The sequence below is a fragment of the Amblyomma maculatum genome, chromosome 2 (genome assembly GCF_055883805.1).
Source record: "Amblyomma maculatum isolate TAMU_Amacu chromosome 2, ASM5588380v1, whole genome shotgun sequence".
NCBI classification, from domain to species: Eukaryota; Metazoa; Arthropoda; class Arachnida; order Ixodida; family Ixodidae; genus Amblyomma; species Amblyomma maculatum.
Genome location: NC_139345.1, coordinates 1,872,914 through 1,979,646, shown reverse-complemented (window position 1 = coordinate 1,979,646; position 106,733 = coordinate 1,872,914). Strand labels below are relative to the sequence as shown.

The 106,733-nt window shown below is 46.5% G+C and overlaps 4 protein-coding genes across 4 annotated transcripts; 2 read left to right on the top strand and 2 right to left on the bottom strand.

The window, feature by feature from the left end:
* The first annotated feature begins 4,202 nt into the window (after positions 1-4,202).
* Positions 4,203-8,057, top strand: LOC146197824 (NPC intracellular cholesterol transporter 2-like). The gene is made up of 3 exons (XM_084591816.1): positions 4,203-4,320; positions 6,178-6,359; positions 7,923-8,057. Exons 1-3 carry the CDS (start codon positions 4,203-4,205, stop codon positions 8,007-8,009), a joined length of 387 nt encoding a protein of 128 aa, XP_084447942.1. The 3' UTR covers positions 8,010-8,057.
* A 30,336-nt stretch (positions 8,058-38,393) lies between these two features.
* LOC146197823 (uncharacterized) lies at positions 38,394-44,755 on the top strand. The gene is made up of 2 exons (XM_084593056.1): positions 38,394-38,510; positions 39,676-44,755. The coding sequence occupies exons 1-2, from the start codon at positions 38,490-38,492 to the stop codon at positions 41,107-41,109; spliced, it is 1,455 nt and encodes a 484-aa protein (XP_084449182.1). The 5' UTR covers positions 38,394-38,489; the 3' UTR covers positions 41,110-44,755.
* Positions 44,756-45,218: 463 nt separating this feature from the next.
* Positions 45,219-50,249, bottom strand: LOC146197822 (uncharacterized). Its single transcript, XM_084593055.1, has 4 exons — positions 49,701-50,249; positions 49,534-49,641; positions 49,378-49,449; positions 45,219-48,686 (listed from the first exon to the last, which is right to left on the bottom strand). The coding sequence occupies exons 1-4, from the start codon at positions 50,002-50,004 to the stop codon at positions 47,572-47,574; spliced, it is 1,599 nt and encodes a 532-aa protein (XP_084449181.1). The 5' UTR covers positions 50,005-50,249; the 3' UTR covers positions 45,219-47,571.
* A 1,691-nt stretch (positions 50,250-51,940) lies between these two features.
* On the bottom strand, positions 51,941-84,708 carry LOC146197821 (phospholipid-transporting ATPase ABCA3-like). The gene is made up of 22 exons (XM_084593054.1): positions 84,384-84,708; positions 83,328-83,470; positions 80,831-80,966; positions 80,395-80,663; positions 78,785-79,022; positions 72,501-72,674; positions 71,823-72,001; positions 71,432-71,563; positions 70,175-70,292; positions 69,578-69,732; positions 67,955-68,110; positions 67,245-67,455; positions 63,412-63,661; positions 62,370-62,446; positions 61,010-61,374; positions 59,570-59,854; positions 58,795-59,071; positions 56,613-56,738; positions 56,067-56,300; positions 55,733-55,920; positions 52,559-52,876; positions 51,941-52,132 (listed from the first exon to the last, which is right to left on the bottom strand). Exons 1-22 carry the CDS (start codon positions 84,706-84,708, stop codon positions 51,941-51,943), a joined length of 4,548 nt encoding a protein of 1,515 aa, XP_084449180.1.
* Between the last annotated feature and the right edge of the window lie 22,025 nt (positions 84,709-106,733).

Here is a 106,733-nt window from a genome sequence, read left to right as displayed (position 1 = left end):
GGTGGCTGGCTAGCCCTCGCCGCGAGCGGCGTGCACCTACCGTCCCAGCCCCGAAGGGCTAGGAACTGCCCCTCCCGTAGCTGATTCTGCTCCGCTGTTGTTGTGGCTGTAGGAAGAAGGAAAAGAAAATGTACGGGCCTGCTACTAGCTCTGTAGCTGAGCCACCTCCTCTGCCACGTGCGGACAGCAGAGAGAAAGTAGAGAAGAAAGAAAAAGAAGAGGGAGAGATAGAGGCGCGCCGCAACAGCCTTCGCCGTCGTCCACCACCTAAGTGGTGGCGGGTGCAATGACGGCCTACAATAGATAAAATTCTGTGGCAGGCTAGCCCCTGCCGCAAGCGGCGTTGACTAACCATTCCCAGCCCCGTAGGGCCAGGAACAGCCACCCTTCACCACCTCCCATGTCAACGCCCGTTAAAGATTCCCAGGTTGTCGAAATTACTCCGCGCACGTTAAAGATTCCCTGGTTGTCGGAGGTCCCAGGTTGTCGAAATTACTCCACAAACCTCTACTACGGCACGCCTTTCTCCATTCGCTTTAATTCCCACTTTCTTCCCTTGTTGTTGCGACTGTGGCGTTCCTTGGCGCGCATTCAAATGTGGGATTGCAGATGGCTGGAACGCTAAAGAGATTTCTGGAGGAAAGGTATCTGTTACACTTTCTCTGACAAGTGTGCGTTTGGACGGTAAGCCCTCTCTCCGGTCGCGTGGCGTTCCTTGGCGCGCGTTCAAATGTGAGATTACAGATGGCAGGAACGCTAAAGAGATTTCCGGAGGAAAGGTATCTGTTACACTTTCTCTGACAAGTGTGCGTTTGGACGGTAAGCCCTCTCTCCGGTCGCGTGGCGTTGCTTGGCGCGCGTTCAAGTGTGAGATTACAGATGGCAGGAACGCTAGACAAGGAGGTACCTCAGGCTTTCGCCTTTCACTACTTTAGTCGCTAAAGTCCCTCGTACATTTTATTAATATTAGAACTCCGGTAAATTTTGATCCTTTCGATGGAACGCTGGTTGTGTTCGTTGTTCTATGTCAATGCACGCTAAGATCTCCAGGTGATCGAGATTACTCCGAAGCCCTCCACTACGGCTCCTCATTCTCTCTTTCCACTTTCTCTCCAACCTTCCTTCCTACCCTTACGACGCGGTTCAGGTGTATACACAGAAACAAGTGGGACAAATACGGAGCCTTTCCTTTTCTGTGAACCAATTATTATAACGGCGCAGATGGTTGCCGTGGCTAACGGCGCATGCGCAGTAGTGGCCTCTACCCGGCTCGGAGAAATGCGCTCCTACTAGACTCATGCTAACCTAGAATAGCTTTCGCTACAAAAACAAAACACTGCCGCGGCATGGTTTCGAGCCCACATCACGAACCTCGGCCGTCCTCGGGGGGTGCGCGCGAGCTCCCCCTCGAGACCGGCCGTCAACGAACACAACTTCCTTGGCCCACGCGGTCACGCCTCGTGCGAAACTGCACCACACTCGCGCTGTGCCGAAAAACATAATCGTCGTCACCAAGTTCCAACTTGCAACACGTCTCTGTGAGGAGGATATGCGTCTCACGCGCAGCTCCCTCATTTAATGCCTTTAACCCTAGACAAATACACAATACTCAAGCTATTTAGGAAAGTGGGGGCAAGGTCCGCGAGCGCCGACATTATTGTGCCGCGCGCCTTTCCCTTCCCATAAATCAATCAATCCACAGCAGGAATGCTCAGGCTTTCGATTTTCTCCAGTGCATGTTCTGCAGTGCTCTCAAATGGTTTTTGTGTCGAGAACCGCACAGAATTTCCTCGCGCTGTAGGGACCGTCGTATCACCTGCTTCGATCTCGCCATAAGTATACTAACCAATTAGGAGTTAGTTTGGTTAGTTTCCTATTGATTGGAAGAATTTTACCAATACATTACGGGCGCTAAGGCTAATAATTTGTTCCTTAAAATGTGTTTTCTCTATTTCGAACACCGTGTTTATAGAAGTTTCTGAAGGTGCATGTTCGCTGAAACACGGTATATCCCCAAAGAAAAATTTATTTTGTGGTTACCTTGAGTTTCTTAATTGTGCACTATACTGAAACTCCATAACACATTATTTTTTTTTTTCCTTTGGGAGTTTACAGCGCGTATGAAACGCAGGAAAATTTCAGCAGTGGCTGAGAGCGTAGCGGAGGCCTACCCAGAGTAGAACCTCCCTCCCTCCTCCCTTTTCCCTATGGGATTGATTGATTGAACGTCCTTTATTGAACAGGAAGGCTCATGGCCATGAATGGGAGGGGGGGGGGGGGGGAGCAGCGGGCCATAATACGTGGCGTGTAAGCCGCATGGGCGACGAGCTTATTCAAGAAGACTTCTTTGACTTCGGGTGAGGTGGGTTTTTCGCGTAAAATGTGGGTCTAGTGTGGTCACCTACATGGGATGCTGACTGAGGCTACGAAGACTGGTCTGTGTATAGTGCATAAGGGCAAGAGAAGGGGTGTGTTGCACACCCAAGGTCGAGCAAGGATGAAGCAAGGAGCGTGGGGAAGTAAATGTGCACTTACCGGCCACCTGCCTAGGCAGCCGCGGCGTGTGCTGCCGCATTGCCCCTTGATTCGTCCGAGTGACCAGGGGTCCACTGAATAACGAAATTTCTGGTCGCGAGTTGGTGGCGTTTAAGGAAGCGCTGTATGGTGGCCGTAGCAGTTGCATCTTGCGAATTTGGAGTAGCGACTTCGTTGTAGGCTTCATAGGAATCAGTATTGAATCAGTTCCGGTGCAAGACACTCCTGACAAGGCTCCCCAAATCGCGAGGAGTTCATTATGAAGAGGGTTACCTTGAGGTAGGTTAAATAAAGTCGGTGGTTACTCACTCAGCAGTGGCTTAGCTCGGCTCAGCGTCTCTGTCGCTCCGTGTCCTGCTGCTTGGCGAGACGTCGTTCTTCCAGCTCTTCCGGCGTCTTGGAGGCACGCTTAGTCTTTCGTGCTTCATTTGTATGCTGTCGGTCGTCCTCACGCGAAGTAGTAATTTCCGGGTTGCTCGAAGCAGCTTCTCACAGTCTCCGAAGATTCCGCGCACTGTGCAAGCGCTCACCATCCGTTCCATCCATGGCGCATCTGTTGTTGTTGTGGCTGTAGGAAGAAAAGAAAATGCACAGGCCTGCTGCTGGCTCTGTAGCTGAGCCACCTCCACTGCCTCGAGCGGACAGAAGAGAAAATAGACAAGACAAAAGAAGAGGGAGGGAAAGACGCGCGCCGCAACAACAGCCGACGTCCACCACCACCGAAGCGGTAGCGGGTGCAATGATGGCCTACAAGAGATAAAATTCAGTGGCAGGCTAGCCCCCACCGCAAGCGGCGGTGACTAAAGTCCCTAGATCCTAAAAAAATGGATCTAGGGACTTTAGCGTTGCCCCGCCGGGCTGGTGCAGTGGTATGACGCCCGACCACTGTGCCGGAGTTCCCGGGTTCGAACCAGACCACAGCGGCTGCGTTTCGATGGAGGCGAAACGAAGTGGCGTCCGTGTACTGTGCGGTGTCAGCGCACGTTAAAGATCCCCAGGTGGTCGAAATTACCCCGTAGCCCTCCACTACGGCTCCCCTTTCTCTCTTTCCACTTTCACTTCCACCTTCCTCCCTTACGGCGCGTTCAGCACAGAGCAAGTGTGACAGATACTGCGCCTTTCCCTTCCTGTGAACCAACTATTATTATTATTATTATTATTATTATTATTATTATTATTATTATTATTATTATTATTATTATTATTATTATTTAGCGATGACCTAGCTGCCCCAGCCCCATCCCTATGGCGCATCTGACTAACAAGCGCACACTCTCAGCTGCACAATTAATCACGTGATCATGCGGAGTAGGGCGTGAGGAAGGAGACGGTGCAGCGGAGGGAACCGGCGAGCGAGGCACATAGCGTTACGAGTCGGCGCAGCGGCGGAACGCCTGAAGAACGGCGCAGCTTGTAGCTAGAAGCTGGTTGCCACGGTTATGGCGTATGCGCAGTTTGGCCTATAAAAGGCACCGCGAAATTCGCTTCTACTAGCCTGTGTAGCTTTGGTTGCAAAAATGAATGTGCGTTACTCATAAAATAAATAAATAAACACACACACACACAAACAAACACGCATTTTTCTTGTGTCAACCCCTCCCCCCCCCCCTCCTCCCCCAATATACATGTTAGGAGCAAAATATCAACTTCGATCCGATAAAGTGTTCATGTTCGATGTCACAGGTCACGGCAACGTGAGGAGAGTGAAGATATTGTCCTGCAAGAAACAGCCCTGCACCGTCAAGATCGGCTCAAGGGTCACTTTTGAAGCCACATTCATCGCACGTGAGTTTAGTTATAGTGCTCTACTTGAGTGGACTGCTGATGCTCATATTTCAGTCTCACACTTTTGGCCTCAATGTTATGTCGTTACGTAGCAAGGCTGCAATGTTACGAACAATGTCATCATTTTAACGAATGTTACAACAGTCAGCGAAAATGCCTGCAAGCGGTGCGGATCTCGATCTGTTCCTCACTAAATTGAATACGCGTAGGCTTTTATTCACTTCGTCCTGAAGCAGAGATTTCTTTCCAGTATATATATATATCATTTTGGCCGATTTCAAAATAATACGAAGAAAGAACGGACAACTTTAGAGCAAAGTTTTCCAGATACAAAATTCAAGGTCTGAATAATATACATGTTAAGCTTCAGTGGCAACACTTTACTGAGTCGTGCCACAATGTTGGGCTGAATATTCGAAATATTCAGAACAAGCTCTTGGTTTTATATATATATATATATATATATATATATATATATATATATATATATATATATATATATATATATATATATATATATATATATATATCATTTTAAACAAAATAATGCAACACTTTTTTAGTCCGTAATATTTCTGAGGTACTGAGGATTTTTGAGAGGGACTTTATTCAAAATGGAAGATGATTTTTTTTTTTTTTTAAACTGGAATCAAAGTTGCCCGTTTTTTGCTGTTTTCAAATTTCGAGCGATTTTTACGCGTTGTGGAGAACGCGCCTAGTAATATTGAGCTCCAATTCTTGTTTTAAAATACGAACATGACCCGAATAATAAAGAGAAGGTTTAGCGCAAACAACTTAAGGCATCGTGCCAGTATGTAAGATTGAAAATTAACATTTTAGCAGCGCGCCGCTCCTGAAGCAAAGTTTGGAATTGTTTGCTAAACCAATTGCAGCAACAAAACGGGTTTTAATAGTTTTTGTAAACTCAATAGTTGCATAGAACTAGTGGGTAAAAAGAATGGATGACAATATCGTAGTACGGAAGCAGCACGTCTCCAAACTTGCAACTTTTTCAAATGGATATATATATATATATATATATATATATATATATATATATAGTACTTGTGTGTGTGTGTGTGTGTGTGTGTGTGTAACTTGAGCCAAGGGCAAGAAAATAAAATATAAGAGTAGAGTGAGGGAAGATAATTGCATTATGCTGGTAGCCCTCTTATGCGGCGCAGGCAAATTCTTGTTTAGAAAATAATCAGTACTTGATTAATAGCATTTACATAAAAAGAAGAAAAACCACCATGCACTCTCAACAAAAATTCGTTCTCTAGATGCTTATATATTTACACCTATGTGGTAACGTTTATGCAGCAGAAAAAGACGAATTTATCGCTGTAATAATTTAATTTTATTATTTCCCGCTCTAGATCGAACTCGCTATCCTTATCGAAAATGGCAGGCCGCCACCGGTTTGAAGTGGACGACGGTGTACGTTACTTATTAGCGATCAGCACCAGAAAATCAATGTCCGCGAATGCTTTGCTTGCGAAATCAGCCGGTGATGGTGACGTTATCATTTTTTTTTTTCTTTGTTGCGGATTTCGACGTTCAATAAAACAACCAATACAATAGCGAAAACGTGCGAGCCACACTTTGGCTAGTACGGTACTAAAATGTTTTCAACATCGCCAACTCATTGATTACAGATGTCCACTGTGATAAATCAGGCAGTGCTCGGTATGCGTTTTGCATTTAGTTTGTGTCTTAATTAAAAGCACACAATTCTTCGTTTTCAGAGTAAACGGCTTTTTAATTGTGACCAGAACGCAGTTTTTTTTTTCTTTTCTTTTTTTTTTTTTTTTAACATGCTCGCGTATCTGGTGAGTGACTGAGCGCTATGCGCAGCGTTCACGACGCCGTCTGCATTCAACGAGATCAGTGCGTACATCGAGCGGCACCGCTTCCAGCTGCCGGAGCCGCACGTGGACGCCTGCGCCGGTGGCCATATCAGCCCCGCCTGCCCCATGCGCAAGGGCCACGCGTATACCTACCGCTACACACTTCCAGTGAGGGAGATCTACCCCGCGGTGAGTGAAATCAGAAACTAAATTATATTAATTGTCTTCTTCGTTTGCCATGCGACGGTAGGACCAGGAACGACTAGGCTGCTAAGTCTATAGATATCTGCTCCGCAAGATCGAAGCACACGCAAAAAAAAAAAAAAAAAAAAAAAAAAAAAGAAATCTAACTCAACCGTTTGCTCATTCGGGCTCAGCCTTCACACAGAGCTGGTATTTAGTAGTACTATTTGTTTTATGCTATGCTGAAGGGAAATTGTGCCATCAGTGCCATCAGGGGAACGTGCGCTCATTACATAGCTTCTACAGTATCGTGTTTATTCCTCTGATGGGCCCAAATGACGCTAAAGGTACCGCTGCTGCGAAGTTAGCCGTTTTGGTTCGCCATGGCTGCTGACGACGTGGACGCACCCAGGTAGCACCGAAATAATAGAGTAATGTTACATTTTTGTTTCAGTCGAACATTACTTTGATGTTGTTAACGTCCTTTTTTTTTTTCTAATCTTGTAGTAATGTTACATATAAAGGTTGGTATAATTTTTGCTTAGGAAAAGATAGGAAAAGTCAGAAGATAGCTTTTTCTCGGTGTGCTCCGAGCAATGCAGAAGTGAGTATCATCTGCAGTTGTTATCACCGAGCACACGACAACTATATGCTATTATTATTCTAATTACAGTCAAAACTTGATTTAACGAAGATATCTCGATTCCCCTCAGACGCTCATATGGTCCAATGCTTTGAGTAATTCGAAATAACGAAATTAATTTCACTATCCTTCCCGATTTAACGAATCTTTTGCTGTTAAATGGAGGCAAGAAAGTCTATTATTGGTCTATTTTGTACAAAATGCTCAAGCATGTGTTGACTGCTAGCCAACGGCAACATCGTGCAGCAACTACGTCCCGCTTTTGCCAAACTACGCGGTGCGAAACGCGAGTACTATTGACGTTAATTCACGAGATTTCACCAGCTGTAGAAAGCCGATCCGTCTACCCGGTGTCGGCAGCGGTGCATGCCAACACCGGGGATAAATTATGGTTGCCCTTAATCTGCTGCGACAGTTTGCCGGCAAAGGTCAGCGACGTCTTTGCTGAGAAAGAAATTTAGTCCCATGGGACCCTTCTTGCAGAGGTAAAATTTTCGTTGCTTCTTTTTATACGCGCTATCGGTGTCGGTGGTTGCGCGGGGCGCAATTTCATTGTAGCAATATAGCGTAGTGGACAAGTTGGTATCGCATTTAAAGATGACGTAACAGTACAGCTTCCCTGGGCCTTCATTTAGGTTGGCGTTATGTTGACGATTTCATTTCATGCCGCGGTACTTCCCTGATGCCGCGACACCATATAATAATAGACTTTATAGGATTAAGTGACCGAGAAATGCCTTCCTCGATTTAACGAAGTTCCCGATTTACTGAAATATTTCGCGGCTCCCATCAACTTCATTAAATCGAGTTTTAACTGTGTTATACATTAGAGCAGTAGTGAACAGAAGGTTTCGTTAAATGCTCTTGCGTAGCACTATATGCATCCGGTATGGCGTCGTGTTTGAATTTTAACTTTCTGCTTGCAGACACCAGCAACTATCGAGTACAAACTCGTGACCCGAGAAGGTAAAATGATTGGATGCAGCCATGTTCCTGTCGTGATCTTCAGGTGATGAACATCTTTCTGACCAGTTCTTCAGGCAGTTCAAGTTGATGTAGTAATTGCAGCAGTCTGAATAAATCTCGACACGAATGAAAGTATGATTCTCAATTCATTTTAAATTAAGAGCTGCAGACAACTGGAACTGCAGCAGTGTGTCCGAAAATTTCAGCTTCGGTTTCGTTATTATAGTTTGCAAGCGAGCCAAGCCAATCCAAAGAGGACCAACCAATCGATAAGACCGCCACAAGATGGCGACACCATCCCTGCAAAACAACAGCAGCGAAAGCGGCGAAAGTGCAAGTAGCAGCAGCACCAGCACAACAACAACCAAGAGACAAAAGACAGCGGCGGCGATGCTAACGATAGATGACAAGGGCCAGGCCTCTGACTCGCTGGACAAAGGGATCTCGAAGAAGCAAGTTGCCGATGCGTATGCGGTGCATTCTACCGGGGTCGCCAAGATGATGCGCAAACGGAGCAGCGAGCCCGTCGAATTCTGTGCGGACGCGGGCTTCGGCGGCTTTGGCAGTGGCGGTGGCGTGGTCACCAAACGCAAGTTTACTGCCCATCTGAAGTTCGCAGACATCGACGCAGCCATGCTTCAGTGGGTTTTAGAGAAGACTTCTGAAAAGGTTCCGCTTTCTGACAGTGCCATACAGGCGAAAGCCAAACAACTTGCACAGGTCCTGGGCACGACGGACTTCAAAGCGTCCAACGGCTGGCTGTACAAGTTCAAGGAGAGGCACGGCTTCGCGCTCAAGAGCGGTTCCAAAGAGGAGGGAGGTCGCAGCACGCTTGAGGACATGGGCGCGGGGGTTTGCGGCTTGGGAAATTACCATCACGCGCTGCTCGACCACGACCCGGTCCGTGTGTACAGCTGCTGCGAGACGTCCATACTTTACAAAAGGGCACCTTTCAACGACGGCTGCGAGCCCAGTCCCGAGAGTTGTTCTCCCGACGACCGGCTCACGGTGCTGTTGTGCTGCAATGCCAGCGGCACGCACAAAATCAAGCCGCTGGTTATCAACAGCCAGCGCGAAACTCAGGAGGTGCATGACAACATGCCGAAGCTGCCTGTTACGTATGCCTGGCAGCGGTCGTCATTTATGACGAGCAACATTTTCCAACAGTGGCTCTGGGAGTTCGAGAAACAAGTGGAGCACAACTCTGTACTTCTTCTGGACACGTGCCCTGCTCATGTGAGCGTCCAGTCGGATCGCGTCAAGCTGCTCTACGTACAGTCTAACATGCGCGAGCTGCAGCCCCTCTATGGGGGCGTCCTCAATGTTTTCAAATGCAAATATAGGGCTGACTTGGTGGTGCACTATCTCAACTACCCCGACTTGAGCAATCGCATCTCCATTCTAGACGCTCTGCTGCTGCTGGGGGAAGCCTGGAACCATGTTCCGCGCGAAATGATCGTCAACTGCTGGGTGCGTTCACAGTTGCTGCCCGTGCGAATGTGTGCTGGCCGATCGCAGAACGGCGACACCGATCCGATGGACCAGCTATGCTCGTCGCTTATGAAGGTGCGTCCGGACGTCACTCGCAAGGACATTGAAGACTACCTGCACTGCGACGACTCGTGCTCGACCACGTACAGCTTCAGTGAGGAGGCCATCGAGTGCTCAAAGCCAGGCATTACCGAGGCCCCTCCCCACTCGCAGTACCAACACAGTAGCTGCCCGACAAACCTGCGTCCCGGGGAAATTTTGGGCATGCTGGACAAAATGGAGCAGTTCTTCACTCATCAGGCACTGACAAGCACCACCGACCTGATAGCCATCCACAACCTTCGGAGCAAAACCATACAGATAGCCAGCAACGACTTCCAAACTGAGTGATTCATTGTCTTCCCTCCTGACTGGCCTATGCAACCAGTCTTTGACAGAGTAGGTGGAATTACTTAGAATGGTGCGTGCTCATATGCCTGGGCTTCATTTAGCACTTAGCATTTCAAATAGCCCACTACAGCTATGGAAACTGGCTGGTTGCATGTAACTTCACGAGGCATCGAATGACTACTTAGGCAGGGTGGTCTGTCCGAAGTTTGGAGCATCAGTTGAATATCATCAGGATAGTATTAAACAGTTGGCTCGCACGCTAAATATGCAGTCCAAAAGAACGGTTACCCTCTCGAGGGACAATATGTAACTTGTGTAGTGAATGCAGTCCACTCAGTTGGGTAATTTAACTCCATCCATCAGTGAGGTGTTGTAAAGGTTGAGAGGCTGCAAATGTGTCAAATATTCAGCACCGCTGAAGTAAGAAAACAGAGCTACCGTTTAGCATGACAGCAGTTTTTTTTTAATGAATTAATGATAACTTGAAGTCGGCCCTTTGTTAATGCTTGGCAAGAGCAATTTTGTAAGGATCTGCTGTTTAAGGTGGAGCCTAATCCTGGTATAACAATGCTGTCTGAAGGGGTACAGACATTCATTTGAACCATCTGGTCCCATTTTTTTTATTCGCTTAGTCTACATGCTCTCATTCGATAGTGTTCTACAGGCACCATATTCAAAGGGGGTGCTGCTGCCCGCAAGCTTCCAGCTTGGTTATTGTTAAAGGCTGTTCTTTGTTGTACCGTCATATACAAATTAGACTTCCCTGTAGGGCTTCTGAGAGAATTTGCTCTGCATTTTCATGCACCCTAATCAAGGCCAGAACCATGTTTTTGTAAGTGTTCTTTTGAACAATACTCACTAGTTCAAGTAAAAAAATCAGTACATGACTGGGCTGCCTTCACATTCTTTGTATGCTTCGTCTTTTATTGCGCTGTAAGAGAAAAAGCCCACGTGCAGAACCCATCCTTTCATCCTTGGAATTAATGGCTGGCCTTATTTCTTAGTGCCATTTTAGGCTTTGCAAAAATATATTTGAGTTCAGCTTTGCATTTTTCTAGAAAAGGCATGTTTGTACCCCTTCAAAGTACAAAGAACAGGTGTTTCAAGCTCTTCTTGGCCAGGCTCCATTGCACATTATTCTCCTGCTTTCCTGCAGCACTTTCAGTGTTGCTGGGTTGCTCCGCTTGTCAAATAATTAAGCTTTAGTGTCGTGTCTTTTGTTGTTATCCTGCACATGCTGGGAATGCATTACTAATGTGTAGTCATTCTGCTGTTATGTATTTTTTTGTGTTGTTAGGTAAGCACCACTGCACCAGTACTGCGCTGCTATGATTTTAATGCGTTTGGCTGACACTCATGATCATTCCAGTGATTTGAAGTTGTGTCAGCAGGTCAGGAGGTGCACATCTTTATAGAACAAACCCTTCAGCCAGGGAACGATGCCAGGACCATGCCATTGAAGTATTATTTTTGTAGTCCCTTCCCAAGTTCCTATTGTTTTTATCATTTAGATTTCACTCATGAACATTGCGTTTGAGGGCTGTTTCATTTTCATTGCCCTCATTTTTATGCGTTCCTAGCTAAGTGAAAAACTGACAAGTCCGCACACGTTGTGCTACTGTGGCATTATGTATTGTTCCTCATTTTACTGTGGTTTTATACCTGCACTACTTTGCTTCTATCATTATACTCATGAATATCTTTTAAGAAACCAACTTTTCGTGCATGTACGAGTGCTTATGTTTGCAGTTGGTATGCAGCAAGAAAAGAACTTGCAGCACTTGCAAGTGGCATAACTATTTTGTCTGACAAGTGGGCTGTGAAGCTCCAAGGCTTCCTTACCTCATTGTTCGGAATGTTCAGCAGCATTCATCAGAAGGAGTGTTGCTCTGGAACTGTAAATAGCATCCTTCAACGTACCAAAATCTATGCAGGAACACAGACAGCATGACAGCACTACTCGGAGGTGAATGCGCAAAAACGAGCCATACTCATGCAAATGGCATTTTACATCCTTGCAATTTTTAATGCAGATTTTACAGCATTTAGGAAGTAGTCACCTATGCAGTTTTATATGTTGTCGTAACCCACGTAAACTGCTTGTGATCTGTGGGTACAATGTGCTTAAGTGAGCTACACACAACATCGAAAAAGAATTATTGGCTCTGCTTGCTGCACTTGCATTACTCTTGAATCATGAAGCCAGCTTAGACCGCTAGGTAAGTTTTAAATGTTCATAGTATCCGAAAACAGAGCTTCTGGAGAAACTCAGTCATGCTTCATAGATGCAAAAATGTCATGCATCTATGATGATTTGCTAAACATTTTTTCATGGTATGCACGATGATATTGTGACAAGCAAATTATTTGTTTGAGCCTCTTAAATTGTTTGTGAAAAATTAGAACTGTCAAAGCAAGCCCAAAGCATGGCATTTTATGACTTGGGAGAGCTGTTCTTGAATGATATAATATTTAATCATTGCAATGTAAAATACATTTTTCAGTTAACTGGATGTATTGGCTAAAGAAGTAGCAGTCAGCTCTGTTGAACAAACAGAGTTAATGGCAAGGGGCCCAACTAAATGCTCAAGGGGATGAGCTTGTAATCCCTGTAATGCAAAGTGCAACAGCACGCACTAGTTTCTAGAGTAGATTTTGCGACAGGCACTTATTATGCCTCTAAATGACTATCCAGATCCATGACATGCACATATCAGCACTTTGATGATAGGTTTCCTTTCCTCTTACCTGGAACATATCAAATACATTTTCAGATTTGCACTATGTGTATTCACATAGCAAAACAATGCATGATTTTATATAAATTTTTGCTTCTTTGTGTTCACACACTGCACAGGCTAACCGGGTATGATGACAATGCTTTTGAACAGTGCAAGGGTTCACCAACAGTCAGATGCAGGGTTAGGCAAACCGAGTTTTTGGTGAAAAGGTTCTGCTTTCAGGCTCTGTCATTGCCGTTCATACATTTTTTCTGTCGCAAGGCCAAATAGACAGGAGAGCGAACTCTGCTGGTACGAGCATGTGGCTAGTGCTTTATAGACGAACGCTGAACTGTGACATTAGCAAGATGTGGTGGCACTGCTATTGCCAGGCTAGACCAACTGGGGTTGAAAAGTAGGCTTCTGTTCCTGTCACACTGGAAGATTTATTCGAATAGAATAGTATTCGATGCATCAAATGTCATTTAGTCTCTGCAATGCTACACAGTAACATGTAATTTAGTTTGCAAATGATGGCAGCATTTTAAAGCTGAGTAAAACTTTTCTGTGCAGTATTATAGACGTCACATATTATTTCTGGCCATGCTGCAGCACTTAAACCATCAAAATCTAAGCTAAGTGCAAAGTCATGCACAAATCTGATAAATGTAAACAAACAGTATAGCTGACACCATGTTGTGGAGTGCTGGTACACAGTGCAGAGACATGCGGAGACATCCAAGCGCTCAAGTTATAGCTTCAAATATTACCAACACAAGTGAGACAGCCAGCAGCAAACACAGAACTTAGAATTAGATCAAAAGCATGGCAAAGCTGCTGTTGTCACCAAGAGTAATAAGTTTCCACGGTCACCTGCGATGTAAAGTTTCGCCCCAGAATTAGCATTTTTCCAGCAAAACTAACAAATAGAACTTTTAACTTTGGTAGTGTGTACTGTTTTTTTATGTTGCTTCTTTCTGCAGTATAACAGTGTCTAGAGTATATATTTGTGTTGAGATAGAATGCAAATGAGTTCCCCAAACTCATTAAATGGTGAGTGTCATTCGAACATAATGACATTAAATGTGCTCGTGTATTACCCAAATAATGGCAGTGATAGGGGTGTTAGTCACCTTAAGAATACATGGGAAAATTTTTTTTCAAAGCAGGTTTGTAATTTCACAGTGTGCCTGTGATGTCATTCCTTGATGCAGAGTAACCATGAACACCCTAGAACTGATTGTGAAAGTATGAAACATCATTTTAAGGACGGAGTATTTTTAATACAAGAAATTAATGCGGGTACGAATCGAGGGCACTGCCCATAGTAACACATGTAAGCAAAACTTACCGAAATATTTTGCTCCTCTCACACAGCACTCACTCAGGCAGCCGTTTGTGGACAGTTAGCAAGTGTTTTCAAGAAGAGCGTGAAAAAGTATGCAGTGAAATTTTGCAGGCACATCGCTCTTATTAACCTATGATGTGGAGCTGGACATAGTGTACGAAAGGCTCACTGTGCGCTAAGTTATTCTCCAAGTTGCTAAAGATGCTCTAGTCTGATATAATGCTGCACAGCCTATGTTATGTCACAAATACTGTCGTTCAAACGGTACAAAGATTCACATCGAAAATAATGCTCAGACAGCTCGCAGCTCGACAAACTATAAATGAACCATGCATGGTAGCAGACTCAATTCCCACGGGCGCCGGTTGTGGCCTTGGATATCATCTGCGCTATCATCTGCTGCAGTGCGTGGTTCTTTTTTGTTCTATTGCCATGCCATTTGAGAACCAATTTTTGAATGTGATGCTGTCTAAGGTCTATAATTCACATGGCAGTATTAGTAGGAGAATTTAGTGCATATGGCAGCTTGTCAGGCTACAGGAGCAGCTTGCATATTGCGAAGAAACGTCCAGTGATTGGCGAGCCTTTTCACCATATTTCAGTCTTCTCAACACACTTTTATATGAGCGTCTAAAATATAAATTTTTTTCTAAATGTTGTTCCATGCTTTGGCACACTTATTAAAATCCTAAGTGTTCACAAACTGCTGCCTGCGTGGTACTATGTGGAAGGATAAAAAAGAAATTGATAGTTTTGCTTACATGTGTTCCTATGTGTCATGCTTTTGACTGATCTCCTGTGTGGTTCACTGTGCTTTAAAAATACTTCACCTTTGGAATGATGTTTCAGTTTTATAGGATGTTAAAGGCTGCTCATCACCAAGGAACGATTTCATAGACTCACTGTGAAATTAGAAGACTGTCTTGCAATCTTTCATTTCCATGTTTTTCTATGGACGCTAAGGCTGCTTTTCACACCCTTCTCGCTCCCTTTGGTTATTAACACAGTGTTGTTCTATAAGGGGGAAGCATCCATTAGATTGCATTGTGACAGGATCAGAGGCTCTTGTAGAACACTCCCACTACCCAGGCTGCTGCTCGTAGCTGTTTTTTATTGCATAGGAATCTTGACAGGTGGCATGTTGTCCAGATTGTGTCTCCAAGGAGGAATGTGTAAGGGAGAACTTCCTCAAAAGTGTGTTCAGTGAAGAAAGAGGAGTGGAGGAGGTAGGGCAGAGAAATATTTAGTGCATGATGTCAGCGTGGCATTCTCTGTGTGTTTTAAATGCGCTGCTGTGCCCTTTACTTGGCACTCCTGTTTATCTTAGTCCATGCTTCCTGTCCTTCTGTGTCAGTATTCTGTACAGATGCTAAAAGCATGGCCTGAATACATATTGTTTTCTTGACTGCTCATATCTTTTTTCAGGCCTTCTTTTCAGGTCAAATTTTTATTGCTTTTACTCTTTATGATGCATTAATAATTTTACAGATGTCAACTTTGAGGTCACACAACATTTCTAGTGCATATGTGTACCAGCTTCACTTTTTTACATGTTTGGTGTTTGTACCTTTCCTGCCTTAAAAGGGCCCTGAACCACGCCTGAGTTCAGTGAGAGAATGCAGTCAATGGGTAGAGTACCTCGTGATCCAGGGTAGCACATTGTGCTCATAAGCAGAGCATGAAGCAACCCCTCTGTTGTTTCTTGGGGAGGGCTTCTTCATTCACTGTGTGCATTCACTGAACAGCCATCATGTGAGCATCCAGGTATCCATATATTAGTGTTAGTGCCGCGGTCATAGTAGTAGTAGCGAGAGCAGGGCTACCACAAGCAGCTGTTAACGGATGCAGTCTTGCTTAACAAGGTTTCATTTTTGAAGGCACCTGTGAAGAGAGGACAGAGGGGAGAATTTGAGGTGAGTGGCTGAGTGGTTTATTGACTGAGTTGAACACACTAGTGTGCCAAAGCTGCACACTGCTCTGGGAAGCATGATAGAGTGAGAGAGGGGTGCCTGGATTATTTCTCACGGCCTAGAGTTTTCTGGCATGCACCAGAATTCAAGTGCACAGAACACCGCAGCCACTAAGCCACTCCAGTGGGTGAACTTAAGTTGAAGGAGTCTCTGGGATGGTCTTTTATTACTCCTCTCTAGACTCATTCATGAAAAGTCTTTTAGGGCAGCATTGTCAGAAGGTATTGCAGTGAATTTCTGGCAGTTAACTAAGAGGAGTTTCAGGGCCCGTTTAATGTCGATATTCAAGCAGGAACTCCTGTTGTAAATGCCTTGATAGCTTTATAATTTGCACATTTCTGTTGCACTGTGTCTCTTGTGAGATACTTGTTCATATGCTTGCAGACCTGAGAAGATGAAGCCAAAGCACGATACAGCTGTGAGCCTAGTTGCTGCGCTTCTTGATCAAAAACCCGTCTTCTCTTAGCCTCTTCCCATGTTACTCAGTCATTGATACCAAAGAAGGGCTGCCTTGCTGGCAGGCACTCAGTTTTCCCAATGCCTGTTATGCCACGAACATCCTGCATTGTTGACTAATGTGTTTTGCCTACAGTATTGCAAAAGTGTATTTTCATTTTTGCTGCTGCACACATTCTGTATCAACGTGCATCAACTGTTAAAGAAAACAATGTAGCTATGCAACATGCCAAGCATGTGTCTACAGTTGGAGCCAAATCAAAACCTTGTCTGAATGCTGTAGGCATGGAAAACTTCTCTTAACCAGTTGCATCTTAGGAGAATGGTGTTGAATATATAGCGACATGGCTTTATAGTTGACATGCCATTTGCCTTCTCCTTGTATTTATTTTCATTATTGTGACATGCAGAACATTGTATTTTGATTATGTGATTGTTGTACAATTTGAACATTTTTTGTTTGACAGTCGCACAATCTTTTATCATTGTAGTTATAACACATTTTTTTCCTTGTAATTTGTAGCAATTTTGCTTTCTGTTCTTAAGGCACACTTCAGCGGTTTTGCTGTAACTTTCATTTTGGACAGAAATGTAAAATTGGAAGTCACTCCAGTATCGGTATACATGCAACTGTGTACCCATGAAAACTACTGCCACTGCCCGTATTTTCAACAGTACCAATTACAAAGCTATTTTTTGCTATTTGAAAATATTGATGGGCTTATGCTGATGCTGTTTGCCTCTTGTAACCTGAATGTAACAATGAAAAGGTGTAGCTTTAGTCAAGGTATTTCCTTTGATGCAGTTTTTTTTTTATATATTCAGTATTCAGGCTAACAGTGTAACAAGAGTTCGTTTCTCTAGCTGTTTGCATTGTTGGAGCAATTTATAGTGACATCACATGCAAGCTTTGTGGAATGACTGTTGTTGTAACTACTGTGTATTTATGTGGTCTTTTCTGAAAGCTGTGTTCTAACTCATTCTGGTAGATTTTGCTGTATGTTCCTTTCTTGAATTTGCCAGTGGTGTTGAAAACCTGTCGTGTAATCTTTTTACCTTCTTGCCTTTTGCTCTGTCCTGGCAGCTGTGCTTGCTGCGGCTTAACAAATACAAATCAAAGTTGTGAGCTTTGGAAGAAACCCTCTGGCCTTAGCACAATAAGCAAGCAGTCTACACTAGTAGAGTAGTTGTGGGTTTTTGTGTGCTTGAGAGACACACCACTTGTTGCAGCTGTCTTTTATGCTGTATTTATAGGAGATAGCAAGTAATCAATACTGTAGAAAGCATGTACTCTGATGTTGTAGAGGGATGCGTGGGAGGAGGGGTGCTAGAAAGTTGAGTGTAGCTAGTAATCATAGAATTTCTAGCAACTGGAAATGGTGTGCCAAATTGTTCTGTGGAAGTGTGGATACAGTTAACATTTCTGGGCCTCCACAACTTTTATGCAGATTGTGCTGTATATAGTAACTATTACTCTGTGTAATTTGTGAAGTTTGTGTCCTCTATGCATAGCCAAGGTCAGTATAACGTTTATTCCGGGGTTCAGCTTGCCATGTATGTTTTACTAATTTGCTTGTTTTTTTACTTGTATTCTAGCTCTCATTTATTTTACAGACAAGAACACAGGCATTGTTTTTGTTCTCTATTGAAGGGGCTAACGAGTGGTGTTAAGGACACAAGACTTGTTAGTAGAATATGAAAGGTAGGGACTAGAATCGTTAATTTTGCAGAAGTTGTGTTGAAAGCACTCTGTAAAGTTTTCAGGAAAGTTCTGATTTGTAAACACAGTTGCTGATTAGTATTTCTATGCTGGAAACAGCAAAAAGTGAGCACAGTAGCAATCACATTCCAGCCAAGAAACAAATACTACCCCAGCCACAAAAAAAAAAAAAAAAAAAAGCTTTTAAGGACAAAGATACCCTTAAAACTGTAGTGTTAATTGTGGGCTAATGTTATATATTCTGTGGGGTTGAAAAAAGGGCATTCATGTATTCCCTACAAAATTCATATAACAAAGAAAATAATGACAAATTCATTTATACAGATATATTCATGGGTGACAGGATTTATTTAGACTGCATGTTACTGCTTTGCACTTGCGGTGCGTACTTTGCGTCTGGCAAGTGCATTGCTTGGTGCTAGCAATTCTAGTTGTGGTTCCTGCATTCATGTCATCTATAGTGGCATTGGAAAGTAGTCAAAAGGTTCGAAATTCTGTACATTATAAACAATGCACTTCAGTCAGGGAACATTACAAATTTGTACCTTAGCAAAATTCGTGCAATCCGTGATTATACTATTAAGGTCTTACTGTACGTTAATTTTGTGGGTTTTTTTTTTTTTTTTTTTTTTGCATGCAGGCTTTTGTAGAAACACACTGGTGTGCGCTGTCATGCAGTGCAGAATTCTACAAGACATCATCGCTTTGAGCAGGAACTTTCTCTAATTCAAAAAGCACATTCAAGAGAACTCAAATGAATATTATAAGAAAAACTTATTTAAAGAATATATGCAATGCTCTTAAAAACTACTTATTTGTGTATCACAGAGATATTGTGCAAGAACACTCTTCAGTACCAAAGGTTATCACAGACCAAATCATGTTGAGCTTCATGGGCGTTCTGTGCCGATTTGGAATGACAATACCCTGTTTACCTGGCAAATCATGCTTGACCTTACGGAACAAGTCAAAACGTTTTCATTTCCTCCGTAATTGCATAACACATTCTGATCACTTGTCAGTCCCTTCCATGTTGTCTGGTTTCCTTATACAGTTTTCATCCATGCGAAGTTTGCTTCAATTAAGTTCAAATTCCTGCATTTGTTTTGAAATATAAATTTCGTAAATGGGGGAAGACTCGTAATACTGGGCTTTATTCTTTTTTATATTAAACACATGATGCAGGGGCATCTTTATTGACCATCTTATTGTTCCTGAGCTATAGTTGCAGGAGTTTTTATTCATTAATATTTCTTTAGCATTTGCATGGTCAAAATATGGAGTACTAAAATAAGTTTCAATTGTGTCATTTCCTGTTTTTTACGTTTTGGCTAATTCTTCAATTAAAAAAAATGATTCCTAGATGCCTGGCAGCTTCCTATTAAAGATAATGTGTGCTTATTTGTCATTCTTGTGCAGCATATTATGTAATAAAACAGTTTTCACATCCAACTATGTAAATGTGCTATCTGATACTGGTTATCAAAATGCTAATTTTCATATTCTTTAGCAGAAACCAGATCTCGTTTCGACATTCCTGCGCAATTTGTAACATTTTGCAAAAGAAAAAAAAAGATAGCACTTTTATATAACAATCTAGACTATACTAAGATCCATTAGAGTGTAAATCAACTTCAATGTTTGCCCTTTTCTGAGAATTGATGGCATTATTACAAACCATTGATGCAGATAAGAGTTGTACGTATAAACACTGATACGAATATGTCAATATACTTCGCTTCGGATCTTTGTTTTGTGCCCTTTTCGTTCATAGTGCATAAACTGCCATGTTTGCACTAGCTGCTCTCTTAATATAGCAGTTTTAATTTTTACTTTTGTATATTTTTGCTCAGTACAATCGCGAATGTCTTAAAATCTACCACCTCCGATTCTTTTTGTGTAAGTGGACACTAAATTTAATACTGTGGTGATTAGTGGACACTAAATTTAATACTGTGGTGATTACAATTGCGATGAACTAGAAGACAACTATGTATCTGCGACGAGGGTTCTTGTTGGTCCCACCAGAGGTATTGTTTAACTGTGTGCACAAGCTTTGCTTGCAAGCTGTGGTTTGCCCTTAACCCTTTGTCTGCCGAATATTCAGAAAAAAGATTCACCCCCAGTGTCAAAACGCTATGCTTTTAGCGCAGTACCCGTACTGCAAAAACTCCTCTGGACGGAATGCGGCTTGCAGTACCTGTACGGCAAAAACAGTCAGAGGGTTAAGGATCACAGAACTGCTCTAGGATTGTGGGCTGCAAAGTGACTAGTGCTAGTTAGGTCACAAGCAAAGGCTTAGTGGCCTTAATTATGTCCTTTTGCTGGTAGATTGGGTTGCCTTTTCCTTTACATATCTTATTGCTTTCCTTTGTTCCCTCTGCTGCATAATGTGTCGCCTGTAAACCACTTTAATGTCACTATGCAATATCAGCTGCCCTTAGGGACTTTTTTCAGAAGGGAAAGAAAAGATTGATGGGCACATATATTCAACAGCAGAGGGTTGAGATGCAAATATGTTGTCATTGGTGTTCCTGTGTCATTTATCTAGGTAAGGCCTACTTGAGTGGCTGAAACTGAAAAGCACAATTGCATTAGTGTCCCAAAATAGCCGGAACAAAAATATAGTCTAGTTTACTGCCGTATTATCTGTTCATATGTTTTCAAGGCAGAATCATTTTTAGTCCAACACGTGAGGTGGACAAGACTGAAAACAAATCAATCAGTCCTCAAACATTGCTTTCCGTGTATGTTGAATTATGCTTTCTATGCTGCAGACAAGCTTGTTTTACCATTCAAATTTCGTTTGTTGTTTCTGCAGACTACATATTTCAATCTTGAACTATAGGGATGCTGAGCTGCTATATGTAAGTGCTACAGCTTTGTACTGGAGTGCAAAAACATGATTATGTTTATTTGTCTGATTTGATTTTCATGCAATGAAATAGCAACAGCCCTACATTTCAGTGGCACCGTACGCAATATTCGTGGTGCGCAGCAACATCTCTGTAGCTGGTGTGTGTTGCGTCCAATGGCAAATAAAAATGCTAAAAGTACCAAATGCTCCTGTGTTTTTTCCTTCCAGATGAGATGCAAAACATAACTTTAGCAGTGAATTGTTGGCCATAGGTCTTATTTTGGCAAGCTATTTCTGTACCATGTGAAGTTGCCTGCACATCAAAAATTGTACTATACTGCAAATAAATACCTACAATGTTTACAACCATGTATAATTCTCTGCTCTCAGTATGTCAAACTGGATCAGATATGATTATCTGGGCAATCTCGACAAAAATAAGAAAATTGTGCCAATTGATCGAAATTATTTGCCTTTGATTTGTGTAGATTACTGCAGCCAGGTTACTGTGTAGGTATCAGCTGCCGTTGCTGTTTAAGAATGGAAAGCTTCATCGAAGTCTTATTACGAGTTTGACAGTCAGTTCTTAAAAGTTGTGTGGACTTTATGAGACGTTTCTATCAGTTTTCATTTTTTTTTTTTTGCAAATGGTATTTTTTTATGGATTAACTTTTTTTTTTTTTTTTCTTTTTTTCCCCAGTTAACACTGGCGACTCGCGGAGGTCGCGTGACACGATTCGTCAAGAAGGGGGAGACCCGAACGAGTCGCCAGCGACCCGTTCGCGATAGTTTGAGGGAGTCGCTCGCTGGCAGATTTCTTGCGACACGACTTCAAATCGCACAACTACTGAGCCAATTCGCAGCGCTCTGCCTCCTTCCAAGGCGGGAAAATTCAAGAGTGCATGCGCGCGTCTGCACGATCGACTTACTGCGCCCGCAGTTGTTGGGCACACATGTTTAGAAGCTCTGCGAGAGTGAAGCATACTAATTCACGTTTGTACGCGTACCCTTGATCATGTGCTCGACGCTCGGGCATGAGGCGATTTTGTGATCTGCTATTTCGCGAGACCGCAAACAACAGCGCGCACGCCACCGCCGCTTCCGTCTTCGTAGAACTGTAGCAGTTTGGCTGTCGAAACAGCCGTAAACATGGGCATAACCATAAGATCCTCGTCCTCGCTGATTTCACATATTCATACCCGAAATGAGTCCGAATTGATCTACCCCGAGCGCGGTAGCAGAGGCCGTAAAAGCGCGAAAGTCTGCTCTTCGTTCAAATCTCGTTTGGAGACGGTTGTCCTGAAGCGAGTCACACGCCGGTGTGAACACTCCTTGTCGATCAGCGCTTGTCGCTGGTCGCCCCCTCCGTGACGAATTGAGCCGCGCGACCTCCGCGAGTCGCTGTGTGAACCAGCCTTTATACAGTTTAAAACAAGCTATGGTATGTTTTCTCAGCTCGCGTACAACTGTCCTTGTCGAATGTAACAATTTCGCCGCTCAAAAAAATGAATATGAATTTGGGAATCGTTGGGCACAGACTTCAACATGGTTGTCATGCTATTATCGCCGGGCTGTTGATCTGGGTTGATCGGAAGGCAGCTAGGGCATCATGCGGCCTGCGTGCTGTTTGCTTACGGCGGTGGCGCTGTACGCTGGAACAGTTTAGTGACTCTAGAACAGTTGGTATACGGTAGACTGAAAGCAGCAATTTTTCTTGATGCTTATGCGTGACTTCAATAAAAACCTGCATAACCAAGCAATCGACCTTGGAAGGTGAAGAGCGCTAGCCTAGCAGACGACCTTCGCAGAGTAATATAGAACCTCGATTTGTAGAGGCGACGTGTAAGTAACGTTGTTAGCAGATAAATGCATGAAAACGAATTACTACGCTAGCTGGTTAACATAGCTTAACAGCGTCTCTTTCATGCCGCTGGTTTTCATGGAGTTAACCAAAAAGTCCTAGCCCTATGTTTTCCCAGTTCAGCCGGACTACGGCGGAAGTTTCCGAATAGTTAGCCGAAAGAAAACCTGACTGACCTGACGATGGTGGTCTGTCGGTAAGCAGCCTCTACAGAATAAAATAATATATGTATATATATATATATATATATGTGTGTGTGTGTGTGTGTGTGTGTGTGTGTGTGTGTGTGTGTGTGTGTGTGTGTGTGTGTGTGTGTGTGTGTGTGTGTGTGTGTGTGTGTGTGTGTGTGTGTCTGTGTGTCTGTGGCCTCCAACGGGATTCGAGCTAGCTGCGGCGCTAATGAATCTGCTTCACTTTGAGAACATGAAGGAAACGAAAGGCTCGCCTCTGCGCCACACAGATTTCGCTCTTTCACATGGTGCTCTCTTGAATCGAAACTTTCAACTGCGCCTAATGCGAGTGGCTTGAGCAAATACTTGTCTCGGCGAATTTTGTATCCTATCCTGCAATTAACTGCGCTTATTGCATTGTTGACGCCTTGCTTATCGCACGTGCAGATCCAAGCGTTAAAAACTAACGAATGGCGAAGGGTTCATAGTCTCTGAATGGTTTCATAATCCGCCATGATGTTGTCGTTGGCAGCAGACGACGCAGCACGGCACTGCTACACAGCCTAATCTACATGGTCGCGTAGTACGCGCAGACGATGCTGGCGCGATTGGACAGGCCGACTTCGGGTTCTTCACGATTCCAACAATACGCCTGTATGAGGGCGAGAAGGCAAGTGATTCCTCTAGCGATGCCGACGCGAATGGCTCGCCAACACACGCGAGAACGACACCAATCCGGGCAAGTATAAAACTACATACTTGCTAGAACTAGAAATAATGAATACCGGCGATGTCGACGGGCGGCCAGGTCCAGACGCATAGTGCAATCAGTCGTGTCGCGTAGCTTGAACAGGTCCGCGTCGCACTGCAATTGCATTTCTTCATAGCGCGCCAGATTTTTCGGGCACAGCGTCGACGCATACGTTCCTCAGGAATCTGCTAACACACTCACGTAACAGCAGCGCACGGAAAGCCGCGTATTTGCTCGGTGGACCGTCGGAAATGCAAGGCACTTGGTCAATTCACCCTGGCTGCGCTGCCCGCCGTCTGCTGCCAGCGACATCACGGCGGATTACCCGGCATGTTGCTCTATGAACTCTTTAAGCGAAAAAACAAAACAAAAACAGTCGCAGAACACACCCGATGTCCCACAAATAGATCCTCACCTCCTGCGCCTATGGGATGCGCGCAGGTGTCAAGCCCTAGAAAAAGCCGCGTCAGAACAGAAAACTCCGCCTGAGGATAGCCGCGCGCTCACCTGGATCAACTGAGCACAACATGCCGCAGAACTTGCACGTATTTTGTGCAGTTCACTAACGGGCATATCAGGTAGTAAACGTAAGTACATGCCGTGCCTTCTCCAGGAGCTTGCATGAAGCGATGCATGCTGGGTAATCCGCCATGATGATGTCGTTGGCAGTCAAAGAGGTTCCTTGTTGGCAGCAGACGGCAGGCAGCAGACGGCAGGCAGCGCAGCCAGGCTGAATGGAGCGAGTGCCTTGACGTTTTCGACTGTCCACCGAGCAAACATGTAACTTTTCATGCGCTTCGGCAGATTCCCGAGGAACGTACGCGTTGACACTGTGCCCGAAATATCGGGCGCGCTATGAAGAAATGTAAAGCGATGCGACGCGGACCTGTTCAAGCTACGCGCGAAAGAGTGACTGCCCTATGCGTCTGGACCTGGCCGCCCGTCGACATCGCCGACATTTATGATTTCTAGTCCTGGAGAGTAGTTTGATACTTGTCCGGATTGGCGTCGATCTCGCGTCTGTTGGCCCTTGCGAGCCATTCGCGTCAGCGTCGCTAGAGAGATCCTTTGCCTTCTCGCACTCGTGCAGACGTATTTTTGGAATCGTGAAGAACCCGCAGTCGGCCTGTCCGATCGCGCCAGCATCGTCTGCGCGCATTACGTGACCATGTATGAGGCTGTGTGGCAGTGCCGTGCTGCGCCGTTTGCTACCAACATGGAGGAAGGAAAAACTAAGAGGGAGCGCGCAGCAATATCCGTGAAGCCTAGTCATAAAAAATAAAAGGGGGTGAGTGCTACCAACGACAACATCATGGCGAAATACCAAACGTGCATCACTTCATGAAAGCTCCCTTTAGTCCCAGGTACTACCTAAAGACAGACACAAGCAAACACACCGCCTCATATGTTCTGGAGGCGCTCAAAGGGACAGATGTACTCGGCTTATGCACCTACGCAAACTTTACATCCCCGACTCGATACCACAACTGGCGTCACCAACGCCTACCACGTACAATTACTACAGATGAGGTCAGCACTGCACTCACCCGACATTATGAGACACCGCATCGCCTACAAAGTCCTGAACAACGATCGATAGCTCGATCAGCTAAACGGAGTACAGTCTATCCTGAGTATATCGAATTATAAGGTGCTGTGAGATGTAATAAATGGAAGGCGAATCTGTCGAGGCAGTTTCAATTCTTGGAATCCAATTGTGACGGTCATGATTTACATGCATGCTGCGTGGTGTAATCGCAAATTATGAAATGAGGTGGATGAAATTAAAATGTTTCCGTAATGTGTTTCATTTACGTTTCACAGCAGCTTATTCACGTGACGTCATTGTAGCTTTACTGGCAACCATGACACGCACAATGCAAGATCGGAGAGGGGGAAAGAAAGAGAGAGAGGGCCTTCGGTGAATCATGAAACAGCATCGGTGAAATCCGAGCTCTGGTTGGATGGCGTTCCAAACGGCGTTTCAAGTGTCCGACAAATGAACGGCAGTAGGAAGTACGGTAGACCGGCGCCTATGCTTCGGAGACATCTTTTTGTGTGCTTTTAGTGTAGAACCGCCCAACGTTATGGCGGCTCCATAATACAAGGTTGCCACAACTGCCGCCAGCTAAACGTGATAGTGAATAGGGTTACAGACCACTTCCTGTTTAGTTTGGTTTTGGTTTTGTGGGGTTTAACGTCCCAAAGCGACTCAAGCTATGAGAGACGCCGTAGTGGAGGACTCCGGAAATTTCGACCACCTGGGGTTCTTTAACGTGCACTGACACGCACAGCACACGGGCGGCTTGCTTTTCGCCTCCATCGAAAAGCGGCCGCCGAGGCCGGGATTCGATTCCGTGTCCTTGGGAGCAGTAGTCGAGCGCCGTAACCACTGCGCCACCCCGGCGGGGCAGACCACATCTTGTAGAAACGTACTAATCAGTGACCTGACCAAGAAGCCGTTTTAAATACTGGTTGAGGAGACAATAGACGTGCCGGTGAGAAAGCTGTGCATCTAAGCTATTACACCGATATAGCTAATAGTGCGACCTTTCTCGACATGTATACGTAGGAAACAGCTGATGGGCGGGAAGAGTCGGCCTATGAGACCGTAAAAAATGTTTTCTATTACCATTCGTTGCGCGTAAATGATTGTTTCGGGAAGGAACTGATGGCGCGAGTGAAATGTGTGGTCAACGTACTGTGGAAGAAATTGCAAAGAGACAACCCATCGCTATAACATTAGTCAAGTGCGTTTCACTTGCCACACTGTCGACCTGTTGCCGCCACAGCTGCAGAAGCAGTGCCTTGATTTCATGGTCAAAGATGGCCATAATTGTGTAATATGCTACTACTATATTACACAATAATTACGGCCATCCTTGACCATGAAATGCGGCCAGCACATTTTATCAACTGTATCAGCCGGCAATAAAGAAAAAAAAATGTAGCAGGCAGCCTATAGAAATCTCTACCTCGATGCAACAGCGACAGGAGATGAGGAGCCTTACTTTCTCCGTCTGGGACATGTTGGCTTGCCACCGCGGACTCGCTAAAGAACCACTCCACCACTGTTACGGACAGAAGCTGCAGCGTGCGGTTCCTAAAGCAAGTGCATGTGGACGTAAATAACCGCGCGTACCTGGTGTTCTTGCACCCGATTCTGGCCGATATTCGAAGAATGAACTCTTCCAACCACAGAACACTGGCCCTCTACGCCTGTTTGAGCTCAGTATTTGAAAAGCCTGCTGATTAGATTTATCAAGCCTTATGTGCTGCGGCAACACAACAGCCTGCTCAACCTCGAGTCCATTCTTTTATAAGTTGAGGACGCAGACCGGGAGTAACATTGCCCGAATTCGTGCAATATAACTTGAATGCTGTTGAGAACGATGCTCTAAAACAGCGATGCTTTTCTTTGGATACGAAAGCTTCACAACGCCTTCACTACTGAAAGCTTCGCTACATCAACAAGTCCAGCCGCTTGACCATCAAAAAGGTGATGTGACCTTGATCTAATTAATTAAATGCATAACAATAATAATAGTTGGTTCACAGGAAGGGAAAAGCGCAGTATCTGTCACACTTAATTGTTTCTGTGGACACCTGGACCGCGCCGTAAGGAAAGGGAGTAGTGTTCGAGCCTGTAAGGGAAGGGAGGAAGGTGAGAGGCCCGTCATCTTCACACCTTGCGACGACTTCACACATCGCCACTGTCTACCCCTGCATAAGGGGAGGTGGTGAAGGGTAGCAGTTCCTGGTCCTATGTGACTGGGACGGTAAGTCAATGCCGCTTGCGGTAGGGGATAGCCAGCCACCGAATTTTATCTGTTGTAGGCCGTCATTGCACCCGCCACTGTTTCGGTGGTGGACGACGGCTGTTAATTGTTCCGGCGCGCGTCGTACTTTCCTCTTCTCTTTCCTTTCTTCTCTATTTTCTCTTCTGTCAGCACGAGGCAGCGGAGGTGGCTCAGCTACAGAGCCAGTAGCAGACCCGTGCATTTTCTTTTCATTCTTCCTACAGCCACAACAACAACCCCTGCAATTTTCCATGCTACTCCCCTGATGGGGCTGGGGCAGGTAGGTCACCGCCGCTTGCGGCGGGGGCTTGCCTGCCACCGGTTTTATCTGTTGTAGGCCGTCATTGCACCCACCACCGCTTGGGTGGTGGACGACGGCTGTTGTTGCGGCGCGCGTCTTTCTCTCCCTCTTCCTTTTCTTTCTTCTCTATTTTCTCTTCTGTCTGCATGAGGCAGCGGAGGCAGCGGAGGGCCCCGCCGGGGTGGTGCAGTGGTAAGACGCCCGACTACTGTGCCGGAGTACCCGGGTTCGAATCCGACCTCGGCGGCTGCGTTTCGATGGAGGCGAAACGAAGAGGCGTCATGTGCTGTGCGATGTCAGCGCACGTTAAAGATCCCCAGGTGGTCGAAATTACTCCGTAGCCTCCACTACGGCTCCTCCTTCTCTCTATCCACTTTCACTCCCATCTTCCTCCCTTCCCTTACGGCGCGGTTGCGGTGTCCACAGAAATCAAGCGAGACAGTTACCGCGCCTTTCCCTTCCTATAAATAAAATAAATCAGGCAGCGGAGGAGGCTCAGCTACAGAGCCAGTAGCAGGCCCGTGCATTTTCTTTTCCTTCTTCCTACAGCCACAACAATAACAACAACCATGCTTAGTGCTGAAGCTGGCGGCACCAAAATGGCTGTCATCAATCCTTTCAGTTGCCCCTTCTTTGTCCTTCGTGGCCAATGTCTTGGACGCGTCCAGCATTTCGCCTCGATGGTTGAATGTGACAACTGCAGAGCTAATTAACCCTTATCACATACCGGTAGCTGCACTTACTGTAAGTTCTGCTGATCCTTCCCGAGTAGACATCTTCGCCACCGCTATTGACAAGTTCACGCCGACTCAACGGATCCAGCTTCTTGCCCTGCTTTAAAAGTTCAATTCCTCCATCGATTTGATCGCACCGTCGTTTAGGCCACAAATCGCCGACTACGGAGTAATTTCGACCACCTTGGGATCTTTAACGTGCGCTGACATCGCACAGCACACGGACGCCTCTTCGTTTCGCCCCCATCGAAACGCGCAGCCTCCGCGGTCGGGATCGAACCCGGGTGCTCCGGAACAGTAGTCGGGCGTCTTACCATTGCACCTCCCCGGCGGCGCTTATTAAAGGCAGATGTCCATGTCCACTATTTCGTGGTGTCTACAAAAAGTGCGCTGCGCCTTCCTTCCCCAAAACAACTTCAATAAATTAGTTGTGGTTTCCTGGTTAACCCTAGCTGAATTGCCACAGCAACGATGGAAGCTTCTTTTGCCTGCTACATTATTACCCTATCACGCCCTATCAGTGTAAGGTGCTAAATTATTGGGGACACTTAAACTCATCCTTTAAGAGTATGACGCGAGCATAAGTTACCAGTCTTCTTCTTCGGCTCCTCCTCCTCCTCCTCCACGGCTGTTAAGCGTCAAGCGTGGCCTCCGCCGGAACCACGTGACGGCTCGAAACCTGGCGCAGTGTTGCTATCGCAGTAATAAATTGGTTTAAAAAAAAGGAAAAGCGCATCATATCTGTCACACACTTCTGTGTGCACCTGAACTGTGCCTTAGCGAAGAGTGAAAGATGGCGTTGAAGAGGAAGTAAAGAGGCATTATAGTGGAGGGCTGCGGAGTAATTTCGAGCATCTGGGGATATTTAACGTGCACTGACACCGCATAGCACACGGATGCCTCTCCGTTTTGCCTCCATCGAAACGCAGCCTCCGGCGGTCGGGTTCGAACCTGGGTACCCCGGCACAGTATAGTCGGTCACCATAACCTCTGCCCCCCGCGGCAAGGCATAGCTTCAAAAAATAAATATGTGGCTCCACTCCACGCTGTGAAGGATATATTGAAAAACTTTATTTTCAACCAGAAGGCGATCACCCCCGCCCCCGAATGTAGGGCTGGAAGATGGGGCCGCTGCGTTAAAGGCTGGCTGGCAGGCCTTGGCTCATGGCAGCCTACTCCGCCAGGTAGACGATTTTCCGAAGGGTCCGAGCTTTGCCGCAGGGTCTCCCAGTTCTCTCTACTAAGTATATTGTTTCCCACCCCGAGAGAGTGCGGGCATTCCCATATGTGGTCGAGGGTCCCTCTCGCCCCACAATCACTACATCTGTCATGGTCTCTCGTCTCTGGGTACACATGGTAAGCCAAGACCGGATTCATGAACGTATTAGTTTGCAAGCGCCTCCATGCAGCAGCTTCTTTGTTATTCAAGTTTGGGTGTGGTGGGGGTACCAGCCTACGTGCCAATCGATAATGGTTGATTATTTCCCCATAATTTAGCAACCGCTCCTCGTTACCCCAGTTGTCGGGGGGTCCCATGGCTGCCTGGAAGTAGAGTTCTCGAGCTAGCTCACGGGCCGCCTCATTGCCAGGGACGGCAGCGTGCGCGGGTTGGTTGGTTGGTTGGTTGGTTCATAGGAAGGGAAAGGCGCAGTATCTGTCACACTTGCTCTGTGGACACCTGAACCGCGCCGTAAGGGAAGGGATGAAGGTGGGAGTGAAAGTGGATAGAGAGAAAGGGGAGCCGTAGTGGAGGGCTACGGAGTAATTTCGACCACCTGGGGATCTTTAACGTGCGCTGACATCGCACAGCACACGGACGCCACTTCATTTCGCCTCCATCGAAACGCAGCCGCCGAGGCCGGGATTCGATCCCGGGAACTCCGGCACAGTAGTCGGGCGTCTTACCACTGCACCACCCCGGCGGGGCTGCGCGGGTGTCCAGATTATCTGTTCAGTGGTTATTGGCTAAGGATCTTTGCCGCCTCTGGCGAGATCCTGCCTTTTCCAAAATTTTGAATGACAGTCTTACTGTCGCTTATGATAAATTTTGCATAATTGTTAAATGCTTAACACTAACAGTATGCAAAGCAAAAGGTAAAAGCCCCAAAAATATCTTAAGCTATATACTAATGACCAGTGAATGGGATGTGGGCAAGGAAACGAAATGCTTAAAACGCCTATATTTTACATGAAATATAAAACAAAACTTGAGTAAAAGAAAGCATAGACGTGAACAATATACACGTAAGAAAGTTCGCGAATGACCTGTTTCAATCCCACTAGAAATGCTCATGAACTGGGGTCAATCAGTGAAACATTTTTGTCGAGACAGTATTATTTTAGTTCACGCAACAACAAGCTTGCGAACTGGCTGCTATCTGTCACACACTTCTGTGTGTACCTGAACTGTGCCTTAGCGAAGAGTGGAAGATGGCGTTGAAGAGGAAGTAAAGAGGCATTATAGTGGAGGGCTGCGGAGTAATTTCGAGCATCTGGGGATATGTATTTACAACATGGACAATATTTTTAATGTCCTAGAATTTGAACACTAACCAAAATCTGATTCTATTGTGAGTGGTCGGAATGTGTGAAAGTGGGGGGCGCTGCCCTCTCAGAAGAAATCTTTGGAGGGGGTGAGGGTACATTTATGCAACATGATACCCGTCTGGGAACTCGTTTTGAAATTTTGAGAGGCTGTGAGGGGACTAACAGTCGTGGGCATTGGGCAGCGAGTATTTGTATTGCTTTGAAACCTCTGCCGAATTTTTCGTTTTTTTTTTCTTTTATTTTTGAATGCTCTACTATTTCAAACATCTCTTTTCTATACGCCAAGTACCCGCGGAACTGTCAGTGTGGCCCGCATGCCAAAATTAATTTCAGACCTCTGGCTAATACAGCATGCAAGGAAAAAACATATTATAGAAGTTTCGCTCAGTAGGACAATATACAAATGCCTTTAAAACTATAAAAGCACAATTTGCACTTCAGTTGAATCAGCCCTCGACAAACACAGTTTAACACAGTTTGGACCAAACGCTTTGAGCTCTTCAAGCTATAGGCACGTTAACTCCACAGTTTACGATGAGTGAGGTCGATGTGAAACTGGTCGGCAGCAAAAACGCTCATGCGCGCCATGTTGTTCGCGCATGCTGTTCGTGCAGGGTTCGTCAGGCTAGTCGCGAATACGGTCGTAATGCCAACACGTATCCCGTATCATACCCTTCTGCCGCCTTTGAACGCAGTCCCATGGTGACAGAGAATAAAGAGCTTGAACCAAAGTGAACATTCGTTGCGAAGTGCTTGTCTGACACAGCGTCCTTAATTTTTCCAACGCATTCATAAATCCACACACAGGTAAACAAATTTACGAGAACTGTAACAAATATAGATGCCTACGGTGAAATGAAATGACGTGGTTCGCGGCGGCTCGAGCTGTATATACGCGAGCGAATTATGGAAAGCAGTTGCTGGTAGTACGTACTCCAACGATGCCACCGACACGATTTGCGCGCAGTATGTCAAATTTATAACACACACACACACACACAAATCGTTTCACCCTATAAAAATACAGCCGCGCACAGATAGGGAAATAATTGCGGCCGCACTATTTGTGGTCTTCACGCTGGAGCATGGCGAAGTGTAGGAAGACCTGCTCCAGCGTGAGCTGCGCCACCGAGTAGTCGGCCACGTTGAAGACGCCCTTGGCCTGGTCCATGACGTCAAACACCTCAGCCCAGCTCATGTCGGGTGCCGAGAGGTGGTACTCAAGCAGGCCATTGTGTCCGCCGATGAGCTCGATGCCAGGCAACCGAGCTTGCATGTAGTTCTTGACGCCGTCCACCTCGGTGCTCAGGGACTGGTCCTTGCTGCTGTACGAGCTGTGCGACGTGATGGACGTAGCCGACGGTTTGGCGCCGCACACCTTGATCATGATGGAGTAGCCGCTGCCGAACTTGTTCTTGAGATGCTGCGGTGAGCCGATGCAGCACAGCCGCCCGTTCACCATGATCGCCAGCCGGTTGCACATGGCCTCGCACTCCTCCATGCTGCGTGGACCGCGTTCGTCATGCCCCACACTTTCTGGCAAAAAGGCTAAACAGCTAAAGGGCTAAACAGGAGTTCGCTCTTCGTTAATTGCGAGAAAAGCATCCGTGGATGTTCATTGCATGTTAATGCTTGCATAGTTTCATCAAGCAACATTTCTAAGGTGTGCAGAGCTTCTGCCGTCGCTGATGCCAAATGAAAATTGCTGCATGGCACGTACCAGTGAACCATGGTCCAAACTTTCAAAGCATTTCACACGGTGTTAGTGTTATTCTTCACTCCAACTGAATCTCTCTGATTTCAACGACTTGCGGCGATCTTCCTAATCCCAATCGGCGCGTTATACGGGCAGAAGGGAAAACCAACATGCCCAAACTGGTGTTCGGAATTTGCTAATATCTTCCCAACTGAGTAAGCTCAATAGCGCTCACTCATCATCACCTTCAGCCTGACTGCGTTTACTGCAGGGAAAGGTCTCTCCAGTTCGTCCCCTGCTGCGTCACCTTGCCTTTGCATTAAACGTCCTGAACATGCAGTTTTATTCCCTGATACAATCTGCTCACTTCCGGTCTCTTAACGTTGTTCCTTTTTTGTCTTACAGCTCTCTGCGTGGTCCTCAATTTAAATTGAACTCTTCCGACTCCGCGTGTTATCTGAGGAACGCAGGCACACTGTCATTTATGATCGGAGAGTTATATGCCGCTCAACATATTCCAGAAATTTCAGTGTCGTTGTCCACACATGTGATTGCTGTAAAAGGCAAAGACCTTGAGACAAAATACGTGTAAATAAGAAGTGTTATTAAAATAAATTCAAAACATAAGTGGTCCCAAAACAGAACCTCGAGGCTCTCCCGACATAACCGAGACAAGGTCAGAGCTGATGCCGTTGATTAATACATTTCGTTTCCTTGACTGCAAATAGCTCTCAATTCATCTGACTACTGTAGTGTTTATGTTTCTTTTATTTTCTCTATCAAATATGCATCCAGAAAAATGCTATCAATTGGAATATTTCGATCGCATCCGGAAGCTATATCATGGTAAAATTCAACAGTGGTGTACAAGACGACCTTTTTCTATATGTTGGTGATTACTGAAGAAAACTATAGAATTAACGTATATCTTTAACACTAACAGTGTTGAAAACAACAAATGTTCCAAGATTTTACAACAAACTAGAGCAAGAGGAATTGGCCTGTAGTTTGAAACGTTAGATTTTAAAAAAGAATAGGTGCAACGTCTGCAGTTTTATAATCGTAAGGTAGCTTACTCTCTGTAAGTTACGTATTGTATATTACGTGGAGGCTACATAGGCAGCACACTTTCTCAAAACTGTGGTTGAGATGCCATCAGGAAAGCAAGCTTTTGAATCGCCGATATTTTCTTGCAGTTTCGCTCCACAATTAAGAGTGAGGTTAATCTGATCCATTGAAACAGGTGCACATTTCCAGGCTGCAAGGTAGGATTGCCACAAGGTAAAAACACCGCCTCAAGAAATCGTTAAACAACGTAGCCGTTTCATAACTATCGTTGACTAACACGACCTTTGTACTGAACAGCGGGGAGTTCTCCCTTATCCTTTCTACAACGTTTCATGTATTTCCAGAATTTTTTTGTTACTGCTTGCAAAATCTTCCGGTAAGTGTGTGTGTATATATATATGTATACGTAAAGGAACATCGTGTTACTTAGTAGACCGTCGAAAACGACAAGAAGCTACAGCTGTAAGCCGCCGAGAGAAAAAGAAACAAAAGAAAACAAATGGTTATTTGAATCCAATCACATCACAGCTTCCCGCAAGAGCTTTCTTTCTAAAATACTGCGGAAAAGCTGCAGAAGGTCAAAATTTTCTGTTAGGTGAAACTCGTAGGAGAGGGCGAAACGAGACAGCGCTGGCTCAGCGAAGTAGGGCGTGCAAGGGCAACAGAACAGCGTTTTGATAACTCTTTTTATTGAGGGGACCAGCAGTTGTATCAAGGAGTGCGTGTTATGGCGCGAAAAAACAGTTCTCTTACACCTTCTGAGCGTCACTTTTTAGAAACCAGTCTGAAAGACAATTTCGTTTAATTTCGTATGGGTGCCGCCGAGGTCGTTTACTCGCAAGCACCGCGTGTGTTCCACGATGTCAATCACGCTTTTTCACAAAAACTTCCCAAACAGCGACACGGCAATAAAACACAAACAAGGAAAGAAAGCTTCTCATTAACTGACGCGCGCGAAATCTATCTAGCTACGCGACGTACTACGTACACTAGAGCCCATGCTGTAATCAATGTTCACACTGCACGAAAGCAGCGCAAATGACAGACACAAAGGACGGCTACACACGTACAGTCGCGAGCAAAAGTGGAGAGACCACGCTAACTGCTACGATTGCTTTTTGATGTATAAAAAGATGTGCCCGAGAAAATTGCTTGGGCAAGGAGGCAAGTACATTATGCACGGTACCTAATGCACTTCTCACGAATAAGTGTTTCACTTTCAGAAAAAGCTGGCGGGTAGTTTTCTCAAAGCGCATGGTCTCTTCACTTTTGCTCACGACTGTGCGTGTTGGCTTGTCCGAATAGCCTATGACAAATAGTGTGTGGAACGGGCAGTCGCAGTGACCGATACCGAATTACATACACTGGGAAGGAGCAAGCCGCAAAAGAACGAATTTCATCTTCTGCGTGGATAACTTCCCGCACACTGTACGCGTACTTGGCTGTGTACAATTTGCGGCTGCGCGACGAACTTTTTGTCAAGATATGCGTCAAAAATTTAAGGGGCCCAAAAGCCACAGACGAGCAGGCGCTGACGACCTTGGCCGGCTATTTTCTTTTCAGTTCATTGGACCGAGAGGGAGGGAAAAAAACGAGCAGTAGGGGTGCGGGGGTGGAGGACCGCGCGGGTGGTTTCAGAGGAAACCTTCAAAGCAATTCTGCCTCGAAAACCATGTCTTCTACGCGGCGCCTCGGGGTAGATCTTAAGATACGACCAGTGAGAGCGTGGTCTCCCACCCCGCGGAAGTTTTTTTTTCATTTTTTTTTTCAGGTGTAGCATTCCCTATGGCCTGTCATCTGCGCATTGCCTTTGGAAGCTAAATTAACAGACGCTTCCTTCATTTGTTTGTGTTTTTTTTATCGTCTTCCGTTCAAAATGAAACTTGAAATTTCTCCAACCATCACTTATTTTATTTTACAAAATCCGACGTTTCGTAGCCGGCTCGGCTCCTTCAACGGTGCAAGGAACGGGGCTTAAATGGTCCAGAGGGAGAAGAAGGGCGGGGGGAGGAGAAGGGGGGGGGGGGACGACAGACAAATCTGTCGAAATGTTTAGCTTCCATTCAAAGTGCCAGAAACGAAGCGCCGCCAGACGAAGCGCTCGCACGTGGAGGCTGGGACATGCCCGAGGCGCTGAAAAGCTCTCCCTTTTTGAAAACGAGTTGTGGTTCCTTGCTTTATTTTTATTTATTTTGCAACAAAAACATGGTGTATGCGTGTGTGCAGCGCAAGGTAGAAAATATACAAAAGTAAAACCCCTCAAAAAAACTAAAAGTAGCGCCATCTCCTCTCTCCTCCTCCGGCGGCGCCGCTCCTCCTCTCGCATTTCGACCGTGGCTCCACCTACGGGGTGCGCGACTAGCGCGCGCTCTCCGGAGCAGGCGCCGGTCACGGCCGTCTCGATCAGCGCGCGCGGCGGGCGCGCGCACAGGTAAAAGCCCTGGCGCCGGGTCTCACCAGAGCATTTCAGCTTGCATTTTGTCTCAATGTGTTCAGGTTCAAATATTGCTCACTGCTGAAACATAATTACCGAATGTTGACAGGAATTTCCCGCCAAAATAGTTTCCGCTGTGAGTGTCTTACACCACATGTACGCGATTTCGGCGTTGATTCAACTCGCCGTCATCTCAGTGTGTCCGTAGTTCGTTACCCTTGGCCTAACTCAGCGGCATGCTTTAAAAAATTTGTAACTAGGTGGCGGACAGGAACAATTTAGCAACAGTCTGTGCATGGTTTCTTTGCAGCGTTGACTGGTTTGCGAGCTGCCGGTAAACTTGAGAAGTATGGCAGCAGTTGTCTTCCATGTATTTTCAACTTCAGCCGCAGATCAAAATTAACTAGGCGGCGGAAGCTGCAGTCTGTCTGGTGTCGTTGCACCTTTGACTGATTTGTGAGCTACCGGTAAACTTTGGAAGGGTGGTAGCAGTTATTTTTTTTTATATTTTGCGCTGAGATGGTGCCGTTTTCAGCTGTCATGGTGTGTCACCATACGCACACGATTTCGGCGTCGGTTTAACTCGCCTTCACCTCTTTGAGTCCATCAGCCGTTGATAAAAGTTGGTTGGTTTGGTTGGTTTGTGGGGTTTAACGCCCCAAAGCGACTCAGGCTATGAGAGACGCCGTAGTGGAGGACTCCGGAAATTTCGACCACCTGGGGTTCTTTAACGTGCACTGACATCGCACAGCACACGGGTGTCTTGCTTTTGAAAAAATTTAACTAGGCGGCGGAAACTGCAGTCTGTGTGGTTTTCTTTGCAGGTTCTGCCGTTAAACTTGAGCAGCATGGTAGCAGTTGTTGTTTTTTTAATATTTTGCGCTGAAACTGTTTCGCTTTCAACTGTCAGTGTGTGACACCATTCGTACGCGATGTTTGCGTTGGTTGAACTCGCCTTCACCTCCGTGCTTCTATAAGCCGCCGCAAAAGTGCGTAACATGCTTAAAAAAAAAATAACTAGCCGGCGGAGAACAATTTAGCTAGCAGCAGTCCGCGTGGCAGCAAAACACACAGCGATATGTGCCGCGCGCGCGCGCGGCCCGCACCGCTGGAAAGGAGGAAGCTGCACGCCCAACAAAAAAAAAAAAAAAAAAAGCGCGCGAGCACGTGACTGCGCTCGGCCAATGAGAGGGTCGAACGACGAAGGAGAGCGCCGGAGAGGAGGCGGGCGGCAAACTTCACATGTTGGCGCTACTTTTAGTTTATTGAGGGGTTTTATACAAAAGCTGCGGCTCGCGCCATCTGTTGCGGCAGCATCGTACGATTGAAGGAATTTTCCAGTGAACGCCGCATCGCAGCTAAACAAAGCGGAAAAGTTCTTTCATACTCGCTTAGCTATTACTTCCGTAATTAATTTCTTTCTAATGACGCACCTAAAGATTAGCTGAATGTTATAAGGAAATGCATACATTAGGTCCACTTTCATTCGCTGAGAAGCAATGCGGTTCTGTGGCGGAGTGATAGCGTGCTCGCCTCGCACTGCGAAAGAACCGTGTTTGACTCAGCGGATGTTCGCGAAGCTTGTATTGCTTCATTATTTTTTCTGATTTTCGCGTTACGACCACAGCGCCGACCCTGACTTTTCTGCTACACTTGGTCCTTAAATCGAGTTCAAATTTTGCGGGTTATTCCGCTGCCTCCCACTAGAGGCGAATAAGCGCTTCTCGCGTGCGCGGCGCGTGAGGTGACGTCACTTGTTCGGGAACATCAGCGTAACAGTAGACGGCCAAATAGTGCCAAAAGTCGAACAAATTAGGATCCTGGGGCTGTTTCTACAAGCAGATGGGTACAACGATACAACGATAAAGAAACTGAACGCGTACGCCACGCAAGTCACGGGTCTGTTCAGGAGAATCGCACTCAAGGGTCGGGGCCTTAAGGAACGAAGCCTCCTGAAACTAATGCAGGCTTACATCACTAGCCTTATATGTTACGCCACACCATTCCTAAACATTAGATCAGACGAAAAGCAGAGAATAGACGCACTCATCAGACGATGCGCAAAGAGGGCTCTGGGACTACCCATCTCGACCTCGACTGAACGCCTCCTCGAAATGGAAAGTTGCGCGCGCCCCCTACGCGACCGCCGCAAAGCAGGCTGGGAATTGTGAGCGTGGCTTGCCGGGCAGGATCCGGCGCAGGAGTGGTTCGACATGGACGTCGCGCAAAAGCAGGTAAACAAAACTTTTTTTTTGGGATGCTAGCAATGCTTTTGTAGCATGCTTGCGCCGCGCAAGTGATCTTTGCATTGCCGTACAACTTTTTTTGTGGTTTTGCAGCCGACGCTACGAGCGCGAAGCGAGTATTTTCGCACGTGAGCGCTCGTGAAGCGCGCACATGTGCCAGTGTATAGTTTTAGCTATGCTTCAGAAGGCACGAGCGCGATCCTACGGCTAGCAGGCGTGCAGGCGTGTTTTGCTGGTAAGCGCGCGCTAACAGTGCATTTATTTACTGGTCGCCCGTCGCGAACCTTCAAAGTTTCTGCGGCTGTCCCGGCGGCAGGCGTAGTACGTAGCGTACGCATTCATGTTTGTTGCAACAGTGCGACATAGTCTTGTGAGAATGTACGCGCTATATTTTAGCAAAATACGTCGTTATCGCGCACTGCCCATTCAATCTTTTGGTTATAGCGTGCTATTTAGTCTACGGACGAGTCTGAAACAAGTATATCGTCGAAAGAAACGGACAGCGCATTCGTTCAATGAGTACATCTTGGAAGAAAGTAGTAGTTGAGTTGGTGCTTAGCTTGTGCGAGCGCATTTTCTTGCCTATAGTGTTGTTCGAATAGCACGCAGCAAGTGCGAAGCAGAACCAACAAGCACTGTTACATTGTGTGTAGCTGAGCATATTTTTGCGATACAAATAGTAGTTGCTGTCTGTGCCATATTCAACGAGTTTGACGGCTCGTACTATCTCGGTCGCGGTGTCCATTTGTTACTACCGTGGAGTGCAGATAGGCGCAGCCAAAATATGAACGTGCCTCGGTGGCTACAAGTAACGCGAACGCGGTCGAAAAAAACTGCGGCGGATATTTTGCTAACGTGAAAAACATGGACGCGCCAGTACCTTGTACTTGGGAGGCCTCGGAGTTTTAGTTAGCTGGTGGTTTACCGAGGCCGTCCTTGTGCAACATTCTTCACGACCGCGCGTAGTAAATGAAATGGGTTCAGCGTTGCTTTTCAAGCATGCTTGCCACAAGTAACCAAGACACAATGAATGAATACTTTATTTCAAGATCGCATTGGTGATGCCATGATCAGCTGTGTATGCTTCCATGCTCTGTTTATATGTGGAGTGCCAAAGAAAACATTTTGACACTTGCTTATACCCATGTTGCAGGTACCACTGCAAGCCATTCATAATGCACTTCCTCTCCAAGCAAGGCTACCGAAAGGGCCATGGACAAAACAGTTAAAAGACGTTCCAGATGGGTTCTCAGAGCAAGGAATCTTGGCACATCAGAATTCACGTGGTGCTCAGAAGCATACTGTAAGCGGATACAGGATGTTCAAAGCAGAGAAGGTGCACAATGTTCTTATTTGCAAGGCTGACAGATCCACTTTTCTTAAAGCAACAGTGGAGGCATCATTCTCTTTGGCAAAATTATATAACACTGCTGCTGTGCTCTCGTCAAATGGAACTGTGGACGAAGGAACCTGCAACTGCCGGGCTGGAGCTGCAGGTGTTTGTAAACATGTAGTAGCAATTCTATGGTTTGTATTAGACCTGAAGCGCTCTGGGGCAGCCTACGTGCAAGACACACAGTCGTGTACAGACAAACCCAGAGCATGGGGTACTGGGGCAAAGAAGGCCAACGTGCACACACGCGAGTTCTCAAAACTGCGTTTTGTGAAACATATGCCAATGAAAGCTGGCAGGTATGCAACTCAAGAAACCACAGTTTCTCTGACAGTAACAGAAGACCATATTAAGAGAATGTATCAGACACAGAAAAATATTCCAAACGCCATGCTATGCAAGACGCTGGAGGACAACCACTTTCAGCCCGTACAAGTGAAAAGAACACGTCAGGAGGAGGCTCTCAGCCAGATGCCAATCAGGTTGCCGGTGCAAGCCCTGTGGGTTGAGCATGTGCCAGCTGGGTACACGTTCGGCTCCTGTGAGCTTACTTTAGAAGACTCATGGGCCCTTGAGCAAGCGACTAGGATGCAGAGCGGCTCTACAACATGGAGCTTCGAGAGATCCAAGCGCCTGACTGCTTCACACTTTGGAGATGTGGTGTCACGGAAGAAGCCAGCTGATGAGAAGTTTTTTAAGAGGTTGTTCGGGTCTAGCCAGATGCAGACCAAATACATGGCTGATGGTTTAAGGAATGAAGATGCAGCCGTGCAGCGTTACATAGACAAGAAAAAGGTCCCAGTTAGGATTTACTGTTGTGGGTTGTGCGTCAACCCTGGTGTCCCTGTTCTTGGTGCAACGCCTGACCGTGTTGTAGAGCAGGGAGGAGATTTTGGTCTCCTTGAAGTTAAGACCCTCTCAGCTGCCAAGGAACGGGGTGAGGAATTAGAAAATGCTGTGAATACGGCACCCTACCTGAAGAATGGAGTTCTTAAACCAACGCACAAGTACTTTTACCAGGTCCAGGGGCAAATGGCTTTGACTGGACTCTCCTGGTGTGATTTTGTGGTTGATAATGGCACAGACTGCACTCTTCAGAGGATCACTTTTGACAGCTCGCTTTGGATTTCCAAAATGCTGCCACGTCTCCTGGAATGTCACAAGAACTACCAAGAGCACTGTGCTTGTGTGTGAATTTCAATGACTTATTTTATGTTACATTGGTCTGCAGGACAAAGATGCTCGGACTCGTAACATGCTTTGGCATGTGTTCATACTTATGTATATTTGTTTCTTAAATATCTTGTATTGCATTTTTTTCCATGAAGAAAGTGTTTTTCTGCGTAATATCGTTATGGCGATGTGCACGTTGTGCCACAACCCATTTAAATGTGTGTGCCACTAATCTGTGTGTAAAAAGTAAATGTCAAGCACCACACGTCTTGCTGCCTTGTCCTCCAAGTTCCTGTCTCTACATTTGTCGGCTACCTTCCTTGTGATTTTTCCCTTGTCCTTTGCCTGAATTTTTTTTTTTGAACCAACTTTTTTTCTCGTGTTGCTTGTCGATAAGAAAGTCGTGCTCTCTTGGCAGACAGAGGAAAGGTATTTTTTGGATTCCTTGTCCACTGTCGTTTCCTGCCACTTGATTTTCCCACCTCCATTTGCTAACCTAACCTAACTATGAAGGAGCATTTTCACATTTCAAATGTGTTTTGAATACCAGAGCATCACTCCTCATCGATAATTTTGTAATAAAAAGAAAGCGCTTAGGTTTAGCCAATAGGAGCAGTGCGACCTTTAAAGTTGAAAGTCAGGTTTGATGAAGGAGAAACACTGTGCAGCCTGATGAGGTTAAGGTTTGTGTTCATCTGTTTTGTCTTGGTATCAATGCTCATTAAGTCTGTTGGTCTGTCGGGTAAACTCCTAAGAAAAGAATGTAGCCACTGCGTAGCAACATCACGCACCTTCCTTACAGTCGTTGTAGCTTCTCCATCTGTTTTGCCAAGGTTTCATGCGACATCTGGAATTTAATTCATTTTCACTGCACGCAATTTTCTCTTGTAGCTTGACAGTTTGGTAATTGTTTTATCAACCTCACTTGTAAGGGTAAGGAGAAGCTGAACTCAGCATTGTCTGAAATGCCTTCAAGTAGTAGTGAGTTAAATTCTAAATGCTCTATTTTTTACTTCATCCAGTCATCACATTGTGAAAGCTGATTTGGTTCGACACACATCATTGCTATGTTTTGAGTCGAGCCTACGTTTTTCTGGTTTAACATCCTGTAGGCAACGAGGGACATGGGGATGGAGGGCTCCCAAACAGCTTTGACCATCGTGGATTTTTAATGTGCACATTATATTTTGCCTCCACCAAAATGGGACTTTCATGTCTGTGATTTCATCCCATGACATTGGGTCAAGCAGCCAAATTCCATAGTCGCAGAGCCATCGTGGTGGATGCTTAACTCTTTGCGGACGGAGATGACATTCCTTGGTGGTCTCGTGTCATGCCTAATAAAGACAAAACGGCAACTTCTAATGAACAGATCGGCCACTTTGATTCGGAAGATGTGGGGTCCTTCTGCTGAAGACAGATCAATTGATTTGGTACACAGGCGCTTTGATACATCTTGATCAAGGCAAGGTGCAGAAATGCTTGTATGTAAAAAGTTTTGTGCGTGATAATAGGCTTCACATGGTTTCATCTGGTCTGGAGCCCTTGACAACTGTGTGCCCATAGCGGAAGTATGGAATGTAAAAATCGTTTCTCACTTTGTGTGCTGCTGTGTCTAAAGAAAGGAGGACTGAGATTTGGACTGCTGAACCATGTTTACACTGACCCTGTGCTTCCTTTACCTTTTTTTTTTGTTACTTTCTATTGGCGGCATCCTTCTCCCCTTGTACTGAAAACCTAAATAGAAAGAAGGGAAAGCTGTCGAGGCTTTGGATTTAACGTCTAGAAATGCGAGTGTCAAAACCACTGCCAAACAATGTGCCCCTCTACTGTGGAGGTAGACGCATCTTGTCTGTCTGCGTTTTGGTGCGAGTCGTCCTATGCTTCATTTGTTTTGGTGTCCCCGACGCTTTTTTTCTTGTCATTTGTACGAGCTAGAATTCATGAGTGTGACTCTGTATAGGTTCTGCTACCTGATCCTATGAAGTTCATGTGCCTGCATGTTAAATCCTTCCTGCTACACTTTCTGGATGTCAGGACACACGCACTGATTGATGTGTTGCTGTCTAGCAGGTTCGCGTGTGGTTAATTTGGGCAAACTACCGACTTGATGATAGTCATTTATATTTGAAATATGATGTTTAATTCTGTTCACACCATGTTTTCTCATGGTTACTTTCATCTTCTATATAAAATCAAAGAAGAATTTGCAAATGCGGCGGTTAGTTGCTAGTTGGCATACACAGGTTCAGTATGTCTACTTGCTGTGTAGCTGTGATTGAGAGTTGTGTGCAAGTTCTTGCTTGTGTACTGCAATCATTGCTGTGCAAGCGAAATCTGTGAACATTTTGATTTTGTGTCTGGCGTAGTATTTGTACTTTTTAGGATGACTTGTTGCCGTAAGAAAGGTAATTCTTGTGCAAGGTTTTACTATGTACTTGCAAGCTGATGTATATGCTTCGATGCAAAATGAGTGTATTGAGATCATTAATTTAACAGTTTGTTTTTGCTTCATCATTATTGCTCATTTGGAACCAGCACTTCATTCGATGCAAAATGAGTGTATTGAGATCATTAATTTAACAGTTTGTTTTTGCTTCATCATTATTGCTCATTTGGAACCAGCACTTCAGAAACATATGAAAGTTCTTCTTTCTTCCTTGCAGAAATACGTTCTTTGGGAGGTGCACAGTTTATATGCTCATATTGGTTGCTTGGCTTTCTTCATTTCTGCACTTAAGGCGTCAAGACAGTTTTGCGTACTTCTTTTTTGTTATTGTATTTTGTAAGACTGCCACATTACATACTATATATTCTTGATTCAAAGCAACATTTTGTTTTTTAAACGTAATAGGTAGGAAAAAAACTCCCATGTGCGCATAAAAGTAGCCAAATTACAAGCGAGTGCTCGGTAGGTGCTGCATCTAAAATTTTACATTCAAAATGGAAGCAGTATCCTGGAAGATGCATGCACTCTTGTTCTCCAAACTGTCATTTAGCTGTGCATCCTCTTCTGTGATTAATGGACTCCACTACACTTTTGAACCAATTTCATTGACCCACCATCTAATTGTAGGGAATTCAAAGCACCAAAAAGAATGATCATGGCATAACCCAATAACCTCTCAAACCAAACCAGAGCTCAGCACCGTAGTGAGGCTAGTAGGAAAGCCTAACTACTAATTGTTAAGAACACAAATACCTCTTGCATAATGTCACGCATTGCAATGTTTTGTTCATTTTTTCACACCAACGGAGTTGCTTGAGATTTTGATAATTGAAGTTATTTATTTCGTTACACTTATGTTTGAACAAGACTGTATTAAAAAAATTTTTCTGCAACGTGCTTATACATAGAGATGCATTGCTTAGCATGCTTTTGTGTTATGCTCTTAAAATATATTGGCACAAGATGTTTAAGTGAGCTGTGCAATACAAGAGCCTTTCTTTGTAAGAAAGCCTTTTATTTATTTATTTATTTATTCATATACCCTCAGGGCCCGAAGGCATTAAAGAGGGGAGTGGGAAAGATACATTGGTACAGGGTACAGTGCAGCATAAAGCATCATAGGAGAAACAATAACACGGCGAAAAGTGATCAAAAAAAAAAAAAGTATTGGCGGAAAAAAAAAGAGAAAAGCAGGTGAGACAAAAAAAAATCATTTCCGACAGTCAACAATGTCACCGAAAACGAACAAAAACATTTGACTACCATTTATAAATATAGATTACATACGGCAGTCTTAAAAGAATTTGGGTCCGTAATATCAGCAATGTGCCTAGGAAGGTGGTTCCAACTGACAGAAGTGTTTGGAACGAAAGAACAAGAGGTGTGTTTAGTACGACATGACGGAACACCTACTTTGTGAAGATGATCAATGCGACCTGAAACATATGTGGGGGTAGTTAGTAGCCGGCTCTTAAGGGCAGGATTGTGGTAATAGATTTTGTGAAATAGACATAAGCGGGAAATATTTCTGCGTAGTGAAAGCGGTGGCAATGATAATGTTGTTTTCATAACGGTAACACTGGAGTTACGGTTATAGTTGGAAAGTATAAAACGTGACGCGCGGTTTTGAACAGATTCGATTTCAGATTCTAGAGATGCAAGGCCAGGGGACGAACAAGGGTTTTATAAAGAAGCAGTTTTATTGAACTAAAAGAAAGGTTAAAGTTTCGGCGCAGGTACCCCAACATGCGGTTAGCATTGTTAGTAATAGATTCCACATGCAGATTCCAAGAAAGATTAGAAGTTATGTGCACACCAAGGTATCTATACGAAGACACAGTTTCAAGAGGAGTATTATTGAGGTTGTAATTAGCTACTTCATTGTTACGACGAGAAATACGCATATGTTTGCACTTGTTAATGTTAAGCTTCATGTGCCATAATTTACACCACTCTGAAACTTGGTTAATATCAGACTGAAGAACAGAAATGTCAGAGTCACTGTTAATTTCACGGTAAATTACACAATCGTCAGCAAAGAGACACACAGAAGAAGCAATGGTGTTAGGCAAATCATTAATATAAATTAGAAAAAGTAGGGGCCCTGGTACGGAGCCCTGGGGAATGCCTGCGCCCACTGGAGAGGAACGAGAGTTCCATTTATTTGCTGTCACGTATTGAGAACGGTTAGTGAGGAAAGACTCAAGCCACGAAACGATGCTAGGGTCGAGTTTGAGGTTACTTAATTTGAAAAGTAGTAATTGGTGAGAAACTTTATCGAAAGCTTTGGAGAAATCGAGGAATATACAGCCTGCTATGGAACCCCGGTCAAGAATGAAATGAAGGTCTTGTGACAAGCATAGAAGCTGAGTCTCGCATGAGAATGTTTTACGAAACCCGTGGTGGGAATGACTGAAGAACGAATTTGATTCAAGAAAATTGGCGAGATGATAGCAGATGACATGTTCCATGATCTTACATGGGATGCTAGTAAGTGAAATGGGTCGGTAGTTATTAGGAGAATGTTTGTCCCCAGACTTGTGCAGGGGAACCACCTTGCCCACCTTCCAGTCACTAGGAACACAGCTACAGTCACAAGCACATGGGCAGCTACATACTTCACATTGGTCTCTGTAAGGAAACCGCAATGAAAGTTGCAAGCAAAATCTTTGCAAAGTGACAAGTGTGTTGTCCGTATTGTAGATACTCTTGCACTCGGTACGACTTGTAACATATGTGAAGTGAACCAATGAAGGCTTATGCTTTACAGTAAATCAATGTGCCGTCATAGACAGTGCCCAAGGTGCAGATTCAGCATACTTAATCTCTGCTTTGAGGGGTTAATGCACAAGTTTCGAGTAGCACTGAGCTCGCACTTCTTTGACGACAAGCTCAAATCTGTCGCATCTCGGGTATTGTAGCTGATATAAGTTCTTTCTGAAGGATTCCATGCAAGACATTACATGAGAGTTGGTAATAAAGCTTTCAAATTTCAGTGCCATGAAATACTCGCATACATGTACAAATTTTTTACATATACAGTACACATATATACAATACATATCACTTTTTTTTAAAATGAGTACATCACTAACACATGTAAAAATGACAAAGTGAAATTCACTTTACAGATTTCATTCCAAAAAGTTAGGAAAGACAATCTGTCGTAGAAAAGACAATGGCTGCAAACACCAACTTTCCATCTTGTCTGTGTAGATCAGCAATGAGACTGGTGATTTCGTTTCCAGTCATGACTTGGATATAGTACTGCCACAATCTATGCTCAAATCATTTGCACAACACCGACAGAGAAATAAGGCGTTGCAGCTCTATATAGCCTGTACATTGACTTCAGATTTACTTCAGCAGAGAAAGAAAGGCTCCTCTAGTCTGCTGTACATGAAATAGTGTAATTCAGTGCAAGTTCGATGCCTTGCACTGCAGCAGGGATTCTCAAACTGCATTTTGGGGAACTCTAGGGGTTCTTGGAACAGTTCCTAGAATCCCCAAGCACCTATGTTCATGCATGTCTTCATCCACTTTAGCCAGTTATTTTGGGACTAATGCTGTAGCTGCTTACAGCTATCTCACTATACAGTCAGTCATAACAGAATTTAAGTACTTGTTCATGTGCTGCGCAGCTTGCATACCCCTTTTACATATGTCGGCCAGCACCTTTTCAAGCCTCAGCCGCAGCGGTCGAATTTCGATGGAGGCAAAATTTTAGAGGCCAGTGTACAGTGCGATGTCAGTGCACGTTAAAGAACCTCAGGTGATCGAAATTTCCTGAGCCCTTCACTACGGCGTCTCTCATAGCCTGAGTCGCTTTCGGACGTTAATCCCCCATAAAACAAATATTTTCAAGACAGGCTCCGTGACCAAAGCTGGCCAGAACACAAATGAAACATGTTAGAAGCCGACTGCATTTTAGCGAAATGATTTGGTCTTCAAATGAGAAGGCTAAAGAGTTTGAGCACCCCTGCATTACAGTAGATCATGCATAACATACAAAACATTAAGAACACTACCATCGCTCATCGGTTTAGAATGGGCTCATGCATGAAATTATTGAGATAACAACAAATTTTCCATATCTTGTTCAGCTTCTCTGCCATAACATTAGGAAAGACAGCACGGAGTATTCTGAAGTTTTTAACTTCCCTGATGACACGCTCAACATGAATTCGCAAACTCGCTATCTGCTGTGTTGCTATCTCATCTGCCAGTGACAACTGCGAGCGGCCATTCAACATAGGTGGCATGTTTAATTCGACTCCAAGCTGACGGAGGTCATCTTCAATGAGGAATCCTCTATCCGCCATTACGCTGTCCCCTTCCTCGAGCAACTCATAGAGGCCACTGTGTCTCGTGATTTCTCGATCGGAAAGTCTCCCAGGTGCAAGATTTGACACGAAAGAAACGAAGCCGTTTGGAGTGATGCCAATGAGTCCTTTTGCAGTGTTGTGTCCTTTGTACGAGCTGAAAGTGTCGCTTTGCGTACTGTAATCAGACGGGTTCTCGATAAAAATTTCTGTGCAGTCCAGTACAATGCGTGTCGATGGGTACAATTCTTTAAAATTGTCTGGCATGAACATGTCCACTGTGTTACGGGATGGCCACATTGGTATCTGGATTAACATTTCAAACAAAAAATTTACCCAAAATGTGAACATTGCACTCACGGTTGACACAGACACTTTCAGGCGATATGCCAAATCCTGCTCCAGTAACCCAACCCGGAGCCTGCAAAGCACTGCAATGACCTGTTCTTTCATTTTCAGTGCTGGTGGCCTGCCAGCACCTGTTTTCAGTGTCTGGTACATGCCTTCAACATGTTCCAGAAACGCATCAAATTTTTCAAAGGAGTTAAACCCTGTATAAAACACTAGTCGCTTTTGATCTGAAACAAAACCGTGAACTTTTGAGACAAGGTTTTTTGTTTTTAGCTTCTCTTTAAGCGCCTCAACTTTCACATGGTGCAACTGAGCCTCCAGATCCTCAACCGTTTTCTGGAGCACAGATTTCTCTTTTCGAAGCAAGTTATTTTCATGCTCCAGTTTTCCACATACTTCGAGAAGGTGGTTGACTTTCCTTAGTGCGGCAGCAGATGCTGTGTCTGGAGGCCCCATGGAGTATGAATGCTCGGCACCTAGAAAATAAAAACTGTTTATTGATTTGCGAACAGTTAGGCCGTGCTTTAATACAGATTTCAGGGCTTGAAATAGTCACTTCAGCCCACAATGTGTGTTCTGAACCCTTGCTCTCAGCTTACACTGATATACAGACAACAAAGAACTAGGATGACAAAGCCATAGAGCCCAACTCTCTTTCACTCCACTGATCCACCTGTGCAAGCAGCTTACCAACCAGCATGGAACCATAGGTTTCATGCACCCAGCACATCAGCCAAATCTACACTGTATATGCATTTGGATAGCCTGACTTTTGTGTCATTTTTACAAGCTGTGGTGAAGGGAATAATGTCGCGGTGAAAGAAATGAAATGGGTAAGTTTCACAATGCGTGCACTGGTGGAAGAGGTACCGCGTTTATCAGAAAACTCGCTGAAGTAATAACACATGCACGGTACAAATCACTGATGACATGTCACAGAATACATGAGGTTATGCAACTCATAACATGTAGACTTCCCATGGCTAGCTGCAAAAGCTTGCGAAAAACTGGCTTCGCGGGAAAAAAGTTTGGTCCATTTATTAATATACCGGTCGCCACAGCACCCGTGGACCTCACAATGAGTGGGCGCGATAGGGGTCCGTTAAATGCGAAAAATAAGTTTTCATAGTGGAATGGAGAAAGTGAGAATTTTGAACCATCACTAACCTGTTTCCGTGCGAGACGAAGCCGGTGCACCGAAGGTCAGCTGGGTGGGCTCCTGGGAAACTACGTCGCTCTCTGCGTACAAACGCTTTGATGAAAATGCGAACACACAAAATCGAAGCCTCAGAAAAAAGATGGCACAGTTAAAGCGTCTCTTACGTTGATCGCATTGGGGCACGTCAACTACGTAGCCGATCTCCAACTCGTTCAGGACGAGCACAGGGCTGGCAGAGGCAGTTTGGGAGCTCGTCTTCTTGCGTTTCGCGACTGGAAGAGATTTGGCAGTAATGATAATATGCGATAACCGCCTGAATATATATATTTACCGGTATTAAAGGAAGGAGATAGTTGACTGATGACTTTATGAGGGAAAATTGTCGGCAACCGGTCCATATAGCCACGGCGTCCACTTGCGTTGAAGTGAGCTCCGCAGATCCGGTGGTGCTTAGAAGGTTGCCACAAAGAGAAGCGACCAGCACTTCCCTGGCGGTTGATTCTTCTCACCCACTCCTTTTTTTCTTTTTCATTTGCAGGGAACGCGTGAAATGAAACGTTCTTGTCTTTCAGCGTGTTGTTGTCGCAGCCAGGCACACAACAAGTCTGACCACCGCCTCGGCACTTCGACGACATCGCGCGCAGTAGTGGCAGCGGCCACTAAGTAACCCACAGGCACGTAACACTTTATATAACGCACCTGCAACCGCCCACCACCAAAAAATACACGAAATCTTAAAGCAATCGAAGCACGTACACACACACACCGCAGCTATGCGAACGCAGGAGGCAGGAAAGACGGGCGGTCGGTCGGCGTTCGCTCACTTTTCCCATAATGCGTCGCGCGCCCGCTAGGTTTTTTCGCGGCGCTGCGATTTCCGAAATGGTGCAATACTAGCGGAGGCTGTGCGCATGGCGCAACTAGAAAGATTGAGCAGAACCACCACGGGCAGAACCATCCTCGGCTGGGTGGGACTGCAGTCAGATAGAGGAACAAGCCACAAAGTAGACATTCCACGAAAGTGTCGCGAATATATAATAGTGCCCCCCCCCCCCCCCCCCCTACCTAAAAACATGCACCCTACGTACAAGGAGAGGAGACAAAAGAGGGCCGAGACTCTCGCAAAGAAAGCGGGGAAAATGAAGCCGGGGCCCGGGGGAGGTCGCCTACGTGGACGCGGTTAGCGGGAAGTCGGAGGCGGCGGTAGCTGCGGTCGTCAACGGCCGCGGCGTGCCCGCCGCCGCCGCGTCGGTTAGAAGCCGAAATGTAGACACGGCTGAAGAAGTTGCAATAGCGCTCGCTTGCGTTGGAACGGAAGCCAGCATAGTTATTAGTGACAGCAAAACAGCTGTCTGGAACTTTGGAAAAGGGAGGGTCTCGAAGGAGGCAGACAAAATTGTAGAGAAAGGAAAACTTGAAAGAAAGATTCGAATTATTTGGACCCCCGCGCACGAGTCCGTCCCCGGCAACGAGGCGGCGCACGAGCTAGCTCGAGCTCTCTACTTCCGGGCAGCCGTAGAGCCGCCTGATTGCGATGGGATGGACGAGAGGCTGCAAACTTATAAGGAAATTTTAGAACACTACAGACTTAGCAGAAGGCCCTGCCACCACCGGACCAAACGCTAACAAGGAGGTCGTCGCTTGGTGGCGCCTGCAAGGAATTTCCCAAGTCCCGTCTGGCTTTTCCACACGCAAGTGGAGGAAAAGGCGGACGATAAATGCGAAACCTGCGGAGGAAGGGGTACTCTGGATCACATAATCTGGCAATGCCTTGATTCCCCTGGCGCCAAGGAAAACATAAATAGTAGAGAAGCCTGGGAACTGCTACTGCGGAGCGAGCCCCCGCCAACCAGCAGCAAGCTATTCGCCTGGCGGCTGAAGCCGCGAAGAAACACTGTCGCTTCGCCTGTCTTTAGTCGCGGAGGCCCCGGCCTCCAGGCCTGCGTGCCGGGGGCGGGGAGTAGGGATGCTCCTACATCGGTGGAAAAATAAAGTTCATAACAACAACAACAACAGTGGACATGCACATGACATGGATATGAGGGCGCAGCGGCGGCACAAGAGACGGCAGAGCCTCATCCAGTCCGGCTGACGTGGGTATTCAATCTACCTGTGAGACAACATTTCAAAAATGCAGTGTTTAGCGTCGCGCGACCATTTTCAGGTTATAGTAAACCGATTCTGCGGGGAGCCTCCTGTTCATTCGCAGCTGGCTTCGAGGAGGGCACACCTGCCATAGCGCAGGTACAGCTGGGTCCCCGTGGAAGCAGAAATTTTTTTAGGCGGCACGTGTCGGGGAGTGGCGACACCTTATGACAAGAGTTGTACCTGTGCGAAGCCCAACCTGTGTGAGGTGAGTATGATGCTGCAGCCGTGGACGATAAGCTCCTGCAGGGTGCGCCAGACGCAGCGCTTAGCCACGGGGTCCATGCCCGTAGACGGCTCGTCCAGAATCACCAGCAGCGGGCTGCCCATGAACGCCACGGCCGTGCTCACCTTGCGCTTGGTGCCGCCACTGCACGGACCGTAGCAATCAATTACGCGCTTGTCAGGCGAGCACATCTTGGTTGCTTACCTGTATGTGTCCAGCGTGCTGTCCAGATGGGGCGCGAAGTAGAAGAGCTGCGACAGGGCACGGCACACGTCATTGATGCGGTGCTCGGGTACGCCCCGGATGCGCGCGTACAGCGTCAGCACCTCGCGACCCGTCAGGTAGTCCGGAAGAGCGTCCTGCTGCGGGCAGTAGCCGATGCGCCGGCGAACCTGCGTCAAGGTGCACAGCTCCCATTTATCCAAAGGTTAGGCTCTTTTAGTTCACGAGAAAAGTTAACACGGTCTTTCAAGGGCTTTCACGCATCCTCCTCGGTTGTGTACGCCACACGCACCCACATGATGCTCCCGAGGGCCACCCACTGTTTCGTAACAAGTGTATTGATAAATCTCGTGCTCACAATCCCATTACGTAGCCCAGCCAGTCAGACAGCTTAATGATGCGGCTGTGTCTCAAACAAGAAGTAAAGTATAAATGCGAACACGAGGACGAAAATTTTAGCTGACGGTGACAAAACTAATTAGATAGTTATTTCAAAGAACCAATCAGAGAGCTCCAGCATACATTTTTATTCACCCACTAAGATCTCGCCTAGCACGACAGAAACCATACCATATATATTTCGGGCGATGCATTACCTTGGGCGTCTGGTGGGTGACCGAGTAGCCGTCGACGAAGCCGTCGCCGGCGGTGGCTGTGATGGTTCCGGTGAGCATATTGAAGGTGGTCGTCTTGCCGGCCCCGTTGATGCCCAGCAGGCCGAAGCACTCGCCCTTATGCACGCCGAACGAGAGCTCGTGCACGGCGAAGAAAGAGCCATAGATGCGCGACAGCCGCCGAAGCACCAGCAGGTCTTGCCGTGCCAGCTCCGGCACGCTCGAGGAGAGCACGCGGCCACGCTCCTCCACCACGTCGTCGTCCTCCGGCAACAACTGTTGGTGGGGGCGAGCGCTGAACTACCATGTGCTGCGGCCATCAACGCACACGTACGCATCTCACCTGACGCTACACGACGCAGGCATGTTCGTGCGGCTTCATTAATGCGCGAATGTATAATGTGGCACATTACGACTGTATATGCGAGAGATACAAATTAAGGAAATTAGGGATCACTCGTTCACTTTACTCGAATTCATTTTATGCATTTCACGGTCCCTGTTAAGTCGGAGTTTGAGTGTACTCCCAATTGTTATTCTGTTAGCGTCTCGTGCGAAAACACGCCACGAAGCATAGCAGAGTCGAGGTTGCGTTGGCCTTTTTTCGTGTGGTACAATCACTAATGTCGCAGTGCATAAATTAGAAGGATAGGTGGCGTTAACACAATCTACTATGAAGCGAGCAAAGAGGAGAAGAAGATCGGAACTGGAATAGGTAACATTCCCTCCGTGGTGATTCTGAAAATGCGCGTCACTCATTAGGAAATAATTTACGAATCTATTTTCACCAGGAGTCGTGGTAGAAAAGCAGCTTTAAATACTCGTAATATTATAAATTGCTTGAATTACACATCAGAATGTCTCTTGACAGCTCTTTGAAGTCCGTGGTGAAAGCAGCCATATAGCCTTAGTTTGTAACAAAATATATATAATCTCTCTGGGACTCGCATGTATTGAAATTCTTCCATGTGCTGAATGGCATGAGAAAATGCTCACTTTCTAATATCTAACGTAGGCAGGCGTGTTCTTCGATAACATTCCAGAAATTGTCAAGTCATAGAGATCGTGAATTTCAAAGACAAATGCAGAGCGTATTGCCCCGCCGGGGTGGCGCAGTGGTTACGGCGCTCGACTACTGTTCCCAAGGATGCGGGATCGAATCCCGGCCTCGGCGGCCGCTTTTCGATGGAGGCGAAAAGCACGGCGCCCGTGTGCTGTGCGATGTCAGTGCACGTTAAAGAACCCCAGGTGGTCGAAATTTCCGGAGTCCTTCACTACAGCGTCTCTCATAGCCTGAGTCGCTTTGGGACGTTAAACCCTAAAAACCAAAACCAAACCAAATGCAGAGCGTATCACCGCACTGCGATTGCATAAGAATTCTTTCCAATCTGAAATCTCTTGGAGTACGCATTAGCCTAGGGTCATTTGTTAATAGCTGTCGTATCTGAATAATGTATGGTACGAAGTACTGACCCCGAGACCGCGACGCATCGGATCCTGAGGATCGGAACTGAAGAACATCGTAAGCTTCGTAGACGAAACGGGAGAAACCAGAACCTAAATTAACTAGGAGAGAGGCAGTTTTGACTAAGAAGAAGAAATATTGAGTGGAACCGCAGTGGTAATTTGATTGAAACTTGCATAATTTGAGTTTCCATCATGCGCGAAGTCTCGTCAACAAAACATGTCATATTACGTGTCGATATTACGTGTACGTGTACTTTACATCGCATAACCGAACACTGTTTTCAATTTGTATCTAACCCCTGTATAACACTAGAAATTCGTCTTGTAGTATTGTCATATTTCAATGTGAAAATATAGATAAGGTCTGGCTTCGTTGATTTCGAGCTTGTAATTCCAACAAATTTGCTGTCCCTTTCGATTTCGAATTATCGAAATTTGCAAGTGGTGGCGAAGTGATAGTTTTCACTGCATGCCAGACTAGAGGAAAACAGGGGTAACTATTACGAAAAGTTATTCTACCAAATTTTTTTAAATTATTCGATATATTTGTCTTTTAAAACCTGTGGACGATACGCTGTGGTGCGGCCTACTAGGTGTTTTAATGGAAACGTGGACCATATGTTGTCAGGTGGGAATTGTTCAGATTTAAAAACAAAAACTGAACTCGCTTTCGACGTTAACGGCCTTTAGAGTTGCAAAAGAACATGAAAGCGGTGCTAAGGAGTTAATTACAGCAATTAATAAATCGGCTTTAAACTGAGACGTGCCACTAACGCATATCATGTGCGCAAGTAGCCGCAAACTCGATCTGCACCTACAATATTACGTATCGTTTTTGAAAATATGTCTAGAAATCTGCAATTTGGTTTGGTTTGGTTTGTTTGTGGGTTTAACGTCCCAAAGCGACTCAGGTTATGAGAAACGCCATAGTGGAGGACTCTGGAAAATTCGGCCACCTGGGGTTCTTTAATGTGAACTGACATCGCACAGCACACGGGCGCCTAGCTTTTCGCTTCCAGCGAAAAGCGGCCGCCGAGGCTGGGATTCGATCCCGCGTCCTTGGGCGCAGTAGTCGAGCGCCCTAACCACTGCGCCACCCCGGCGGGGTTCTGCGGTTTGCTATAATATATATCAATAAAATAGGAACTAAATGCGCACGTAAAAAAACGATTACTTTATTCCGACATTTAGGCCGGACCCCGACACACACACACACACACACACAACACACACACACACACACACACACACACACACACACACACACACACACACACACACACACACACACACACACACACACACACACACACACACACACACACACACACACACACACACACACACACACACACACGCACGCACGCACGCACGCACGCACGCACGCCGGGGTGGCGCAGTGGTAGGGCGCTCGACTATTGTGCCCAAGGACGCGGGATCGAATCCCGGCCTCGGCGGCCGCTTTTCGATGGAGGCGAAAAGCTGGGCGCCCGTGGGCTGTGCAATGTCAGTTCACGTTAAAGAACTCCAGGTAGTCGAAATTTCCGGAGTCCTCCACTACGGCGTCTCTCATAGCCCGAGTCGTTTTGGGACGTTAAACCCCAAAACGAAACAAAACCAAACACACACAGTGTGCAGACAACTGACCTCTTCGCGCGGTTGCGGTTGCGAGTTTCGCCGCTGCCGCACCGTGCCGCTGGCGCCGCTGACGGCGAGCCTCTCGGTGAAGAAGCGGGCGTGCGTCTCGCAGGCCCAAAGCGCGGCCAGGCCCAGCGCCGAATGCAGCGTGAACGAGACCAGGGCGCGCGCAATGCCCGGAGAGCCCCAGGCCAGCAGGTCTGGCTGCCAGTCGATGCACTCGTTGGTGTGGCAGTAGTCTGCATAGCCGCACACAATGCCGCTGCTCGTACGAAACGTATAACTTCAACTTCTCATTTATGCGGATTAACATTTCGGTGACAGATCCGAAAGGGCAGGATTCTAGCTCCCGTTCGCGCTCGGCCGTCGCCAAAGACCGACTCACCTTTGCAGCAGTAGCGTGCCCTGTTGGGCGCGATCTCGCAGAGGACGCTCTGCGTGTAGAAGTCGTTGCACACGATGTTGAAGTGCGCGTTGCGATACAGGCGGCAGAAGGAGCGGCCCAGGGCGTACACGGGCATGGCGAAGGTGAACACCGCGTCCACGGTCTTCACCATGTCGGCCAGCTTCGCAGCGCCCTGCCACTCGAGCATAGCAACGCACACCAGGCCGCACACGCCTTGGAGAGAGGGGAGACAATTGCCGGTGCTTCTTCGCTTCGCTAACCATAAGTATCTATAGTCTCCACCAAAGTAGCCAGGCTCTAGTACTTGCTCCTCAGCCATATATATAACAATGTCCTTAACTCTACCCGAAAAGGCAAAGAAGGCTTAACAGATATAAACTTTTCATACAAGTGATTTAGAAGTTGAGAGGTGCCGTAAACGTCCATACAGAAAGCAAACCTTGCGGCCTGGTTACTCTTGGCAGAGACGGTCTAGACATATACCCTTCGCACTCTGCACTTATACAGTACTCCACGTGCGCATACCTGCTGCAAAGAAGACGGTGCCGATTCGGACGTAGGCGGCCGTGTGGGTGCGGAAGCAGAACGACAAGGCAGCGATCGCAGGCAGCCGCGATAAGCCGAAGTAGAAGAATAGCAGGAACATGACCGCTGGAAGGAGAAAAAAAGACACGTCGTTTGAATTAACAGGATGATAACGTCGGACAGAAAACACCAGCGGTGGTCTGAACGCCTGTACAGAGGGGGTTCGGGAGTTCATTTCAGCAGAACGTTTTAAATCATGCGTTTTATGAAGTTTGACAATTGAACGAAATTATATAGGGGTTGAATGTATGAAAGCTTATTTTAAGACGTCCCAAGTCGTTTTGTGCTATTCTTTAAAATGAAGATATGCTGACTTGAGCTATTTCGGTATTTAGGCTTCTCTGCAGCGACGGAAGCAAGGGGGAGTGGGGTGATGATGACTTTATCTACAGATGAGGTATACTTCAAACGCATACAACGTTAACTAGATTCACCAAAATTAAAACGGAGCGCGGTTTTCTGGAAAAAGTCTCAAGAATCAAGGAAACTTGATTCTTGAGGCTAGCCTACATTTTATAAGCACGCTAGTTTTGAAGTGCAGATTCCAAACTGGGAGAAACAATGGTCCTTTTCACAACATTACAGCACTAATGAGTCGTATCCTAATAAGCTTTTCTTGGCACAGGGGTATAATACAGCAAATGTGGCTGCAGCAGCAGATAAGCGTTAGGTCAAACAACCTTAACTTTATATTAAAGGATAATTTTTCTAGTTTGCTAAACACCTATTGACTTAAGGCAATAAATGTGATTTCAAAAGTTGGAGCAATCTTTCAGAAACCGCTATTCAAATATTTACGGCAAAGAAAGTCTCACGTGCACATTTTTTCTCAGCTCGAAAGACCACGTGCATGTGCGCCACGATTTTGCTGCTCTCAATCGTGGTTTGAGCGAACAAACTCGGCTGCGACATTGAGTGGATGGTCCCGTTGCAGCGGTAGGCTGATTGCTGGCGATTGTTGTGGCGAGCTTGCTAGAATTTGAGCCCTCACGTGCACCGGCTTCCTGGCGCGGAAGACACCATGGCAGAAGCATCCGCCTGCCGTTGCAACGGGGCCATGCAGCCACGGCCGCAAAATGATTTCGTTCACTCAGACCAGGAGCAGGATAACCGGTGCGCGCAAATGCTAGTCATGTGATTTTTGTGCGTGTTTTGCAGGCGTTCTTTCGAGCTCTAAAAACACATGAGAGGTTTCTCTTATCGCGAATAATGGAATGGCAGTTTCTGACGGTGCTCACCAAATCTGCAAATTCTAAATTCATTATTTAGCCATTCAAAAAAAAAAAGAAAAAGAAAAATATAGCAGGTGGTGCGCAAGACGGTCGGCAGCTGTATGCAACTGCATGGTTTCCCTGGTCTACCTCAAATAGATAATTTTTATCCCTTGGATAATGTTAGCTGGGACACCTAGCGTCATCAAAAGCAAGGGCTGCGAATTGTTCGATGGCATCGGATGGCCAGTAGGTAAGCTTAACTCGTTTTAGCACGCCCTGAAGCTTATGCATGGTTGAAGTCTAAAAAAATGTTTCAAGCTCCCCTTTAAAGCATGTGCGTTAACGATTTCTTTAACGCGATGGTTTTAAAGGCACCGTTCGCCTGAATTTCGGTGTCGGCGTAGGCGGCCTTCCCCCGGCAGTGGCATTGTCAGCGAAAAACCGAGCGTGACGCTGGCAGGCGGTAGATGGCAGCCGACATGGCCGAGACAAACTGGACGTAGGGTTGCCGGACATTTTTGGCGGGAGCTGCCAACTGGAGCCTATCCGTTCATACAGGTAGTATTATGAGAATCTGGTACGACCCATTCACGTTATCCCTAGACCACGCAGGCACGTTCGTACGGCTTGGTTGAAGCGGGGCTTTATATGTGTGCTGGTAGCATATATAAGTTATAGCGCCATGCCCTTAAAGGCGCAGCTTAAATGTGCCCCATAATTTTTTTTCGCCCTCCTTACGTTTTGTTGTCAACTGAATTGCAAGGTTGTGACATGCATGGTCTTAGTGCAGCTGTTTTAGTGCAAATAGGCAAGGAACAAGAAAAACAATATCGAAAGAGATGAGGTATATGGTTTAAGTAGACCTGAGGAACCTGTCCATAATCAGACTAGCCATCACTCGCACGCACCCTGCTCTCCTATGGCGGTGAAACCCTGCGTGTTGAAGAGGCGGAAGGTGGACATGACGAGCAGGCAGGAGACGCAGTAGAGCAGCGTCGACCAGACGGCGTAGGCAAGCCAGTAGGCGGCCATGTTGAGGCCCGAGACGCGCTGCAGGTGGCGCGAGTTGCTCACGTGGTCCAGCACCAGGAACACCGAGAAGCTGGCGATCATGAACGAGGTGCCGAAAATGGCCTGTTGACCGATTTGGAAGCTCTCGCGGTGCATCGTGATTAGCTTGTTGGCCTGCAAACGGAGCAGCGCGATGATCGCGCTGGTCATGCACGCCTGAGATCCTCATAGCCCTCCTCACTTCGCGTGTTCACGGTTCAGAAGCATGGAGGACATTGGGAAACGGACTGTGGCCATTTTCGATTCGAGTCAGCGAGCTGCAGGTGGCCGTGCTTATTGAATTGTGTACATGGCGTTGATGGAATGAGTTTATTGCAAACAGAGAAGGCGCGGGCACAGTGAGTTACTGAAGCCAAACGCGAGGTGTATCAGTTCAGTTGCTGACAATAGAGAAGAATGGATAGAACTCAAAATGTATAAAAAGTCCTGGAGGCGCATTGGGATGTCTAGCGGCCGCCTTAATTGAGGCCTATAAAATGCACATGTTTCTTAGTGGCATTATGCCTATGCCGTACATTTTTTTTTTTACTATGGCTTCTGATTTCTTGTCTAACTGTAAACTCTATTGCAGAGGCAGGTCGTGTGCGGCTACGCGATCACAGACTCCCGCACCTTCTCCTCGACCACCCTGGGGAACGGGTGGTTGACCACGGTGAGCTTGAGCGACCTGTTGCGGAAGATCTCGTGCAGCAGAGCCCGCTGTAATGCGGCCAGAGCCAGCGCCGGGGTGTGGTACACCTGGTTGTTGAAAAGAAGCCGCGCCAAGCGGCCACCATCCTGCCGGTCCTCGAAGGAGGCCGCGATCAGGGTGCTCGTGAGGAAGCTGTTGCCCTCCAGTACGGAAGCGTTTACCAGATAGCTCTCCACACTTCCCGCTTCCACTGGGATCGGGTTCACCTACGAGGTGGTGTGTAGCAATACCAAGGTCATGTGGTTTGCCACTGGGGACGCCACATGCCACCATAAGAATTAAGGTCATCTCTGGGACGGTATTGGGAGGCCTCGCACCGTCTGCCTCAAGGGTGCCTGCAGCGAGCTTAGGGTTGCTTAAATAGATTCCCTGCTCATCACTGAGATCTATACGTGCTTATAGACAAAGAACAAATTAAAGGATATGGGTTGAGGGACGAAGATTCCTGAAGTCTGTCGAAATCACCACTGCGATGTACTTCTCTGGCTAAACATGCATGCTCTTTCGTTTTCCTGAACCAGTATGTTTCTGAAATGTGAAGACAACGTGCCTGCTTTCAAACCCCCCAAAGCATCCCGGATTTCACGCTGTCCTCCTGTAATGGACGAGATATGGTATTTTAGATGGTTATACGCGCAAGCGTCTTCCTGTCTTTCGTGCATTATCAGGACACATCTAAACGATTTCAGCAGTGGCTAGGCTGTGGCTCCTCGCGCGTCCAAATGTGGCTAGCGACTATTGAACAGCCATTGCGAGCTGGCGCTACGTATGCATATACATATTGCGGCATTGCGAGTGAACACTATTCTCAACAATGGAATAGGCAAAGTAAAAAAAAAAAAAAAGGTGCAACATGTAACCGAGCTGCTCCGGACTGCTACCGCGTCATTCGAGTCAAACTTTCAAGATGCTTGCTTTACGACTCGGGCAACACTGCAGAATGCATGAGTGACATTCACTCTCACCACAGGCCAAGTTGGACGAAATAGAAATACATTTCATGACCCTTTTCTACTGCGCCTCTTGAGAAAGTTATTTTTTCTTGTGGTTCTTTGCATATATGTCTGCTTGAAATTTTTGTTGCCAAGATTTCGTCCTCATCTGTTCCACCTAGCATTTCCGTTTAATGCGTTTGAAGTATAGAATATTCTATTTTAATTTTAGTCAACTGGAATAAAAATTTACACATTACGTCATTAATGTAACATATATGAACGGGATAAAGGAAGAAGATTTAACAACACAAAATCAGAAACTTTATACTCGCCAGCCACAAAACGCGCCGTTAAACATTTTCTGAGCTCAGTTCGCGAAGCCTATAGTACGGGTCAGCTATGCCGCCACGGGTTGCCGTCGTATACCTTGCTTGCGAACTGCTTGGTGAAGCACTTTGCGAGCGACGCCGATGCGCCACCGTGGAAGGCGTACGGCACATCGCTGGCGTACACAAGGTTGATGTCGAGTTCGCGGGGCGCCGGCTTGTGCACCTTGGGCAGGCTGTCAATCCAGGTAAGCGTGAAGGCGACCACGAACACCGGCACCAGCAGCTGGGACAGCGTGAAGGCCCAGTTGCGCACGCTGTGCAGTGCCTGAAGCACCAGAAGTGCCCACGTCTGCTGGAGCAGGAGCTGCAAGCCGCGATTGCGCCGCGGACGGCGGCCGCCCTCCACTGGTGGACTGGTGTGGCGTAGTGGGTCGGCGAAGCTCAGCATGCCCATCAGGGAGGCTGCGGAGGAATCGCGTTTCGATGACACGGGTGAAATTAAAAACTAGGTCAAAGTGGTCGAAATTACCCCCCTCCCATGAATACAGCGGATTCCACCAGCAGCTTCCATCTAACTACACTTCTGTAATCGAGGGCGTACTCAATGCTATATCAAGAGCGTCGTTTTTGTCAACAATTCGGCAAGCGTCAGCTGTTATTAGCGGTGGCCTACTTTGGTCATCTGATGAGAAGAGAGGAGTCGCTGGAGAAAGATTTGATGTTGGGAAAGGTTGAGGGTCGCCGGAGAAGGGGTAGGCAGCGAACGCGATGGTTAGATGGCATCCTCGAGGCACTACAGATGAAGTTATGTGATGTTAGGAAGATAGTGAGAGACCGGAAAGCGTGGCGTGATATGGTCCATAGGGTCACGAAGAGTCGGACACGACTGAACGACTGAACTGAACTGAACTGCCTATTTACTCTCTTGCGGGTATAGAACATCGCAAGTTGTGCTATAACGCCCTTTCAACCCTCCTGTCTGCCCGATCCTGTCCGTCATTGCAAAACAGCTGCCACACCAGCATTGGGAAGATTTGCATATTTTATAATCCCACCCCACAAAAGCAAGCGAGTCCGAGAAAAGATCTGGACAAAGACCCAAATACAGGTGAGCGACTTGCAACTGTTACAATTTTATTGCACTGATTTCTCAATTGATTGAAAAACAACGGTATTTATGCCGCTTAATGAGTTAGCGAGACATACCGTATACGAACGAGAGCGAGAAATATATGGTGCATCCACCATGCTTTGTCCTGGTCTCGGCAGAAAGCCTTTTACAGCATTCACATAGAGTTTTATTATAGTCATAAATTATAAACTTTATCGTAATTAATTTTTTCTTAAGTGTCAGACTCGCAGAGCTCCGTCCGCTGAGCGCGAGTCTCGTAGCGAGCAGCAGCAGCACACTCTTTGCACGCGTTCAGAGCCATAGTCTCGCATCGAGCGGTGCTCACCGGCCTCGGTGTCCTGCAGCTGGTCAGACTCCGGCAGTCGCAGTTTGGACATTGCTGTGGCCGCATAGTCGCCAACTCTGTGGGGAGAAAAGACATCTTAGAATTGAACCCTGTATGGTTTGCGTGGCAAGAACGTTTCCTTATAGAGGTTCGTGAATAGTTAGTTTTTACAATCGAATCAATCACAAAATAGTGCAGCTTCGCTCACGTATCGAATTCAAGTAGTTAAACTGAAAAGCGAATATAATTCGAATTGAGTAGTGTTTCGAATATTCGTCACTTGTGCGAGTATATTCAATAAATAGTCGTGCGGAGCAATGACGCTATTATGCGGCTGTGATATCAGCGAGCGGCAACACGAAGTCGGTATATGAAGCGCACAGGAAAACTACCTAATGCTGCTTACAACAGAAAGCAACTAGCACCATATCTTAGTACGCTAGTAAGCAACACGGGCGAGAGCTACGTCTGAGTGGTTTCCGAGATCAGGTTTGACCAGGTTTGCTGAACATGCCTGTGCCCTGGGACATCATCTGAATCCTGAGGATTCGGATGATTCGAACATTTAGACCCTGGCAGCATGGAACGCGGCGTGTGTGGTTCTTGCTCTTTGGAATGATCTTCGTTAGGAAGGAGTGGTGCTCAAAAGTCGGTTTCCCTGAAAGATTACCTCACTCAACCTCAAAACTCACAAATGAGGTAAAGATCCGATTCTCCGAACTCCCTCAAAAATGTTCACCTGTGGCAACAACCTGTGGCCTACCTCACCTCAACCTCACCCCACATCATGAGGTTAAGGTCACTACGAGAGATTGATATCGACCTCCTGAGGTTTCCCATCTCTGGTGCTACCCACGTAGGGACACAAGAAACGGTGCTCTAATTTGTCTTTCCTGCACATCTCACTCTCCCTGCTTGCTCCATCCCTAGTCTTCATCAAAAGTGGCCGAGGTTCATTCAGGATGAAAGATTCATCGCATCTCTTCATTCCTATCGAGAGAGGCCGCGGCACAACATCCCTTACAAAAATATCGAGCCTTACCGAAGGAACACTTCCTCGAGTGTGGTGACTGAGACACCGAAGCTGGCGATGCCCAGCTTGTCCTTTTTCTCTTCCAAATGGCTGAAGAGGTGCTTGAAGGCCGGCTGGTCTGTGCGCCCAATGCGCAGCGCCATTTCGGCGCCCACGTTGCTCTCCAGCTCAGCCGACGGGGCGAATGCCATCACCACGTCCAGGATGGCGCGCGTGTCGCATTTTGGCTGCTTCACGATCACCATGTGGTAACCGGCGCCTGCACCATACCGCATTCCGATTGACCCAGGTACAGACTATTACGTGTGCTTTCTTAAGGGCTATCATAGGAAGGGAGCCGACAGCCACTAACAAAGGAAAGAATAAGTGATTTTTAGTCGGTGTTGATCAAAGTGGAGTGAAATTAATATAGGAGATAATTGACACGAGAGTAGAAAGGAACCCCCAGATATGGAGGAGGGTGGCGTTGGCGAACAGCCGTAGCCGTAGCTCGGTGGTAGAGCACCGGACGCGAAATTCGAAGGTCGTGAATACGAATCCTATGGTAGCATGTGGTTTTATTCTAATCTCCTATTTTCCAGTGAATTGCCTTCAGTAATAATTTCTTTTTCACATTGATCACCCCCCCAACACACACACAAATTCCCCATTCTTTCCTTTGTGTAGATTGCTGTTGGCTTCCTTCTCATGTCATACGAAGCCCTTCATTTTCCCTGTGTTTGTCTGCGATTTTTTCGTAGCGAGAGCTACATTGGCCACAGCTTCGCCATTTCGCCGTGCCTGACCGTGCTTCTCCGAAGAGCGGAGAAAGAATAAGAAAAAGAAGGAAAACAAGAAGAAGAAAAAAAGAAAAAGGAGGAAGGAGAAGAAGAGGAAGAAGGAAAAGACGAAGAAGAAGAAGAAAAAGAAGACATAACTCGGTAGTTATGTCTTCGAACGGTAGTTATGTCGAACGACAACAGCGAGTTGCTATAGGACAGAAGGTTCGAACGTTGTGGCGGCGGTGTGCCCCGGAGTTCGACGTAAAGTCTTCTACACCCGAATGAGAATGGCCAACGACGAGAGGGAAGGGGTGCTCATACGTGAATTGATTCCCGTATGGCACAAAGCTGAAACCATTGAGTAAATTACTATGTGCAAAAGCCTTGTCATTACTTTCAAGGCGAACATAAGCGTAGCCATGCAGATAGCTCTCGCGTAACTCCAGGTTTAACCACTAGCTAAACCACAGCTAATTTTTTAAAGGATATCGTTGCACATCTTCATCGTCCCCTAGCCCGACGGTATATAGCTTTGAGTTTGCATTTTCGAGACAGAATTATCCACTTCCACACCTCTAAAGTTACAAACGTCGCGATAAAAGAATGCTATGCGTGACTGTTATCTCGCGGTCATGGTTCCGGTAAGCGTTGTGCGTCCTTTATTTTGGGTGCCTAAGTAAAAACTGGCGTGATCAAAAGCCGCGAAACAAAAACGTTTGATTAGCGCACATATCAGCGAAGCCACACATGTGAGCATCCTGTGCCATGCAATATCAAGAGGCTTGTCGAAAGCATCTGTGCTGGAGCCAACGAGGGGATAATAGTGATACAAAACTATCGATACTTGAGTCACTATCAAACTATCGATGGTAAAAACTGTCGATAGCACTATCGATAGCGATATCAATAGTATACGACCGCTAGTAATTTTGATAGTGCTACCGATAGTATGAAATCAATCGCGTTAACTCATTGCATCATAACCTTGGTTGCCTGAGTTGGTGCTTTGGTAATGGTGGCGGCTATGAGAAGACTCTCCGTTATCGCAGTCTACGCGTCACCGAGACCTGCAGATGCCCGTAGGCAGAGTTGCTGGATAAAGTGTTCAGTGTCGAAAATATCCAATTTGTGCTAGCAACAGCGGCCAGAGTCGCACCGTTTGGCGCGTCTACTTCTGAGCCGCAATAAGTTGGAATTAACACCTCAGCGGGTACGCTTGCCGAGATCTATGCTGTCTGTATTATAGCTGCTGCTTTCAAAACTGTAGGAACGGCCGGTTGTTCCGGGTAAACTCGTACAAAACGTTTATCGTCATGACGCAGATTATGTAGGTCACGGCAGTCTAATAATTTAGAAATGCTTGGAACTCGAAATAGCAGTACTGTTCAAAACCGGCTCTAGTTTCTTAACAGACATTTTAGCCTGTGTTGTTCTTTTAATGTTTTAACCTCACGAGCTTCCCCAACAAGAAGTTATCAATATTCCGAATGCACTTTCGAGTAATTTTATCGTTGGATGTGGTTGGCGGCAAGCTAACGCATGTCACTTCGATTCGGGTGAAGTAAGAAAAAAATTACAAGGGTTCAACGCTGCTGAACCAAATATTGAGCGAAAGCATTAGCTGCGGGTGACCGAGCGTTCTTCTCTTTTTCTTATTCCTTAGCCCACATATAAAGCCCCGCTTTAATCAACCAATATGAACGTGCCTTAGTGGCCTATAGGGGTAACGTGAATGCAGGGTCCTAGCAGGCTGATTCTGACATAACTGTCCCATGTGAAACGAGAGACCAAAGTTGGCAGCTCCTGTCAGCCCGTGTCACGGGAGGTGTGACATCACAGCATCACGTGGGTAAGACGTAACTGCGGCCGGGTCATGCGAAGGCTTGAAAGTGCGAGTAGTATTGCTTTCGCAATAAAAACACATGGATAGGAATATTTTGGTACTATACGGGTGTGGTGCGGGGTAAGTCATATTTCTTTTTATTTCTTCTTGGAGCCTCAGTGCATTGTCATTATGTTCATCGATACATAGGTGGCGCGGGAGAGACCTCTTTCTGACTCTGTCTATGTGTAGAGACGTCATGTGAAGCATATGCACACTAAAAGGGTGACACCGCTGTCGCCTTCCTTCGTGAAATCAAAAATTTCATTGCGGACTCCATTTCATTCGCCAAACTTTGTTCATAGATTGCACGAACTGAGTAGTGCTGCTAGTAAGTTATCTTAAATGTTTCGGCAATATCGCCGTCCCAAAACCTGCATAATTATTCACGGCGCTGTCGGTAGTAAAACTACAAATCATATAACTTATTTATTTCGTTATTTACAATACTGCCGTTCTTCTTCCAAGACCATATCAGAGGTAAATTAATAGGTACAAAAACAAATAGGTATATTTTATGGACAGTAAAATTGGACCTAAACGTACACGTATGCGAAAGTAAAAAAAAAAAAATTGCTGCGTTAAGAAGAGAAACAAAACACATAATTGATTTTTTAATAGTCTGCTCAAGGGTTTAATTGGTTTATCCGTCCACTTTTTCTAAGCCATACACTATCAGATTTGACCTTCTGCTTAGATTTTCTAAATCGTCAATCCGCTTTTCTAACTTGTCAATAACTTTATTCTCTCGGAAAATTTTCTCATAAAATGCCGAAAGGGCATCCATGTTTTTTGTCTATGCCTGTAAGTCATTTTTTCTTTATACCCCTTATGTCACAAGCAATCTCCTTTAGATGTTTCGCAACCTGAGTTCTGGGTCAGGGTTAATTTCACCCCCCCCCCCCCCCCTCTAAAAGCAACAACTTTCGAGAAACACTGTGACATCATACACTGAATTCTCGATTATACTATCAATAGTAGCACTATCGATTGCACTGTTGATAGTTCATCGATAGCAGTACAATCAATAGTTTAAAGAACAATCGATAGTCGGTTTACCGAGAATTTTGCATCACTATCGGATAACCTCGTCAGCACTCGCAGCATAAGCAGAAATCGCTCATAATCGCCCAAGGGCCTCAGGCAGAAAGGGGTGGCAGTGCAACCGAGATAGAGTGCAAATTGCAAAGGTTGCGGACCGAGGTTCTTCTTGAGAAAGAAGGACGAGCCGCAGCACTGGACGATGCCGTTGGCCATGATGGCGATGCGGTCGCCAATGGCGTCCGCCTCTTCCATCGAGTGCGTGGTGAGCAGCACGGTGCGCTGCGCCTTCTCCGACAGCAGCAGGTCCCACATATCGCGCCTAGCAGCCGGGTCCATGCCCGCCGTCGGCTCGTCTAAGATGACAACCTGCATAAAGGCCACAGGCTCATTAGCCGAGTTTTCTATAATGAACGGATGTGTATGCACACACGCCAGGGCCTTCAGTCTCTGCGCAACCTGTCCAATTTTGTTTTCGAAGTCAAGTGATTATGCATGATAAAGTGGCAATATTTTCCCAACATCTTTGAAACTTTGTGTACGCCTGATTACAGTTGCACGAAATTAGGGCACTTAAAGATGTCGCACCAGGAATGCCCGTTAATGCGTCATTCACTGTTGCCATTACAGCTTCAGTTTCAGTCCACATTGCTACCATGCTTTAGCCAGTTTAATAAAAACGTCCTGGAAATCAAAATGAAAAAGCTTTCGAGGTTACAGGTGTAAATGCAACATGATCGCCACCCAAGAAGAGCTTTCTCGAAACGAGGAAATGTCATTTACCAACTAGCCACTGAAAATGAAATCTTGATCTTTGTGCAGCATATAAGAGTTCCCAAGGAAACAACCAGTGGAGACACCTACGTACCTTGGAGTGCCCAATAAGCGCCACTGCTATGGACAGCTTCCGCTTCATGCCTCCGGATAGGTGCTTGGCGAATGTGTCCGTTTTGGAGACCATGTTGAGCAGTACGAGCAGGTTGAAAGCTTGCTCGTGGGCGTCACCGTGCGTTACCTTCTTCAGCTGCAGATTAACAGAAAAGGTTAAGCATGCGTGTTTCGAGCATCGCAACATTTTCGTATTTTCATGTGCACACACAAGATGAACACGCAGACCTCGGGCCGAATGACAAAAGGCCGCCTGAAACAACTAGCAGTTCTTTAAAAGATATAGCAGTGCAAAGACTGGATAAACCACTAAAAACAGGCCATAAACACGAGAGGGGGGAGTACAGGAACGTGCTGGCAGGTGAGCGCCCAGCACTGTACAGGCATCGGTGCATATTTAGGCACCCGAAGAGCCTAGAACTGAGAGGAGCACTGTTCACACAGTAAAAAATAACGGCAAATATTAATCGGCAATTCGTAGCAGTGGAAAAATTGTTCCAATGGGCGGTTTGGATTCGTACCCTGAGCTCTGATTGGACTGTCGCAGCAACGCATCTACACTCCTTCGCTGAATTCCGGATCTCCGACTGGAATTCTCCATAACATAAGAAGCGGGGGTCCACCAGCTTCCTCTCTCGTTCTTGCTGCTTCTTCGGCTCACCCGATGTGAGATTCTAAGCAGCCAATCTGTTCTCAGGGAGGATAGAGCTTTTTAAATCTTTTTGCGACATCTGGATTGGTAATATTCTGGCATGTCAAAGAGCAATGATAGGTAAATAGTGCAGTTTATTCTTATCAGATTATTTTATCAATATACTCCGCCACGATTAAAATTATCACGTTAGCACTTCAGGGTACAGAAAGGCGTAATAAAAAATCTGCAAACAGGTTGCTACGAGCTGCCTCTTAATGCTTTTGTATAATATCTAAGCTATAATTTAGGAACAATGTCCAGACATGAGGAGCAATATATGGCTGCAGCCTAGGCAAAATTATGCTTATCTTGTACTCGTGCGCTGGAAAAATCGGGAAAAAGATAAACGCAAGATCCCAAAGCAAAGGTTGTTACTGGTGTGACGGAAGTAACCTATCCCGCGGTTAGCCTTGAATCTCCCCTATACTGCCACGAGCCGTTCAAAACTTCATTTGTTACTTTCGAAAAGTCGCTAGCATGCGGCCTTATCACCCAGCTCACGGAGCAATTTTGCACTCTTTGTTCACGATCGTTTTTGCAAGACGGGATGTTATAATTTTCTTTGTTGCGCAAGATGCACTGAGATTTATCGCGTACCTTCCCAGCCACGCGCGTCTGTTTCTACAATGTTCTCGGTTGTACTAGTCACATTTCGCATCTTTATCTAGATATTTCTGTGAAAACTTTAAATTGAGCCCTTACAAGTGCACCAGGCATTCTGATAGTGACATCCGCCGAACACTTTTGTTATCACCGCCGCCGAACTGCTTAGTTCTTTAGCGGGCGTAAGTCAGCCCAACATCTCCAATGAATTTCAGGCCTCCTCGAGTGTGCCTACGGCCTTGTCACTAATACGAACCACCTTTCGATTTCGCCCAGTATAGGTTATCTAGCAGCGTAGGATGATACCCTAGAGAAAAAGTAGAGGTGCTCGAAGACGGTCATCTCTCTGAAGTGGATGTCGTTCTGCGGACAGACGCCCAGACTCTCGTGCGCCGCTCGGGCGTTCGCGTTGACGTCCTCGCCATCGATGAACACTGATCCACTGGAAGGGGCCAGCTGCCCTGTACGCACAGGAGGCAAATAACCGCTCAAGCTCAGGTCCCTTATATTGGTTGCGAACAATCACGCATCAAGTCAACGTGGTGTTATTTGCTTCGTGCATTTTCCTTAGGCTCAAATGCTATTCATCCACAAAACTGTTGAAAAGTATCGGTAATGTGAAATAGTTAAACTTAAAAGTATCAAATTATTAGATCTGTAAGCGACTGCAAGCCTACGCGATGAATGCGCGCTTCTAGACATGAGAGAATATGTCGTTCAGTTAATTTGATACAAATTTCATACTGAAACTACGGTTATAAGACATAATACTTAGCAGAGTTATCAGCGCTCATGTGTCCGCTGATCTTAGTCCTTGTCTGTGTGTGCTGATTATTTACAAAATGAATTGCATCGAATTATCCCAACTCTCTATTCTTTTATCACATTAGCATTTCGACGCACCTGTTATCATACGCATGGTCGTTGTCTTGCCAGCGCCGTTGTGGCCAAGAAGCACGGTAATGTACCCTTTGGCAGCCTCCAAATTCATGTTGTTCACTACCGTGGTCTTGCCATACACCTGTAGGAAAAACGTGCGTGGGCTTAAACGCTTGAACCAAATGCTAGATCGAAAGCTGCGAGTGCTGCAGTGATAACTCCTGTAACACCGCCCTTTCAATCCACGGTTCTTATTCATAGTTTTCCTGAATAATAATAATAATAATAATAATAATAATAATAATAATAATAATAATAATAATAATAATAATAATAATAATAATAATAATAATAATAATAATAATAATAATAATAATAATAATAATAATAATAATAATAATAATAATAATACGTTCAAGGGAGGGAAAGGCGCAGTATCTGTCACACTTGTTTCTGTGGACACCTAAATCGCGCCTTGAGGGGAGAAGGAGGTGGAAGTGAAAATAGAAAGAGAGAAAGGGAAGCCACAGTGAAGGGCACTGGAGTAATTTTGACCATCTTGGGATCTTTAACGCGCGCTGACATCACACAGCACACGGACGCCTCTCCGTTTCGCCTCCATCGAAACGCAGCCGCCGGCGATCGAAATCCAACCCGGGAACTCCGGCATAATTTTTCTGCAAGTTGTAGTTTTGGGAAAAGGCAGGCTCTTTATACTTTTGGGTAGACACCACGGAATGGCGGACACCTGCACCCAATCAAACCAAGACCATATTTTCACATTTTTTGTCGTATATTGTAAATTGATTTATAAAGAAAGCTTTGGCTGCGGGCGACCGAGCGTTGCATCGGACACAACCAGTGTTCCACTGAACGCATCAAAGTTCACCGCCGTCCAAGGCGGAATCCAATTTCATGCCCTGCGCATGCGATGCCGGCGGACGCTTCCTGCTCCACTCGGCCAGGCGCGCATCTGCTGGTATGCCGTTACCCACCTCCTCCGCTCCTCAGAGCGCAGCGGCAGAACACCTCTTAACATAGTTACCGCGTATGCACAGTAGTGGCTTGAGCCGTGTACGGCGACCTCGGCTTGGTGTAGTGAAGCTTTTTGCTTCATAAGGGGCAAGTCACAGCAAGGTCAGCTGGCGACAGCTATATATACATTGCTGCATTTCTGGCATTATATTGATATACAGCCAGATACCATCTACTAAATAGTACAGTTCATTCTGCAGCTGGGAAAAACACCTCACTAGGCACGATGCAATTTTCCCCACTCACCTTGGTTAGGTTGACGAGCCGGATTCCCGCGGGGCCCTTGCAAGAGAATTCTTCGAAGTACACTGACGCTGCTTTCTTTTGGGCATCCGCGTGCTTCTGGGTCTCAGAAGGAGACTTGACGTGGTCCTCTGGCTGAACACAAAATTGACGCAGTGAGCTCGCAGCGTTGCGCAGTCTTTTGTATTAATCGGCGCATAATCAGTAAGAAACATGTGATGGCTGAACACATGTACCAGCTCGGACCATGAAGTCTTCAACGCATACCAGTATATTCTCAGTCGGCTTGCGCCGAGAAAAAAATTCATCGCAGGCTTGTGTTACACATCCCAGGCGAAAGTAACAATCGTGGCAGTAAGCACTTTCATGGTGGCGGCCCGACGTGCCCCCGTACCTTGATAAGAGACCTCCTCCAGCTAATCCTTGGCTGACTGGCAGCAAGCACCTCGACGTACCACAGGACGACGATGTACATGATACTGTCGAAGAAGAGCAGGATTATGACTGACAGCATTGAGAGGCCCTGGCCGGGGCTGGGGTTCACACCAATATTGTGCCACTGGACACCGTCACCTGGCGAAGGACAGAGCGAAAAAAAAAAGGCTTAATAACGTCGCGATGACATATTCGTCTGAGCGCAAAACACTCAGGGTTGTGGCTAAAATCCGCCTGAGCGCCGTCTGACATCGTACACTCCGAGGCTCAAGACCACGCATTTGCACAAGGCTTGAGTGGACTGAATGAAATGGCAAAATCTTTTTCGCCACGCGCCTTGAACGACCAGCAGGTCCGAACTGGATGAAGAATGAGGTTAATGTCCACAAATCTGATTTCTCCGTTTTCAGGCCGCTCAAGTGTTATTTCAAGTGACCTAAAATGTTAACGAAAATATGTGAGCACATGAAAAGCGCAATTAAAGAAGGCACAGTGATCAATGTTCAAGTTAACGCTTTTGAGTGTTTTCTCTCTGCCGCAGCCTTGGTTCGCTGCACAATTTCATTGTATCGTGTGTATTAACAAGCCCCTGTGTCTGTATACCCTCTTCATACAGCGACGAACAAGCTTCGCTCACCACTGGCCTCGAGGATGGTGGCCATGGTGATTCCAACGGGCAGGGCAGTGTTGCACAGCAAGCACGCCGCCACCAGGGTGGGCAGCGTGTGGTCGTTGTTCAGCGAGAAGAAGAACAGGAACGGCGAGAAGGTGGTGATGTATGCCACAGCCAGCGCCGCCACCGAGGAGTTGGCTGCACCAGACGGATCATGTAGCTCAATAACCAGTGCTTTTTAGCGCATGTGCATATGACAACCTTGATTTGTTGGGTCAATTAAAGGGAAGCTGAAACGGTTTTCAAGTTGCACGAAATTCAGTGGTTAGAAAGAAGGGATCAATTTGTTTCCGATTTCCGTCGATAAGTAAAACTGAAATCGCTTGTTCAAAACGCGCCGTGGCCCTCGTCGACGCCGGGAGGGGCCGAAACAGGCAGATGTGACGTCAATCTCGGAATGCCGGCCGGCCGCGCGATTTGCGCGCTTGCTCAGTTTCATCCCGCGCTTTGGTGGGTGCCGTTAGGTATCTCTAGTTCGGTCGTTCTGGGCTTAATATTCCGTGTGTTCGAATGTTCCACGAGGTCGACCAGCAGACACGCAGCTATTGCGGAGTAGCGCATCCCGCGCTTCGACGCCCTCCGGATACCTCTCTTACTCGCATGTAAAAAACGTCGACTGTTGTTCGAAAGGTATTTTCCTTGTGCCATTAAAAAAATTGCCGACGATTACGTTACTTCCTAATGCGAAATTTGAGCGCAGCAAATAAGCTGTTTCACCTTTTCGATAGATTGAGGCAAAGAAATCGAGCAACACATGTATGCGCTATCACAGAATTTTTTTTTTATTTTTCACACGTATTCCTTTAACAAAGACTCCACTAACAGATCTTGACAGTCATGAAGGAAGCTTTGTGGTCGGAGAAATAGACTGATATATGTTCGACTTGGTACACCAACGCTTGATTCTCAAAGACGAGATCTATACAAGTGCCTCGCGAGGTTGTCACAGCCGTGGGACGCGTTACGAGCGAGATGAACGGGATACGAAGAGGCGTCCGTGTGCTGTGCGATGTCAGCGCACGTTAAAGATCCCCAGGTGGTCGAAATTACTCCGTAGCCCTCCACTACGACTCCTCTTTCTCTCTTTCCACTTTCACTCTCGCCTTCTTCCCTTCGCTTACGGCTTGGTTGCGGTGTCCACAGAAAACAAGTGAGACAGTTACCGCGCCTTTCCCTTCCTATAAAAAAAATTAATCAGTTTTTCTACGCGGTCATGCCCCGCCGGGGTGGTACAGTGGTAAGACGCCCGACTACTGTCCGGAATACCCGGGTTCGAACCCGACCTCGGCGGCTGCGTTTCGATGGAGGCGAAACGAAGAGGCGTCCGTGTTCTGTGCGATGTCAGCGCACGTTAAAGATCCCCAAGTGGTCGAAATTACTCCGTAGCCCTCCACTACGACTCCTCTTTCTCTCTTTACACTTTAACTCCCACCTTCCTCCCTTCCCTTACGGCGCGGTTCAGGTGTCCACAAACTCGTGTGACAGATACTGCGCCTTTCCCTTCCTGTGAACCAATTATTATTATCTACGCGGTCACGTTGTCTTGACTCGCTAGCGGCGGCAGCGGCATCATACAGTCGCTGCTAGCGCTTCCTCCGGCGACCCCTCCCCCCCCCCCCCCCCCCCCCCCCAAACCCCCTTCCCTTCCTTGTGTTCTCCGGCTGCTCCGCGCGGGGTGGTGCAGTGGTAAGACGCCCGACTACTGTGCCGGAGTACCCGGGTTCGAACCCGACCTCGGCGGCTGCGTTTCGATGGAGGCGAAACGAAGAGGCGTCGTGTTCTGTGCTGTGCGTAGCGCACGTTAAAGATCCCCAGGTGGTCGAAATTACTCCGTAGCCCTCCACTACGGCTCCTCTTTCTCTCTTTCCACTTTCACTCCCACCTTCCTCCCTTCCCTTAACGCGCGGTTGCGGTGTCCACAGAAAAACAAGTGAGACAGTTACCGCGCCTTTCCCTTCCTATAAATAAATCAGTTCTTCCTGCGAGGCTTCGGTTGCCAAGCGCCGGCTCGAACTGGGGGGATGAAAGTGGGGAGGCGCTGATTACGGGGCCGACGCCGACGCAGACGCGAAACCCAGGAACGAGCGCCAAAGAGCTGCGCTCTAAAACAAACATTCTGTGCGAGTGCGTGAAGCGACTAGTAACTACCAGCACGGCTTTCGGTTGTGCTAACATTGGTGGATCAGGCGACATGGTGGTTTATAGCTTCCCAATGGATAAGAAAATTTCAACGCAGTGGATCTCTTTCATTGAAAGGAAAAGAAATATTGCCTTTTGAAATCGGCTGTGCAGTGATGATTTTCGTGCCGATGACGATAATGGAGTCTTGGCAGCGATTGCGCCCGCACTTGTCAAATCAACTGAAGTCCATTGCCGTTCTGTCATTGTTCTCGCACCTAATTAGGATAATACCCTTGTTGCACGACTGGCTTTACCGTCGTTGCGCCTAACCGACGTTATCGAACTTAAAACCTGAGTCGCGGCTCACTGTTGTTACACAACTCGCCGCCGTTCTTGGCAACAATTACGAATTAGGTACCGCAAATGCGGTGATCGGCAGAACGAAAGTGCACTTGCAATAGTCATTTACAATGCACTGTCTGGAATGCCGTGCGGCTCAAGCATCGTCCAAAGGCAGTAATGCATGCCTCCACATGCCTCGCTGGCCGCGTCTCCTACAAGTCGTACGTGGATCCCTTGCCCAGGAAAGTGTGCTAAGATTTATTGTTATCTTAATAAGCCCAGGAATAAAGGATGTCAGAAGTTAACTCTTACGCTGACCCGTACCGTGATGCTTGTAGGAGTGATAACTGCGATACAAGCAAGGTTCTATTCATAGCTGTGGAGCAGCAGCCATCGTGGCTCATTCGATATTCATGTATACATCAGCTCCTCTGCTAAAGCGGCGCCGTAATTAATCATATCTCCATTTCATTGTGAGTCAAGAGGATTGACAGTGAGGCATGAGTTTACTACAGCGCTGCTAGATACTAAAGCGTTGTCTGCCGTGACGTCGATGCGAAGCAATAAAGGCATAAGACGACCGTGGAGTATACAGCGCTATAAGAATCAAGATTCTTCAGCGCTATAAGAATCAAGACCATTTACCAACTAACCCGTCAAAAAGTCCTGCTGCAGCATATTTCTTCTAGTGCGGGTTGCGCTTCTGTCCTTTTGTGTCTTTCTTCCTGTGGTGTTTCTTCAACGCTATAAGAATCAAGATGGAGTATACAGGGTGTCCAAGCTAACTTTGCCCCCCCCCCCCCCCGCCTCAAGGGTTAAAGAATAAAACATTCGCAGTGGGCCAGGGAAACTAGTTGCATAGACCTGACAGACGCTTTGTGCCCCCCAAGCAAGTCTTTTTCGCAAACAAGTAATTACTTAATCAGTTGATTTTTTTAATTTCCTAACTTTGACTTGAGACAATAAATGTGGTCTTTGAAGTTGAACAGCACCTTCAGAAACCCCCAACCTACTTATTTTCGATAAATAAAGCTCATGTGTATCTTTTTTTTCCGATCTTCAAAGAATGCCCGCGGAAAAAAAATAATAAACCGGTGCGGACAAAAGTAAATGAAGCACGCTATTTCCTTTTTAAATTTTAACGCGTTGCATTATTTAAGCTGCCAGTCGTGATATGTGCGAACCGGTAGTTGATGCCAGTGCCTTTTCACTCGGACAAATGTTTTCTTAACTTCTGTGCAGGAGGCGTGATTTTAATTTGCAGGAAAAAGCGTGCTCCGTTTACTTATGTCCGCACCTACCTGGCCTACCGGCTACTGCAAAACAGCTCGTACGCAGGAAGTCCATCCTGCCGCTTAGTCTGGGCTCCGGCCCATTCGAGGCTAGGAGAAAACGAGGCAGCAGATGCCGCCGCCCGCGCGCTCTCTCTAACCGCGGGCAACCTCGTCAGAAGAAGAATTAACACCGGCCTAAGCTTTCAGGCAGTAGCAAAGAAGTTTTTTGCTTTTTTTTTATCGTACCAGGTGCCAGCTTTGGCTGGTAAAAAAAAACAAAAACAACACTTTACGTAATTGTTCGTTTGATGGAAACAACCTAGCTAGCCTTTTTTCGAGATCTGCAACTTTTGCATTCACACTTTCTCTGAAGCCAATAATTAAAAAATTAGCTAATTAGTAATTGCTAGGTAATTAACTTTGGTGAACGAAAAATAGTGCACTTGAGCACATGCGCGACTCTGAGCAGCTCTTAACAGGCATGACTGCGCTATGGCACACAGTATTTTTTTAAAACCTTGTTTATACTTAGCTGCGGCACCGTACACAGAAAGTCGGCTTTCAAGAAAGCGAACGACGCATTGATTCAGAAGCAGATATATATAGGAGTCTCATTACGAGTGGTGGCGTTATCCTCAGTAGGGAATGAACGCTTTATTTCCAGAGTCAAATGTTCACGAGACATGGACTTTCGGGCGCGAATTTCTTGCAAGTCGCTGCATGTTGCCTAAAATCGAAACCTGCTGCTTGCCTAAATATTTTCCGATATCACTGCAGGATCTGCACTGGCCAAATGCGTAAGCCTAGGCGTTGCTATGTTGTCCGCGATGTATGTATCAGCGGGACTCCGCTAGTGATAGATACTGGATCTTTCCTTTCCTGCATACCACTTGCCTCTAACCCACACCAACATATTTTGTCACTTGGACATCTTTCTTTGATGTTCTATCTGATGGTATACATTCTTTTTCGATATACCAACTAATTCCTCTTCAGCCAGTGACAGATACTGGGCCCTTCCTGTCCACTTGACTGTGGTGGTGGTAAAACTTTAATCTCCAACAGATACAGGATAGGTATCAACCTATTCGCCTACACGACGGCCTGGAGTCCTTGGACCCGGGCGGCGCATTCGGCCAGTCGGATTACACCTAGCTGTGTCTCAAGAGTGTGAGCTCCTTCAAAAAAAGTCTCCCAAAATTCTTTTGTTTTTGACTGCTCATTTATATTTTTTATTTCTGGACACGTTCGTATCATATGTACCAGATCCGCCTTATCCACAAAATGTTGCGAAATCTGGACGACGGCTCATCGCTGTCCTCACTTAACTGTTCCTAAGTTTTGATGGAGGCGAAACAAAGAGCCACCCGCGTGCTAGTTAGTGCACGTTAAATATAATAATAATAATAATAATAATAATAATAATAATAATAATAATAATAATAATAATAATAATAATAATAATAATAATAATAATAATAATAATAATAATAATAATTGGTTCACAGGGAAGGAAAGGCGCAGTATCTGTCACACTTGTTATGTGGACACCTGAACCGCGCCGTAAGGGAAGAAAGGAAGGTGGGAGTGAAAGTGGAAGGAGAGAAAGGAGAGTCGTAGTGGAGGGCTACGGAGTAATTTCGACCACCTGGGGATCTTTAACATGCGCTGACATCGCACAGCACACGGACGCCACTTCGTTTCGCCTCCATCGAAACGCAGCCGCCGTGGTCGGGTTCGAACCCGGGAACTCCGGATTAAAGATTAAAAATTATTAAATTAAATTGGTTCACAGGAAGGGAAAGGCGCAGTAACTGTCACACTTGCTCTGTGGACACCCGAACCGCGCCGTAAGGGAAGGGAGGAAGGTGGGAGTGAAAGTGGAAAGAGAGAAAGGGGAGCCGTAGTGGAGGGCTACGGAGTAATTTCGACCACCTGGGGATCTTTAACGTGCGCTGACATCGCACAGCACACGGACGCCACTTCGTTTCGCCTCCATCGAAACGCAGCCGCCGTGGTCGGGTTCGATTAAAGATGCCCAGGTGGTCGAAATTACTACGGAGCCCTCCACTACGGCACCCCTTTCACTCTTTCCGCTTTCACTCCCATCTTTACGGCGCGGTTAAGGTGTGAAAGACATTGCGCCTTTCCTTTCCTGTCACCCAATATTTATTGTTGACTAATTAATTACCTAATTAAACCACATCAATAATTTTGTCACACACATTTCTTTGACGCTCTATCCTATGGAAGCATTCTTTTTCCGATATCCCAAACAGTTAATCTTTTACAGCGCTGACAAAGTCATGCCCATGCGAAACCCGTCTGTATAGCCGTACAATGCTTGCGCATTAATAACCCGAGTTTCTTTGGGACGTTAAACTCCAGGCTATGTACCTAGGACACACGAGTTTCTCTTTTGGCGATAGATGTGCCTCGTAAATTTTTGGATGTCGAAAATACCCTGTTGAAGATTAAAACCATACGGTCCAACTAGCTACGGTGACGTACCGTTGTTGAAAAAGGACCCAACCAGGAAGGAGAAGGAGGTAGTGCTCGCTGAGTACATGACGAGCAGTAAGAACATGAGCAACGGGTTACAATGGCGCAGCACGGGCCCGTTGCTCGAAAGCGGCACCTTGATGACCAGCACTAGCAGAGCGGAGCTGGCAGTCATCACGGCCAGCGTTGTCAGAAACCAAGCCGCGTAGTTGAGCCGTGGATTGACGCCCATCATCTCCAGCAGGTCCTGGTGGCACAGCGTCGCGTTCGCTTTCGCGTCTTGTTTGGATGGGGGAGCTGTCTTGCTACAGGAAATGTTTCGCATTTCCTAGGGCCAAGGTAATGTCTAGAACCAGTTCGTGAGTAAGTGTACTGCGTTCCATGCATACCTGGTTACGATGACAGCATGACGTATTTGGGTTATTTGGTGCTTACTGGTGCGGGCACAACGACGGTAGTTTTGCTTATACTCTTTACTCTGTACGCACTGTGTTCTCAAAAGAAGCTTATCGATTTGAAAATCTGAACATTGATTTCAATGTAACCTAAGCAGACAAGATACGCATCTTAAGCCAGCAGCACATGTTTCGGATAACTGGGGCCCTTTACAAATTCAAAAGTTCGGAATAAATTTGTCAGGCAGTTTGAATTATGTGGCCTGTTGGCTAGAGAGAGGTAATTTGGCACAAAAGGAGAAGAATTGCTTAACGTCATCGTAGCTCAGGGACAGGGAACTTTCATCTCTGTTCTTAATACCAGGCTATTAGTGCGTGGTCCAGAAGGACCGTTGAGTGCAGCTACTTCTTCCGCATGGTTAAATTTCGGCAGAAACATATGCCAATATCCCATTGCTTGCAAGAACTGTTCGATCAATGAATTTTATTGCACTTCACTAATTGCAGCTGTAAGCCTTGCAATGTTGATATTTTACATGCTCGCTCTAGTCTGCTTCGAAAAGACCTTTTAATATAGAGAACATACTCGTCAAAATAATCAGGTTCAGATCATTCGACTTCACAAAAGTTATTGTAATCGGGGAAAGAAAAGCAGCTATCTGCGCTACAGAGAATGCTACTTTCTATTTATACTTGTACTTTCCTAACAACGATACTCATGCAGAAATTGGCTGGCGGCCATCATAAACGTCAAAACCCCCCGTAGTCAAGCGTAGCAGGCAGCTTCGTATGCTCACCGTAGCGTGACAAGCGCCACAGCAAGATAAGAACGAAGGTTGAAAGGAATAGCTTCAGTACAGTGAACACCGTAAGCCTTTAATGCGGCCACCAAATAGCGCGTACAAGCGTCTTACGTAATTGTTTACAATAGAAAAGGATGACGTTTCCCGAGGCTGTGAACACAAAAATTCTTATTGTTGCATCCACCCGAAGCCCACGTACTTCTCGATCGCATACTGAGAAATTTTGGAGCCTCCAGCCCAAGTAATATTATTATTAATTTAATGAAAATAACTAAATCTTAACAAAAACCACAAATTGATTCAAATTTCACACTGGCAATATAGTCAATCGGCAAAGCTTTTCTCAGGAGGAAGCACTGTCTTCGCCACCGTGTGAAGAGCTATGCGCACAGCGGGAGAAAGTGAAGGCATCCAAACGGACCTTCATGCCGGATTCCTTTTCGTAGCCAACCTGTCGTACAGCGGACAGCGAAGGAAAGATGAAGCTGACCAGAACGATGATGGGCAGGAAGTAATGGACGACGAAGTAGAAGGAGTCCACCGAGTGGGGCGGCAGCGGGAACCGTTGCAGCTCCAGATAGGTGGGCGGCGGATGCTCATGTGGATAGTGCATCTCCTGCGCCATCAGGAACTGGATGATCTGCTGGAACAGCTGCCACTGCAGGTACAGGAAGCCCTCGGCGACGTATCCTGCACGACGTCGCTTCAGCTGAGCGAACGGTCGCTAGGAGGGATAAGAAGACTCAAATAATCGTCGAACCACGATTAGTTAGTGGCCCCGTGTGATCTAATGTGATTTTATGGTCCACAATTTATCAGTGTGAGAACTATGGCGCTGGAGAGAGACGTCGTATTACCTGGACTGCCGTCAAATTTGGACTCCGAGTGCCGCGGGGAGAACAGAGGCAGCATGGGAAAATTGCTGTCAGTGCTCCACGACTGGAAAGGCTCTGCCTGCGAGAGCTTCATGCGAGGAGCCGCCTTGAGCCGGATCTGCAGTCAGTACAGTGTGCCTCGATTAATTGGCAGATCAAGCGGGATCGTTGCATGAACCATAGAACCTCCGTGGCTGGCCCGTGCAGTTTCTCGTCTTCTCTCACAGACCCCAGCCTAGTCGTTAATGCTGTAAAGGTCGCTTAAAGACGACTTCGAGACGCACAGAGTGTCGCAGAGCTCCTCAAAAGTAGGCCCACAAACTACTTTAACGGGCGGATATGTGAAACGCAGTGTTTCGAAAAAGAAAAACCTACTTTTCCAAGGCATGTCTGTGTGTATATATTGTGAGCCCTCCACGGATCTTCTTTTATTTGTACATACCATGATCTTATTCTTCCCCTTGTACATACCATCATCATCGTCCCGCGGCGCCGGCTCCGGCACGCGCTTGGGTTTTTGTCCATCGGAATAAACGCCAGACACGGCATCCCTGGCATTGCCGTCTCGACCTGGCCTTCTTCCACAGTATATATATATATATATATATATATATATATATATATATATATATATATATATATATATATATATATATATATATATATATATATATATATATATATATATATATATATATATATAGTTTGTTAAATCAAAATCCCCTCTTCTGTAATGTTTTACTTTGCCTTTCGTTATAAATTCCTGCAACATGTTTTTAATGCTGCATGGAAACTCCTGGCTTTTAGTGCTGCAGCACTCCAACCCGTATTTTCGCGAAACTACAGTGCCTATATTCTAGGCACTATAGCGAAACCCCGACGTCTGAAGCTGATTTGACCTTTGACCATTGCTAGCGCGGACAGGTGAGATGAGGAGAAGGAAAAACAGCTCCGTGACGGAAAGCCTGTACGTGTTTGCGGTCGAGGAAAGGCTGCGACGCTACCATAACGCAACTGAAGGCGGTGGGGGAACGCTCGAAGTCTGCAAAACCGGTTCAGAAACGAAGCGAAAAGGCTGCTGCCACAAAGCTGCTGCACTTTGCATTAACTGATAGGCGCACTTGACTATTTTCTGCCATGGCTCTGCTTCTCGCTTTAGCATGGAGGGTAACACGGGACCGTCCTGGTACTCTGACGAAGAGTGTCGTCGCGTGTTATGACGGGAACAACAGCCGCAGTAGGAATCTACGGAGGTCGATGTCTTGGCAAAGAGACAGAATCATGGGGATGCACAGAGGCAGTACGCACAGAAAAAACGCCAGCAAGGAACCCGACCACGGCGGTTGCGACCCGACCTCCACCGCCCCGTAAGGGAAGGGAGGAAGGTGGGAGTGAAAGTGGAAAGAGAGAATGAGGAGCTGTAGTGGAGGCCAAGGAGTAATTTAGACCACCTGGGGATCTTTACCGTGCGCTGACATCGCACAGCACACAGACGCCTCTTCGTTTCGCCTCCATCGAAACGCAGCCCATCAGGAGGATTGCGAGCGGGCAAAACGAGCTGTTGTGGCTGTAGGAAGAAAGAAAAGGAAATGCACGGGCCTGCTACTGGCTCTGTACTCCGGCACAGTAGTCGGGCGTCTTACCACTGCGCCACCCCGGCGGGCACGATGTTAAGGAAAGACAAGAAGAGAGAAAGAGGTGCCGTAGTGGAGAGCAGTGGAGTAATTTCGACTACCTGGGGACCTGTAACGTCCACTAACATCGGGTGGCTGCTCCTGGCCCTACGAAGCTGGAACTGGTTGGTCACTGCCGCTTGCGGCGGGGGCTAGCCTGCCAGCGCATTTTTATCTATTGTAGGCTGTCATTGCACCCGCTATCGTTTCGATGGAGGACGACGGCTGTGCGACGCGCGTCTTTCTCTTCCTCTTCTTTTCATCCTGTCCGCTCGAAGTAGCGGAAGTGGCTCAGCTACAGCGCCAGTAGCAGGCCCGTGCATTTTCTTTTCCTCCTTCCTTCAGTCGCAACCGCAACACACACTCACTAACATCGCACAGCACACGGGAACCTCTTCATTTCTACTTAACTGTAAATAAAAATTGGTTAATAGGAAGTGTAAATGTAAACTGGTTTATAGAAAAGGAAAAGCGCACTATCTGTCACTCTCGATGGACATCTGTACCACATTGTAAGAGAAGCCTCGAGGGAACGTGGAAGTAAAATAGATAAAGAGGTGTAGTGTAGAGCTCTGGAATGATTTCGTTCACTTGGGGGATCTTTGATGTGCGCTGATATCGCACAACAAATGGACGGCTTTGCGTTTCGCCTCCATCGAAAAGTGGCCGCCGTGATCAGGTTCGAACCCGGGTACTTCGATGCAGTAGCCGAGAACCACATGAGCTACCACGCGCAGTGTTGCCACTTGTCCACGCTCACGCCACGCATAAGGCTAAGACAGAAAAGGTCGAATAGTTTTACTTGCCTTGAAATGGATATCTAAGGGTAGGCTTCCGGACGCGTTTGGGTGCAGTCCGACGAATACCACACCACCGAGGATGGAGTCACGGTGCGCCATGTCGGACAAGTAATGCTCCACCATATCCTCTTCCGTTTGGAAACCTTGAACTGCGAACAAGGCCACTTGTGCTGCTCATGTCAGGCGCAACAACATCGCCACATGAACGCTAATTTAAGTATTTACCCTGGATTATCAGAAATAAATAGCGAACCAACTTTCAGGGGAGATAACTGTTATTACAACTGACACGGGCAAGCATCTATTTTTTTTTTTAATAACTGATTTTTGAAGCAAACGAATAGAAAACCAGTTTCGCGTGGTAGCCCTTACGGGCCATGCACATGAGTGTGAAAAACACGAACGTATTCTGTATAAATTTGGGAGTAAATTTTTCCCGGAATAAATTTAACGAATTTTTGTTTAATTTATTCAGGCAGGAATTTTTCAGGTTTACGCGGTCCGCTCCTGCAGTTGCCTTCATACGTTATGACACTCCCTTCTCATTTACGTACGAATGGACGAACCTTACGCGACTAACGAAATGCTTCAGCGGATGGCAGCAGGAGACCATCCTCTATTAGACATCTGAAAGCTTCCGTCAGAATAGAGCTGAATACCTTTGCATTGGACGAGCAAGAATGTCAAAACGTTTCTTATATGAACTACCGCAGTCCGCTTCATCTGCTTCCTCTCCCGACGCTAGCACCAGGCGCTCACAAGAAGCCAGAGATCAAAGTGGAGGGGCCTCGAAATACTTTATTGCAAGTGTTTAATTGGAACCTAAATGCCCGAGTGACTTTAGTAATATACTGAAAGCAGCATACAAATGGTCATAGTTAAGACCTAATTGGCTAGAGATTCTTGAGACCTTTCTCCATAGATAAAATTAGTACATTTGTCTCACTAGTATAGAAGTCTATACAAAAGCTCCGCTTTCTTCCGGCTCGATGGCCCGAGACAGCACATGTCATGTAACAGCTGAAACCTTTGTAGAAATGCAAGGCAGCTTGGATCTCTTACCCATGAGCGGAGGTAGGGAAGTCTCGGCGAGCGCCCCCAACACGGCCGCAGTGGCGTTAGTGATGGGCGCAAAGAGTAGCAGCCAGCGAGGCGCACTTGGCGGTGGTACATGGAAGCGCGTCGGCAGAATCTGAACGTTGAACGGCTCGTAGTGGGTAACGTTGTTGACGCTGGAGAAGTCCATGTTGTGGCGCGCGAATACTAGCGTCAGGGAGACCACGGCGGGCGCCAGCAGCTCCAGCACGAAGGCGAGCCAGTGACGCTTCACCACGATCACGTAGCACTTCCACAGGAGCAGCCACAGGTGCGTCCACCACACTGCCATGGTGTACTTGCGCGCGTTTGTTGTCGATGGCTGCAGAACGGAGGAAGCGCTTTGCAATAACATTACTCGCTCAAGAAGCGATTCCCCCCCCCCCCCCCCAAAAAAAAAAAAAAAAAAGTCTCTGTGAAAGTGACACTAATAAAAACTCCATCTACTTTATTTAAAACATTGCGATACGCCTGTGCTGCGAAGTGCTAACGTTTTTCAATTTAGGTATGCATTGTATCGTAGCGAGGGTCGAGTATGGGCTGAAAGAAGGAATAAACGCTGGTCTACTTCATGGAGGTCTACGTACAAAGACGTCTTGACGTCACACTAATAAAAGATGCTAGTAGCAAACAAGGTGTCAGGAATGCTTTTGTATATCAGCGAATCCATAAGCCCCGTAATTTGTTTATTACTGTGTTATAGACTGATGATAGTAAGCCCACCAAGCCCATGACTGACCTTGATGGCGTACATTAAGTGATCTTATGAGGATGTACCCTTTAACCACGTTACGGTCCGGTAAACTTTCAGAACACACGGCGTATCTATGTTAAAACGCAAGTAAATAAATGTGCGCGGGCGCACCGAGAAAACGTAGTAGTTTTGCAAAACACATTCATTGCCCGTGGATATGACCCAGTGAACTTTTGCAGCCACCGCTTGGCCGCCACGTAAAGTTCGCCGTTGATCAACATTGCGTTTTTACGAAAATAATTGCTTGTCAGTCAAAAATAAGCCTTGTATTAAGACTAAGAAAACCAGGTATTTATGTCCTTCTAAACAAATACTTGGCTGGTTTAGTTTGAGTTTATGGGATTTAACTTCCCAAATCTATCCAGGCTATGAGGGACTCCATAGTGCAGGAATCATTTTTGACACCTGGGGCTCTAATATGCACTGAAATAATATACAGTACACCGGTGCCTTGTGTTTCACTTCCATGGAAACAGCGCCACTGCGGCCAGGATCGAACCTCTGTCTTCCAGCTCAATAGTCTCAACGTCGGATGCTTAACTAAGGCGAAGCAATCGCGGTCTAATGCAGTCCGGGGACCTTTTGCATATACACGTTGCATCAGGTGGGTTTGAGCTCGGCGGCATTACGGAGTTCGTACAAGCTGAAATTCTCGCACGAGGTGCAATCAGTCCTACGCAGAAAAAGAAGCTAGGCCTTATCGGCGAGGCGAACCGAGAAGAGCCATCGTTAGGACACCACTTCGAAACAGGCGAGGCCGCTCGATGATCCGCTGGATTATTCTCGCGTCAATGCGAGCCTGTCCCGCGGATGCAAAAATGAGCTGTGTCTTACCTAGACAGGCTTGACGTCTTATTCCTTGTCAGCTCAAGCAGTTCAGCGATGTGTACTTGCATCCAATCGCTTGCGCGAGAACAGAACGTCGCGAGGGAACAGAACGTGTGCCGCGAGGCAGCTGCTTTTATCTTCTTTCTTTTTTTTTTTCCTTACCCGCGCAACCATTGATACTGCACGCAACCATTGGCCTGAATTTAATTAACTCTTTTTTTTTTTTTTAAATGAAAAACTTACCCCGACAATAGCTCGTGACAGTGGAATCGGGTTCCAAAGAGCAGCCTTTTTCAAGTCCATGCGTAATGAAATGAAGGGAAAGATATGTGGTTTGAGCCAAACCATGAAAATTCTGATCTACATTTTATTGATCCTTTGATGCGGTTCAATAATCCGAAATGTATAAGCAGAGGTTTAGAAACGCTATTTCACCGTTTGCGTTTGGGAACGGCTTACTCGAAGCACTTTCTTCACAGAATTGGCCACGTATAGCTCATGGTGTGTGTGTGTGTGTGTGTGTGTGTGGCCAGAAAATGAGGATGTGGCTCATCTATTATGGGATTGCCGGGTGCATGACAACATCAGGTCGCGATTGAGGAGATACTTGAGCGCTCTTGACAAACGACCTTCAAGTCTGCATGACCAACGTATGCACTGCAGAAACGACACTTGTGGCGTTTATATTGTCACGGACGAAGAAGAAGCGGGCAATGGCGCGGGCAGGAGCGCTCGCGCGCTGGCTTACCAACATTCATTAAAATCGTCTTAACGTCATCGGTCATTTTTTGTCTGTTCTCTGGCTTGCCGCCCTGTAACATTTTGGTTGGACGTGCGGGGTACATCATTTTATCCTGGCCTTGGAGCTTCACCGCCTCGCGTCTGCTTCCGCCGCTGGCAGAGGGTTCTTGGCAAGCATCGCCTGATTTTTCCCCACCCCTCCAAACTTGATACGACCTAGCCATTCCGCCGCCCCACCCGTCCCCCTCCCCGACTAGAAGACACGACGAAAGAGAGATAACAAGAGGACCCTACCGACCGGAGACGACCGATACGACAGACACGGTCACAAGACACGACGAGGAACAAGACCACAGGATGCAACCGGCCCGAAATGCCGTCCCATATAACACATAGCCCCTGCCCATGCCGTCGGATGCGATCCTTGGGCTCGGGCGTCGGATGTTGGCGACCTATGGCCCGCATGCTTCCTGGGCCAAGCTTCATTCGAGGATCATCGTAGCGGCAAGCCGTTATTTTCCTTCTCTTCTGTCTTCACTCATCTAGTCACGCCTGTTGTTATGTCATGCGTCTCTTCATCTTTATCATTCTTTTTTGTTCAAGATCAGGACGATTTCTCGGCGGCCATCTTACAAGCCAGGTAATGCGACTGGCCACAACCAAGACTGATCGCAGGGTCTTAGAAAATTTGAACATTTGCTTTCCACGACATGTGGCTGAGGGACAAGATATACCTCAAAAGTGGAAGAACAAATTCCTTACGCTTCCGCTCCCCAAAAATATGCACCGGAGCATCATCATGCTAGACGCGTGGCGAGAAGCAAGAAGATGAACGAATCTTATTTAAGAGAAGAAGGAGCCTTCTTTGTGGACGCTGCGGGTCCTGTAGCGGGGATATCAACAATATCAGTGGTGCACCAAATGCAGGTCGTGGACGGGCTTTCAGTTCGTAACGGGGATACGCAGGCTATGGAGGAAGTGGCGATAGCCCTAGCCGCAACGCACTCCGCATCGATACATAGTTACAGATTCCCAGGCAGCTTATAGAAACTATATGCGTGGCAGAATCACGCCGCTAGCCTGCAAAATTCTGAGTCAATGTAGGACTTCAGCTGCACAGAAGGAGCTAATATTGGTGCCAGGTCACCAGGGAGTTGAAAGAAACGAGCGCGCACACGCTTCGGCCCGAGCTTTTCTTCCCCGGAATCCTTCTACGTCGTCCTCTGCTGATTTAGGCTCCACCTCTCCGTTGACAACATATTCAGAGATATTACAGCATTTGCGCCTTGAAAGGCAGACATTCCCGAAGCCTGCTAAGGGTCTTAGTAAATCAGAAGAGTTGTCACCTACTATGTCATTTAATATTCCAGCAACACTTCACGCCATTGAGCCCGAATCCTTTTCGGCGCAGTGCAAATTTTGTGGTCAGAAGGCAAACTTATATGGTATGGGCTTGTCAACAAAATACCAGTATTGATATAATAAATCAACCAACGTGGGAATGCTAAGAGGCGGCCCTGTCCAGCTCGGACCTCGAGGAACAACGAGCCCTCGTCGAAAGAGCACGGGCAGCGGCTTTTACCAACGGTGTCCCGGACTAGGGACCAATGTCAATAAATGTTTTCATCATCATCATCATCATCATCATCATCATCATCATCATCATCATCATCATCATCGGCGGCCCCCGAATTATAGTGAACTAGAATATTCTGGTTCACTATACCCGGGTAGAGTCACGGACGAAAAAGAAGCGGGAAGTAATGCAGGCATGAACGCTCGCGCTAGGCCCGCCAGAATTAAAATCGTCTCATTATCGGTCATCTTTTGTCTGTTCTTTGGCTTGCCGCCCTGTAACCATATCCTCTCTTGAGGACAGTGTCATCCTTAGGAACTACTAATTTAGCAGATCTGGCCTAGTCAATGCCAGAGCTCCTATTTTTGTTTTGCTATTTACTTTGATGTGCTTACCGCAAATAACCTTTTTTTTTTGTTCTTCTGTCCTTGTTAACACATATCTCTTATGTATATTGTATTGTGTACTGTTCTGTACAGAGTTACATATTTGCGCACACCTGCACACATTTACAGAGTTTATATCGCTCATCAATGCTATTTCTCCCGACGCTTGTATTTTAAGAGGACAAGCTGTCGGGCTGGTTGGCTTTCCATCGTTTTTTACAGCGCGTAGCAGTACGAGGACAAAGCCCGGATGAACATACAGGGCAAATAAGCGCTGATATATTCTTTTTCTTTTGTCAGCGTCTGTTTGCTTTACTTATTGCTCCGTGCTTTGTCCTCGTCCTGCTACGCGCTAGCACTTTGTTTTATATGTTGTGTACTGTTTGTGTAATGTTATATGGTAGTGTATATCTTACGTTAAACTGTACATCGTCTGACCATGTGGCTCCTCTGAATTGGCGAAAAGGAGTAGCCGGAGCCTCTGTGCGGCACCAACCTCTCCTTTATTGTTCATATAGATAAATAAACAAAATAAATAAAGAAATAAAAAGCGCTCTTGCGATGTTTCAGCTACCTAAATGACGTCTATACGAAGACTGCTATCAAGTGCCATACTGTTAGTCAAAAGCGGTAGCTTACCTTTTGAAACTTTCGTTTTCGGATTGTATCAAATGATATTGAGCATAACGTTAATAATCGATAAAATCTGTGAATTTTCATCGATAACTTGACAAAATTCGCAAATAACAAACACAAGGTGCACCGCTCATCAATATCAGTTCGCTTTGTCGTTACACATGCAACATTACGTTTCTAACGCGCCAAAGTTAAAGGCATTGTTCTTGAGAAACTCCGGTGCCGATAGTGGGATGCAAACTCACGAGCGCTCCTCTCGAACATGGCAGATGGCAGGCGACACTGCAGGCCACTGATTGGTCGGCGGGTGGTGTGACGTCATGAGACTACATGACATGGCAGAACTGCCAGCGCCTCCTACTAGGTCTGCCAGCTTGATTTTAAATCGTGAGAGTGGATACAAACCCTCCGGGGACCTTGGATCATGAGTAAGACACACTGCTCTCACGCCCCTCAGGCACACTTGGCTTTGTACAAGGCTGGTCTTGCGTCTACATCATCACCCACTGCGGGGCGAAGGCCAATCCCATACTCCGCCCTAATCCAATTTGTTACTCTAAGCAACCATCGGTTGTCCTCTCTACGCACTACATGCCCTGTCCATGCCCATTTCTTCTTCTTCATTTCCGCTAGAATGTAATTAACTCAAGTTAATTCCCTGACCCACTATGCGTTCTTCCCATCTCTTAACGTTGCAACTACCATTTTTCGTTCCATAGCCCTCTGCGTTGTCTTCAACTTAATTAGAACCTTTTTCGTTAGCCCCTACGCTTCAGCCCTATAGGTGAGTAGGTAAGATGCAACTGTTGTATACTTTCCTCGAGCGATACCGGTAAGCTGCTAGTCATAATCTGCGAGTGCTTGCCAAATGCGCCCCGTCCTAATCTTATTCTCCTAGTTATTTCTCTTTTGTGATCTAGTTCTGCGGTCACTACCTGTCTTAAGTAGACATATTCGCCTACCACTTCTAGTGCTTCGCTGCCTGTTGTGAACTGCCGTTCCTTCCCGAGGCTGTTGAACATAACCTTAACCTTCTGTATATTGGTTTTCAAGCCTACCTTCCTGCTATTCCTGTCATGGTCATCAATCACTTTTGACAGATCATCCCCTGAGTTACTTAGGAAATCAATGTCATCAGCGAAACAAAAATTTCTGAGGTATTCAGCATCGACCCTTATCCCTAACTGCTCCCATTCAAAGTCTCTGAATACTTCCCCTAAGCAAGCTGTGAATAGTACTATGCAGATCGTGGCTTCCTTTCTTTATAAAATTTTTGTTACTTTCTTTATGCAGAACTATAGTTGCAGTGCAGCCACTATATATATCTTCCAGTTCTTTTACATACGGCTCGTCTGCACCCTGATTGCGCAATGCCTGTATGACTGCCTAGGTTTCTACTGAGTCAAATGCTTTTTCGTAATCAATGAATGCTACGTATAAGGGCTGGTTATATTACGAGCATTTTTCTATCACCTGGTTGATGGTATGGATATTATAGATAGTAGAGTACCCTTTCCGAAAACCTAGTTGATGTTTTGCCTAATTGAAGTCTAAGATTGTCCTGATTCTGTTAGCGATTATTTCAGTAACCACCTTATAAGTAACAGATAGTAAGCTGATTAGTCCTGTAATTTTTCAAGTCCTTAGCGTTCCGTTTATTACGAATTAGGATAACGTTAGCATTCTTCCATGACTCCGGTACCGTCGATTACACCAGGCATTGCGTATACAAGACGTCCAGTTTTTCTAACACGGTATCCCCCTGTCCTTATATAGTTACCTGATCTTCCCAAGCTGCTTTCTCCCTTTTTATTATTTCTAAAGCTTTATTAACCTCGTCCTTCGTCACTGGCCGAATGTCTGTCTGCTTTTCTCTACTGCCTAGCTCATTATTGTCCTGACTACTTCGGCTATTATATGGATCAGCACAGAACTCGTCGACTATTTTGACTATCCTGTACATATTCGTGATGACATTGCCCGCCTTGTCCCTTGGCGCATACATCTGATTTTTGCCTATGCCCAATTTTTTCTTGACCGCTTTAAGGCTGCCCCGTTCTTTAGAGTATGCTCAATTTTCACCATGTTATACTACCTTATGTCGACCACTTTACGCTTATTGATTAGCTTTGATCTCTGCCAGTTCTATCCTGTCTGTTTGTTTGGAATAAATAAATCAATTACCTTTTATTTCCAAACAGAAATACACATAAAGGTATGCTGGTCAACCTAAGCACGCAGTGCTTGTGAAAAGACCAGGCAGCCAGTGTTGCATGGTTTAGAGGAAATAAATCATTACAAATTCAGAAAAGATTCATCATGAAAGAAAATGAAAAATAAAGCAAACACGAACACACAAACACTAAAATAAGACCAAGTTTCCAACTAGGCAAAAAAAAAAAATATGTGAAAATTCACATATTATAGACAAAGTTAAACACCACTTCCTTACGTCTTTCAGCATTTTAGTTCGTGATTTTGATCCATACAGTGTTTCATTTAGTTCATTAAATGTTTCCGGTACGTAATAATTTCTGACTTTCTATCGACAGCTAGCGAATACCCTCGGTTTTATGTATCTCTCAGTTTTTCACAATGATACGTCTTTTTTTCTTTTCTAATATCTTAAATGCGTTTGAATATTAATAGATTGTCAGCACAGTATATTAAAATAGCTCGTGCACTGAAAGTATTCCTAGAATGCGGTATTCTTCTTTCGTCTCTACTTGTTTCCATTCTGTTCCATATGTTATGCTGTTGACAATTCTTTTAACTACGTAATTAATAGCTTGTTTACACAGTTCTAATGGTGACAGAACGTTTCCCTCGCAGGCGATACATCATAGCCGCAAAAGCCATCAGCTTTCCGCAAACATACGCGACATGATTGCTCCAGGAAAAATGCTGGTCAAACAGGATTCCTTAGTACTTAACAACTGGCTCTAACTGTAATGGGTGGTAAAAGCATATGTTACAGTTAGATGCTATATGCAAATATATGTTCATATTTAACAAAAGCGTCTTATGAAGATTCTTGTAGCACATTAGGTTTTCTTTTTTTTCGTGTTTATGAAAATTGCATTCTGCGAGAACAATTCTCTGGCCGCTGATATATCCTCTTGGAAGCTTTGATGTTCCGTGTGAAAAACCTGAATTTCAAGCTCAATTGCTAGTCACTGCAAAAAAATGCTTCCAGCTATCGTGCTTTGAAAGCTAAACTGCAAAGCTTCCAGCTATCGTGCTGGAAGCTTTCATACTTTGGCGTTTCTTAATAAAATCTTTCGTATCCTCGGATAGTTTACTGGTATCCTCTCTACCTACCCCACCGTCTATTTTTACCGCCCACTCAGTAACGATATCTCTGAAATTATTGTTCATTGCTTCAACGCTAAGGTCATCATCCTCGGTTAAAGCTGAATATCTATTCTGTAGCGAGATCCTGAATTGCTCTGTCCTCTCCATCACCGCTAATTTGTTGATAGGCTTCTTTCTTACAAATCTGTTGCGTTCCTTCTTCAGATTTAGGCTAATTCGGCACCTTACCATCCTGTGGTCACTGCATCGCACCTTTCCGATTACCTTTACATTCTGCATAATGCCGAGGTTAGAACACAGTATGAAGTCAATTTCATTTTTAGTCTCCCCGTTAGGGCTTTTCCATGTCCACTTCCGGTTCTTCCGTTTTCTGAAGAAGGTATTCATGATTCTTAAGTAAATTGCACTCTGAAAACTTAACTATTAACTCCCCCTGCTATAGAACCAATGCCGTAGTCACCCTGATCTCCTGCCTACGTTTTCCCTACCTTGGAATTGAAATCCCCCATTAGCAAAGTATGCTGCGCTTTTACTTTCCGCATTGCCACTTCTACATCTTCGTAGAAGCTTTCGACTGCCTGAACATCACTACATGTAGACGCTTAGGCCTGCACAACCGCTTATACGATGCCTGGCACGCTCTAATTGATGCTGTAGAATTCCTCTATATTACCATCTGTATCCTTATTGACGAAGAGCACTACCCCTAGTTCTCGTCTCTTCGGTAGACCTTGATAACACAATACATGTCCGCCTTCAGTATAGTATATGCCTCATTTGGCCTCCTGACCTCGCTATGCCCTATCACATCCCATTTCATACCCTCTAATGCTTCTAATAAACTAACTAAATTACTACTAAATTAACCTCACTAAGCTCTATCCCATCCCATTTCACGCCCTCTAATTCCTCTAATATTACTGCTAAACTACCCTTCCTAGCTAGGGTTATAGCGTTAGGCATTGCCAGGGTCAGTTTCCAATGGCGGCCTGTCCGCCAGAGATTCTTAGACCCTTTGCTATGTTGCAGGTCTGACCACCGCCTTTTTCAGTTGCTTCGCAGACGCTGGGGACTGAGGGCCGGGGATGTATAGGAGTATTCATGGGAGGTTTCGGCAAAATACTACACCAGGGTGGCCAAATCCTGTTCTGACGAGGGAGTACACTTCCGAAGGTGTTAACCGGATAGGTTGCACCCCAAACCTGTTTATGCAACTCTATCACTGCGCGGATATTCTTTTCCATTTTTTCTAAACCGGTGTGGAATTGCGTGGCACCGGGATTCGAACCACGGTCCTCTTGCACGCGATGCGGATGTTCTACATCTATGCCGCCGCAGCACAATGCGTATAAATGCGCATAAAGTCTTGCGTATAATGTAGCTTACTCCTGCGCGTGCTAATGATTGTGTGTGGGATAATAGGGGCGCACATTAAAGGATTAGTGATTAGGGGGGATGTACGTGATCGAGGATCTGCTTGGGGTGCCGGAACACGGGAGGCTTCAAATTTCGATGTGAAACCACTACTTCACTAGGCCTAACCGGGTCACCATTCCCTGCGTCGTCACGAGCCGCATATTATGACCAAGCCTGAAGGCGCTGTCAGCTCAGGCTTTCGAATTTAAATATTAGGGTGAGATCAGAATCAAGCCTTCCAGGACACTTGGACCCCAAAGACAGACAAGCTGCCCATCGCAGGCACGTTCGTACGGTGTGATTAAAGCGAGGCTATATATCTAACTTAAGCAACGTCGTCCACTTTCAGAGTGAACACTCGATTTCAGGCGTCATTGCGCCCGACACGGCCGCGCATCCAAGAAAAATGCCGCATGCACAGAGGGACCTGAAGGCGGTGTTACGCATGTCCTAACCCATGGCTTCTAAGCGCGGCCAGGTTAGACGTATTGGCGCTACAGAGTTGCTACACGCGTGCGCGTGTTCACCCTAAGAGTATACGACTCGGTGCATCACGGGCGTGCCTCTGGCGAGTGTAGTTGACAGGTGACACTGATTTGCCCACACTTTCTTTGACGTCACTTGCCTTGAACTTATATGCCTTTATGTTTGTTTGCCCTGAACGTGCAGGCGACGTTAACAATGATTTATGCGTCACGTGCTTTAACGTGGTGATGAGACAGGTGATTCAGTATACTTGGAAGTGGACAGGCAGTTGTCAAAGACTGAAATACACGTCGCCAAGTGGCGCGAAACAGCACGCGAGAAGATAGTATCAGCGACATCTACATGTACCACGACGCATTACTTCAAACTAGCTCTTTCGCACGTCATGCTAGATTTATCTACTTAAAACCTGTGCAGTGTTTTTCAAAGCAAAGTTAATGCAACATCATTATTTTGCCTGCTTCTGAGATCCCCGATATTTGCAGCAAAAAAAAAACAAACAAACAAAATTACAGAGCATTGCAGTCGAAGAGCCGCACTCGTTCATTTTGGTCCTGCGTGCAGTTCTTGCTATACGGATTTCCTCTCCCCGGTCCTACTATGTTGTAAGCATATTTAGGTTGTCTTCCAACCACTCTGATGCAGGTAGTAAATAAAATTTACTTAAAAAAAAGCGTATCTTCCAAAATGATTGCAGAAAGGGGACATTATTGTAATCTCCCAGCTGGGATAATTTTGTTTCATCGAAACATATTTTCTAGCTTTCACTGGCAGAATTTTTACTGGCAGAATTATCTCACGCCACCGATGATGTAAGGAGTCAGAGGTGGGCCAGATTCGGCTCAAGGTTGCGGGGACAAGAATAAAAGCTACCTTAAAAGAAAAGAAACACGCAAGAAGTAGCACACAGCGGCGCCGATGAAAGTAAGCTTGAAAAAGGAAGGCCGAGATTCGGTTCTCCCACAGACATTAAGCAGTTAATCGGCCTACATGCATATGCACATGGTACAGTTTCTGTCAAAAGTGTAGAGTCCAGTAGGTCTGCTTCTGAGCCATGTAGTGGCGCTGATGTAGCATTAGCGTGGGTCATGCCCATTGGAGAGGGTCCATCAAGACATTGGGAACACCGGAAATGCATTACAAGCAGCACGAAGTCGCTCAGAAGCAGACCCTTGGGCTCTACACTTTTGGCCTCATGCACAGCATTGGCCAAACGTTCCCAGGCCACAAGACCTATGTTTTCCAGCTGTGGGGCACTTGCGACAATCTGCATAATGCCAAACATATTTAGGCGCTCAGAAGTACACAACTTACTATTCAGAGAGAGACGCAGAGAGAGAGAGTATCCATTAAGGCACTGCGATATCACTCTTATCATTACACCCAAATTCACAGCAAGAAAAATTGCTCATTAACGTGTTGAGATGTGTACCTCTGTGATTTGACGCACAGACGAACTGTGCGGTACGCGTGTTTTTTGATAAGCATTCGGCATCACCTGGCCCCTAGTTGCCTCTCTCTCCGTGTTTTTCCGCGAGCCAATCGGCAGCAATCTCGCCGACCGCATATCTCGCGAAAGCCGCCGGAAGCACTTACCGAGGCCGCTTGTTACTCGCGTGATAACGGTCCGATGTCGAAGAGACTCAAAACACAGCAAAGCTGAGAAGACAGAACATGGTTCGCTTTATTTGTCCGAAAGCAATGTCTCATCGGGAGCCAACCCCGTGGGCTTCGCAGTCACGTTGCCTCGCTCGGGAATCTCCCACAACGCTCACGTCGAACGAGGCGTCACGCGTGGAATGGGAAGCGATTAAAACATGACATGTGATGACGTGTGTCGAATGAGAAAGAGGAACAGATATGATTCAAAGTCACGACCATTGGGTTGCCACGTAACGCACGCCTCCGGAAGCATATATCGCGTGGCTTATGCACTTCGCAGCAGAACTCACGGGGCGACATTTATTCATAGCACTCAAGCAGTCATAAGTGCCATCCACAAACCGTTCATTTATGGAGCGATTGCAAACAAATTCATTTTAACTACTGTAGCGGTTGTTTAGTGAGCGTACTCTGGTGCTGGGAAACACGTCGCGACTTCGACTCCTTGAGCGACAGCAGGGCAACGGCGTTCAAAGGGCCGCTGTTGCTGTTCGCACATTAGGGTGTGCTCAAAAGAATGGGTGAAATTAACCAGGCGCCATACTTAAATCGGTCTATGCAAAGGGACACTACCAGATTGATCGGCGTAACAGCCAGCGTCAATTAAGACAAAAGACGGGATTACATGTGTCGCGGTAATGCAGCGCCATGGCTGCCTGGATCGAACGCGCCACAGCTGTGGCTGTGCAATGTCAGGGCACGTTGTTGAACGCCAGGTGGTCTACGCTGACCCGCAGCTTGTATTTTGTAGTCCACTTTCTTGTTATACGCGTAAACATCAATAAACCGCTATAACCTGCATGCCCTACATGAAAGGTGGAGTCCAAGGACGACAAGCACTTTAGCAACTGGGGCCTTGTAAATTAGGCGCCATTAACTATATCCTGTGGCTTAAAAGCAGTGCTTGTTTGCTTTGGAACGTGAGCTCCTACTGTTTTGAAGGTTGGCTAGCGTTCGTAGTTGCCCTATTTGCAACATGTACGAGGCTTTCTGGAAAACGAAAAAGTAAGCACGAACAGGAGGCTTTTGTCCTCTTTCCGAAAACCTATAAACTCAGCCACAATCGGAGGTGCACCATGGCTAGTGTGCGTGTTCGGCTGCGGGGCGCTAGTACAGCAATGCCCGCTTCTCCGCTTGTTTCGTCATTGACGGCGAAGAAGATTAACGCCGCTTCGCATCCTGTTTGCCTCCGTAAGCGCGCCGATGATCGGACAAAGCGTGACTCTCCACGAACGGCATACGACGGTGACGTTTTCAGGTAGCCGAAAAATAGGCTGGTGCAGGTAAGCACGGAGGAAGGTCGTGGTTTCAGGAAAAGTGAGCTTACATATACGTCAAACGTGCGCTTCTGTTCGCGTTGAAATGAGCGTATCATATTTGAAGGAAACACTGAAAGTGATACCCTGCATAACGAGGCTCGCTATGCGTGACAATACACGGAGCACTCTAAGCTGATTTCTGAAATTCTCGAACTTAATACTGAAGAAGACGTCGTACGGTCTTAGCTGACGATGATGATGAAAACGTTTAACCGCGGAGGTGATGAGGAGTCCGCCTAGTAATTGTGAGCCTCAAACTTCCTTTCTGTAATTCATTCAAAATAGTTTTTCAGACAAACCTACATATATTATGCTGAGGCATGCAAAAGGAAAGAAAAATAAAGAGCCTCTGCCTACAGAGGAACAGGAACGCAACGATTTTAGCTACTAAAAAAAGAGTGCACGCGAGCAAGGCCCACTAACACTTCCACCCACCTCTCTCCGCGCCACAAAAATTAGCCAGGGTTTAACTGCGCTTATAGCAATTAACAGGTGCGAAATCACTTTTGGCGTGGTTTTTCTTGGCGGTTCAGCATTGAGAGAGATAAATTTTACATTTTGAAGAATTATTACTGGATCTTCCTAGCAGAAGAGCTAAATGGCAGTCAGCTGGTGGCTTGCGGTGACTTTTTAAGCGCAGTTTACTGCGCCAAATTATACGGCCGGGTTGGGTACGGGATTGAAGCTTCTATAAGGCCCTTTGGAGCATTCCCGTGGTAAGGTTGGCTGTTTCTTCGCACAAGATGAGCTTACGCAGACGAGGGAAATGCAAGTTTAGCCCCGAGAAACTGGCACGGCGATGCCAGTGTACAGAAACGTATGGATGGATGGATGGTAAAAATTCTAGAGGGCACTTTGGACCACTAAAGTGCGATGAGGCGAAAGCCATTATAATGTGGTGGATCGTAGCCCGCAACTACAGCACCTCTATCTCCCTCTCTTCTTTCACTCTCACCTTCCTCTCTTCCTTTACGGCGCGGTGCATGTGTCCGCGGAGAGGAGTACCCGGGTTCGAGCCCGACCTCGGTGGCTGCGTTTCGATGGAGGTGAAAACGAAGAGGCGTCCGTGTGCTGTGCGATGTCAGCGCACGGTAAAGATCCTCCGAAATTACTCCGTAGCCCTCCGCTATGGCTCCTCTTTCGCTCTCTCCACTTTCACTCCCACCTTCCTCCCTTCCCTTACGGTGCGGTTGAGGTGTCCACAGAAAACAAGTGAGACAGTTACCGCGCCTTTCCCTTCCTATAAATCAATCAGTCCGCGAAGAGCTGTGACAGATACTGCGCCTTTTCTATCCTGTAAAGCAATTTGAAATGCCTCTGATGCCTGCTCTACTAACGCCTCCTAGACATCTGTGTCTGTTTCTGTTTGCTGTGTATTGCGGCGTTCGAGCTAGGAAGCGCATGATGAAAGGCGCCGCACGGACGCCTGGATCGGACGCCCGGCGGGGTGAGCTTCGTATATGCGTGAATCGCCTGGTGACGTCATGACCAGTCGTGACGGTGCATGGTGCGCCCCTTGTGTGGGTCCTGGTCCTGATGGGGCTGGAACAGGTAGGTCAACGCCGCTTGCGGCGGGGGCTAGCCTGTCACCGAATGTTTGTCTGTTGTAGGCCATCATTGCACCTGCCACCGCTTAGGTGGTGGACGACGGCTGTTTCAGCGCGTGTCTTTCTCTCCCTCTTCCTTTTCTTTCTTTTCTACTTTTTCTCTTCTATCGCGCGAGACAGCGGAGGGGGCTCAGCTACAGAGCCAGTAGCAGGTCCGTGCATTTTCTTTTCCTTATTCTACAGCCATAACAACAACACAACGAACACAACCAGCATACCATTGAACGCATCAAAGTTTCCCGGCGTTCTGTAATTCGTTTACAGGAATTAAAGGCGCAGTATTTGTCACTCGAAGAATCCCGCTATTCTCATTGTAGACAAGGGGAATTATGATGAACGTTTCACGATCTGGAGCAATTAAATCTGTTTGGCTAGAGGCTGATTACTTTGCAAATAATGTATATAGCTCTCTTATCTATGTTAACGCGTGTAACAAGTACCATGCTTATAAATTAAAAATGTCTGGGGCGAGGCGCAGTTGGTAAAGCGCTCTGCTGGGGATCCAAGAGATGGGGGTTCGATTCCCGGTGGAGACAAGGTTTATCTATTTATTTTCAACTAGCTCTCCCGAAATTGTGACATCCTCTGTAAAAAATTGGTCTGGCTTAGCTTATGGTTAAGCCTAGGATGCGAAGCATACTAGCCTAAAAAATTAAACATTACCTGGCTATACCTGGTTAGCCATTCATAGACAAGACATTACCTGGCTATACCTGGTTAGCCATTTCATAGACAAGAACAACTCATGTGTTACTCTGCTTCTTCCTTTATTTTTCTCAAACCAATAAATATACTATGATGATCAGTAAAGTAATGGCTCTTTGTTTGAACATCGCTTATATCATATTTTCTTGACAAATTTCGATGCAGGATCCAGTTCAAGCTGCTACCCCAGTGGGTTGTAGACTTCGGCTGCAATGAGCACAAGTCAAGGTGTCACAAGCTGCCTCACCTATTATACAGCGGAAGATGCGGGAGCTTATGGCTGGAATATAGAGCGAAATTCACGGGACTCCGTCGCTCCTCTGGACAAGATTCGACAAGCCGATGGGGCAGCGACCGCCTGTCCTTGACGCGGCTGCTGCATAGTCGGCCGAGGGTATAAAATAACCGACAGCAGCACGCCCTCACCAGTGCGTTTGGGAAGATTCAAACTTCCGGCCACTCCGCGGTGCTCCGAAAGCGTATTGTGTTCTTCGGGCCCGCGATCGACGCATCGTCCTCTGCACCTGTACGGCCGCCGCTACCGAGCAACACAGCCTTCGACGCCTCAGCAAACAAGGAGACGTGAGAATTTCATTCGCCACGGACTGTTGTTCAATCGAACATTATTTTCGCTTTGTTAACTTTTGACCTGACTTAGTAGTATTTTACGCTGTGTTCTTATGTAACTTTTGCTCATACTTATAATATCTGAAATACCTGCTTTATTATCTTTATAGTCTTCATATTTTTATCACAGTGTTTTGTTCATTGTCGGGTTAATTTTTTTTTTCTCTTATCATTTATTTCTTCGTCTTTATCAATATCTTGTCGTGGCGTTGTATTCTCTTTCATTGTACTCTATTATTATCAGTGTAATTTTGGTCTGCTATTTATAAACCTTCAATTGTTTGTAAAAGAAAGCGACCTATTTGTACTTATTCCTCAATCACACACCGACACACGTGCTTCACGGGTTGACCGGCCTAACTTTTAAATGTGTTCACAACCCTCATAGAGGAACGACGAGTAATCGTAAAGGGGATCCCGCACCTCTTTTGACCGTAAAGGCGGGGGTTTGTGACATAATTGGCGTCCGACGACAGGACTGGTCAACCAAGTGTCGGTGGGGGAGAGAGGAGTAGGTGCAATTTTTTTAGTGTTGTATCCTAGCACTGCATAACGCTTTCCACCTAACATGGCTGATGCAGAGTTAGAACGGCTTGTTGAGTATGGCCGAACTTTCGGCTTTGAGGGTCAAGAGCTGCTCAAATGGGTAGATCAGGAGCGAGCTCGTCGCAGAGAAGAACGCAATGAGGAACGTACGCGGCGGAAAGAGGAGGCAGAACTAGAATCTAAACTCCGGATGGCGGAGATGGAGAAAGAAAAGGAAATAGAGTCGCAGAAAGCCCAACTCCGGATAGCGGAGATGGAAAAAGAAAAGGAGTTACTGATGCTCCGACGAGACCTACCTAATAATCCGGCAACTGACGCTAACAGCACCGGAGAGACAAGGTCAGAAACGGGGGAGAGTCACGCTGCTCGGCCCGAACGCATAAGCCCGCATAAGCTGATGCCGGTTTTTAATGAGGGCAGGGACGACCTTGACGCTTACCTCATGCGTTTCGAGCGCGTCGCTGAGAGTCAGAATTGGCCTCGCGACCAGTGGGCTACAGCCCTTAGTCTATGTTTAAGCGGCGAAGCGCTCAGCGTTTTTAGTCGCATGTCTGCGTCCGAGTGCTTGGACTACAACAAGCTCCGGCAGGCACTCATGATTCGCTTCCGTATGACAGAGGAAGGGTTCAGAGAAAAATTCAGGTCTGCTAGTCCCCGGAACGAGGAAACGTGTTCACAGTTCGTGACGCGTCTTCAGAACTTCCTAGACAGATGGATAGAACTGTCGGACACAAAGAAAGAGTACGCAGATCTCTTTGACCTGATTCTAAAGGAACAGTTCCTTTCTAACTGCGCCACTCCGCTACAAATGTTTTTGAAAGAAAAGAAGGACACATCCTTCTCTGAAACAGTAGCAAGGGCAGAAAAGTATGTGGAGGCCCATGGCTGGTCAAACTTCGGAAAGCGAAGCACCCCGAAGAATAAGGCAGAAAACGCCGTCTCCAAGACGACCGAGAGAAGGGAAACTTTGCTTCAATCATCGGATGCGAAGAGCAGCGATGAAAAGAAATGTTTTATTTGTTCATGCATGGGACCGCCCAAGAAATGCCACAAATGCGGAAAACCAGGTCATCCAAGCTGGAGATGCTGGACAAATGGGGCCCCGAAACAGAGAGAAGAAAATCGGGAGTCCGCTGCAGTATGTGTTGAGAACGGATACCTCGAACTTAAGGATGGAGGGAAGATCCCCGTCATCAACGCTGGGTTCACCAGTAAAGAATGCGCCGTCAGGGAATGCTTACCTGTCGTAGCCGGCATGATCGGAGGCCAGACAGTCCGAGTCCTGAGAGACACAGGCTGCAACACGGTGGTGGTAAGAAAGGACTTAGTACGGAAAGAAGATATCACCGATACGAAGTCTCCAGTTTACCTACTTGACCGCTCAGTCCTAATGCTCCCAGAAGCTTGGGTCGATGTCGACACCCCGTACTTTCAGGGACGACTTCTCGCTAAGTGTATGGAGAATCCCTTGTACGATTTGGTGCTGGGAAATGTGGAAGGTGCTAGGCCAGCAGACGACCCCGATCCGAACTGGCACAAGACAACAGAAAGCGAGACTACGAAGTCCACTGCAGTAAAAGTTGAAGACCTAGCGCCTGACCCCGAGAGCCCCGCACCCATTTCGGATGCCGCTGAAGCTTGTCCGGTAGTGACTAGAGCGCAGGCGTGCAAGGATAAAACGCTGAAAAAGCTTAAAGTCCTGCAAGGCCTCCCTAGTGTATGCCGCGAAGAGTTGGTTCAAGAGCAAGAGAATGACGCGACCCTACGCTCGTGTTTCGATCGCGTAGGCCCGCCGCAAGCGAAGAAAGGAAAGGGTAGCCACCAGTTTTTCATTGCTAACGGCGTCCTTCAAAGGAAATACGTCGCCGAGTCGGGCGGGGAGTACACTCAAGTTGTTGTGCCCCAAAAGTACAGATCAGCTATTCTCAAGCTGGCACATGATGGGTTGATGGGAGGCCACCAAGGCGCGAAGAAAACCCTACTGAAGCTTCAGACAGAATTCTTCTGGCCAGCAATGCAGGCTGACGCTAAGCGGTTCGTTGCCTCTTGCGATCTGTGCCAACGCACAACTCCGAAGGGTCACACCACACGAGCGCCTTTGGTTCGAGTGCCCGTCATTGAGACACCGTTTCAGAGGGTGGCGATCGACATCGTTGGTCCACTCAACCTGAAGTCCGCTCAAGGCAATCGGTACATCCTGACCATGGTGGACTATGCCACTCGGTACCCTGATGCAATCGCACTTCCTAGCGTCGAGACCGAAAGGGTAGCCGAAGCACTTGTCGAAATGTTTTCCCGTGTAGGAGTGCCCAGAGAGGTCCTCAGTGACAGGGGCACGAATTTTACGTCCGAAGTAATGAAGGAGGTTAGCCGTCTGTTGTCAGTAAAACAGCTGCATACCTCTCCCTACCACCCGATAGCGAACGGCCTAGTCGAACGGTTTAACGGCACGCTTAAACAAATGCTCAAGCGCATGTGTCAAGAGAGACCAACCGATTGGGATCGCTACCTGGCTCCACTTTTGTTTGCATACAGGGAAGTGCCCCAAGAAAGCCTCGGCTTTTCCCCATTCGAACTGTTATATGGGCGAAATGTGCGTGGACCCCTGGCTGTACTTAGAGAGCTTTGGACGAATGCAACCATCCCTAACGAGTTGCGAACGACGTACGAGTATGTGCTTGCTCTACGGGACAGACTGGAAAATGCCTGTAAACTTGCCCACGAAGAGCTAGAGCGCGCAGGAGAGCGTTACAGCCGCTACTACAACATCAAGAGCCGCAAACGCTCACTCAAACCGGGAGAGAAGGTTCTTATTCTTCTTCCCACAGAACACAATAAGCTGCTCATGCAATGGAAGGGTCCCTTTTCGGTCATCAGCCGCAGGGGCGATGTCGACTATGAAGTGGATTTGGGCCATGCCACAAAAATATTCCACATCAATATGCTGAAGAGATACCAGCAAAGGAAATACGACACCATTGTTGCAGCTGTCGGTGCAGTAATATCGGCAGAAGAAGACACAGACGCTGGAGAGATTGAGCTTCCTAAGCCCTCCCAGACACAGTCTATCGGGGATGTACACATTTCCGAGAGATTGAGCCACGTACAGCAGAATGAAGCCAAGAAACTTCTGCAACAGTTCGAAGGTATATTTTCGGACCTTCCGGGAAAGACCACGCTAATCGAGTGCCAACTGAAGTTACAGAGCGACCGGCCGATAAATGTAAAACAATATCCGCTACCGTACGCTTTGAGACAGGCAATTGCATCAGAAGTGGACGACTTGCTCCGATTAGACATCATTGAGCCATCGGAGTCGCCCTACAATTCCCCTGTGATCGCCGTACGCAAGCCCGACGGGACGCATCGGCTATGCATTGACTTTCGGAAGTTAAACGAAGTCATCGCAGACGACGCCGAGCCCTTACCACGTGCGGACGACCTTATCGCCTCGGTAGGCCGCAAGAAATTCTTTTCCAAGCTGGACTTATCCAAGGGATATTGGCAAGTACCGTTGTCACCCGATTCAAAGGCGATGACTGCTTTCACGGTTGGCACGGGGCGCTTTCAATTCCGATATATGCCCTTCGGTATTAAGACGGCGCCAGCCATTTTTACGAAGCTGATGCGGAACATCTTGGCCGATATTCCCGACGTGGCGTACTACTTCGACGATGTTCTCATTGCCAGTGCGACATGGGAACAGCATCTCCAAACATTGTACGAGGTGTTTGCTCGAATTGAAGCGGCTGGTCTCACCATCAAACCGCTGAAATGCGAGATCGGAATGGAAACCGTCGCATTCCTGGGCCACCAAATTGCGTCCGGAGAATTGTCACCCCTCACCAAGACCCTACAGAAGATACAAGAAGCTTCACGGCCGACAACAAAGAAGCACGTCCGATCCTTCTTAGGACTCACGGGTTACTACCGTGATTTCATCCCGAACTATGCTGACCTAACCTGTCCTCTGTCGGATCTAACACGGAAAGGTCAACCTTCAGTCGTGAGCTGGGGCCCCGAGCAAGAACGGGCTTTCAAGAACTTGCGGGAAAAACTGGCTGAGGCACCAATTCTGAAATTGCCAGACTTTGACCGGGAATTCGTCCTGCGAACAGATGCTTCTGATAGAGGTGTTGGAGCCGTTCTGCTTCAATCGCATGACGGAATCCTGCACCCAGTTGCCTATGCGAGCCGCAAGTTGCTCCCTCGAGAGGTAGCCTATTCAACCACTGAGAAAGAGGCTTTAGCGCTCGTTTGGGGAATCGAGAAATTTCAAGTCTTCCTCTACGGGAGAAGGTTTCTCGTTCAGACGGATCACCAGCCTTTGAAGTTCATAAAAGAAACAAAATCTGCAAACAGCCGCGTTCTTCGCTGGAGTATTAAGCTTCAGGAATACAACTTCCGTGTCGAGTATATTAAAAGCAGCGAGAACGTGGGAGCAGATTACATGAGCCGGCTGGAATAGTTGTTAAGCTTGCACTACTGCATAGCTGCATTGTGTTGATTGTGTAATGAAAATCGTACACGATGTGCCTGTATATATGTGCACTTGATTGTTATCAGTGAGCCGTGACTTGTGACATGTGCGCAAGACATGACTGAAGAACTACAGTGTTGTGGTGTGTGCGGGTTCAGATCAGTGCGTATATGGTGCGCGTCATGAACGGTAGTGAGTGACGAACGATCTTCAGTGCACTGAACGGACCCAATCTACTGCACCCCTCTATAGGGGCGTAATAACATCGTTCTCGGCGCTTGTGGAGTTCTAGAATATTCCGAGGCAATATTCTTCAGTTGGGGGGGGGGGGGGGGGGGGGGGCAGTGTCACAAGCTGCCTCACCTATTATACAGCGGAAGATGCGGGAGCTTATGGCTGGAATATTCGCCGCGAGATCGACCTAGAGGTGGCGCCACCGTCAGTCCGGTAGTGTGGATCGGCAGCTGGCGGCGCTCGTATAGAAACGCACGCTGCGTAGGTCTGCTTCCGAGTTTACGGCGGGTTTGTTGGCGATGAAAACGTGTCTTGTGCAGTATTTCTGCAATATTGCAGAAAAAGATCCAAGGATTTCGCCAATGCAGCAGAAGAAGAGCGGATTTTAGGAAAACAAAGCACGCAACCACCAGACTTCCAGACTTACTTTGCCCGTTTCTTGCGCTGTACCGCGCTCACGCGCCTAATGCTTGGGCCTGCCTAATGACAGCTTTGTTTTTCTTATCGACTTTTAAACAGTTTGTGCGTGTCTCATGCGAGTGAGACCGGCGAATTTAGTCTCAAGCCCACGCAGATACCTGCAATACTTTAGATTGAATCGAGAAAGCCTGGTTCATTATATCGTACTTGACTAGAGGATTAAGCAGGTTAAATGTAGCACTGGCAGCGCACTGCATGGCGAGTTGCTTTATACTGAGTGCACATCAACTCTGGCCCAGACAACCACGCACAAGTATTCCCTAAAAATGAGATCACGCCGACAATATACAGGAAACCACGCCGCACAGGAAAGCTGTTTGGTCACGTATACAGCGCTGAGTGGATTGAATTTGCCGAGATGCTTTTTGCAGCCACTGTCATAGAATGTGATAGCGTATTACTGCGTGCGCCACTAACTGTAAATGATATCCTGAAACCGAGGAAAGTATAAGGGATTTCTTATGTGTGTGATGTTAATATATAACGGTAAATTAGTAGTGTAATTATTTTGTTTTGCAA

What these genes read in the sequence shown, in the direction of transcription:
- LOC146197822 (XM_084593055.1), bottom strand. Translation starts at nt 50,004, where the DNA reads ATGTCGTCGAAGTGCCGAGGCGGTGGTCAGACTTGTTGTGTGCCTGGC. An exon ending in CGTGCCCCAATGCGATCAAC is followed by an intron (nt 49,450 to 49,533) that starts GTAAGAGACGCT and finishes GTTTGTACGCAG; the next exon opens with AGAGCGACGTAGTTTCCCAG. An exon ending in TTCGTCTCGCACGGAAACAG is followed by an intron (nt 48,687 to 49,377) that starts GTTAGTGATGGT and finishes TTTATTTTCTAG; the next exon opens with GTGCCGAGCATTCATACTCC.
- LOC146197824 (XM_084591816.1), top strand. Translation starts at nt 4,203, where the DNA reads ATGTTCGATGTCACAGGTCACGGCAACGTGAGGAGAGTGAAGATATTG. An exon ending in TGAAGCCACATTCATCGCAC is followed by an intron (nt 4,321 to 6,177) that starts GTGAGTTTAGTT and finishes CGCTATGCGCAG; the next exon opens with CGTTCACGACGCCGTCTGCA. An exon ending in TGAGGGAGATCTACCCCGCG is followed by an intron (nt 6,360 to 7,922) that starts GTGAGTGAAATC and finishes TTCTGCTTGCAG; the next exon opens with ACACCAGCAACTATCGAGTA.
- LOC146197823 (XM_084593056.1), top strand. Translation starts at nt 38,490, where the DNA reads ATGGACGTCGCGCAAAAGCAG. An exon ending in TGGACGTCGCGCAAAAGCAG is followed by an intron (nt 38,511 to 39,675) that starts GTAAACAAAACT and finishes CCCATGTTGCAG; the next exon opens with GTACCACTGCAAGCCATTCA.
- LOC146197821 (XM_084593054.1), bottom strand. Translation starts at nt 84,708, where the DNA reads ATGGCAGTGTGGTGGACGCACCTGTGGCTGCTCCTGTGGAAGTGCTAC. An exon ending in TTCCCTACCTCCGCTCATGG is followed by an intron (nt 83,471 to 84,383) that starts GTAAGAGATCCA and finishes CCTTGTTCGCAG; the next exon opens with TTCAAGGTTTCCAAACGGAA. An exon ending in GGAGGAGGTCTCTTATCAAG is followed by an intron (nt 71,564 to 71,822) that starts GTACGGGGGCAC and finishes TTTTGTGTTCAG; the next exon opens with CCAGAGGACCACGTCAAGTC.